The sequence below is a fragment of the Chelonia mydas genome, chromosome 21 (assembly GCF_015237465.2).
Source record: "Chelonia mydas isolate rCheMyd1 chromosome 21, rCheMyd1.pri.v2, whole genome shotgun sequence".
NCBI classification, from domain to species: Eukaryota; Metazoa; Chordata; order Testudines; family Cheloniidae; genus Chelonia; species Chelonia mydas.
Window position 1 is genome coordinate 5,758,533 of NC_051261.2, and position 144,179 is coordinate 5,902,711.

Here is a 144,179-nt window from a genome sequence, read left to right on the forward strand (position 1 = left end):
GCCCTTAAAAAACAAAAAACAGATGTTAAGGTTATGTCTACTTTCTCTTTCCTGAATACAAATACAAGATGCTCAAAATAGTTGTCAGAACCTTTCTTGCAATGACTCAGCAAAAAACAAAAAACCCAACCAAAAAAAAAAAAAAACAATAACAAAGAGAGACACGTCCTGGTAGGAAAGCGGAAACGGAAAGAAGTGTCAGAGGAAATATCTTCAGCACCGAAATGGTTATTTTTCTAACTGCCACTGTGATAATTTTCACGATGTGATGCCATTACACCCCAGTTCGTACAGCCAGCACGGAGTCGCCGGTGTAAGGTTATTGTAAGGGTGTCCATTTCCAGGAAGCCAACCAGGACTAAAGCAAGCCAGAAATGCAAATACACACAGCTATCAATGCATTTTAACCCCACACCTTAGTGCTAAAGCACAGGCTTCCATGACACATATGCCCAGTTGGTCCCACAGATGCAGCTGCCTGATGAGAAAACACTTGGGTACCAGCTCAATCATAACAAACAAATGTGGTTCCTTACAGCCCATCTATGAAGCTGGTCCGGTTAGAATAAGACAACCCCACAATCCCTAATACCAAAGGTGCCACCCATTAGCAGCACCACAGTTGCAGTGCTGTTAATCTGGAGCCCAGTGGTGTTGGCAGTTCTGGTCTCTGAGCTGTTTTGAAGGTAAGTGTGTGACTGTTTGCAATGAAAGAAGCCATGGGTTATATTTATCCCTGCCATGAGCGCCTTGCGGGCAGTCCTCTGTACCTGCAGGGAGCCCCATTGAAGTCAACATGACTTCTCCCCTGTGCTGGATTGTAGCCTTATATTGGAAGCTTTCCAACCGAAGGAGCCATATTCATCTCTGTGTCTGTATGGCACACAGTGGAACGGGAGATGAATCTTGTGACTGTGGCCTTTGGAAGCAACCACAACAATGATGATTTGGATAATCTGGACACTTTACCTACAACGGCTCCCGAACTATTAAGAGTGGATTGATACTATTCTCGGCTCAGCCACTGACTGTCTGGGTGACCTTAGGCAAGACGCTGCCTCGCTCTGTGCCTCAGTTTCCCCACATGTGAAATGGCAATAATTATACTTTGTCTTCCTTTGTAAAGCTCTTTGAGAGCCTCGGGTGAAAAGTGCTCTAAGTGCTGTTGTTATGTTGGTGGAAATGAGAAACATGTCTCCAGTGCCTGGGATGCTCAAAATGTGCGACCCTCGAATAGCCACATTGGCAGCTAGCCAGGAGCCCAATAGTTGCACCTTAGCAAAAGTAAATGCAAGACTACCATCAAATGTCCTTTACAGATCTAGAGCTTTACTGAATTAAAACAAAATACCATGAGCCAAAATTCTAACCCCCAAATAAAATCATTTTTATAAAACCAACAGAGTCTCCATTTATTCTGATCATGTGAATTTATTCAAATGTATTTTTCCTGGGATGTCAAGCCATATCTTAGAGTACAGAAATCAGATGAGGTATTGTACTAGGAGGGCCTTCCATCGGATATCCAAATCCTATACTTGGTCACTTAGATAAAAATATAAGTGCACAAATTGGACAATTACTTACCAAAGTGAGGATGATCCAAATGTACAATCTGGATGTCCTGAAAATAAGGCTCTATAGGCTTAAAGTATCCCTGGTATAACTCATTGACTTCATAGAGTTATAGCAGGGATCGGTTTGGCCCTATGTTTCTTAATTTTGCAAACTTTCTTTCTTTTTTTACTGTTGATTGAAACAGCATTTGAATTGCCAGACTGGGTCAGACCTATGGTTCACCCAGCTCAGTATCCCATCTCTGACAGCGGCCAGCACCAGATACTTCAGAGGAAGGTGTAAGAACTCCTGTAGCAGGCAGGTGTTCCTGTCATGTCAACTTCTTCCTCTGCAGATCCATTCAAAGCAGTGAGCAGCTCTTTATTTGTTCTTCAGTTCCCTTGAACTTCGCAGACATTATTTACATATCCCTGAAAAAAAAAAAGAGACCAAAAACTGGTAGGTTCTTACCAGTTTGTTCCCCTCATTTGTTCTTGTCTCATTAAACTAGTTTCCTAAAAGCTTCTGAGATTAAAGTATTTGCATAAGTCCTATATGCTTTGAGTGATAAATTTAAAACAACACAGAGCAGTGGCTTTAAAGGTGAAGGAGGAGTTGTCTTTAAATGTCAAAGAAATAAAGTTAACTAGAAGGAAAAAACATACATTTGTGGGTGGCATCTACAACAGATCCTGCATGACCTGCTACATGGTATTCCTGAAGTCTAATCACACATTTACTTGACTACCTCTGTCTGTATATTACAGATATAATGCAGCTAGGGTAACGGTATATATTAGTGACTGGCCCACACTATAAAAATAGGAACATAAGTATTGCCATACTGGATCAGACCCATGGTCCATCTAATCCAATATCCTGCCTCAGACACAGGCCAGAATCAGATACTTCAGAGGAAGGTGAAAAGAAAATTAGAAGTGGATAATTCTGAAATAGCCTGCTGTTAGGGTAAGTTTCTTCCTCAGCTGTCTCAGTTAGAGGTTGACTTATTCAACTCCAAAGTTGGAGGGTATTCATAACCAGGCTTCTGGTCCAGACCCATCTCAAATAACCTGCACATACTGTGAGGTTGCACCCCATAATGCTTTATGGAAATATGCTTATGAGTGTAAAGATGACATAACTGGAATAGATTTATGCTAGATATGCCGTGTAACATATCTTTGCAAAGCTTATGTTCTTCTGCATGTAATTCATCCTGTTTGTATGCATGTATCATTTTTGTATTCGAAGTTATGAATATTGGCTGCGTACTTGTTTAATTTTAAGTAGCCTCAGTGATGCAGTTGGTCAGCTTCCTGAGAAAAGACTATTCTCAGTAAGTGTCCAATCAAGAAACACTTAAGCTAACAATAAACTATGAGACGCCAATACACATCTGAGCTTTCCTGGGAATGTGGCCTGGCTTGTAAGGAACTGAGTCATGCATGGACATGTGACTTGCCCATGTGACTCCAACATTCTATCTTGGAGCTGGATTCTGCATAGGAGAGGAGAAGGGGTTTCCACCCACAAAAGGAAGTCTATTTAAGCCCCTGGAAACCTTTCCATTTTGTCTTCAGCTGGCTCAAGAGATATCCTTTGGGGTGGAGAGGCTACTTGAAAGAAACTGGAACAAAGGCCAGTAACCACAGGGGTGAGAGCGATTGCTGGACCCAGACTGGAAGGAGGCTAGTCTGTAAAAGAAGCTTACTGGAACATCTCTGAGGGTGAGATTTCGTCTGTAATCACTTTCTTACTGTATTAGGTTTAGACTTGTGTGTTTTATTTTATTTTGCTTGATAATACACTTTGCTCTGTCTGTTATTACTTAGAACCACTTAAATCCTACTTTTTATATTTAATAAAATCACTTTTTACTTATTAATTAACCTAGGGTATGTATTAATACCTGTGGGGGCAAACAACTGTGCATATCTCTTTATCAGTGTTATAGAGGATGAACAATTTATGAGTTTACCCTGTATAAGCTTTATACAGGGTAAAATGGATTTATTTGGGGATTGGACCCCATTGGAAACTGGACACCTGGGTGTTGAAGACAGAAACACTTCTTAAGCTGTTTTCAGTTAAGCCTGCAGCATTGGGGGATGTAGTTCAGACCTGGGTCTGTCTTTGTAGCAGGCTGGCGTGTCTGGCACAGCCAGGCAGGGTTCTGAAGTCCCAAGCTGCCAGGGGAAATGGGCTCAGGGGTAGTCTCAGCACATCAGGTGGCAGTCTCAAGGGGGTTTCTGTGATCAAACCCGTCACACTTACCTCCTACAGGTTTTGCTTGAAAGTCTGGAAGATGTCAAAGTTATACAGGTTCAATGGCTTCATTCTTTGTGCGAAAAGCAATAAAGAAACTAAAAATGAGGTGGCTGAAAATGAAATAGCCTAAAGGTATGAGGAACATCCGTATTTTAAATGAGCAGAAAAGGGAAAACTATGAAAAATTTTAAAAGATTAATGGGAATAGTTGGTATTTATAAGCCTCTTTCACCCAGAAGCTCTTAAACTTTAATCAAATTCTCTTCAGTGACCCACACTGCAGTTCTTCCTTACAAATGCTGTGCTTATATAGAATTTGGGAATTGTATCTGAAGATTAGGAATCAGAGCCACTTCCATATTGATTTGAAGACAATAGGAAGACTTCCATTGACTTCAGTAGGCATGGGATCACACCCTAAACTCCCATGATGTTAATACTGCTAAAATTACTATTACACATATTTATAAATTGCACATCACTGTGGTATCTGAGCATACACCAAGGACCTAGCTTAGGGGTGGTGCAAACTACGGCCCGCGGGCTGGATCCGGCCCCTCGGGGCTTTGGATCCAGCCCCCGGGATTGCCACCCCCGTGGTGCCGTGCCACTCTGGGAAGTGGCCACACCACGTCCCTGCAGCCCCTGAGGGTGGGGGGGCAGAGAGCTCTGCACACTGATCTTGCCTGTGGGTACCTCCCCCAAAGTTCCCATTGGCCAGGAACAGGTTACCGCAGCCAATGGGAGCTTCTGGGGAGGTACCCACAGGTGAGGGAAACAGGCGGAGCCCTCTGCCCCCCCCAGGAGCCGTGCAGGGATGAGGTGCTGGCCACTTCCCAGAGTGGTGCGGTGCGGTGCGGCACGGCGTGGCGTGGCACGGCGTGGGGCCGGGGCCGGCAGGGAGCCTGCCCTGGCTCCGGTGCACGCCGCTGCCACCCCAGAGCCGCTCTAGTTAAACGGCGCAGGGCTGGAGCCTGAACCCCTTCTGCACCCTGCACCCCAACCCCCTGTCCTGAGCCCCCTGCCTGCACCCCAACTCCCTGTCCTGAGCCCCCTGCCACTTCCTGCACCCCAACCCCCTCCCGAGTCCCCTCTGCACTCCACACCCCTCCTGCACCCTAACCCCCTTCCCTGAGCCCCTCATACACGCTGCATCCCTCCTCTGCCCCAACCCCTTGCCCTGAGCCCCTTCCTGCACACCGCCCCCGCTCCCATACCCGACACTCCACCCCCGCACCCCAACCCCCTGCAAGCGATTTCCCCACCCAGATGTGGCCCTCGGGTCAAAAAGTTTGCCCCCCCCCCCGGCCTAGCTGAATCCAAGAGGAGAATATTGTTGTAGATTGTCTGCATATGTGTAATAAAGACACAGGAGTTATTCCAGACACCCCTGCCATTCAATGCCCTGGAAGAGAATGTGGCAGCTATTTAACAGTGCACAGCAATGCTGCACAAAAGATGGTGCAAAGTGAAGAAGGTTACTATAAAGAATACTCTGTTCATTTGAAACAAACTGGGTAGCATATCTGAATGCTGAAATGGAGTTTTAGCAGGTTGCAATTACTACAAATATTGGAATTTAGCCAGATCATGAGTGCTAACATACTTTTTCCTATGGAAAAAGTCCGAAGGGGGTTTTTTAATTGCTCTGTATGGATTTCCATAAACCCTAGGTAAGACTTTATTTGTTATTTCCTCATAAGAACTTTTATTTGTTTATTGATAAAAGGATTATTTTCCACATTGAAAGGACCCGGAAATGGGAATTCATACTTCTTGGTGATAAGGGGTGAATATTTCCCTGTTCAAAAGGCTCAAAGCCATTAAAATGACATTTGCTTGGTGGTGATGACCTAGAAAAATTCTAAATTAGGTAAATGCATTACAGAGATTTAAAAATGGAAATACTTCCCCCTCCCCACACAGGTCTTTCATGTAAAAATAGAAAATACCCATGAGAATGCAGAAGTGTCCTCCATACCGCACCTTTTCATGTTCAAATTCTTTAGCCACATTCAAATTTACAAGAAACAAGCTACGTAAAAAAAATGCAGCGTCTAACACAAACGATTTGATGGGGTGTGGAAAGGGGAGGGGGGCCAGAGCACAGGAAGCCTCTTACGGGAAACTCTTGTGACCTTTGGTTTTAATGAATGTCTTAAAACCCCAATATTAGTCCCCAGGAAATGGGAAAGGAAATTGAGAGCATGTCTGGAGAGTATAAAATCAGGAGCGCCATCAAGGTGAAGGCATTCAGATCTGGCTTTTTGCCTCTTGTGAAATTGAACTAATAACTGGACCACAAGAAAGAAACTCAGCTGAGAAATGAAACTTCTCACAGCACTCATTTTCCTAGCCCTGATTGCCAGCATCAAACATGCCAGCTGCCAGCTCTCTGAAGAAAGCTGCACACATCTCGCCAATCTCCTGCCCCTTCGGCTCAAAGACCTGCGGATTGCATTTGGTGAAATTAAAGATTATTTTGTGAGTATGACACCTGTCAAAGCCTGTCGCCTTCTGTCTACTGCTTTTGCACTTTCAGTGACTTGGCATACCCACACACAGGAGACAGGTTCCTTTGGGCAGAAAAGGTTTAGATGCAGGCACACTGTGTTTTGTGTTTGCTGCTGCAGGCGAAATAAATAGTTTAGTTTCATCACTTGCTAAGGGGAGAGAAAATGTGCAAAGATTTTTTTGTTATCCAGACGCAATTACAGGAAGATCAACTGCTTTCACAATGAATTTTAAGGCATTTTAATTTTTTTGACATTGCATTGAAAGTTATTCCTTTACTGACGGGGATAAATTCAATGCTGGTGTAAGTGGGTGCAACTCCATTGCAAGTTAACGATGGATGAGATGGAAATATTTCACTATAGCTTTCAAGTTGTGTTAAAAAACAAACATTAAGATACAACCAAAGCCAGAAAGAAGTTATTCTGTGTCTAGAGAATTTACTGCCCATTTCCCTCTCCTGCATGGGAATGCGGTCTGTGGATAGATTGCCAGGGTAGCATTAAATCTTTGTGGTGGGAGATGTATTAGAATGGTCTTGCTGACAGCTAAGCAAAGTAATCATGCAAAAAGGGATGCATAGCATTCGTAATTGTATTCGTACCAATATTGCCTTAAATGTATCTAACTTGCACTATAAAATCAATGGCATTATGTACTAATGATATAAAAAATTGAGATGTCATCCCTCTAGGTTAAATCACTGAATAATGGCATTGTGTTTGTATTATCAGCCAAATTAACATGACAGTTGGTAGGTATATAGGATTTAAGACTTTAAATCAAAGTTTGCTACAAGTCTCTGAGTGAAGTGCTGGTAACAGGATCACGTAGTTCCTTAATAGACCTGTTATTATATATCACAGTAATTTTGGGTGCTGTTATATGCACACTATCTGAAGTCAGAAGAAAGTAAGCAGGGTTTGAAAGGCAGGCTAAAAAAATTAAACGTGTCAAATAAATCACCCACATATGTGATTTCATTTTTCTCTGTCTTCTTTTGACTTCAAACTAATTGCACAGGCATGTGGGACAGTATCAGCACTTGAATGTTATTACACACACACACACACACCCCTTCTGTATGCTCAGATGCTTTTATTTCCAATCTTTGCCTTAAGACGACAACACACGCACTCAGGCAAACCAGACAGTTTGATGAACTGAAGTACTTTTACACAGTAGCAATGAAGATATTGTAGGCTGCCTACCTTGATACAACTGACACTTCCATTGCATACTTTTACAGCAAGCCAAAGACGATGAACTTGACATCTTATTGCTAAAGGAGGATTTACTGGAAGATTTTAAGGTGAGAACTTTGCTGTGCACTGTGAATCTAATTCTAAGCTAATGCCATTCTAACAGAGGCAGCTGGAAATACTATACCAAGTTTAGGGTGTTTTTAAAACTGGTAGTAGTATAAGAATATCATACCTATGAAACTGATTTCTTTGTATCTTTGCCTGTCTAACATCTGTCTGAGATAGTCACTCCCTTTGAGATTGCTCTCCTTCTGTTTTCGAGCTTGGTGTGGTCTAGTGGTCAGAGCACAGGACTGGGAGTCAGAACTCCAGATTTCCAGGATGCTGTTGCTGTCTGTGGGCTTGGGCAAATAGCTTCACCTCTCTCCACCTCAGTTTCTCCATCTGTAAAGCAGGGATAATAGTGCTTATTTACCAACCTCATAGGATGGCAGTACAGCACTGTGGAAAGCACTCTGTAAGGTGCACAGCAGAACCCATAGAACCAAACCTCTGGCCAGTGATGACGACTGAATCTGACAGCTGCTTATGCCGTGTCCTCCAGTTGCGGTGGCGTGTCATTAACGCAACTCACTCCTCTTCCGCCAGGGTTATTTGGGCTGCCAGTCAGTGTCAGACATGATCCGATTTTACCTGGATGAAGTCTTACCGAAGGCGATCAACAGCAGCAAACACATCAAGCGGAGCGTGGGCTCGATTGGCAACATGCTGCTGGACCTGAGGCAGACACTGAAGCGCTGTGTAAGTGTTGGAGCTTCCTTTCGCAGATCACTTGCCAAGTTCCCAGGGAGCTGAGCACAAGCGGATATCAATATACGTATCCCAAGCAAAGCTGCAGCATGAAACCTCTGCAGCTTCTTGATGGAGAGCTTCTTAAAAGTTCTTTGCCACAGGGGCTGAGGGGCTGCAGTACCGGCCAACTGTGAAGAGAGGGGTCTGCAAATCCATTGGTGCCGGGACTCAACAAGAAGCTCAGGGTGGTGTTATAAGGGAGGAGGCCTACAAAGGTTTTGCCAAGTCACCTTCAGTCTGATCCTGCACCACTGAGGTTGATTGGAGCTTGGCCATTGATGTCAGGGTAGATAGGACAGCGACAGGCCCATTAAAAATTCAGTCCAGCTGGATTCTGAGGACTGACGTCCTGGTCATTACAGAAAAGGGAGGCAGAATTTTACTCATCATGGGGAAGGTTTCACCACATATAGACCAGAGATAGATACACACACAGAGAGAGACTGCAGAGACTGGGTGACCCAAGCAGTCCCTTCAGGCCCCTGCTATCTAGGAATCTATGATTTGTATCATCAAGATTCAGTTGTAAAGTTTTAGAAATATTTATTTATTTTTAAAGGCCAGCCCGCAGCCCTGTAATAAACACTGATCAAAGATTAATTTAAAAGGGTTCATCTGAAGCCCTTACCTGAAAGGAGCTGCTCTCACAGGCTGGGGCGGCAGAATGAAAGCTGAATGCAGCCTCAGCTCCTGGAACTGCCTGGCGGTGGTGTCCTGACTCTGTCATCTGGTTGTGAAATGACTCAGTCAGTGAGCAAGCAATTCAGCAAAGAGGAGGGTGAACCCTCCCTGAGAGAACATCACACAGGCTGTTTGCTGAGCTGGTTACGAGAACTCCTCGAACATAATGGCTATGGGTATCTGCACAGGGGTAGCATCTGGAGGTCCCAGAATGGATCCAGCCATCTTTGGGTAGGCCATGGTAAAAAGTAGCCGAAGTTCCTGCTCCAGAGAGCTCACAATGTAAAAGACAAATGACGGCTGAGGGGACGGGGAAAGGATCTAACATCCTAGCAAGGGGGCCACTGGGCTAGTCCCCCTGAGAATAAATATCTGTGAATGGATTTCATTTATATCTATCACAAAGGCTTAGTTTTGAAGGGCACATGTGACTGACATGGGGAAGATGGGTGGAATTTTGAAAGAAGTGAGGGAAATGGATGAGGGGAGAGGAAAGCTGGTAAAAAGGGGGAAAGCACAACCTTGTAGGAGAGTGGGGCTGGGGAGCTGAGGGGCTACTGTGGCAGGAGGAGTGGGGGTAAAGGACTCAATCATAGTTTCCCTAGCACACACCTGGGCTGCAGCAGCCTGTCTCTCACCCATCCAGAGCTGTACCGTAAAGGAAGGCTGTTTTGTTAAAAATCCCTGGTTGCTTTCCTCCACAGCACAGATTCTTCACCTGCGAGAAGAGGAGCCAAACCTTAAAGCAGATCAAGGAAACATACGATAAGGTAACTCTCCCGTCCAATTGCTAACCAGCCCCTGAAACCTGGCCCACTACTGAAACCAGGCTTTTTTTTACAAGGATCATTTGCTTTTGCATTTCTGGCCTGGACTGGGACCAGAAATGCTGCAACACCATAACAATGGTCCATTTGAGCTCCATACTACACCCCCTCTACACACACACACACTTTTTCACATTCAAGAGAGTTAGATTTTTCGGATGAGGGTCACAGAAGTATCAAAAGTGATGGCTGGTGAGCCAAACTGAACCTGGACTCTCAACCTTCTCAGGTTTGGCTAACACCAATGCTAAAGCAAAGGACATGTCGACTCTAAAACAGTTAAAAGATAGCCCCGCCTGGGATTTTGGAGACACGGGTTCCAGTTCCTGCTCTACTACAGGGCATTCTCTGTGCCTTGATTCCCTGTCTGAACAATGGGAATAAGAGCACATCCCTACCCCACCATTGTTTTGCCAGAATAAATACACTAAAGATTTTGGGGCACTCAGTAAGTGCATGACTATGCAATGGGGCTGGGTCAGATAGATACAGTAACTGCACTACCCAGAGCAACTTCAGGAAAACAGCTTAAATTGCAGACAGAATTATAATGTGTACAAATTATCTAAACAAGTATCTGTATGGTATATTATACAACCACAAATGAGTTAGGAATGAGTCTATCAGTTCACATTGTCCAAAAGCTGGTATTATGATTCCTATTGCAGCTGGACAAATGTTGCATTAAAAAAATCTGCAGAAGTTTATGGTTTTTTTCAAAACCATAGTTTGCTTTGAGTGTGTTTGCATTACTTCTGTTTCTTGTCCTTGAATATTCTGTCAAATGAAAGTATTTTAAACAAGTCAAGCAGGATCATTGTGGGAAGCCAATTTTGAATTCCTAATCACAAGCATTCCCATTGGAAACAGATCCTAAAAGTTACATTCAGCCAATCAGAGAACAGAAATATATCATAAGAGCTACATCTCTAAATAAAGCAATTCAGATTTGCTTAATCAACTGCTTGCAAACTACATATCAATTCTCCCATCACTTGTGAGTTAGCTGTGATTCAACATTTGTGGTTTAATGAGAATCTGAGTAACATTTCCATGCGCTCTATGAACGGTGCATCTAGGCTTAACATGCTTTAACTTAAATTATCTCGTGATTTATTTGACACTGAATTACTAATGTGTAAATTAATTGATATTAAGTAATTTATTTTCTCTGCTCCTCCCCTTCCCCTAGTTACAAGAGAAAGGAATCTATAAGGCAATGGGAGAATTTGACATATTCATTAACTACATTGAAGAATACTTGATGATGAAGATGGGAAAGTGAAACCCAAAAAAGTTCTGCATCTTTCACAACAAGGAAACTGCTGTTTTATAAAAGTAACGTTAGACTCTCCAAACACGAGACATAGAATAATCTTATGGTTTGGGCCAAGGGTTATGGCTGAACAGTATTAATACAGTCCTTTAAAAAACATATTATACCTACCATATTAAGTATTTATTACCTCCAATACCTCAATGTTTACATTTACAGATGTCTTCTTTTTTTAAATAGGAAAAAGCAATGTCATTTTTAAACTATTATTTATTGTTTGATATTTGTACTTTGTATGATTGTGCTATTTTTACACTTAGCTTGGAAATACGAAAACTTATATTTCAGGAAATACTCTTGAGGGAGTAGATAATGAGTCATACTCATCCCTGGTGTAATTCCGCTGAAGTCAGGGTCTGTCTAATCAGGAGTTCTAGGCCCCAAATCCAGCAAAGCATTTATACCTATGTGCTTAAGGTTAAGCACATGCTTAATGGCTTTGCTGAATCAGGGCCCTACTCTCTGAGCTAAACATCTGTAGGCATGGTCTCTGTTCTGTAATTCAGAAAGGGAACTAACCTGTTCTCTAGAATCAGAGCTCTCAAGCCTTAAAATAGCCAATTAATCATAGCTAAAACAGAGGGCTTTTTCTTTCCTGAAAAGGCTTTTTGGTCAGCTTTTACATGAAATGAAATTTGGGGGTGCCGGGTTTACATTCAAAACCTTGAATTCTCTAGGAAACACCAGCAGATGATGTAACAAACAACAGACTCTGATCAACCTGACCTCAGTTTAAACTTAGCTCACTATCATAAGGAAAAACAGTATTTGGAATGAAATGCTTTGGTTCTAATAGAACTTAACTTTTAACTGCTACTAGCCATTTAATCACCTGACTTTCAGAGCTGCTGGGGCATCCACAGTGGTCCTTGAAGTCCACGGGAGCTGCAGGAGCTCAGCACCTTTGAAAATCAGGCCACAGTGTCTTATCCTTCAGCCTTGGTCAGGGATTAACTCACTGACTGGTTAGGGTTGCGGAGGATAGTTTAGATTATTACCCACCATTTTAAGGTGGATTTGGTAATTTGCATTCAAATGCATGAAGCTGCACATAGGGCTGGCAACGGTTTGTTTTGCTTTACGTCTCACATTATGAGCCAGGAGCTGCAACCGGCAAATGCTACACTAGAAATGTTACAACCAATGCTGGTTCTATATACCCAGAGAGTCAGTATTCTCTGTATGTCAGTATTTGATTCCACCTTGTTTCATGGGCTCAATATGCAGAGAATAACAGAGAGTGAACTGCAGTAATGTTTGGGAGCTGGGTTCTAATATTTAGAAGCCCTGGGACGCTCCACTGTCGTGAAAAACTGTCAGTTTGTCATGCGTGTTACTGTGCTTTGTAAGTTACCATTACGAAAAGAGGTAAGGAGATTTATACTTAGCTTGTATTTTCAGAGCTAACGCCACAAGGGCAGGGGTCATGTCCCCGTCCTGGGGATGCATTACAATGAAGCTGGTTATGCAACAGAAGTAACCAGCCCAACCGCAACAGCGCTGTTCTGCAACTCAAAGGGCTAAAATTCACTTAGAGATGGTACCTAAGTCAGAGTAAGGGCAGGCTTTGGTGTAAACGGGTGTAAAATTCAGTCAGACTTCTGCAAAAGTCTGCCCCTTTTTGCATTAAACTTCTGTCAAGCCAACTCTGCACTCCTTATTCCAGCACAACTCCCTTTGGCTTGAGTGACGTCACAGGGCTGTGAACTGGGCAAACGGGTTACAGCAACAGCAAACAGACCAAAAGTTCCATCTCGCCAGCTGCAATTTCAGTTCTGCAAGACGTGTTGCTGTTCAGAGGGCAGTGCCTTTGCAAGTGCTCTGTTGATGTGTTCATGTGTGTGACTGCAGAATTTTCATCTGTTTTTATGTGAATGTAAAAATAAACTTTTTATGTTTTCTAACAGCAATCTGATCTATTCTATTCTTTCGATTTATTAATGTGGTTATGAATGTGAAATATTGCTCACCACCTAGAGGAATGGCATTTATTTTGGTGTTGTAAATAACATTCTGTCTTCCTTGAGTGGCTCACATTAGGATACATGATCACAGATAGTCCCTCCTCATGCAGAGGGATCTGATAGGGCACTCTGAATCAGTGGGACTCAGTGTGGACATAAAGGGATGAATCCCTTTGCAGAGCCTTTTTAGTAGCCATTGCGCACACGGGGCTCATACCTGAATTAACATGGTGATTAAAGAAACATGGTCAAATACAGATCCTTGTGTGACCTTGGCCAGGTCAATTAGGCCCTGATTCAAGAAACTCTTTAAGCACATGCTTAAATCATCCCAATTCAGGCCAGCACTCAAACAGGTATTGAATTATAGGCATGTGATTAAATTCCAGTGACTACAATTGGGATCTAATCTACCGTGCCTCCATTATTCATCTGTAAAACAGGGACTTCCTGTGTTTGCCTTGTCTAAATAGACTGTAAGCTCTTTGGGGCAGGGGCTGTCTCTTAGTATGTTTGTACCGCACCTAGCAATGCAGTCCTGATCGTAGCTGCAGCCTCTAGGCACTAGCACAATACAAACAATATTAACAACCCTTATTGTTTATCTCATTTACAAAGCTACACCCATCGTCATAGCCTCTCAACACCTAGCTATAAAGAATATATGTACACATACAGACGTAAGCCTCCTTTACCCCTGTTACTAATAAACCCAGATTAGAACAATACATGTCCATTTTGCATTCCGCCATTTAAGCCCAGCTATTTATGGATTTCAATCAGCACGCTAATCAGTTTCACTCTCAATTTCCAGTCACTTTCACTGGCATGAGGCTTCTTGTTTTTAGGCGCACAATGGTTCAGAACATTTAAAGAAAACACGAAAATATTTGCAGGCAACGAGATAACATCTGCAGTGTTCTACCCACTCATCAACAGGGTTACAGGTCAATGTGGTTGCACAGAATTCGGCCAAGTTGATTTTAATCCAAACTGCATTTTTGGCACAATGCATCTGTGTCAGAGACTCGTTTTTATACTGGGAAGATACAGGAGTGGCCTATACAGCAGAAGTGCACCTGGTGTGACTGCAGCTCCCGCATTTCAAGCAACTCCCTTATTTCATACTCCTTTAGCTTTGTTCCGGACAGATATTGCTACCCTGCTTCCTTTCTTGGACATATCATTCCCCTGTGATAGAACTTTCCCTCTTCAGGGACCAGGGAGCGCAGTAGGTTAGTGCACTAGCTTTTCACCACTGGGAATCTGGATTCATATCCCAAACAAGGTAGCCCCTGACACTCAGCCCAGCAGGTGATCAGCTTAATCCCTAGTTGGCATTGCTCTGCACTGCAAAACCACTATGCAAAGTAGCAGCGTGGGCAGCTTGTGTGAAGGAGACCCAAGAGGTTTTGCACACCAGTTTTGAGGTGCAATAATGGAGTGGTCAGGCGTATGGCACGATCCAGTACTTGAACAGCAAGGGCTATTACAAGGATATTGAAGTCGGAGAGGCACTGACTGAGATACAGTGGTGGGGACCCCAGTCCTAGGACACTGTGGGGTGCTGGAGATTAGGATTGAGGTATATTAGAGCTGAAGGGAGTCTGAAAGCCTGCACTGGAACCAGAGCCATATATTAATCCTCTTGGTCTCTAATACATTCGGACTTCTCCCAAATGCGATTTCAGTTCTCCTTCCCACTCTAGCCTATTGGCACATTAAGGCTTTTGCAACCTGACTTGGATTCACTGATATTTTTGTTTAAATTATTAACAAGAACAATTCTGTTTAGCCAGGTCAACCATGTATAGGCAGGAGTCTGCAGAACAGTAGCCTCGGGGTGACAGAGATACTGGTGGATTCTCTCGATTGTTGCAGGCACTGAACATTCTGTCCTCTGCACAGAGAATGCCGCTTTTGTCTGCTAGGCTGTAGTCAGTTTTTCGGTAAGACTCAGTCACTATGGTTAAAGTAACCAAAGGAAGGAAGCAGACCGGATGCTTCTTGCTGTACAGATAAAAAAAGGATTTCCAGTTACCTGGTGCCACAGGAGTCACTCAATGCAGAACGAAATGGAGACATTGCCATGAGCCTTTTTCAGGAAGGATGGCTGTGTGCAGTGATAGCAGGTGGATTATTATTATTATTGAATGGGAACAGAGTAAAGTGAGCTGTGAGAGAGAAACGGACATACAGACCTCTGAGTTTCAGCCAGGGCCAGAAGCGGAAGTACTCCAAGAGATTCATCTTGCAGGATTCCCAGCCGAGGAAGCCGGTTGGCTGGGTGGATGATGGGAGATGAGCCCTAGCCACAAAATGGAAAAGCTGAGAGCTAAATCTGCATAAAAACTTTGTTCCCAAGTTGCAGGGGTGTTTAGATCCAGGGATGATTGGAATATATTAAACACACACACTTGGTAAGCATAAACACACACATATGCATATTTGCATATACATTATCTCCAGAAGATTTCCGGACTGGTATTACTGAAATACAAGAGAAAGCCCTTGCCCTGTCATCTGGGCAGAGGAAGCACTACTGAAAGAAGCGATTGCTTGTGCAGGGTGGGGGGCAGGTGGGTACTGTGTGCCCATTCTGGCTATCCCTTAGGGCAGGCTAATTCAGGATGGGAGGGGACAGCAAGATCCCCGGCAGTCCCTCTTCGCACGGCTGCACAGCTTACGGAGCAAGCTGCAAAGCTGACACACTTAGAGCACCATTAGAAATCATCCCCATGACTCACGACACCTACATCAAACCAGAATCACAGCACAAGCGTCTTCTAACCTTCCTTTTGGCTCGCCTTCATCTCACCTAATCTTTGTCTCAATCAGAGAGCGGCTTCACATGCTGGATGCGGATTACAGTTCCGTGGTTCCCGCAGGGCTTCCGGGCTCCAAGTGTGGCCAAGCCCTCTGACCCACAGTATACCTGCTCACACGTACCGAGAACACTAGAGATGAAAACAAACCGTCTCCCCAGCCTGGCACGCAACTGCAATTGCAGTGAGGCTGGAAGCATGCTATTTAGGTTAAGTGTGCAATGACAGCCTACGGAATAAGCTCACAGACAAGAAGGGTGACCTTGGGGTAAAGGCATTAGACTTGGATGGGAGAGACTTGGGTTCACAGTTCCTGGCTCTGTCAAAGACTCTCTCGGGGAATTTAGGAGTAGAGTGACCGTACATCCCACTGTGGCTGGGACAGTCCCTTTCTCAAGCCCTGTCTCAGCCATCCTGACCTTTTTGGCAAAAGTAAGCATTTGTCCCATTTGCTTTTGCCAACTGATCAAATCGGCAAATACCCACTTTTGTCAAAAAGGTGGGGTGCAGAGGAATGTGCTGCGGTGGGGGGAAGCAGGGAGCCTCACGCAGGGAGGAGCCAGGGCTCAGGCAAGGAGCTGATATTGCTTGAGTGAGCAGTGACATCAGCTCCAGCTTTTACTGATCCACTGCTCATTCTTCCTGTACAATGGTCAGGCAAGGGGTGTGCTGACATTGCCACTTATTAAGCTAAGCGGGCTTCTTTCAGTGCCTATCCCCTCCTCATTTATTGTTTTACCCATCACCGGTGGTTGTCTCTTTAGATGTATAAACTGACCTCTCTGTGGGGCAGGGACTGTCTTTTTATTATTTCTGCACAGTGCATAGCACAACAATCTGACCCCAATGGGACCTGTAGGTACTGGTGCAACAGAAATAATAAAAGTCATAATAATTGCATCTATTATGCTGCATCATTGCATGCAAGTTAAGTTCCTGACAATCTTCACCTGCCTTCCCTTGTTACAGTAACATCTGGCAAGTGTTACACAAATAAGAAATGGTGGTTTTTTATTTTTTCCCACATAGAACATGGTTTCTTGGCGGGGTATCTTCTTCCTGACAGCTAACCCTGCGCATGCTCAACTTCCTGACACTTAACCCCATTGCACAGCCCGCTAGCTCCAATTCATTCACTACATTTTGGCTACCACAGCTCAGCTAAATGGCCTGAAACACACTTGAAATGCTTAAACCCCTTCTGGCCTTCTGTTACATACGTCCTGAGCCCAACCCTGCAGTCATCACCGAGACAAAACTCCTACTGAAGTACTGCAAGGACTAAGGATTGCAGGGTTGGGCCCAGTTGAATCATTTTGACAGGAGGGCGGATGGGGGCAGGGACTAGGTTTCAATATTAGGGAAAACAGGGGTTGAACATTCATTCTAGTTTTGCAAACCTAAGTACATAGTTCATGCAGTTGGGAAGCCATTGAGTGCCAAGAAGTTCACCAGTCCCTACTGAAAACAATGTGGCCCTGGAACAAGCTGCCAAGCAAGGCATGGGTTCACCCACCAGGCTAGAATACACACCCATGAATGACAGACTATGTAGCAAGATCCACCCTGCCATAATGCAGACAGCACTAGACAGACAACCCCAGGAGCGGTCCTTTCGGACTCCAACGATTGTGTGACTCACAGGTCCATGTGCCAAGCTCTGCCTCCCACTGGACATTAATGCTGAGACACGATTGACGGTTGTCACTCTCTTCTTGCGCATCCATCTGACACTCATTTCACGTATCATGCTCAGTCTGTGGTTTAAGCTGCACACTTCCTACAGATGAATGTGATGGAACAAGCAGTGGGCTGACCCTGTGGCAGAATCTGGGGACAAGCCTCCTAAAGCAACAATAACAAAGTACAGACTTGCACAATTGTGCGGTCACGCCAGGCTGGGACTTACATGGTGAAGTGCGTGGCTGACATGCAGCGGATGAATCACTGGCGTGGGAGAGCTGTTTGGAAGGGCACGCTGGAGAGAAGGCCACAGTTGAAGTGGAGGGCAGGCTGAAAAGTGCCCTCTGTTAGTCAAACGCTCACAAGGTGTTGCCGCAAAGATAAATGTGTCAGGTGCTCCGTCACCCCTCTCAACATATTGCTCAGTTGGGGTGAAATTCACCCCAGCGCACTGGGCCTGCCTGAGACCGACACACCACAGGTGTCCTTCCTTCGAAGAAGCATCTGATGCTTCGTAGAAAAATAGGGCAGAGGCTCTGAAAAAAGTGGGGCTGCACAAGGCATTTGCACTGATTGAACAACCTAGGTTTCAAAGCTGCTTTTTAAATCACAGCCGATGAAACATCCGAGGACTTACATAGCACCTAGACCTGGCGCCGTCCCTTTGCATGGAAGCATGTTTCGCCCCAAATGAAGAACAGGTTAAGAGGGGTCACAGCTGAGCATTCCAGTCATTGCAGGAGAAGCGTCTTCTGCTTTTTCTGTGGGAATGTGAAGAAATTTGCTTGAAAGCAATATCTGTCCTCGTACTGAACAACCTGTCCTCTCTGAGAAGGAAGCCATTAAATATCTTCGTCATCGCCTCATTGACAAATGTGGGAAAGGCAGCCAAGTGCGGACAGTCAGTGAAGGTTACGCACCAACCTGGCTGCAGCAGAGGGAAATGCAGCACAGATGAAGGATGGGGACATCCCTCGGCTTGTAGACGATCAGACTCAAAACGCCATCCTCTTCCTTCTTCTGAGAGAAAGGGGAAGCTGCTGCTTTCAGCTTAAACGGCAGATTTATCAGGAATTTGTGCCTTTCACTTAAGGTTATGGGTATTAAAACCAACTGTGCTTTTATTATTACTGTAATCATTAGTTTTCTTCCTAAACCTTAACTATAAACATCCCAGGGCCCCATAAAAAAATGGCCCCAACTCTCAGTGGACTGTATTTGGCACAGGATAGGGAAGGAGGGCAAAGATGAATTTAAGCAGTGCTCCTCCAAGTCTGGCATTAGGCAGGGGCCTGCCTCAGCCCTCAATGTAAGGCAGAGCAGCCTCATGGCTGCTAGAATTGATGTTTTGCTTCCTATGGCCCCCAGGGACAGAGAATAGCCATAGTGCAGAGTACTCCAGCTATTCTTCCTTCCTGCCACTGAGACGCCCGTTCAATGCTGGGGGAATGGGAAGCAGGCCTGTTTAGGGCTGATCTGGTAGCTCTATGCCAGCAGAGGAGTCCCATACGCAGCAAGTGTTTGCTGGGGGTCATTTGCTGGGGGTCTTCACTTTGACAGAGTGGCATAAAGGGGCCCTAATACAACTGAGGATCAGGTACACGGTCTCTAGCAGCATCAAAGAGCTGGGGCAAGGGGATGGGGTATTCATTTTTTAAAAATCTAATGAAGCATTTTAATATTGCATGTTTGTTAAAATCATATTTATTTCATGGTCGTTTCATTTGAGGTTATTATTGCCTCTTAAATTGTCTGTGCCCCTGGCCCCAGGCGAACGTCTCTCCATGCCCTAGATTTTAATACAACTCTTCGAAAAGGCTGGGGTTTGTGGTAAAGGAGGTTGAGTGTAAAAATGAAAATGGAGCAGACAGTCCTGGTGTGGGTTTGGTGCATTCATTATGGTAACAGAGACAAGAGGAGGAGGCCCCAGGCCATGCACAGCTTCACAGACTACCACTTTCCTCCTCCAGCTATGTCTCAGTGCGATGAGCCTGACTAAGATCAGTTGGTGAGGAAACAACAGGATTACTAAAGCCAAGAGTGCTTATGTTGCCACGGCCTCTCACAGCCACATTTGCAGAAGTGTTTGCTACTTCTGAGCATCTCCATTTCTGGGGCCCAGCCTCTGAATGTCCATCGAAATCAACTGAAGTCCATCGATGAATGAAAGAACCTGGCTGGACTATCAATGGAAGCTGGGAGCCTAAATACATTTGAGGCTCTGGGTGCCCGATGTGAGACCCCTATGCCTGACGCCCACAGGTGCTAAGAGTCCCCGAGCAGTCCATCCTGGCATTGAAGGAAGCAGGACACCAGACACAATGGCCACTGTTCTGTTCCAGCGGCACAGGAGACAGGACACCAGATCGAACAATCCTTTGGTCTGTTTACATCTGGCAGTTCCTCTGGCTCTAGAGACAATTCATACCCTCTGCCCCAAGCCTCACTTTCAATATTTTGACAAATGAAAACTGGTTCCTGCACTTATTCATTTTCGCTCCCTCTCTACCCGTAAAGTGTCGGAGCAGCAGCCAACGCTGTCTCATAGCGAGACAGTAACACAGGTGCAGTACCTAGCCACAAGGTGAGTTCTGACGCATGTGAGTGTGAGCGAGCAGCCAACCACAGAATTCTCTACCCCGTCTCAGAATTACTAGGGCTGTTTGCACTACCAGTTATAATCAGTCTCCATTTTAATGGACGTGATAATATTGTATTCCGGGCCCTAACGGCTGGCATTCTATGGTGACGGTCAAATAAACAGCCATTTGTATTACTATAGCTCCTTGGAGTCCCTGTCATAGATCAGGACTCCCATTACGCTAGGTGCTGTACAAACAGCACAGAACAAAGAGACAGTCCCTGGCCCCAACAAGCTTATCACAGCAGCATTGACTTCGCCTTTCTTCCCTCTAATAGCAAGACAGAGAACTGTGCAGTTTGCAGCATACATGGGTTTGTGCTGGGATCTTAGGGGGTGGGATTTCGAAAAGCTCCTAAGAGAATTATGCACATAACTCCCATAAGAAAGTCAAGGGAAGGTGGGTTCCTAACTTGCTCTAGGCTCCCATGAGAACCACAGTCTAAAAATCTAACTCCAATCAGCTTCTTACAGACTTTAATATCCAAAGGCATATGATACAAACAGAGATTTGAGCTGGTGCCATAGGGCAAAATTTCCCATTTCTCCCCTTATGCTGTGTGGTCTTCTATGCACTGGTTCTTTTCTAATCTAGCCAGGTTCTTTCTCACACCCATCACTATGGTATCCAAGCTCCTGCTGTCCTCCCCACCCCATATGTCAGTGGCACGGTAGGTCGCAAAGCACATCGGGATTCTCTGTGATTAAAAAATGCCGTATGCTGGAAAAACCGGATTGTTGTCCAGACACTGTGATGTCACTTATATTCCACTTCAGTGTTACTGATGACACCATTTACCAATAGCCTTGCATGGTCCCTTTTGTAGCACTTCACAAACACTGAACCTCAGCAGCTGCTTTGTGAGGTCAGTCAGTGCCAGCAGCGGTCCCATGCGGTATCCATTAGATCGGTGCTCCCAACCTCGGAGTCAGACACAGGTTTCAGGATCTGATCTTCCCATAATAAATGGCACAGGGATTTTTGCACACTGGGAAGTGGCTTGTGGAGGGGCCCTGGTATGAAAACAGTGAGAACTACTCCACTCCACTAAGCCACGCTGATCCTCTAAGAACTGGTCGAGAATGAGAACTGAAGATGAATTGCAAATAGTTTGTGGGTCTGGGAAAGGGGCCTCTGGCTTGCAAGGCCAAGCAACTCCAACTAGCTACACCTGCTGCCTGTGAAGAGAGGCCATAAAGGGCTGCTGAGACGTTTGGGAGGCAAGTGGCAGCCTCTCAGGAAGGTATCTGGTTTCAGTGAAGCTCTTTTCTGGCGCAGTGAGCCATAGCTCAGCCTCCCCCTCCCCCATCCCCACCCCCACCCCAAAGACCTTGGAATCAAGACCTGAGGCTTTGGTCCCCCACCTACCTTAACAGAAAGCAGAAGCATGTTGTGTCTCTCTCTCCTCTGGCCAAGGGAGGTTTCACAATGACGAGGGGAAGGTTACCTCAGCGAAAGGGACCTAGGGCAGCCCTGCGAGGCTGTTATCCCACCAAACAAGTGCTGCTTGCTTTTCCTTTCATTACAAATTGCTTTATCCAGACATAGCATAAGACTCTCCAAGGACATAAATCCTGACGTCAAAGCTGGGCAACTGGCAGTTTTTAAAAAGGTGTTGATTGGAAAGTGGGGGAGCAGATTGGCAAGATCTGCCCAGGAGAGATCCAGGAGCCCGGAGACATTTACTGTTCATATTACATATGTTAATGAATGGAATAATAATATTACATATTACCTTGTCTTCAGCAGGTCTAATTAGTGCACCTCCATTGACTTCTTTGGAACTACACTGATTTATGCCAGTTGAGAATCGAGCTCAGGGTGTCAAGACCAAATCTGTATTGGCCAAGGGCATGAATTAGATGACCCAAATAAGTTTTTTCCATCTTCGCCTTTTATGAGCTGCTTCTTTTTTCCCCTTCAGAGGTCTGACCCACCTTTTATCGCTCAAGGCAGTAATAGAGTATTTCTTTGCTTTCAACAGTTTGCTATTTCCAAGCGCCAGCTACCAGGTTTATTTTCTTTCAGTAATATCCAAGCTCACTCTCCTTATGCTCCGATTTCCATATCCTGAATCTTTTACAATGCTGTCATCAGCCAGCCCCTGCTGCTGATACATCTCAGACACAGTTTCCCTTGCCGATGATGCTCAGAAGTACTTTGATTTCCTCTTCAAAGCAGCGAGGAAAGGTTTTGTCTTCCTTGCCTGAGAAAGGTGCTGAGAACGTTTGAAATAGGTTTTCCAGTGGATATATTGTAAGATCTATTCTAGCCAGATGCATTTTCAGTGAAGAAAACCTCTATGGTTTTATGGTTTTACAAGAGTAGAATGTGAATTTGGTCCCATTAAAGTTGTAAATGATTGTATTTTTTTTTTTTTTTTTTTTTTTTTTTTTTTACTACAAACTCACTGGCATACGCCCTGGTCTAATTCCTCGGAGGGGCTGCAACACATAATCACAATCAAGGGGTTACAGTGGATGAGAAGCTGGATATGAATCAACAGTGTGCCCTTGTTGCCAAGAAGGCCAATGGCATTTTGGGATGTATAAGAAGGGGCATTGCCAGCAGATTGAGGGACGTGATCGTTCCCCTCTATTCGACATTGGTGAGGCCTCATCTGGAGTACTGTGTCCAGTTTGGGGCCCACACTACAAGAAGGATGTGAAAAAAATTGGAAAGCATCCAGGGGAGGGCTACAAAAATGATTAGGGGACTGAAGCACATGACTTATGAGGAGAGGCTGAGGGAACTGGGATTATTTAGTCTGCGGAAGACAAGAATGAGGGAGGATTTGATAGCTTCTTTCAACTACCTGAAAGGGGGTTCCAAAGAGGATGGATCTAGACTGTTCTCAGTGATAGCAGATGACAGAGCAAGGAGTAACGGTCTCAAGTTGCAGTGGGGGAGGTTTAGGTTGGATATTAGGAAAAACTTTTTCACTAGGAGGGTGGTGAAACACTGGAATGCGTTACCTAGAGAGGTGGTGGAATCTCCTTCCTTTGAGGTTTTTAAGGTCAGGCTTGACAAAGCCCTGGCTGGGATGATTTAGTTGGGGATTGGTCCTGCTTTGAGCAGGGGGTTGGACTAGATGACCTCATGAGGTCCCTTCCAATCCTGATATTCTATGATCAAGGTGGGAGGATGCATAAGAATGCCTGTAGGACCCCACTTGATTCCCAGGTACAGGCTTGGTAAATCCCATGAGAATACCCTTTGTGGTCCAGTTCAGGCTGTCTGGATAGTAGAGTTGCCAACCCTCCAGGTTTGGTCTGGAGTCTCCCAGAATCGGCATCAATCTCCCGGTGACTATTGATAGCAATCCGAGAGATTTTAATAGGATATTTTAAGAAAACGGCATTATGTCATGTCGGGAGGGAAAAAAATCTCCCAGAATAGCTTCAGTCGGAGTTGGCAACCCTGCTGGATAGAAGTGCACAGTCATATGATTGGAGTGCACCAGGGGAAACGCTACATGAGGGGGTTTTTCCTCCCTTTTCTCTATCTTTTAAACTCCGGTCTAGAAATTTAAGTTCTGCTTGGTCTGGATGAATCAGCATTAAGAAGCCTAGATTATAGGATTTCATCCACAAATAGCACTGAGGACTTCGAGAAATACCCTGTGCTGCCTCATCAGAGTCATCCTTCACCACTTCTGCCTTTCAGAGAAACTACATTTAATCTAAATAAATAAGATAAATGATAAATGAGATTCATTAAAGAAAACTTCAGCTGGTCTAGAAAGCAGTTACAACAACTTCCATTGTGGGGAATAATTTAGCGCTGGCAAAAGATGCTGAGTTGATCACCTGAGATACTGCAGACCTCTGATTAGGCACAGGACAGCTATAGCACTGACAAGAGCAAAGCAAGCTTCTTCACGCTTGTTAAGAGCTGGTGTAAAGAGCCACACAAAGGAAGCTATTTGGAGTGCACAACTTCAGGAAGTTGTACTGGTCCTACAGAACCTTGGCAGTGTACCACAGAGTTTTGAGCACCATCTACAGGTACCTTATTAAATATTTACATATATACAGACATAGAGCACTCTCGTAACATCGCCCTTCCGCTACTGAAAACTGAATAATGTCAGTTAACTATATGGTCTTTGAAATTACTAAGCAACCTGATGACTCTCCCATTTGGTGTGGTTTTATTTTGAATCCCTTGCTTCTCTGGTTGATGGCCTTCAACATGACCGTCCTGTTAGATTTTCCAAAATCACCTTTGCCGACTTCTCAGGGTTGCCAGTAGCTGAGCGTCCTTCACTATCATCACCACTCTCCCCTGGATCTACATCCACCTAGAGGGACTCATTTGGGTCATCCTTCGAGGGCAACTGTTCCTTACCACCGTTGGCCTTACTACTGTTCTAATGGGGGGTGCGGGGGGAAAAGTAGGGCAGCCTTGTCACAACACTGTTCAACCAATGTGCCCCAAGACTCCACTTAAGTGCTCAGCTCCTAGGATGACTGGGGAAATAAAATCCATGGACCGTTCAGTCCTTGGCCTCTCTGCCAACAAGACTGGTAATTACTGCAAGCAGTGAAAGACTAGAATTTCCCCCAATTCATCTTATACAGGTCTTAATGAACCTGGGATCAGATGGTAACAAACTGACTATCAACCTGGGTTGGAGCCAAACCTGTGACCAAAACCAACAATCTTTCACTAGTAGCGAGAAATGGATATTTTTACTGCGCAGGAAATTTGCTGCTAAAAATAAAGGAGTCGGGTGACAGGAGAAGCTCCTTTTTCCCTGCAAACTATTAAAAATTTTAAATGTTGTGATGAATCTTTCATACATTCCTCTAGAGTCAGCAGGTCACAGGTACAGTCCCACAGGTTTACTTGAGAAGTGCCATGTAGACAAATCACTGCACAGGCACACACACCCCAAAACCCCTTTACAGAACACACACTGGTTACATTTGGTGGGACTGGTTTTTAAGGGGCTCCCGTTCTACTGTCTCATTTCCACACCTGCAAGTCACTGTGGGCCCAAATGATGGCAAGTTGTCTAAACAATGCACCAACTATGAGGAAAGAGAGTGGTAGGTAGACATCTTCAAGCCATCATTTGCCAATGCAAAACAGCACCCACAATTATATGTAGGTGCAAAATGGAAGACTGGATCTAAATGCAAGTTTGTAATTAAATGTGGCCTGTGACAATGTGTGGAAAATGTCTTCCTGCCTTTAACGGTAGTTACCTGGAGCCTACTACTCAGCACACACCCTCCTTACATTACAGTCAGTTACTGCTGACCATTTCACCGCAATAAGAAACACTCTCAATTCACATATACAGCATGCCATAGACATTACAATCAAGAGTGTTTAGGGATAACCAAGTATCTCACAACGGAGTTATTTACGTCTTTGTTGCTTCAATGGATGCTCTGTTTGAGTAACAGTGTCCTAGGATCATTGAAAGCCTCTACTCGACGCACCAAGGTTCTCTATTAAGGTTAGAAACAAGCAACATTATTGAGTATCGCCTGACTTGGAGCTCTCCTTAGAACTAAAGAAAAAACTCACTGAGGGTCTGGTCCATGTGTGCTCTGGGTCTTGTGCAAAACCTGGGAAGGAGCATTCTGGAGCAGTCTCCAAACTCCGGGTCCAGAACGGAGAGTGGAATGTCCCAATGGATGTTACAACGACCAACAGTCCAACAGCAGCATCACTGAGGCTATATTTGCTGGGCCGGGGGTTGACAGTTGAAAGGAAAAGTCACATCCAGTTTGCACAAATATTCCCAGCAGGAGAGGCAGGGTTTAGGGCGATATGCAAGTATTCCATGTCTCAGAAGAGAGAAGCCTTGTTTGGACAAGGCTTCGTCATATGGTACATGGCAATGCATGGAAGACTTATTCCTGCATTTAACTGTAGTTACCTGCAACCCATTACTCTGCAAATACCTTCCTTACATTACAACCAGACCATCACTGCGCTCTCAGATGAAGTCACACAGGGAAATGATAAAACACAAGAACACCCTATCACCTGTGGGTGAACACTTTCCTATCAGTCCTCATCCTCAAAGGAAACCTGCACAATGCTTACAAAAGACAAGCATGGGAGCATAAATTCATAACTTTGCTAGACACCAAAAACCATGTTCTTAATAAAGATACTGGATTTATGGCTTATTACAACAATCTGTAACCCCTTAGCCCCCATTTTCATCCTAAAACTAAAGGCATATTAATGGGATTGAATGATTCTTAGAATATGTGATAAACTATTTATGCTAAACTATCTGTTTGATCTTGTACGCTGGGTACCTTTCCCACACCTGAAGAAGAGCTCTGTGTCACTCAAAAGCTTGTCTCTCTCCCCAACAGAAGTTGGTCCAATACAAGAGATTACCTCACCCACCTTCTCTCTCTCCCTCCTTGGACCCACACAGCTACAACCACCAATTCATACAGCATTGTTCACTGTCAGTCTCTTTGCAGAGAGAACCTGTCCTGTGTTGTTTCTGGTTGAGCCTTTCAGACTGGAGCAACAGAGGATGCCCCTTTTAAGCATGAAGGGAGTCCGAGGTGAAGATGGTCTCCCTACATAGGGGTCATGGTGGGAATAGCTTTGTTGGCAGTGACTAATTAGTTCCTGGGCCAAGCCCTGAATTCTTCAGAATTGCATTGAGATTGGCCAAGTCACCCGGGCTAGGTAGGAAGGTGCCCATTACCACGTGGGCGATGTGCACATGCTGTGCCCTTCCTACAGAGCCATGCGATAATAATCGTTTATATCACAAGCCAGCATTCCCACAAGCAGCACTTCTCACCCACTCTGCAGAGAGGCCAACGCACTGGAGACCGCAGCGCTGATCATCTGGTTGTGAAAGCGCAGATTATCCTGTGATAATCTTGTTCCAGTCATAGTTGTAGGATAAAACATTTCATCAGAATTATCTGTACAACCACTCCTGGTTTCCAGTTACGCCTGAGGCATTTGCAAAAACAAATGTTAGCAACTGAGGTTGTCATGTTCTTATCTTACCGCCACTGATCTGTGTCTCAGATCGTGAACTTCCAGTTGAAACCAAAAAAGAATGGCTTCTTGTAAGGCCAATCAGAGGTCAGAGCAAACAAACAGGTATATTCATTAGGACTTGCTGTATTGCTATTAATCAGTTAAAGCAGCACAGTAAGCATTCGTAGCACTCGATGTAGTTCCAGTCATCTCCCCTGCTTGCAGGCTTAGGCTCGCTACACTGCAAAGTTAAGATGAATTAAGTTACGTTGACATGCTGCCATTGCTATAATTAAACTGCTGTTGCATGATCCTTGTGTCAGCGGAGCGCATCCACCACAGCAGCCCTCGCATCGACCCAGAAAGCCGTGCACCATGGATCGCTATCCCACTGTGCAACTGACCGCAGGGTGCTTTGGGAAAGGTTTGCAATGCCTCATGGGGGGACAGGTTCCGTGTCACTTGACACTGGTTTCTCAATCCCATTCCACGGGCTTCCTACTAGATTTCCAGCTGCTTTTCAACTGCCCTGGTAACCTTCCAGCCAACCATTGGGTCAGAAAGCCTGGATCCTGCACTGCTCTTCAGCACTGTGCTGTGTGTTATGAACACAAGGCTATAAGAGGAGCTGAAGGGCTGGGGGGAGGGGTCTATTCACCACCACCTTATCCCAGCCAGCCCCCTCCTTGTAGAAGTGGAACGTCTGCAGCTCTGCACCAGAAGCAACTATTTCCCTCCCTTGCCGCCTGCCACAGCTCTTTGATGTTTACACGGCACAGCTGCGTGTCCCTATTGTAGCCCTTCTCCTCCAGGCCCCAAGCACGTTCCTGAAGCTGGAGCAGGGCAGGGCTGGCACAGCTTCCTCTCCCCACAGACCCTCCTGTGTACTCCAGGCAAAGGAGCGTGTTTGCCGCATGGAGCCGGCCTGGTCAGCTGGGCAGTTGCTATGTGAGCTCTCCACACCGAGGAAAACAGAGAGAGCAAGTTTAAAACTTCCTGGGGCTTTAACAGGCTGGGGCGTTCACCGGTGTACCTGGCTGCAGAGCAGCAGAGTTCAGAATGGTGACCAGAGAGGTCAGTGTGGGCATTTGTGGGATGCCTCCTCGAGACCACTTAGGGCAAGGTAAGCAACGCAGAGTTTACACGGACCCTGCGTCGCTCTAACTACGTCACCCTAAGCTCTACACCTCTCCTTGAGGTGGTTTTATGTCGGCATCGCGGGAGAGTTAAATTGGCGGGAGGAGCATTGCAGTGGGCACACCTCCATAGTTAGGTCAACATCAGCTGCCTTATGTCGACAAAACTGTGTAGCGTAGGCACGGCCTAAGGAGCCTTCCCACCATCTGGCTGCCTAACAATTCATATAACTAGACCTGGCAAACGTATTTGAGCTGCTCCCAAACAGAGTAGTCAGTGGAGTTTACTTCAATTCACAGCAACAGACGGTCTTTGCCAGGAGATCCCACCTCCAGCTGCCGCCATGGTCTGATATAGTGTAAACCCATCTCATTTATAGTAATGCAGTACACTAGAAAACAAAGGGCAAATTCTCAAAGGGATTGGTTTGGGGAACTATGGGGGAAAGTTTAGAAGCGCATCCACGTTTTAAAACATTTGTCCATCCCTCTTTGAAACACCCTCCAATGACTATTGTTCATATTATAATATTATCTACAGAGCCCGCTGTAGTAGGTATGGTACAAACACATAGTAAAAGTCGGTCTCTGCCCTAAAGAGCTTACAGTCTAAACAGACAGTCATCATCTCCATTTCACAGACGAGGCATTACATAAGAACGGCCATACTAGGTCAGACCAAAGGTCAATCCAGCCCAGTATCCTGTCTGCCGACAGCGGCCAATGCCAGGTGCCCCAGAGGGAGTGAACCTAACAGGTAATGATCAAGTGATCTCTCTCCTGCCATCCATCTCCACCCTCTGACAAACAGAGGCTAGGGACACCATTCCTTACCCATCCTGGCAAATAGCTGTTACTGGACTTAACCTCCATGAATTTATCTAGTTCTCACGGACAAATTAAGTGCCTCATGCAAGGTCACATGGAGTATGTGGAACTGGGAATCAGAGCCAGACCTTATGAGGCCCAGTTTAATGACTTAACCACAAGACCTCCTTTCCCCTCACATCCCCTCTGCAGGTTTTTGCTAAAGCAGTTATATAGGTTTTGCCTCGTTTCTCCCGCAACCAACCCACTCATCCCATACAAACCAATGCACTGGGGGCGAGATACCATGCCCTTCCACCCACAGAAGATGTGGACAAGGGTATCCCTGAAGACCTGGGCTGGCCCTTTCTTTTCCTATTCTATTTATTTACCATGGTTTTGTTTGCTAGGGATCTTTTTCTTCTTTCAAACCAGGAGGAGAGCGCGATTGTGCCTTGCATGAGTAAGACTCTGTTCTCACCAACACCCACACATTGACACAGCAATTCCTTTTAATAGCTGCATCTTTACAGAAAACAGATCTGTGCTCTTTTTCTGGGCCCCCGCCCCTGCAATACATATATATCGGGGCGGGGTGGGGTGCAAGAATGAGAAGAGAGGCCTATCTGGTGTGAGGAAGGCATGGCCTTCCTGGAGTGATGTCTACACCACCGCTTTTGTTGGTAAAACTTTTGTCGGTCAGGGAGGTGAAAAAAACACACCACAGAGTGACATAAGTTTCACTGACAAAAGTGCTGGTGTAGACAGCACTATGTCGGAGGGAGAGCTAACGCCGCTTGTTGTGGGTGGTTTAATTATGCCGGCGCGAGAGCGGCTACACGAGAGACCTTACAGCAGCACAGGTGCAGAGGTACATGTCTGTAATGTAGACATAGCCAAATAGAGAAGGAGAAGCCAAAGCTGGGGGGTGGAGGGGAAGGAACTAGACTGAAGCTGAAGCTGTGGGTGAAGAGAGCAGTGGTGAAGACCCAGTAGGATATGTATGGTTGGAGGGCAAATTGAGGGAAGAACCTATAAGACCAGACAGAGCCTGGCTGGAAGTGCCAGGAGGAAGAGACGAATAGAGCCTGGCTAGAGCCTGGGGAAGACAGGATGTTGCTGAGAGATGCAGTAGGGACAAGCAGGATTACATCAGGCCCCCTCAAGTGGCCCTGCTGTCAAGTGGCTACAAGATCCTCCCAGACTATTCCTGCATTTAGAGCAGTCCATCAGCAAGCACCAAGTTCCAGCCCACTTGCTGCAGAATTCACGTGGCCAATAAAGCCTCGGTTATTTCCCTTCTCTTCTTTGCCCCGAGCCTATTCCTCCCCCAACATACTGGAAATCTTCATGCTGGAGTTGAGATTTGTGCAAATGAGCGCTGTGATTTAAAAAAAAAAAAAGGCTTTCTGTAGGAAATGTGAACCTCAGACTCTCCCCCCAGAGCTGGGGTGGGGTTTTTTATTGCTCATTTGGTATTTGTTTATATGAAATAATTTTCCAAAATGTAGAGTTTGCGCAAGCGCTTCATGCTAACGGCAGCCGTGGGCCGAGACCCTGGAAATACCTGCCTACACTTCACACCTCTCTCTGTGCTGTGCGTTGGTACAGTCCCACATTTCCGCTTCAGTAGAGTAACCACAGCACCAGATCATCATGCAAAAAGGACATGATTTACTGTTAGGGTTCGATTAAGGCCTCACCCTTTTGGAACTTAGCAACTAGAGGAAGTGACTCCTCCTCACACGTCTCCTGGGAGGAGCACTTGGAGGAGGTACATTACTGGTGCACTTCCCTTTGGTCCCCTCCCTTTCTGCTCAGCACAGCAGTACTGGCAACCCCTTTCCAGGAACCTGTGCAAGTTGACATTGTGCCTTTATTTCGTTAGCATTGTAATACATAGTACAAAGTGACAGCTAGCATGTCCTGCCACCTCCTAGAACCAGAAAGGAACTGAAGGACTGTTCTATGGCTAAAGTCCTGGATGGGGACACAGGACTCCCGGATTCAATTCCTGGTTTTGTCACAAACTCCTTGGGCAAGTCACTTGATCTCTTTGTGCCTCAATTTCCCACTCATAATACTAATTCCCTAGGTCACAGGGAAGATGTAAGGGGAAAAAAATCGATTAAAATTCAGATACATAAAGCACTCGTCACCATTGTCAGTAGAAAGATCGCAGATGGGCATAAGCCAGATCTCAGACTTGGCGTGGGGGGAAGATGCCAAATCCTCATGCCATTCTACAGCCCTAGCTTAGCGCTGCTCTCGCCAATCTAAAATAAATTCCTTGTAACTAAAAGAAAGTCCTGCAAGGAAAGCATTAAACTGGAAAAAGTAAGACATATAGCCAGAAGCTGCTGACGAATTCTTTCATTAGCCCCTTTTGCTGCTGGGATGTGAAACACATTCAGAAGATACAAGATACTGAGCTCAAACCACCATAGAATCTGACGCTGTCTGGGGTCTGATCTTTTAATACCACTCTCTCTCTCTCTCTCACACACACACACACACACACACACACACACACACAAAGCATGAGCATGCACAGGTTGGCATATTGTACATGCTCAAAACTAGACACAGGCATCAATTTAGTCCTGAGGGCACAACAAATAACCTGGTTTTGCACATGGAAAGTGTGCATGAAAAAAATAGGTGAAGACCACCAGCCTCTACTTTGTAACAATCAGGCCCTGGTGTATGCTCCTGGTAGGTCGGTTGCACACCCTACATTCCATAGCTCACCAAAGCAGCTAAAGCACTACGCCGGAGATCAGCGGACACCATAATTAGTTTGAGCGCTTGCAACAGCAAACACGAGGTTTCTCTGGCTGCCTGACTCCCGGGAAGAGAGTTCACTTTTGCACCCGTGCCAGATCTCGGGGTTCAGCTCATGGCCTCTCACTTTACATTTGACACACAGAGATTATGCAAATTTGAAATGTTTTGCTAGCTTCTTGCTTTCCGGGAGTGCAGCTCTAAACCACAATGTTTTCTGACAGTTTTAATATGAGTTGTCATAACAGTACATGGGTGAAACACTCCAAGGCTATTTGTGCAGCATCCGGTCTGCAAAAACCAAAAGCATGGGAATGGGAGAAGGAGATGCACATTGCGAGCGATTTCTAATATTCCCTCGACTTCCACTCCTGTCAGCATCCATCGCTTGGCCTAATGAAATCATTTGTACAGCAGAAAGCTAGGATGAAATGCTAACATGAAACATCACGCCCAGAGATTGACAGAGCAGGTCCTTTAGGGGCTCAGAAGTCACTGGGAGTAAGATGGGGCAGGATTGCTAAGGGAGGAGGTGTGTCTAATGGTTAGAGCAGGAGATGGCCAGTCAGGACTGTTAGGGCCAAGATTTTCAGAAGGCACTAGTAGTCTGGGGGGCTTCACTTGGGACATGTTAAAGAGGACTGACTTCCAGAAATGGCTGAGCTCCCACTATGAAAATCTGGCCCCTTTCTGGTGTTTTAAGTTGGGCTCCCAAAACTTGAGGCCCCCCTGTAAATCACCTGCCACTTATGGAAATCTTGGACCAGGATTCTGTTCTCACATAGCAGCATTGGCCAAGCCACTTTCTATCTCTGTGCCCCTGTTTTCCCATATGTAAATTGGGGGTACATTTACCAATGGCACAGATGGGTTGTGAGACTTCATTTGTTAATATCTGGCGATACTCCGAGGACAGGTGTTATGTGTGACATATTCTTTACACAGCAGGAATATTGCTGCTCATCTTCAAAGGGTGTTCAGTTAATGAGTTTCTACAAAGCATTGTGAGATCTGTCATTGAAACCCTAAGTGGGCCAGGCATGTGCCATCAGCAGCACTTAACGGTGACACCAGCAAGCCCCTCAAGTCAAGTAGAATCCAAGATTGGGAAACTTCTGTCTTCAACGGGACCTAGGTGTGAGAATGAAGCAACATTGCTCAGAATGGAGAAAATGCTGTGAAGAACCACAGTCCTCCCCTTCCATTGACGGTGCATCGGGAAACTCCCTCCCCTCCCCCCCAACTTTCCCCATCCTCCCCCCATTTACTCAAAATGTCACAGGAATCGTTAGAATCCTTTTCAACTGAAGACCAAGCCCAGCCAAAAATGTTTTTCTACCTCCAGCTGGCTAGGAACCTTCTCCTCGCCCTCCTTGTTGAGGACCTGAACACAGTAACTCATGATCTCCAGCGTAAGTTATTGCAACTCACTGCATCTGAGGCTGAAGGTGAAAGCAGTGCACCACTTGATGGATCACCAGCAGCATATGTGCTCCAGTCCCATGATGGGCAACCAAGTGGTCCAAGGCCTTGGAGAACTGATCTTCAAAGCCTTTGATGGGTCAAGCCACCAAAGCCTTTGATGGGTCAACCACCAAGACACCTGCCCTCTTCTGAGTCAAAGCAGAGCACAAAGCCCAGTAGGAAGCTTGAAAACTGGAACCATTCCCAGCTGGTCAAACTGGGTTGAAATAACCTCAGAGTAGGTCAGACTAACCCAGAGCTTGGCCATCTCTCAGGACTGAGAAAGATTTCCCCACCGTAACATTTATATTTAGATATGCCAGGCAGAGCTCCATATAACCAGGGAAGGCAGGAGGCTCCGTGGAGTTCACCAGATACCTTGAGCTGCTGATCTAATTTAGTTGGGAAGTGTTTAGTTACCGTGGTGGATGGGTGTAACAGAAAGACCTAAGTCAGATTTAGAGGAAAAAGATTCCATCCGTTATTTAACAGGTGATATCAGAACATATGTCAATCCAGTGGCGGATTAATGATTTTGCCGCCCCTAGGCCCAGAAATAATTGCCGCCCCCCCAGCTCACCTCCACTCCAGCTCCGCCTCCTCCCCTGAGCGCGCCGCCGGGTCCTGCTTCTCCCCGCTCCCTGACAGTGCTTGTGCGCAAAACAGCTTCGAGAAGTAGGGGGGAACGCGGCGCCCTCAGGAGAGGAGGCGGGGCTGGGGCGGGGATTTGGGGAAGGGGACCAATAGGGACAGGGAGGGGGCAGGGAATGAGGGCGGGGAAGGGATGGAGTTGGGGCAGGACCGGGGGTGGAGGGCGTGAACCAGCACCAGGGGAAGCAGCCTCTGGCTATTGTTATAAATTTGCCACCCCTGCAAATTTGTCGGCCTAAGTATTAATACGCCGCTGCGTCAATCCCTGCTGGCTGGAACGGAAAAGAAAAAAGTAATCAGTCTCCAAAAGTGAAATCATACAAATCACGTAAAGCCCTTTACGTTGCTTCCTCCCACCGTGTCTGCTCTCTGTGGTTTGGCAAAGCTCATGGGCAGCCCTTTCATGTACCCACGCCGGCAAGTGCTCGCCCACAGCTACAAGACTTGGGGTGGAGACAAAAAAAAAAAAATCATGCCAGGCAGGTACTGATGGCAACACCTCCAGAAGCTATGGGATGAGGAAAACGAACACGAGCTTGGCAGGTTAGCACTGAGGTGCAGTGACACAGCTAACTGTGTTGGGGCCCAACAACAAAACCACAAGGGTGTGTAGGCTTGAATTAAGATGCATTAGGTGTCCCCTGATGACAGCATCTTGTTACTCTGGTCAAACTAGAGCTGCCTCAACCGCAGCTGTGCAAGGACCCAGGAATAGGATGCCAAGGGGTGCTGCAGGTCCAGGAGTTAGATGGATTAACTGAGCTGTAGGGGCATTGCAGGTCAGAATCAAGGTGCAATGGAGAAGCCGTAGGGGTGGCCGGGGCTGGATTAGCAGGACATGCTCTGGGTCAGGTGCGAGACGCAGCGGCAGAGGTGCATGAAACAGCCCAGATCATGTTCTGAGTCTCTCTCAAAGTTCAGAGGTGTTCAGATCTGGAGGCTGGGTTTAGTGCCGTGTCTGGTTCGCACAGTGTGGGGAGCTCTCCCTGCACAGGGTCCAGTGTCCTGCACTGGACTGGCTGGGGGCCATTATGAGGAAAACCTCTCAAAAATAAACCCCCCCTGCGCCCCCCAACACTCTTGAGCCAGTGGGAAGCTGAAAGTCAGAGTGAGTGGGGGGCTGTTCTGGCCCATAGCCTTCTGCCGAGCTCATACCCACGGACCTCTGATAGTCCACAGCATTGTGCCAAAGGGCTCTCTGCCCTGCACCACAGCCATTGCTGCTCCCTGCACTCAACTTCCGCTTGGTACCGTCTTATAAAAACCCAGCAATGCCAAGCTGGCCTTTGTCCCATCAGTTTCCTCAGAATTTCCTGACGGAAGCAAAGAACCAAAGTGACAGGTTCAGATTAAAAAGCAATGGTTGGGAGAGAAATAACCGTGCCCTGCGTAGGTCACCCCACGTCCCTCTTAGGTACCTGTGTGCCTCCCAATACCCTAGCATCCAAGCGCCTCACTGTCATACATTTAGCCTCATCGGACTTTTATTGGCCGAAGCCCAGGAGGGTGTTGGTGGACCCTGGGACTTTCTCCTCTTCACGTCATTGGCCGCAGCAGGAGGATGCAGCAAACGCCGAAGAGAAGGGCGGAGAGAGCTGCTGCAAAGGCAGCCCCAGCACTGTGTGCACAGGGGTGCCTGCATCACAGGCAGCAGCAGAGAGAGCTTCGAGCCAAGCAGCAGCAGCCTCCCAAGGGCTGAGAGTTTCCTAAGAGCTGCATGGTATGAGGGGCCACGTTCACCTGCCAGCAGGGCCGGTCGCTTTCTTCAGACCCCCCTCAGCCCTCTCCCAGCCGAAGGAAAGACCAGCCCCAGCTGCACTGCTAATTGCCTTTTGCTGTCCCGTGATGTGTCCCCTCTCCAAAAACCAATACAAAGAGAGCTGGCAAATGAATCCCAAGGAGGAAAGGAGCTTTTTCCCCCAGGGTCTGCAGCTGGCCTGCGAGCATCTGAGGAGACCCCCTTCCGGTGCACAGTTAGTCCCCCTTCCCCTTTCTATACCCCAGCTTCAGATGTGGCTGAAAAAAATCAAATTAACAATTACAGGCAGCTGAGCCAACACTGGATGAACAACTCCCTCTGCTGGCTCTTCCATGTAGTGCTCGATGCTACTTGCCAAAGCCGTGTCCCATCAAGCTGCCACTCGGTCCGGGTCCAGCACCTGTCCCGCCGTGGGGTGGGTGAGCTAGGAAGCCACTTGCAAAGACTTTGTAAGAATGTGAGTGCATACACCGTTCCCCTCCCCACTCCCCCCATTTCACAATAATCGGATCAGAACTTCGCACTGGGCCCCGAGTCACCCAGCCCCCAACCCAAAGGGGTTTGGCAGCGCAATGTTCCATGCACAATGACAGGGGAAGGGGGTGATCCTGAGCTAACCCACCCGTGTAATTCTACTGCTTTGAGCACCAGCCAGGAGGACTGTCCTTGCCTCTGAGCAAAATCCATCCCCACTGCAGAGGGGGAGGGAGGGAGAGAATCAGAGTAAAGGGGCGCAGCATGATGCAGGAAAAAAAGAAATTTTTTTGAACCGGTATTTGTTTAGCCACAGTAAATGGCAAACGAAGACACTTTGGCCTGAAACCTGCTCTGAGCTCCACATGGGGTACTGGAGTCCCACTTGCACAGAGCAGTGGAAATGGCCACATCAGGGTTTGATTTGCAGGAAAACCAAGCACCCACACAGCTCCAACTGAAATCAATGGAGTAAAATCCACCCCTGTACAAATGGCCAAAGCAAGGTCAATGCACACTCCAATCCCACTCAAGTCGTCAAAATAAGTGGTGCATAGGCCCCGTGCCTGGAGAGCTGGAGCTGGAGACTATGTGTTTTTCCCTGGACTTTACTCAGCTTTGGCTCAGACCCAGGAGGCATCCCACCCAGCATGGTGCTCAGCCCCTCTGTGGGAAAAAATGAAGCCCTGAGTATTGCACCGTGAAGATCACCAGCAGCCAATCTGGAGTAACAGGCCGCTTGCCACTCTACCACACACGCAAGAAGGAGAAGACTGCACGACGCATGAAGTGTCTTTAATCCGAAAGAGGGAAAAGCAGGCCAGAAGGATTAGTATAAGCCAACAGACAAAAAATAAAATAAAATAAAATTAAAAAACTTGTCTTTAAAACAAATTCAAATTCCATACAGTGCCTAAAATGTCACCTAAAAACTAAACATTTCCATAAAAAATGTTTTTTGTTTGAACACATTAAAACGCAGTGAAACAATGTGACAAGGGGGCGGCGGGGGGGAATCAGACTAAAGACTTCAGGGTAGCTATTCTGCTCCCAGGAGTAGAGACTGGTTGCAAACACCAAACACCACCAGGAGCGGAGAGGTGGCGGGGGCGTAGATGAAGTCAGGGACTGCCTTCCCCTTTGGTAGCATGTGGGCAAACAGGGAGGGGATTCAAGAGGGGAGCTCACCGTGAGCCCGGGGTGCCAGGCAGAGAGGAAGGGAAGGGGTCAGTGCTCAAATCCCAGCTGAAGCTCTGAACAAGACTGAAGCCCAACTGATCTTTTAGATACATTCCCCATTTCTCCCATCCATGCCTGAGTCAGCTGGTTTTCTTGGTGGGAGCTTGACCGGCTTCTTCCCATAGTGGCTTCTTGCCACGGGGGGAAGTAACAGCCAAAGAGTTAAGGAAATGCCGCAGCACTGCAGGCACCGAAATCCACAGCAGTCACCAGCCAGATGGCTCAGAAGCGGGGTAGGAAGTGTCCCATTTGACTCCTGCTTCCCCGATGCGGGGTAACTGTGTTTCCCACATCGAAGTGGGGCAGGAATAGGTTAGTTGGGGTAAGTGAAGGGGCTCGGCCTCCCACAGGCTCAACGGTAAGTGCTGGGGCCCCCTGAGGAGAGAGGGACTTGCAGGGGGGCTCGTCCATGTCTGCTTTCACCTCCGCTGCAAGTTTTGAAGAGGTGCAGCTTGATGCTAAGTGGTAATTCTGGACTGCTGTGCTCAGCACAGCAAGCCAAGAGCACAGGAGCCTAGAGAAAGACAGGGCAGGACCCTGCAAAGGGCTCGGCCCTAACAGCATGGGACAGTCACGAAAACTGGACAATGGGGCATCTGCTTTAGGTGCTTCTGGTCTAATCCCACGAAGGCTGGGGTGGCTGTAGTGACTTTGTTAGAGGCATCGACATCCCTCCCCCACAAAACCCCCTGAGATTAGAACTGAATTCCAGGCATGTTACAGACCCCACATATTCATCCAGAAAGAACACCCCCATGCATGCATGTGCTCACATACAAACGACATGCCCCCCAGACGTATACATACACACAGCCCAAACACGCACAATGGTACTTGAAAATAACCCTGTGCATGCACCATTAGAGCCAAGGCTTTCTGTTTAGTGGAGATTTGTGCCACGACACCTTTAAAAAGAAATTTTCCAGGCCTGAAAAGGTGCTCCAGATCCACAGGCACACCCAAGACCCTCCCTCCTCCCCCCCACCCCCGGACCACCAGCCCCTGAAGGGAAATTGTTAAGAAAAGGAGCGTGGAAGGGACTAAGTATATTCCTATCCCTGAGCCTCTTTGCTTCAGCCTGTGTTTATCAGAGGCTCACCTGAGGGGCTAATCCATCAGCACTAGGCAAAAAAGCCAGAAGCCTTCGTCTCTAGCCAGCGCTTCGCACGGGGAACATACTGTCTGGGTTTCAGCTTTACAGTAGTTTTAAAAAATATTTATATATTATATACCCTAAAAAGGTCACCACAGGAATTTCCATGTCTTTGTAAGGAAGAAGGAAAAAAATATTTAACAAAAAAAAAAAAAATCCAAATTACCAGAGCTGTTCAACTCTCAGGCCAAAAATAAAGATGTCTCTCTCACAGGGGTCATCTCCTCACCTGCGCCAAAAAGGCCACAAACACGGGTGGGGAGCTAAGAAACAATACGTCTGGTATAAATGTCGGAATTCCACGTGTTTGATGAAGTCCGTCTTTGTCCTTTTCTTAAAAAATATATATATATACTATTGCTTTCTCGACGGTCAGGCAGGGCTCAGAGGGGGCCCTCAGTGGGGGAGTGCTGTCGGCTCAGAGGGGTTCGCTTTCTTTCGTCTCTTCATGAGCAAAGGGTTGGAGGAGTCTTCGATTTTCTTTATCTTAATTTGTTCGTAATCTACTCTCATGGTGGCCAAGGCACTCGTCATTTCCTCCTAGAAACACCAAGTAAAATACAGGGCCTGGTTAACGATGGGGCATCTGACATTAGTGCTAAAACCCATGGGCTTGGGCCCATGCATGTACCCGTGTCCATTGTCCATGCCCATACACACGTGTACCCCTAACCAAGACATTCATAAATCCTAAGGCCAGACAAGACCAGTGTGATCATCTGACTTCCCACATAGCACAGGTCAGAGACTTTCACCCAATGGTTCTATTCATGTCGTTGAACACACACATCATTTTCGAAAGGCACCCCAACCTTGATTTTAAGTCTAGAGATGGAGAATCCACCACGTCTCTTGGGAAGTTGTTCCAATGGTTCATTGCCATCACTGTTACAAATCTGTGGTTTGTTTCCCACTTGAATTTGTCTAGCTTCTAACGTCCAGCCATTGGCTCTTGTTCACCCTATAATCTAGGTTTTGTTCCTTGGATCAAATGATTTCACACACCACTAAGCATTCCAACTTAGTGGTCTGTGGCTTGGTTGCTAGTGGACAAGTAGCCCTTTCTAACACAACACAGCGCCAGTCGTTCCCCAACCTGATCCCTGTTACTATCCAGCAGCGGTCTAGTGGTCCACAGCAAGTGAAATTAGGTGGTGGCCTTCATGCTCACATCACAGACAGAAACACCTTTATTAGCAGCCTCAGAAGACGCACAGAGGACTGAAGAGGCCACGAAGACAATCATCCACTCGTGCCTCCAGGTCGGGTTGGCAATCCAGCCAAAAAACATGCTACAGTAACAATACAATCACTACTAGCGCAGCCAGGGACAAAACCACAACAAGGCTGCTGGCGGGGAAGAGTGAAGAAAAGGCTTTGCATGGCCACTCATCAGGAGTTGACAGTTTTTCTATTTTTTACCATGCAGATACAAAATTATTCCAGACCCTTGATTTCACTAATTTCCTATTTCCAGGACTCGAATAGAACTAGGCTTGTCCCTCCCAATACTCTCTTCTCTCCCATGCAGTTTCTGTGTAAGGAAGCTTTCTTTATTAGCACTCCATTTAGTACAGCCAATCAAGGCCCCGATCCGGCAAGCTACTCTGGTGGGGGGGTGAGGAGGGGGAGCAGGGTACAGCTGGCAGGACTGGGGCCAGTGACCTGGCGCCAGTTCCCAAAGGCTCCCTCCCAGCCTTGCCAAGCACGATGTTTATGTCCACCGAGATGAGGCACTTGGAGAGCAGGCTGTACAAGCTGTGCCTGCTGGAACAGAGGTGGGTCAGGGGCAGAAGCGATTCAGAGTTTTTACCTTGACGTCCTCCCACAAGTCTTTCTCTTCTTTCAAGACTCGGCTAGTGTGCAGCGGCGTCTGGGGCACCTGCATCGATTGCTTTAGAGGGGAGGGTAAGAGAGACAAAGGATGAGCCTCCAATAAAATTCTCCGCAGTCCCGTTTCTCAGTTCCAGCTGTTGCCACATTTCTGAGGCTCCGTGGCTCGCCTCTAGAAAGCCGCGCACTTACCATGATCCAGGGGTGGTTCATGAACTCCGTTATTGTCATGCGCTGGGTCGGATCTGTCTTCAGCAGGTTCCGGATCAACTGTTTAACTGTAGAGGGAGGTGGGGAGGTGTTAATAAAAAGTAGCACTTAGAATATATATTCTCCCCAAGGGTACGCAAGGCCCTAGTAACCACCAGAGCCTCTGCTGGTCTCTTCGGCCTCATCTCCACCAGGGATTTGCCCCAGTTAAAGCCACTGGTGCTGTTGCAGACGGATAGTATCTTGTAATATCCTCGACAAAACCTTAAATTAGGGTTAAAACCTTTGGAGTCCATTGTTATTAAACAGGGAATTGTGCGAGTGTTATGGAGAATTGTACGTACCTTCTCTAGGAGGAGAGGGATGCTAAAGTAACACCTCTCCTTATCAGCCCCTTGAAGCCACCCCCATGGAGAGGTGCACCTAGACTAGTCCTGACTGGATTCTCAAGGGACCAAAAGACAAAGAAAGGATTTTTGGATAAATAGCTTCGTTTTAACCTTCCTCCTGATCCAGCAACCAGACAGGCCCCCTGGTCAACAGAGGGCCCCAATCCTTAGCGAAGAGTAGGAAGGACTGGGCCCACTGAGGGCTCATCAGACTGTGTGCTTGTTCTAAACTGTGGTGAACTTGAAACCATTTGGCTGGGGTGCTGGATTGGGGTGAACTCCGCTAAGCTTAATAGTAAGTGTGTGGGGGGAGGGGGAAATTGTTTTTAACATGTTTTCCCTGGAACATTTTTACCTTAAGAATAAAAGAGACTTGCATAACAAGAGCTGTGTGGTATTTCCAGCTCTGGGCAGCCACATTGTTAACTGTCTCTGGAGAGAAAGCAGACAGGTATGCTCGGGCAGCCTATCTCTGGGGGGAATAACATGATGAAGGCAGGGAGCCACATAGCCTGGAAATACCCTAGTCGGGAGGGAGAGAGGCGCAGATCTTCTCAAGAGAGGTGTTGGCCGAGGAGCCAGGAACTGGAGAGGGGGTGCCCTTGGAGGACCATTGGGGGGGGGACGGGGACACACATTAATGCAGCAGCCATGAATTAACAGGTGCTACCCCTAGTACAGACAGGCAAAGCCACTATTCAAAGGGGCTATATGGCACCAGTGTAAGTCACAGCTTCCCCTGTCTACACTAGGGGTCTGTACCAGTGCAACTACGCCGCTGGCTGCAGTAGGGCCAAGTCCCACTTTAGGCAAGGCCTTGTTCTACAACTGGAGATCGCAGACACACACAGGCTGAGCTTTCCCATTGGGCATTATAGCTACAAGCCTGACACGCCCCAGGAAAGGGAAACCACACTGCCAATATCGGAACCAGTCCCTTGGGATTTCACCGCAGGTGGTCCAGGCACGGCTTCTGCATGTGCCAGGGTACGGACACCTTTTTAAACAAAGCAATATGTTCGGGTAGCGGGGACACACACGGTCATGGAGCAGACACGCTGCCACAGCTTTTACCTTCTTCGGACACTTCTGACCACTCAGGGTTGGGAAATTCATATTGGCCCATTCGGATCCGTTTTTTCATGCCTGGAGAAATGGCCAGACCATGGTTGGAATAGAAAGGGGGATACCCACACAGCCTAAGCCAAAGAGAGAGAAAGTAATGAAGTGATCTGCAGAGGGGAAATCTTTTACACTGCATTAGTAACTTACTAGATAAAGTTTCCTTGCTTATATTATAATCTGAAGTCAGTTCTGGCTAGCTTGTCCAACAGCATCCTTGGATAGCTGAAGTGGGTTATCCCTACCTCTATGAGAGGGAGACAGCTGCAAAGGATTACACGGGTGACATCTGTCTGCATAACATGGTGGAGTGACAGCAAAGGAGGGGCAGGAAGGGAGAGGCAGTTAGGGGACTCTAAGGGTAATGAGATCATTCTAAGAAAGGGGAAATTTTAGGCCTAAAACAAGAAAAACGCACCAGCAGGGAGATCTGTTAGTCTCTGCAATACTTCCGCAAAGGACACGCGGGGACCCCATTGCTTTGCAAATAGGCCGGGCTGAGTACTGGACAGACACTGTACGACAGGGAACAATCCTGCACTGGCTTGGACCAGAGAGACTAGAGGCCAGATTTTTAAAGGTACGTCTACACAGCAAACAAACACCCATGGCTGGCACAGCTCAGCTGACTCAGGCTTGCGGGACTTGGGCTATAGGGCTCTAAAACTGCTGTATAGATGTATGGGCTTGGGCTGAAGCCTGAGCTCTGGGACCCCAAGAGAGGTGAGGGGTGCCTGAGCCCAAACATCTACACAGCAATTGATAGCCCCGCATCCCAAGCCAGCTGTCCCCGTGCCGCAGGTCTTTTATTCCAGCGTAGACGTGCGCTACGTGACCCACTAGGTTTGCCCTCATCTTTAATATCCACAATCATTTCACTGCTGCAGAGAGGCATTTGTCCTGGGTAGGACTGGGTCAGTCAGCATTCACTGAACACCAAGGTGGGGCATCCCAGGCTGGTGTCTTTCGGCAGCAGAGGAGGAGGAAGTCAGATGTTCACGACTGCACCTAGTGCAGCCTTCCCAGCATGCTGCTTGGCCAGACTCAGGGAAAAGGGCATTGTGTGCTTCACCCAGGGAGTGCCCTGCAAGCCCGCTCTGGGACAGCTACTGAGAGGGTGGAAGCTGCAGCCCTGGGTTATGCACGAGCAATGCTCATCAGGATGGTACAGGGGAAACTGCTTACTTACAAAATGTACATGATGACGCCCAGGGACCACATGTCACAGGACTTGTCGTACTTCTCAGGGCCCAGCACCTCCGGGGCTGGGGAAAGAAAGAAAGAAGTTCACAAGGCAGTCAAAGATGTTGTGCAAGGAGGCTGTGGGGTTAAACACAGAAGTGACACCTCTGGAGGGAGGAGCTCTAATGTAGGCTGAGACCATGAGTTTGATGGACCAACCACCCCAATCCTGAGCCATTTGACAGTAGACACAGCTTAGCACAGTTGGCAGGGTGCTCCAGAGAGGCCCTACTCCTGGAAAGAACCTAATTACATAAGTCCCCTAGCCATGTTGTGCAGTGGGGAGCCAGGACTTGACTAGCAAGGGGTGCTACACATTAGGCCAGAGGGGCATTCACAGAGCTGTGTGGGGCAAGTACAAGGGAGAGTCTCACGTGCCCACACTGAATTGTTTATACAATGCCCTGATGTGTGCTAGGTGCACTGCAGAAAGAGATACACACATGCCCCTGCCCTGCTTACCCCACCTGGCACGGCACTTGGGATGGCATTTGCAATACACCTGGTTGTAATTGTCACCATCAGCTCCGGAGCAGGGACCACAGAGGAACAGATCTCCAGGGCATGTGCCATCAAACCCGTCCTCTGGGCTGCCCAGCTGAGGAGTTTGGATTTGAACATGGCAGCTGGGATCGGAACCCACAGCCCTTCCAGCTCTGGAGCCCAGACCTAAATTTCAGATCCGAACACCCCAAAGCAATGGTACTGTCTGGATCAGCGTTCTGCTTCTCAGGCCCAACCCTACACCTCGCTACAGCTATAGTTCAAATTGAAGTTATGGGCCTGATGCAGGAATTACTGGGTACAGTTCTCTGTCTTGTGTTATATAGACAGCCAGACTAGACGATCACTGTGGTCCCCTTCTGGCCTTACAGCCTCTGAATCCACAGCTCCTGGCCTTCCCTGCACAAAATAGCAGCAATAACAGGAGATTCTGGATGCCCGCAATCCCCGTTCCCTGGCAGGGGGCGAGTCAGCTTCCCATGACTTACCCACGTAGTAAGGTGTGTAGCACGGTGTGGCCAGGGAGTTGTGGGTGGTGGTTTCTTTAGCAAAGCCGAAGTCGGTGAGTTTCAGTACAGTGTTGGGCCTTTTTGAGGTGTACAAGAGGTTTTCTGGCTGTGAAAACACAACGAATAAAAAGCAAACTAAGTGCTGGCCAAGTCCACCGGCTCCTACCTCCCGCATAGCCAAGGGCAGCATTAGAACAGTGCTAGCACGTCAGAGTCACTGAAAATTTGACCATGAACATATCAGTGGGAGCCATGTGGTTCTAAGTGAGCCAAAGAGGATTCGATCCACCCCATTGCAGCTCAACTCTTGGCACCTTGCTGACTGATTTTTCCCCCCTAGGGCAAGACCTGATTTGAAACAGCTGAAGTGGGTTCTGTACCAGAGATCCCAGAATCATCCCTTCTCCCCCCACTCGCACCCCTGAGCCTTCCAGATCCTAGCTAGGTCCAGAAGCAGAAGTGTGAAGATATGGCATGGTTAGTGGGACTTCCAGGCCAGTTCTATAAACCCCAACACATAGTAAGGATCTACAACTTCTGAGATTTGTTACAAGCCAGTGAATGAGACCTGGGATATTCTGCAGAGAGCACTGTCTCCCACACCAATTGACACTGAAGAGCTAACAGGAGGGGTGCGGACACTGGCAGTGTGGAGTTGTATAATCATTAGGGAAGGGCAAGTCTCACAAAGCCTGAACCCATCCCTTGCCCCTGGGGCTTGGTACTATTCAGGCAACTTGCACTGATTTTCCCGACACAATTTTAGATCTTCAGTCTTCATGCTTTTGTTGACAGCTCTCTCTCCACCCTCTCCCACACCATAATCTGCTCAACCAGGAAGCTGCGTCTTTCAGGGAACTGCGTGCACCTTTGCAACTTGTAAATCTGTTGCCAACTGGGGGGTGTTTAGCCCCAATATCCTGGGGAAATTCCAATCAAAGTTACTTTATTCTGCTTCTGCAAAATTCCCCGTGGTTTCATTTGGACGTGGGACTCTTCTTCACTTCCTGCCCTGGGCAGCGATGCCATGTGACTGCGGAACAGCTGCTGTGGGGTGGCTGTGTTTCAGAGGTGGATGGAGGGTTTTTGTTTCTGAATGTCACCTGCTCCCCACACTCATCACACCCCAGTATACAAACCTCTTTGGGATGACAGATGCTATAGGAAAATACAAGACCATATGAACAAGGAAGTCTTGCCTGCTTACAAGTGAATTCTAGAACAATTCAGACCTCGCCCTTTAAGAATTCTGCTGCTCTTGCAGAAAGGAAATGCCATTTTTACAAGAACTCATTGTTTCAATGGACATCACCCTGTAGGGCAGGGAAAATGATAAGGGCCAAAGGGCCAGGGCCACACACCAGAGTAGAGGAGACTTCAATTTCAGCAAATTATCCACTTCCCCCTAAGCCAAACCAGCCACCATCTCACGGTCTCTATCGCAGGCTCTGCCTGATCTCTGCAGGTAACCTGCAATGAAACCCCAAGGCCAGTCAGAGCTGAAGTGCATTGGCACTTTCCCCAGCTGACCTCTGCTTTCACGGAGGCCGTTCCCATAGACACGCACAGAGAGATGGTGCCCAGACCAAAAACCTATGGTCCAAACACCCCCACCCTGGAAGGGTCCAGCTCCTGATCCGAAGTGACATGTCCCCATACTGACGGAGGCAGGAATACAAGAGTACAGCTGTCAGCTCTTGTTTGAAAGGAGCCAACAGGAGCCATGAGCCGCACTATTCCTCCTCCCCATCCCGCACTCTCCTGCCTTTCAAAAAGCACGAGTTACTTGAGGCCAGTTAACCTCAGTGGGCCTCTTACATGCAAGCTAGGGAGTGGCTGCAGCACGCCTCTGGATTGTACAATTTTATGTGGGCTAGGGCACAGGGGGTCGAGCAAGCAGAGGGCAAAGACCTTGAAAACATGCTCTAGCATCCGCTAGGCACGCAGTACCTTAACATCCCGGTGCGCTATGTTAATCGAGTGCAAGTACTGGATGGCTTCTCCGATGCTCTTCATTATTTCTGAAGCCTCTAGAGGAGTTAAAGAAAATTTAAAAGTATTTAAAACTCAGCCACTCAAAGTAAAGCCACTCCCCCAGGTGATCCAAGTGCATCTCTGAAGGCAAGAGCTGGCGAGCACCACAGAGAGACCCTCTGAGTGTCAGAAGGCAAAGAAGCACTTGTGCCGGAAGTCTCTTTTTCCGAGCAGGGTTCTTCACATGGGACCTGCCCATAAAGAGAGTAGACCTGCTACAATCACTCCCAACAAGAGGGATTTGGGGGAGCGCCAGCCACTGGCTTTGACCTGAGACTGTTTAGTAGGCTGTCTCTCAGTACGGCTAACTGAGACCACTGCCTGCCACTTTGGGACATGGGGAGAGGAAGGGAACAGCTCAGCTCTCACACTTAGCTGCAGGGTGGCTGAAGAGTGCCGGAGCACACAAATCTCAGCTTCAGGCAGGATTAGAGCTGGCTGGCAAACAATCTTGCCTCGCTTCCCAAGGAAAAATTTCAGTGAAAATGGAATTTTTTTTCCTTTCCAACTTTTTTCTGGGGAAAAGAATCAGGTTCTCTTAAAATTGCCCACAATATTTTAGTCAATGTTTGTGTGTGAAAACATTTCTTTGACCAGCTCTTCATTTTTCAGTGAAACGTCTGGTCGCACAAGTTCCAACCAGCTGTAAGGCAACAAGTTTTCATTCAACAGCAACCAACATAAAACAGCCAAGGGGTTAAAAAAGCCACCGGTCCACTCCGTACCCCGTTCCGTGAAGGCCTGGTCTCCCCTATCTTGAATTCGACTGAAGAGCTCCCCACCATCCAAGCTGAAATACAGAAACAAGTGGAGTTAGAGGTGTAGCTGCTACCTCCCGCCCCCGCCATTCATCCGGCCTCTCCAGCGGGTCTTCAAGATCCTCACTGATCACTCCAAGCCAAGTGCGGCCAGAAGTCGCTGCATTGAGCTTTGGGGAGAAGCCCCAGTACAAACTGCCGGGAGTGAGAGATCTTGCAACATTTCTGGCTTTGTTCCCAAGGTCAGGGAGATTAACCTCCCTTCCTCCCACCCCTGACTACCAAAAACACCCTGCCTCCAAGTTTGCCTCTTTTGTGCACCCTCCATTTCCAGCCCTCTCTCCCCTCTCCAGAAAGCAGCCAAGAGAAACCGCAGAGCAGAGGACTCCCTCTGCTGCAGGCAGGCAACGGGCCAGCCGCTGTGGGTTTCCTGGCCACATGAGAACAACCGTACAGCGGCACCTTTACAATAAAGAGAGCAGATTGCTCTGGAAACGCTAGCTGGCCTACTTTTCAGCAACAGCCACTGGAGCTTCGTTCAACCACACAAGCAAGGAGGCATTGAAATCAGAGTTCCACCCAGCCTGTGTGCTCAGGTCACACCACAGCACAAGCTCATATGCCAGTCAGTCACCTGACAAGCTGGGTGGCCGGCAATCGGCAAACTTACTGAGCACAAGGGCAAATGGGACAAAGCCCAGCAGCACCCTGGTGCTCCAAGAGGTTCTGCCCCAGGCAGCTCCCACTGATTTCACAGACCCCAGGCCTCAGACCGGGGGCTTTGGTCTCTCTGAAGAGTTCTGGCTTTTGAAGCCACGAGCCCAAGTTATGCAGAGTCAACGATGCAGCTAAAATAGCTGAATACAAAGCTAACTTCTCTGTATCCATCTGGCTGTTGGAGGAATACAGGACGGACAGTCTTGGCTAAGGACTCAGGAGATCTGGGGTCCGTTCTCAGCTCTACCAGACTCCTTGAGGGACCTTGAGCAAGCCACTTAGCCTTTCTGTGCCCACGCTCCCCATCTACGGGAAACAACATTTCCGGGTTATTTCAATGGCAAACTCTTTGGGGTAGGGACTGTCTCTTGGTACGTGTCCATACAGCAATGAGCACAGTGGGGCCCAAATCTCAAACAGGCTTCTCAGCACTACCCCGATACAAATAACAAGCACAGAGCCAAGCTATGTGATCGAAGGTACGGAAAAGGAGAGAGAAACTGTGTCAATGCTAAGAGCTTCACAGCCAAGTACTGAGTTACAAACGCCCGGATCTGAACGGAGACACTAACAGACCCAAGTCACAGGGATGTACGTTTCGTGTCTGTTTCCTCTTTGGTTACTTTCCATCTTATACAGGGTCCATCTTGGCAGCATCTCAGCCTATTCCGATCCATCACGCTCAGGCTAGCTTTAAAATAGCAGGTGGCTATTAAAACAATGCTTCAACTAGTTTCACACGCGCGTTTGGCAGGATTCCTATTGCTCATCTCCCCACGTGTACAAATGAGCTTCTCTGCCTGCGGACACCCAGGATCTCAGCACAATTGTCAGAAGCATCTTCCCACACAGAGAACTCAGAAGGCTCTTGTGCAATAGATCAGCAGCCAAACCCTTGCAAACCCTGAACTGCTCCTCCGTCGCCCCCTCCCCGCCCCCTGACAACCCGTTGGCCTCTGCCAGGGGAGAGGTTTTAGCAAGGCAGCTGCATTAAAAATCACAGCTGTGGTTGGGATGTGGTTTCGATACTTTCCCCTTCATTCCTCCCTCCTCGTATCAAATTTCTGAGACTCGCTCAGACGTTGCTGTGAACACCAGCCTGTGTCACCTGCTCCTTGCCAGTGGCGTACCGCCGGCCTGACAGCCACTGCTGCCTAACCGCCAGCTCAGCCCCACACTTGACAGCCCGCCGGGCACTTCAAAAGCTACCAACACCTTTTTCATGGCAAAAGCAGGTCCGGTTTATGAAGAACTCTTTGCAGGTGAGACTATGATGGGGTCTGTTACAACAAGAACAAGGACCCACGGACCATACACCTGCTTACCTAGCTCCAGGTTTTCCAAATGACTCCGCAACCAGCAGCTCACACTCCGGCCCCAGTTCTGGGTGCCGAGCACTTGGGAAAACCTTACTACATCTCTCAGTGGCTTTGTTTTTCCCTTATCATAGAAGGCCATTTCCCCCCCTACCAACGCCGCCTCAGTCATTCCAAGAACTCCCCCTACACACTGAGGTTAGAATTCAAACAGCCCCTTCCCACCTCATCTATAACAATGATCAAGGGCTAGAATAAAAAACATTGTGCATTTCGATAGCAAATTCTGTTTCAGTTCAAAGATCATGAAGCCTTCTACGAACGTTAAGGAATATTTTCACACCGTGAGGTGAACAGGTATAAAAAAAACAACCCATATTACAGATGAGGAAACTGAGGCACAGAGCGGTAAAATGACTTGCATAGAACCACCCGGGGTGTCAGAGCCCAGGAGTTCCTGGCCCTCAGCCACGTATTCTCACCAATAAGCCATGCTGCTTTCAAAATGGTTGAATTCATGTGATGGCAGGGTCAGGGTTAAATCCTGTGAATCCAGGGGACACTGCCTTTCCAAAAGGCACATGGCCCGGCCTTCAGATACCAATACTTAGACGTGTTGGCGGCCAACCATTCACGTGCTCAGAACACACATGGTATGAGGCAGTGGGAGCCTGGGCACCAGCTCTTTCTAGAGGATCCCTGATATCCTAAGATTCCCCAGGTATTTCCCACAGGTTGCCCAGCTCTCTAGAGCGACGGCCTCCCCTGAGAGAAGTGAAGCAGTCAAGTGGGAGGAGGGATTTGGCTCGTTTCTCCTCTCACACAACAACACTTACCACTCCATGACTATAAGCAGGCACTTCTTCCCCTGGTACAGGTTTTCATAGACATCAATGATCTTTACAATGTGGGCACACTGCGATGCCCTCCAGTGGAGTTCGACTTCCCTGCGGGCTTTGGGGCAGTCCTGCAGCATCTGAAAGAAAGAAAGAAAATTCAGTCTTTTCTCCCCCCCCTCCATGCAGCAGAATTTCCAGAATCACCATTTTGTCCAAGACACTTGAACAAAAGGTTCTGGATTCAAAAGGTCTGAGATGTTGCCATTAACACCAGGATATTCTGCTCATAAAGCTTTAATGTGATCTCTGTTAGACCTCTGCAGATAGATCAGGGAAAGATACAACTAGGGGCATGAAGGACAAAGTAACAGAGACCCATGCATTCTCAGCCATTATTATTTGGTCTGAGGAAACGGCACATGAGTTAAGCCTAGCCCTCTACTATGCCTGGAGCGGACGATACAGACAATCCCAGCCATTTGGTTCCTAGCCAACGCAAAACAAAAGCAACAGCTAGTAGAAGTGTATAGTTGTGTCAACAGCGTTAATTCCTGCTTGAGCCTAACTTGGGAAATAGGAGCCCTTAGATTAATCAGACTTGCAAGTAAAGGCCAAAGGCGTCGATACGAGCAGCAGAAGGCCTGCACTTACTACATATCAACTAGGAAATAATAAACAACAGCAGCCAAACTCTCAGGGAAAGCCAGACCCTGTCTGAGGGGTTATTTAATTTTTATTTGGGATAGACACTGCAACCGTTCACACCCAACAAAGGCAGACGACAGCGTTACCCCGGTACGTTCTGCTTTCTCTCCCAACACTTAGCTTTAAAGTCAGGGCCAGAAGTGCCACATCTCAGCCGGGCACTGGGATCCATCGCAGGATGAGTGCAACTGGACCCTTGGGTTCCACATCAGAGTGTACCCCCCCCACCCCCCACCCTTTGGCAGAGGGATGCTCAATGCACCCTTCAATGACCCCACACATGCAAGGGGGGAGGGATAGCTCAGTGGTTTGAGCATTGGCCTGCTAAACCCAGGGTTGCGAGTTCAATCCTTGAGGGGGCCATTTAGGAATGGGGCAAAAATTGGGGATTGGTCCTGCTTTGAGCAGGGGGTGGGACTAGATGACCTCCTGAGATCCCTTCCCACCCTGATATTCTATGATTCTATGATGAGGGGAAGGAGGTTTGCTTGCGCACACTATGCAACCCCCTCCCACCCACCCCCCATCCGTTTGGAGGCAGAGGAAGCTCGCAGCAGACTAAGGCTGGCCAGAAAAAAAAAAAACACTCCCATAACATCAGCACCTGGCATATTATCGGTGTTTACAATCTGCCCATGCGTTGGACTGATGGGCCTTTGGAGCCCATCCCCTCTGTGCAGCACATGCTGCCTAAAAGGAGTCCAGCAGGGAGCAGCTGTTTGCATTTTCTGGTCGATGGTGCCATCTAGCGGCAAAAAGTGGCTGCATAAAAATTCTTGCCGTTCTGTGGACCTGAAGTACACACAAGAACATGCAGAGGAGCTGTTCATCACATCACTCCCAGCGGCTTGAGCTTTGTATTGGTCAAAGAAATCAATCTACATTATGAAAAGGAGGACTTGTGGCACCTTAGAGACTAACCAATTTATCTGAGCATAAGCTTTCGTGAGCTACAGCTCACTTCATCGGAATGCATCCGATAAACATCTACAAAATCTTCGTGACTTTTTTTTTAAAATCACACTTTGCACTTATGCAGCACCTTTCCCCGGAGGACCTCAAAGAGCCATACAAACCAGAACAAGCTACGACTATGTCTACACTACTGTGGTCAGTGCACCTACGCTACCAAACTCCAGCTATGTGAATAACGTAAGTAGATGTACCTTAGGTCGAGTTACCACAGGGTCTACACCGCAGGGGGTCGACGGGAGAAAATCTCCCGTCGACTTACCTTACTCTTCTCGTCAGGGGTAGAGTACAGGGGTCGACCGGAGAGCGATCTGCAGTCGATCTGGCAGGTCTTTACTAGAGCAGCTAAATCGACGGCCGGTGGATCGATCTCAGAGTGTCCCCGCTGTAGTGTAAACCTGCCCTCAAGCCTCCTCATGCTCCTTTGAGGTATGCCATGATCATCATCCCAGTCTTACAAATGGGGAAACTGAGGCATGGATAAGGAAAGTGATTTTCCCAAGATCGCACAGTAGGTTAGTGATGCATGGGGGATGGTTTACACTTCTGACCTCATGAAACAGGTTTTTCTGCTGGGCTTATTCAGTCCATTGGATCCAAATTAGAGCAATGTTACAGACAAATCAACAGTAAAGCCAATTGACAGATACTGAATCCATCAGCTACACCATTAAACGCCTTAAAGAGGGTACAGGGAGAGGGTCAGAGGAGAGTATTAGTACTCAAAGACTTGAAAGGTCATCATGGATTGGTCCATTTAGGATCTTGCTGAGTTGCACGAGTCTGGTTTCCTTAATTACATCAATTTACCCAATAATTGCTCTTAATAAAATAGCTCTCTGGAGCACATTAACTAACTTCCTCATCCAACTACTGTTATTGGAGCACTGGCTATTGAATGACATTGGCTAAAAGTTGCCCTTCGTGCATTTATGAGGCTGGACCTAGAGTGGTGGAGGGGAACTATGCTTTTGGTACGTAGGAAATTGTGCTGGCATTCACTGAAATCAAAGGCAAAATGCTCCATCAGTTCAGTGGCAGAAGTATCAGGCCTCTACATAATAATTAGAGCTGGTTAGAAACAGCAAAAAATGCTAGTGTGAATTTGAATTATTTTTATTGATTTTTCAAAAATACGGCAACAAAATATTTTGATCTCTGAGGCTGGTTAAAAAACACACACACACACACACACACACACGCCAATAATGAAAGTTGGCATCTCAACATTTTCCAAGGAGTTTGTTCTAGTCAAAAATTAAATTTTCCAGTTCCCATGGGACCTTTGAGGATCTGAGCCTATGCGCTCAGTGCTACTGCTGATGATTCCTGGCTTAGAGGGACACAGGCAGGTTAACCATGCTTTTAAAAAACAAGCTTATTTATCTATATAACTAGCATCACCTCAGATTATTAGCAGAGCAGGGCATAAGACCAAAGCTGCTTTGAGCAGTTATGCCCAGTAACTATTACAGCCTGCTACATTCTCACAGCTAAGTGGAAGGTAGCATGTTACACTGGACTGGGAGTCAGGAAACCTGGGTTCTTCTTGACTCTGTTGCCGTGAAACCTGGGGCAGATCCCTTTGAGAGACGCAATGACATGTACAATCATCGAGTGGAAGTGATAAACACCTGGGCTTTAGGGGTGCAAATGCTGCCGAGGAATGGCAGAAAGAATGAAAAGTTTGGAAGGGGAGGGAAGGATTTAATTTTAATTTTCTGAAGACATTTTCTATTGCAGTTACAGAGGGGAAGTTTGAGAGGGTCCATTTAGCTGCTGTGGATCCCTTTAAAAATTGTTAGGCTGGATGTGGAACATTAAATCTCCACAATTAAGAGCCCTCGGATATCCCAACTGGGTGCTATGGACTCCTGAAACACACAGAATTAACGTTGGTTGGGGAACACGCACAGCATGACCTCACACCTGAGCACCACACAAAGCCCATTAGCGACAAATCCCCCAGAGAGTCTAAAAAACCCATCCCATGCATGGGGAAGACAAAATAAACAAGCTCTAAAGAACAGTTTCTCAGCTTTTCCAGCAGGAGTCAACAGCTCTTTAAGGAGTCCCCTGACTTCCACAAAGGCTGCTCACAGCTCTCGGGTGCAGGAAAGATTTGCTCGTCTGCCAGAGTCTATTAATTACCACGTTTGTCAGCATAAACAAACAGCCTTAAATACTGTATGTGCAGCAGTCTCCTAAATACAAGACAACAAATGTGTCTTACACAAAGCCACATACCCTCCCTCCCTGCCTCCAGCAAGTACCTCAAGGCTCGTTGCTGAATGCCTGCTGTTAAGTAGGCTGGATATTTGTCTCCCTGATTCTGCATCCAGGCTCTTGTTGGGGGTCTGCGTTTCAGTTTAACGGCAAAGCTAAGCACCAGGGCTGGGCAACCCAGGTGGAGAGGTATCTACCCACCCTTTCCTAGGACACTCACCATATTTGACAGAAAGAAAAGGAGTACTTGTGGCACCTTAGAGACCAACCAATTTATTTGAGCATGAGCTTTGACAGGTTTCAGAGTAACAGCCATGTTAGTCTGTATTCGCAAAAAGAAAAGGAGGACTTGTGGCACCTTAGAGACTAACCAATTTATTTGAGCATAAGCTTTCGTGAGCTACAGCTCACTTCATCGGATTTGGGCACTCAAACGCCTACCTCAGCTCTGCTCAGATTTACACGCTGCCTGTCTAATTTTATCGCCTTCGGCAGCACATGGCCTCAGATCGAGAATAAAGGCACAAGCTTCAGGCAAACAGTGGTTTGGAAAGGCACACACCAGAACATCAATGGTGTATTGGCGTGTGCTTAGGTGTGTAGCAACAAGCCAGACTATATTACACCCTTAAGGGAAAAGACTCCCTGTGGGGGATAGAACAAGGCAGTTCCAGCTCCCAACCGCCTGCTCTAACTACTAGGTTTCAGAGTAACAGCCGTGTTAGTCTGTACTCGCAAAAAGAAAAGGAGGACTTGTGGCACCTTAGAAACTAACATTTATTTGAGCATAAGCTTTCGTGAGCTACAGCTCACTTCATCGGGACTACTAGGTGATGCTGCCACCTACCTCTCTAGTTACAAGCCAAAAGTTTTCAGTTAAACGTTCTGCACAGAAGCCGGCTAGAAAAGCTTCCAAGAAACCCAAGCTGCAACTGGCAACTCCGTGTCAGCAAACAGCATGACAGCTCCTGGAAAGAATGCAGCACCAAGCCACAGCCTTCCCAGATACGGCCAGCCACCCTATATACACACACTCAGCACAGAGCTAGGGGCCCCAGCTGAGGCCAGGCACATTCCACAGGCTGTCAAACCGGCATTCCAGGCTCAAAGACAGTCCACACGGAGGGGGAAGGGAGAAGAGGAGGAAACAAAAAGAAAAGACACTAGCCTAGACTGGCTACTAGACAGAAGGGCCTGATGCATTCCTAGCTCAGAGGCCAGGGAGCAGCTAAGAAACCAAAGAATCACTGAGGATTTCCCAGGCACAGTCAGGGAGCAGACAAATGTCACCCTCCTATGGACAAATCCTCACGGATGTCACAGGATAGGAATCCTGAAGACCTATGGAGAGCGAGATCCTGGTCATGAGTTTTCAAATCATCTTACACAGAGTTCTAGAACAGGAATAAGATTCTCCATTAGCTGTGACAGGACATTTCCTCAAGAGGCAATTATTGTTTCTCTACTGTACAGAGAGAGAAGGCAGCAACCCTTGGGCATGTAAACAAATGTGCTTTGGTTTTGTATTTAACCTCTCTCTCTCTCACCCACACCCCATATTTGCATGCGCCCTGAGAAGTGAATGGGGCCACTCTACAAATATTTGCTGGCATAACTACGTCAGACAGGGGTGGGCAGAGGTGTGATCCCTGACTGACAGAGCTGTGCCAGCAAAAACCCCTACTGTAAATGCAGTTACACCGGCCAAACTCTCATTTTGCCTCTGTGGTTTATTTCACGGATGGAGAGAGAGGGGAGGGGTATATGGAACAAGCTATCCTGCTGAAAGCACCATTTGGCCAGTATAAATGGAGTCCTTGCTAGGCGTGCTTTGCCAGGGTAACATACCAGTCTCCAATGTTTCGGGTTAGACAGACACCTGTCAGGGATGGCCTAGAATAGTCCTGCCTTGAGTGCAGGGGACTGGGTTAGAGGACCTCTCAAGGTCCCTTCCAGTCCTACACTTGTACAATTCTAAGAGGTGTGGGTTTTACACCCCCTGACTGATGTGTACATGCCAGTATAAGTTTTAAATACAGACCAAGAGACCATCTCTGCCCCACTTTGGATTTCACCAGCGTGGGTACTATCTGGAATTGTTTCTAGCCCGGAAATAAAATCATATTGCATCGCAGGGCCAATTCACAAGCCCCTTAGCACAGAAGCCTGCTGGGCTATAGAAAGGATACCCCATTTTTGCGATAAGCTCACCTTATCCTTGTAGGGCACTAGTCCAAATAACATTAAAAAAAAATTGAAACAAAGTTCACAGCTGCTCTTTCTATATGCCAGGCTGCCTCTAATTCATTCATGGAGTGTGTAAAAACATCACGCATGCTGGGGGATTTTAGCAGCAACTGGCACCAATAAAGTTCGCTGCCTCTAGGAATCAGAACACAGGAACGCTCCCCAAAGCATCTCAAGCCTGTGCTGAGCAGATCTCACTTTAAAGAACAGAAATGCACTCCAGCATGTGCTACTTTCTGAAATTAAATTTGGAGGTTTTTTGGTAGGGATTGGGGGAAAACCTCTGCCCATCCCCCTCCTCACCTTGTTCTCCCACACCATTAGAAAAGAAGCGTGCCCTTGCTGACAATCCATATGCATATCATAACCAAATCCAGGGTCGCTGAAGACATCATGGCCGCAAGCAAGTTCAGAACACTGATCCTCCTTCTTGAGTCAAAGGAAAGTCTCTGCTAGCAGTAAAGGGCCCATGCCAGCGTTCACTTCAGCTGCTCTGGTTCCAACCAGTAGAGGGTGAGAGACACCAGGCAAAACAGCTGTTTTGACAGTTTTTTGGCACCAGCCAAACTGGAAACTCAGAGCAAAGCTCTGGGAGGGGTGCAGGTCGCCCGGGTCAATTCTCATCAGTGGGGTAGTGAGCCCACCCCGATGACACGATACACACAGCTCTGGTATTTGTCCATTTCCTCTCTCTCTCACACGCTCTCTACCAACCCCCTTTATTGAGAAGAAAATCTCCCACACAGCACAGCCGGACTCGACTGGAAAGAGCATGAGATTTCCCCTGTGGGTGACCTGGTACCCTGGAGATATTGGGCTGGCTTGGGAACCTCCAGTTCTCACGTCACCACTGTCGGTTTCCCACAAGCACTCCGATGCTGCAACAAAACCCAACTGGCACCTAACAAGCCCCAAGTGACAGGAGGGCAGATGCTGTTTTCTTTGCTCTCGCTTCTCTGAGGAGGCAGCCATGACGTTTTAAAATACACAGAATTTAAGGGGGCAACAGCCCACCCCAAAAAACCGTCATCACTTCCACCCCTCCCCCTTGGGTGCGCTCGCTCGGTGTGGTGCTGAGGCCGATAAAAGAACAGGAAGCACCAACACTATAAAAAGCAAGGAAATAACAGAGTCATGAGAGACAAGAGGAAGTCATTGCTGAAGCTCCTTTCAGTGTCTGAAATAGATCGGTCCCCACCACCCACCCAACCAAGCCTGTGACCTTTGAAGATGGAGTTGCCCCATTGCTATTAATGACTTACAGCTCAGAGCTGATCTTACCCTCCCCCCCGGCGCACAAGCATGTGAAAACGGTGGGCCTGTGTACGTGCAATAGGGGTATTACAACTGGAGAGGCTCTAAAGAGGATTTGGGTTTTCAAGTTGCCTGGCTCACTGACGGGGTGGGGAGGTGTTCAATTGTGTTGTAGGTACTTGGGATTTTTTTTTGGTGAAGTTTTGTCAAGTGCACCCTGAGCCTATGGTTTCTCTCACATCCAAACACACACACACACACACACACACACACACACACACACAGAGGTGGCCGACTGTATCTCACGGTATATTTCACAGGGGCTCACACAAATTCATTTCATTCAATGCAGTTGCCTCGGGGGCAGAACGTGGCAGCCACTGAGTATCAATGCAGCGCAGGGGGTGAGGACAGAAGTGAAGCAGAATATTGTAGGACACTGGAAACACAAGGGGAATTTAAGGAGGCAAAATGAAACTTGGAATTTAGCCCAGATATAGCGTTTTAACAACCCTACGTTTGCAAAAAGGATCTACCATGAGCCTAAGCAGTCAGAGCTCAGAGCACAGCACTTGTATTCCCCTCTATGGCACAGCCAGGGCACCACCAAGCAGGATGCTGCCCCTCCCGCCCCCCAGCCTGGGTGGAGACACACATCTCTCGGCCTTCTGACCCGGGTATTCCCAAGCTGAACAGGTCCCTGCCTTCACTGTGTTGTTCCCAGCAAAAGACATTTTGCCTCCGCAGACCTGCTTTGCTTCTCACCTCAGACGGCACATAGTGTCACTGTACGAGGAGCAATGAGAAAACATCGGTCAGCATGGCGGGCTGTGGCCTCAGTAGCCTAACCATAGCCAAGTTTGTCTTTTCTCTTGCAGGCATCACAGCAAAGGAGAAATTTAAGGGGAGATTTGAAGGACAATGAAGTCGTTTTGCAGATGTTTGCAGGGAAGCTCCTGGCCAGTATGAGGAGCAGCCCAGGAGAAAGACAAAGATACATGCGACACACGAGAGAGGGGGAATAGCAAGGGAACCTCCCTTTTAATTCTCCCAATATTTATTTCAATAAAAATCCGTCTCTTCTGACATTTTAAGAAACTACTATTTGCAGGACCCACAGTTAGACAGTGTGTTGTCTGCTGCAGCACTGCCTCTGTGAGAGATGCTTCAAAAAATAATCTGGGCAAGATCACAGCACAATACAGAAGCTGTGACTTTTAAAAATAAGCTCTGTTCTTTACAGCTGTTCCCAAAAAGCCTGGTGGAGCGGCAGGAAAAGAAGAATCATCTGCAACTGCCAGCTAGAAAAGTTGGACAGCAGGAAATAATTTCATGTTAGTCTGATTATAACAAACCGCGGAGGGTATAAATAGATCTATCCTTTTAAAGCAGCTCAGTGTATTACTAATGAAATCAGAGCCGTGGCCCGTATAACCTGCACAGGTAGAGCAAGACCACAGTGACATTTGCCTTTGTAAAAAGAATATCCAGACACCCACACAGGCAAGTAAACAGCTGCTCCATGTCTTTCAAAACACCCTATCTGCAATTCAACTAAATAAATACTCAGGCCCTTCCTGTTTCCCTGGGGAATGGGGAGCAGTCCATTTCGGGATGGGAGAGGAGCATGATTAACCCTTGATAAGATAAATTTGTTCCATTTCAGGAGGTTTTTCTGACAGCAGAATGAAGGTCAAGCTGGGCCACAGCAGTGAGATGTTTAACAAAGGCCAGATTTAATCAAGTTTCTTTCATATGCAGGCTTTTATTGCTGGGGAATATGCCAGGCAGAGCGCAGGAGCCTTGAAACAAAAGGGAACAGCTCTGGTTCTGAGATTCAGGACATACAGAGGCCTTGTCAATGCAGAAGCCAGGCAAAAATCACTCCATGGCATCTGGCCTTGAGGCAGAAAGATCTCAAAACTTAGAGTTGTCCCTAATTCCCAAGTGGAAACACCTGGAGAGTAGGAGTATTTGGCAGGCCAGGGAAGGTCAGATTGAGCAGCTGGAAATGGGGGCGGAAGAAAAACAGGAGAGAGAGAGAAATCAAGGAGGGATACTTATATTACATGTACACTCGCACCGCATCTGCGTTGCAAAGGGCTACAGTCACCTTTGACCAGCTGCATAGACCAGGGATATAAACCCATTCTGGGAGAGGGCTGAATTCTATTTTTAATTATGGTCTGGGGTTAAAGCTTCAGTCTCCATACTCCTCCCAACCCCCAGTGATTCTCGGCTGGTGCCAGTAGGAGGTTTGCACAGAGCTCATGGGGAACTCCTTTGTTTAGTAAATGAACTTGGTGAGTATCATCGCTTGTACAGTACCTTATTGCTGCCTTCAGCTTCACTCAGTGCAAAAATACGCTCACCTTCAAGACAATCACAATTTCTGCCCTTGGGTTCTCCTTCTTCCACCCCCATCCCCCTTTCTGTTTCCCTTCCTCTTCTCCCTGCATTTCCTTCCCTACAGTAATTCTCAATTCCCCCCACTCACAGGTTTCATCCTCACCCATTCCTCCAAATAGTTCATGCTGACTTTTCAAGTGTCTTTAGGCTACGGAGTCCACACCCCAAAGAGACTGATGACAGACCAGGGGAGTTAACACCTCTCAGTGTCCTTGTTTCAGGCCATGTGCAGACTCCGGTAGACCACCCTGCATTGGTTACATTTGGAGGCCTCTCTCTGCAACCATGAGGTTACTTTAAAAAAAGGAAAAAACTTAGATCCTAAATATTCATGTGGGCCACATGACTACGTCAGGCAGGCCATGGGTTTGACAACTCTTGAGGTAAGCACAGCACTGCCAAGATGCACCTATCTTTGGAATGGGGGGGCAGGGGGGGCCAGGGAAACGCGGCAGCACGCAACGTAATGGTAAGTAAAAGGGAGGGAAATTTTGGCCAGTGACAAGGACAATGCCCCCCTTGCATCCCACATACACCCTCTCTCGGGAGGCAGCGTCTCCTCTCCATCCTCCTTCCCCGTGCTCCCAACAGTGAGAGCCATCACCATCAGAACCACGAGCCCTCAGCCAGTGCCCCACTTGTATGCACCTCAAGCGGAGCACCCAGCATGCAGCATTAGACCTCCCCTCTCCAGCCCACTTTCAAGCATGAGAGAGTCTAACACAGTTGGCATTTACATCGTCCTTCAGAATCAGCTCCGCCTTTCAACACTTCGGGAGTGTGGGGGTAAAGAGACAGCAGGGGACTCATTCCCTCCTTACCCCTCCGGCTGTAACTGGACCCAGAAAGGGCAGGAAACTTGCTAATGAGTTTCAGTGCTGTTATCATTCCTATTCTTAGTGTCACGTCTCATGCCTCTTCCCCGGGCCACTTACCCCAGTGCATTCTGAATGTGCACGTCAGGTGACGAATAGCAAACCCAGGCAGAGAGCTTCCATTAGTCTCCAGGCTGCCACCTGAGCACACTCCCACCCACCAGTAACAATTCTGATGAAACTGAGGAAAGATCTCATGCAGTGACACTCAGATCTCAGTTTCAGAGTAGCAGCCGTGTTAGTCTGTATCTGCAAAAAGGAAAGGAGGACTTGTGGCACCTTAGAGACTAACCAATTTATTTGAGCATAAGCTTTCGTGAGCTACAGCTCACTTCATCGGATGCATGCAGTGGAAAATACAGTGGGGAGATTTATATACACAGAGAACATGAAACAGTGGGTGTTACCATACACACTGTAACGAGAGTGATCAGGTAAGATGAGCTATTACCAGCAGGAGAGCGGGGGGAGGGTGGCGTGGGGGGGAGGAGGAGGGGGGCGACTTTTTGTAGTGATAATCAAAGTGAGCCATTTCCAGCAGTTGACAAGACCGTCTGAGGAACAGCGCGGGGCGGGGGTGTGTGTGTGGGGGGGGGAATAAACCTCAGTGGTTCAGGTGCCAGATTAACGATCGACATTATCCAAAAGAGCCTCAGTAATGTGAACTCATGGTTTCATTTACCATTGACGTATATCTCTCACAGCAAAATGACTGATCAAGTATTCTACAATGGGTTAATAACCTCGTAAAAGCATCCTGATAGGTTAATAACTAAGTCACACATTGTCTTAATATCAGGTGCTGCAAAGAGCCACAGGAGACATATTAAAGACCCACTTGCAGCTCTCAAGCCTCAGTCTGAATATCACTGCTCTGGTAGGTAGGGCACTGGACTAGGAGTCAGGAGATCTGGGTTCAGTTCCCAGAAATGGCCTATTGTGTGACCATGGGCAATTCATTTCCCCTCTGTGCCCCCCTTTGACCCTCTTGTCTATTTATACTGTAAATCTTCAGGGAAGGGACTGTCTCACCAGGTGCGTACACGCCCCCTAGCACAACAGGGCCCCGATCTCAGCTGGGGCCCCAGATTCTACTAGAATGCAAAGATAAATTAATAATAGATCGTGAGGACAGGGGGATGGGAGAAGAGGAGAGAAGCATGCTATGCCATTGCCCCACTCTCCTTTTACCAGTGATGTGTGTTTTACAGCCTGGGTAAAGGGAAAAAGACAGAGCAAGTGTAACACCCAGGGATGGAGAGACATAAAAGCATTTCTGTCTTTGTTCTGCATTGGCGGGTAGGGGTGCAACCCAAGTGCAGAAAGGAAGGGTAGTCTTGTAGTTACAGTACATCGTATTGTAAAGTCCTGTGGCATTTAAGTGGATGAAGCCAGTGGGTTTCTATGGAGATTACGCTGCAAACCTATAGGATTTGATCAAGAATTAGATCCCTTCTATTTTTAGTTATTTTACAAAATTCTACAGAGCGGATCCAATGATTAGTTTCCATCGGATGTTTCAACAACCTTTTAGAATGCAAGGTGGGTGAGGTAATATTTTTTATTGGACCAACTTCTGCAGGTGAAAGAGATGAGCTTTTGAGCTTACAGGTCTGAAGAAGAGCTCTGGGTAGCTCAAAAGCTTGTCTCTTTCACCAACAAAAGTTGCTCCAATAAAAGATATTCCCTAACCCACCTTGTCTCTCGAATATCCTGGGAGCAACATGGTTACAATGACACTGCAAAGAAGCCTGTAGATATGTTACATTCTACAGGATAATTTTTCCATAAGAGGCAGGGCTGGGAGTTAGGAGATCTGGGTGTGACAGGCTGGACTCTTTGGGAAGTCACCTGATGTGCTGAGATACCACTGAGTCTGCCTGTTCTGCCAGCATGGGCCCCTTTTACCGGTCTTGCTGAGCCAGGCTCTTAAAACCTTAACTAACTCACTCACTCACTCACACACCTTTCTGAGAATACTCGATTTAAGGGACTTGCTTCAGCACTCAGATGTCCACCTCCCTTGGAGTGCAGATCCAAAGATGTATTACATTCACCTCTTCCCTCAATGTGGAAGAGGGTATGCACAAATTCTCAGCCCCTGCAGTTAAAAATCACATAAACTGGGTTATATTATAAACCAGAAATAAATGTATTAACTGTAACAGGTGTATTTTAAGTAGTTAAGGAGGTAGCAGACAGAACAAGGCAGATTACTAAGAAAATAAAACACAGCATGCAAACTAAGCTTAATACACTAAAGAAACTGGTTACGTGTGAGTTCTCAACCTAAATGTAGTTCTAAATCTTCTTCACAGGCCAGATGCCCTTCCAGCCTGGGTTCAGTTCTTTCCCCCAGTTCAGTCTTCATTATTTCCAGCAGTAGCAGGGGAGAACTGACACCAGGATTACCTCACTCCCTACCGTTAAATAGGATTTGCAAAAGGGAGGAGCCCTTTGTTTCCTAGTTTGAACCCCCTTCCCTTACAGTGGAATGTTACAAGAAGTCCCAGGTAATGTTTCAGTATCAGGTGACAAGACCACCTGACTCTGTAGGACCCTCGTAGCCATTCTTCACAGGCTGACCCACAAGTTCACGGGAAGACTAAGCTCTTTTACAGTCCATATTTTCATAAAAGAATATGGAACGACACGTCACACTGGGTTCCATCCCCAGCTCAGTACATGGCAGGAGGAGTTCCACTGGTTGCTGTGGGGATCAGTTTCCCCTTACATTAACAAACAGGGATCATAATACCCTACACTCAGACGATTAAAATCATTCACAATCTTAAGTATTTTGAAATCCTTGGGTGCAGGCTCGGTGCAATTAATAAAACCATCACCCCCTAGCAGGTACAGAGCTTTTATATATACATACTTGTATCAACGCATTTTATAAAAATACCACTTGGCAAAATAGCTTGCCACAGGTCACCCTACAGGCCAGTAAGGCAGAGCTGTGACTTGAACCCAGGTCTCCCAAGTTCTAGCCCGGTGCCTTATCCATTGCTCCCTCGTCACTATTTATGCTGCTGTATCAGTGTGAATCAAAAATATTTTGCTGTCACCCACAGCATGCTCTGATCACTTGGACACGGTGTCTAGTGTGTTCAGGTGTGTTGATTAGGAAGCACCCCCCCATGTCCTTAATTTGCAGCCTACAGCTGGGGCAATATTTGTACTTCTTTTTTGACCTTGAGCAGGCTGGGGGGAGGCGAACCCTTTGTGTTAGGTCAGGGTACAGAAAGGGTTAACTGATCACTGCCCACTCCTGTGTTTCAGCAGCACCCACTGACCACAGGAACTGCTCACCTCCAGGGTTAGGATGCTTTAGGTTACAGGAGGGTTTGCGACCAAGATACAAGCCTTCGAAACACAACTTTGAAGAGAACGGCTGGTGTGAGGAGTAACTTTCCTAACTCAGAGTTTGGGGAAAGAGGAGTAGAGGAATAGCAAAGAGGAAGATAATCAATATGAAGACTGACAATTTGCAGTAAAAACCCTACAGGAAGCAGCTATTTTCACTTCAGCTTTTTCCACCTCTGTCATCTCTGGTTCCCTTTCTAAACTAGGGCTTTGCTAAGATCACACTCCTGATATGTCAAGTGGGAAGCGATAACCGGGGAATCCAAGGGGATCTCGATCATCTTCATAATATCCCCACGGCATTTAAGTTAGCAAGCACTCCAGCCTGCCCTGCCCTGCCCATCTGCAAGGATGAAGACACATGGGGAACACATTCTAGTTTGCTGACTCCCCAGGGCTGAGATAAGACTAGAGACAACCAGCACAGCACATGGAATTGGTCTTGATGGCATGCACCAAGCATCAGCACTCAGTATACTGTCTCAGCAGTGGGGGTCTCTATGCCCCATGCGCACAGTGGCACAGAACAACCTCCTCTCTCTTGCATTTCAAACCTTTGTTTGAATGAAGGAAGCAATGTTTGGCAGAATTCAGCTGCTCTCTCCTCCTTTTTCAAATCAACTCACAAACACTGGAGCGCTCCCACCATCTCCCGATTCCCTTCCCTAAGCTCAGTTTAATGGTCTCTGAAGCGTGAATCGCTTTTACTCACTTCTGCTTTACTCCAGTCGGCATGAGATTCAACAGTGGGAAATAGTGAGTAAGAAAGATAGTTGGAATATGCAGAACAAGTTGTTCTAAAAATGACCTCCAAGGTACAGAAGACTGATCCAATTTACTGGGTGCAGGAAGTATTTTTATGGCTAGTGTTTACAACAGAGGCACATCCAGTTTTTAAAAAGAGCCATAAACAGGGAGTGCTGCAGTGACAAACAGCCCCAGAGAAATCTATAAATCATCAGAGAACAAGACAGTCACCCAACTTCAGACAATCAGATATACACACACAGGGGCATACTCCAGGGGGGAAAGCATGGGCACAGGGCCCCCCAATAATCAGCAGGGACACAGAACTCCTCCAGCCTTGGGGCCCTGGTGAGGAGAGCGAAATCCTCCGGCCTTGGGGCTGTGGAAGGACACAGAATGTGCTCCTCCAAAAGCTGGGGAATTCAAATTCCTGCACGCACGCACGCACACACACGCACAGAGTGTCTCTACACTGGAAAACAGCAGGAAAAGCTCATTGATGGGCTGACAGGCCTGACAGGTTGCAGCTCCCAAAACTATTGGGGAAAGCCGACCGCCCACAGAGCTGTCTGCTGAGCAAAACCCCCAAAAGCAGGAAGCAGCAATGACAAAGCAAACCCTAGGAGGTTTTAGAATCACTTGACAAGAGGCCCTTGCCAGACTATATCAAAGGGCATCAGATAAGATGAAAGGTACAATAAGTCTCAGGAAGACAACCAAACCCTCCCCACCCAGGGCAAAAATAAAAAATAAAAAAAAACATTAACAGATAATTTATCTCTCTTCCTTCCCCAACTCTCTCTCCCCCACCCCTTCCAAGTTTTCTTGGCAATGCCAGTATGATGGCTGCCACCTTGGCAGACACATGGGGGACTGAACTAGGGACTCCCCGAGCTAAAAACATAAGCTGGCTACTGCTAGAGCATCCCTAGCTAGAGCTTTAATTTACTCATATCCTTGGACAATTAGGCAGAGAGTGGGGCCTCCAACATTAAGAGACAGACACCCACACCACCTCTCCCCTGGTATAACTGGAGGCGAGGTCATATGATCCACTGGGTTGTAGCACAGCTTGGAGCCAAGCTCCAGATTTCTAAATAGCCTTTAGTAAGTCACTTCACCTCTCCAACCCTTGGTTTATTCATCTGTAAAATGGGGATGTTTCCTACTTCACAAGGAGACTTTGTGAGTGAATGCTTGAGGAGCAAGGTTCAGAGCTGCATAGGCTCTTACCCAGAGCCTTTCATCGGAGGCTTAAAAGGGGGTGGGGGGAAGGGTAGTGCTGCGGACCTGTGGGATCGGCCGACGCTACGCACGGCTCACGCGGTGCCTCCTGGTCTCAGACACCATCCGATGGTTCAGGGACATCTACATCGAACACATCACCGGCCACCGACAGTACCAGGAGGAGTGAGCCGGAACAACATCGTGCATCAACTATGAGAAAGGGACTGAGAGACTTTTTCCATTGGACCAAATGAACTGGAACCATAAACTCACTGAACATTAAATCTCACCAAATGAGGGTAAATCCATCCTCATCATCGTATCCACTCATTATACTCCACACCTGAACATGGGCATTATATGAACAACATACCCTCATATCTCAATGTCTGTACTTTGACCCATTAACCTTTTACCCCCAATCGGGGATATTGCAGATTATGTATCCCTTACGCCACCCGATCCTAAACCGAACTTCACACCCCTTGATAATCTGTACGTTATTCCCTGATAACCAGAAACTTCTACACTTAAACTCTGTGCCCTTTTTTTTTATTTTGAACATCATCTTAATAAAATTATTAATTCTTCTTGTTCACAGATGGGGAAATTTGGCAGGGGAAGACTCTCAAGAGCTTTAACATCAGGTGTGGGAGTTTCTTCAGTATGAGCAAAAAGGCAGGTGACTGTCCAGCTATCCAGAGTGGCATTTGACATTCACTTGCTATCGAGGTAGGTGAATTCCAGGGCCAGGAGCCACGATCCTCTTTATAGGAAGGGACTGGTAGATACCAATACTGCACCTTCCATGCCATACATTTACAATATCCGACCTGGACAATGAAAGTCAATCATGTTCCAGTCTGGAACATTCCTCTGAAGCTACCAATAGGATTTGGAACAGGCATTCACTCCCATCCTCAGAGCAGGCTGCACAAAGCCGGACCAGCAAGTTTCCCTAAACTCTGATATAAGAAGTTACTGTCGAACAACCTTGAAGCCGTACCAGAAAGGCAGGCATGACGTGCAGTAATTGGATCCTGGAGTTATGAAAGCATCTCCTTGATAGAGGACAAGGGCAGTGCTGCAGAGCAGAGGCTGAAAATACAATCATTCTACAGCCACAATGGTCTGAGAAAAGACAGAGGGTCACCCGTTTCTTCATGAACATCATGGTTTAGAGAAAGCCCTTGGCTGGAAGAGGAAATCAGGAACTTATTTGTGAATGGCATCAAAGTTGTACTGGTTTGCTAGTGGAGGTGCTGGACAGCTGGTGTTTGCTCCTTCAGGAGGGGTGGGATTTTTTTCAGTATAGTACGGAATGTCCCTATTTAGGGAGGACCGTTATTTTATTTTTATTTATTTTTAGCACAACATTCATTTTTCCTGATCCATCCTTCCCTCCAAATGCCCATGTCCCATTGAACCTCACTGGGTAAACCTGTTTTTTTGCATTCCTGTGTGCAACATTCAGCTTTGTATCAAAAGAAACAGCACAGCACTCTTGTTCTCATAAATTGACCTCTGAAGCTCCATTTTAAAAATAAAAGCGGAAGGTCAGGTCATACTTTGGGACCAAACGAAATTTAAATCAAGGCCTTCAACTAAATGTGTGGACTCCCATGCTTGTGTTTTGCGAGACTACTTACAACCTATTGCCTCCATAAATATCCAATATCCAAGACCCAGTTAGACAACACCCTCATTTTTTACTCTATTTTTCCTTTTCTACCATTGCAGGAAAGCATCTAAGGTATAAAAGACATACAAATATCTTGCTGATCACCTTGCCTCATACCATCAGAGATATCCAAGGCTAGTGTTCCATGCTGCAGTTTAGTCACACCAGGGAAGCAAAACTCTGGATTGCGGCCCCACTGAAGCAGTCAACCGGGGAAGGAGGAGGAGGCTGATTAGCAAAGTGAAGATGCTTTTATGTATACACAAAATATTTTGAAGAAGGTTTAAAAACAAAAGTAGGAAAGAAAATAGAGACAGATGGACAGAAACAAGTGTTTGTTGAAATACACTTGAAAACTGCAAAGGTCTCTAAGCAAAACCCACAGTTTCAGTAACTTATACCCATTACACAGAAGACACTATGGAAGAGACACTCATGCACTCCTCACATCAAGAATATTCATTTTGTTTGCTATCCTGCATCATCTTTGAAGGCATCTTCAAATCTGGGGTGGGAAGAGAGCTGGGGAGTGGGAGCTTGAAGGACTTCCTGGTAGGTCAACCGGTGTGGCAATAGCTAGTTTAAAGAGAAGCAAGCCAGGAAGCCCATCCTCCTCAAAAATGGTTCTATTTTAGGAGATCCACAAGAATCCCTCAGGGGTTTGGCCTCAAACCACTGCTAGCACAAATAACGCTTCTTGGCCAACTAGCAGCCTCAAAGGATGCAAGTGGGGAAATCCCTGTGCTAACTTCACTCCAGCTCCTATAGGGACTTCCAGCAATAGGCTCCTAATTAGACACAATGAGTAGGGAAGAGGCTGCAAAATTATTCAGCCCATCTCACCAGATGCATCCCATCCCAGCAGTGTTCAAAGGAGAAAAAAATGCAGCTATTTTGATTATGCTAAAATTGTGCCAGATACATGGGCGGGGAATGAAATATTGGACAGCAATGGGGAAAAAAGTAGCAGCAAAGCACGACAAGAGATGTGCTCTTTAAAAGGAGTGGTCTGTGGGATAAAAGCAGGACAGCGAAAGACATCATCCCAGCGAAAGATGAGTGCCTTGAAATTCACCATACTTACAGGAATTTTCTCATCATGTTCATCTCTAATATAATGCAGATTCCTACATCACTTAATCAAAAAGAAATTAGGTTCCTGGTTTCTATCTAGGTATACGACCCCAGTGCTGCAGCATTTGAGTACCTCCCAGGCATGAATGAATGTATCCTCACAACCTCTCTATCATTATCCCCACTTTACAGATGGGGAACTTGAGACAGAAAAAATTTAAGTCACTTGTCCATGGTCACGCAAGGAATCAGTAGCGGAGCTGGGAACCAAGCCCCCAACTCTGAGTCTCAGTCCAGTGCCTTAACCACTAAGCCATTCCCTTCCTCATCTAGAAGATATGTACTTCTGGAAGGAACGAAAGATGGGGATGGAGAAGTGCATCCTTTGTCAGCATTAGGTGGTAGAGTAAAGCAATGGCTTACCTGTCATTGTCACACAAGAACACACACAGACACACACACAGTGTGAAGCAGATGGCTTTTGCTGATACTGTCTCTTTATTGGCTCAGTTTAGATCCCTCAGGAGCCATTAGGCAGCATGAAAGAAATTAGTTACACACCAAGCTAAACATACTTGCTAGCTTCACTGAAACCCTCAAGCTAGACGCTGGACGCTTAAATAAACGCCATTGTCTGAGCTTCGAGACCACCGAACAGCTCAGCCTTCCCAACCACATTTATTTAGCGGGCCGCTTGGCAATGGGAGCTTCAGAGCCTGGTTTCCAAAGGGGCCGAGTGCTCGCAGTGCCCTTGATTCCAAAAGGAGCTGTTGGTTCACTGCACCTTTGCAAAAATCTAATCAGAGGCCAACCCTGGCTCTCTTGCAGAGGTAGTTGAGAAGCCCACACATCACACCTAGCCAGTTGCTCCAGTTCCTTCCAGCTGGCCATGTTTAGAATGATGAGCGGGACTGGAGACAGAGCGTAAGATTCCAGGAGGAATCCAGTCTGGTGTGACACCTGGAGCTCCACACACAGGCTGGACCAGGCTGCTACTAGACAAAATACAGGCCTCTCCACATGCCACCCTGGCCTCTCAGCATGCTCAGCAGAGATCTTTTCTCCCGCTAGTCTGTCTGCGTGCCTCCCGCATCACTTATTGCCAACGACCGTCACAGTCCCTCCTGTACTTCACAGAACAGCAACGCAATCTGGGTCTGCCCAGATGGTTGTGACAGAAAAGTATCAGCCCCCTCCCCAACTCCCAGCTATGAACATGGCGCCCAGAAGGGGTGTCCTGCATTAGCTCAGCACTTACCCGACAACCAGATTTTGAGTAGGGTTCTTAAAAGCCAGTGTCCCTACAAGAACAGTGCAGATCCCACCCGGCCCCTTCTCACCAGACCTCCACCGTGCATTTCAGGCACAGGCTGAAGCCTTTGCAATTCTCTTTGCACTGAAATCTAGGCAGGTGGGAAGGATACCAGAGAAGACAGGCAGCTGGGATTACACACAACAGTATTAGGAAATTAAGTGTACATACTCAGACACCACTGCACTGACTCAGTCTCACCTCCTCCTCAGGCTGTGATTTGCCATGAATCACGCCAGGACTCATCCAGGAAGTTTCCACCAATTCCACAAACTTTGATGCTCCAAAATTCTCTGCCCCCCCCCCCCCGCCCCACCCCACAGCAACCCATTCATAGGTTACACTGATCCCACATCCCATCCCCCAAGAACAGCACACATGATTTGCACAGAGAAGTGGATCAGCCAAGCAGAAGGGAAATCTGTCCTAAGGTCCGCTTTACACACACATGCGGGAACGAAAAGACCCTGACTGGAGAGTTGACAAGTGGAATGCCACTGACAGTCGCAATTTCACTGTGAACAGGTTGCTAGGCGAGGGGCAGACTGGGTGCGAGGTTAAGACCCATTGCAAATACAGGTTGCAATGGAGGCCCTGGCACAAACTGGGTCTGAGGGGCAGAGGGCTGTGAAGGCTGGTGTAGTGAAAGGTGTTGGTATTTGGTGGGGCATGGGGGAGGTGTCAATCACATTCTGGACACTTTAAGACATCCCCGATTTCTGGAGGGTTTTACACCTTCCATTCACAGCACTGGCAACTGAGGGGCAGGCATTTCTTGTCCAACCTGGGAACAGAACAAGCCTCTGATTTGCTACCTTGCTCCTGATTGCCTACCTAACACTCTGGCCTCCTGCTGAATCTCAGCGGGGGCGGAGGGAGGCAAAGGTTTACCTAGACCTGCTAACATGTGAGAACTGCAAACTGCCTGTATTCACTTGGATTTTACCTCATAGTTGCTAAAATGAGGTAAGAACACACCTTTTTTCATAGTGAAGACAAGGCCTCAGAGGCTTTCCTTCGCTAGACTTTACCTCAAGTTAACCAATTGCCAATTAACTCAACATACTTTACACATTAGTAAAGACTACTGTGGAGACTCCCATGTTTGCTCGTCAGCTGAGGAATCAGCCGAGAGAGGAAATCAAAGAGATTTCCCGACATGATAATTGAGAGGCGTATTCAAATGACTTGGGCATAATCTGAGTTCTGCTACACGGAGTTCCAAACTGGCTGATGGTGACCAACCACGGAACTGCAGCACTCAGAGTTGCAGGGAAAGGGATGGGGAGAAACGAGTCTAGCAGGGAGCCAAAGGGATGGATGTGAGCACAGGCCATGTGGGACAGCTTTGTTAACGATCCGGAAGAGAGCGCCAACTGGACACGAATGAAATTCACTGAGGAGATGCAAACGTCAGGGAGAATGGTGAAAATAATGCATAAAGGGAGCCCAAGAGAGGTTACAAATACAGGCAGGAAATGAAGGCCAGAGAGGGAAACCAAGCAAATACATCTGAGGGGGAATGTTCTGAAGTGAAGGTATTCCGTGTGAGGGAGATACACAGAAAGCAACTGATGGACATGCACACCAAAATATAGGCCCATGGGATTTTGGAATGCATATACAGAGTGTTGCATTGCACAGCAGGGAAGAGGGGGCACCTCCAGATGGTTCCAGAATGTCCACAATTGGAAGATTGGGTTTAAGATGTAGGCTCTGATATATATTCGAAATGAAGAGAGCAAGCACTCAGCCCTCTGACCTGATCCAGCAAACCCTGAACCACATGAAGTCACTCAAGTCAATGGACCTACTCATGCATTTAAACCTAAGCACGTGCTTGATGGCTAGGCAGGGATGGCTAAATATGCAGCTTTGGAAACAACTATCACACCGTATTCCAGGAAGAACTGGAAGTATTAGTACATAAGCTAAATTATGACTTAACTGGCATAACAGACACTTGCGGGGGGGGGGTGATAAATCTCCTAATTGGAATATTGGTATAGAGGGGTATGGCTTGTTCAGGAAAGACAGAAAGGAAAAAAAGGGAGGTGTTGCATTATACATCAAGAACATATCCGTTTGTTCTGAGGTCCAAGGGTGATGAGAGGCAAACCAGTTTAAAGTCTGTGGGAGAAAATAAATGGCGGGGGGGGGGGGGGGGGGGGGAAAATCAGTGGAGATGTCATGGCAGGGTCTACTATAGACCAACAAATGAGGAGAAGGAGATGGACGAGACATTTCCAGAACAAATAACAGAAATATCCAAAACACAAGAGCTGGTAATAATGGGGGACTTGCACTACCCAGACATCTGTTGGAAAAGTAATATGGCAAATATCAAGACACGTACTTGGACTGTACTGGAGCCAACTTTTTGTTTCAGACAGTTAGACAGTAACCATGGTAACAGCCATTTTCGACTTGATTCTGACCAACACAGAGGAATTGGTTGTGAATCCCGAGGTGGAAGGCAATTCAGGTGAAAACCATCATAAAATCATAGATTTCATGATTCAATGGAAAGGAAGGAGTGAGAGTAGCAGAATACGGAAAATGGAAATCCAAAAAGTAAAGTAACAGCTTTGGAGAACTGGTAGGTAAGGCCCTAGAGGAAGTAAAATCCGAGGGCTAAAGGAGTTCAGGAGAGCAGACAGTTTCTCAAGAAGATAATATTAAAGGCACAACAGCAAACTATCCCAATGCGAAGGACGGCTAGGAAGAATAGTAAGAGGTCAATATGGCTCCATCAGGAGTTCTTTAATGACCTGAAAATAAAAAAGGATTCCTACAAAAAGTGGAAACATAGACAAATTGCAAAGGATGAGTACAAAAGAATATCATGAGCACGTGAGACAAAATCAGAAAGGCTACGGCACAAAAAAATGAGTTACACATAGCAAGGAACACAAAAGGCAGTAAGAAGAGAATCTTTAAATACATTAGGAGTGAGAGAAAGACAAAGGAAAGTGTAGGTCCTTTACTCGGAGGCAAGGCGAGCTAATAACAGACACATTAAAAAGACTGAGGTGTTTAATGCCTATTTTGCTTCAGTCTTCACTGAAATTTAATGGTGGCCAGACACTCAACGCAATTAATATTAACAACAAGGGAGAAAGGAACACAAGCCCTCAGAGGACAAGAAGAGGTTAAAGTATGTTTAGGTAAGTTAGAAGTATTCATGTTATTTAAACAACTAGCTGAAGCATCTCTGAACCTTAGCAATTATTGTTGAGAAGTCAGAGGATGGGTGAGGTCCCAGAGGACCAGAGAAGGGCCAACATAGTACCTGTCTTTAAAAAGGAGAACGAAGAGGGCCTGGGGAATTATAGGTCGGCCAGCCTAACTCTGATACTAGGAAAAATACTTGAATAAATTAAACAATCAGTTCGTAAGCTCCTAGAGGTTAAATAGCCGACATGGATTTGGCAAGAACAAATCATGTTAAACCAACCTAATTTCCTTCTTTGACAGCATGACTGGCCTACTGGATAGGGAGAAGTAGCAGACATGATATATCTTGATTTTAGTAAGGCTTGAGACACATTGCTTATGAGAATATCATGTGGGAAACTAGAGAAGTGTGGTCTAGTTCAGACCTCAGTGGCACAGGAGCCAAATTAGCAATCAGCATTATGCTGAAGAGCCACAGCAGTGTGAATTCATTGTTTCATTTTGTATTGATTTATATTTTATTCTCACAGCAAGACGACTGACCAAGTATTCTACAATTGGTTAATTACATAGGAAAAGCATCCCGATTGGTGAATAGCTTTGACTGGTTAATAATTCAAATCACACCGTGTTTTAATATCATGTGCTGTAAAGAGCTGCAGGAGACACATTAAAGAGCCACTTGCAGCTCCAAAGCCTCAATCTGAGTATCACTGGTCTAGATGAACTGACTGTAAGATGGGTGAAAAACTGGGTGAAAGACTGAGTAGTTATCAATTGTTCACGGTCAAACTGGGAGGCTGTATCTAGCAAGGTTCTACAAGGGCCAGCCCTGCATCTGGTACCATTCAATATTTTCATGAATGGTTTGGAAAGTGGAGTGGAGAGTATGCCTATAAAATATGCGCCCTCCCACACCATGCTAGCACTTTGGAGGGCAGGATTAGAATTCAAAACGTCCTTGACAAATTGGAGAATTGGTCTGAAACTAACATGATGAAAATCAACAAAGACAAGTGCAAACAACACCACCAAATGGTGAATAACTGGCATATTTAGATTATATTATATTGTACTATATTATATATTTTCTTACCTATCTTGTCACTCTCATACCTTGGAACCAACATGGCTACAACACTGCCCAGAATAACTGGCTCAGCAGTAGTACTGCTGAAAAAGATCTGGAAGTTACAGTGGATCACAAACTGAATTTGAATAGGCTTAAAAGGATTTGATTTTTATTGGTAAATGTCATTAAATGTCAATATCACTGTACACACAAAAAGTGGCAAAAAATATTTCCATCAGTAATCACTGAAATGTACAGATAGGTGAGGTGAGAAAAATGCTGCTGGAGTATTTAGAGTCTCATTTAACAACGACAGGTTTCAGAGCAGCAGCCGTGTTAGTCTGTATTCGCAAAAAGAACAGGAGGACTTGTGGCACCTTAGAGACTAACCAATTTATTTGAGCACGAAAGCTTATGCTCAGATAAACTGGTTAGTCTCTAAGGTGCCACAAGTCCTCCTGTTCTTTTTTCATTTAACAATATTTACTTTGTGTATTTTGAGGTGTGATGGTGACAATTTGAATTCTACAGTTATAAAGCTTTGACTTTTTGAATCTCAGCATCTACTGTCATTAAACAACAATTGTCTGACCCCCATAGTTTGACCCCTCATAATTTCCCACAATTAAAAATTAAAAAAAAGTATTTTAAAGACGTTTTAAAAACAAACATTGATATTAACCAGCAAAATTACAAATCATCAATCAAATTCTGCCAAGCCGAAATATGACTCAACAATGTGATGCAGTTGAAAAAAGGATCAATATTGAGAGGAGTGTTGTATGTAAGACATGGGAGGTAATTGTGCGGCTCTACTCAGCACTGGCGAGGCCTCAGCTGCAGAACTGTTTCCAGGTTTGGACACCACAGTTTTGATGTGGACAAACTGAAGAGAGTCCAGAGGAGAGCTACAAAAATTATCAAAGGCTTAGAAAATGTGACCTATGAGGAAAGATTTAAAAACACTGGGCCTGGTTAGTTCTGAGAAAAGAAGACTGACGGGGAACCTGATAAGTCCTTTGTCTGAGTTTTCACAGATTGTGAATGAGGCAAGTTCCAGGTCGGTTAGTCAGCAATTTCATCACTCTGGTGTTGCTTTAGAGAAAAGGTCACACTCTGTATTCATTTGTTTTGTATCACAGGGTAAACAGTGAAGTGGCAAAACTTTGCCGATAAGAAGTTATTTAGGTTAGTCAAGGCTTTAGAAGACCGTGAGGAACTTCAGAGGCATCTCACGGTTTATCTACACACGGAGTTAATCTACTGGATTACTGCCAGCAGGGACAAGGCACCGTTATTCTGGAGTAAGAGCGTCTACACACAGGGCATGGCTACCCTCGAAACTTCAAAGCGCTTCTGCTGCGAGAGCACTCCCGCAGCAGCGCTTTGAAATGCGAGTGTGGTCGCGCACCAGCGCTGGGAGAGAGCTCTCCCAGCGCTCCTGCTACTCCACCTCCACGAGGGGATTAGCTGAGAAGCTGCAGCGCTGTAAAGTGCCAGTGTAGCCACAGCCTTAAAGTTATTCAGGAACAGCCAATTCACAGCCTACCTTAGACCATGGGCAGCATGACAGCACAGGACGTGGTGTTGACAAATGCCAACCGTCACACATTGGAAGGAAGAATTTGAATCACGCAGCCACATTCTTGGGTTCTAAATGAATTGTAACCACTCAAGAGAAAGCCCTGGGTGTCACTGTGGATAGACAGACGAATGAAAACCATCGCAACGTGCAGCAGCAGTCAGGAAAACCCAGCCCTAAAATGCTAGCTTGCATATGGAATAGGATGAAGAACACTGCTAATGTATTTGACTGGGCACCAGGTCCCCTTGGTTCAATTTCCAGCTCCACCACTGACCCGCTGTCATTTCACCTCTTGGTGCCTCTGTTTCCCTGCCCACCTTCTCTCTCTCTGATCTCTTGGTGCAAGGAATATACAGTTTGTGGCAAAACAGCCCTCCCCCACCCTCCTGTAATATAAATAATATTTACATCAGAGCAACTGGGAAAAAAATGGGACAGCAGGGGAGAGAGGCACCTATATAAGAAAAAGTCCCCAAAAAATGGGACTGTCCCTTTAAAAACAGGACATCTGGTCACCCGACCCCCGAGGTACATCCTTATATGGAACATTGTTCAGCTTTGGTCTCTCTCTCTCTCAAGGATGTAGGAACAGCAAGGGTAGTTCAAAGAGTGATTAGAGGCATAGTGAGATCTCCATAAGAGGAGAGATTGAAAAGAATGGGATTGTTTATAACTTAGTGAGGAGATGAATCGGAGGGGACATGACAGAAGTATACAAAGTAATGAGCAGAATGACCTCGTGTGGATGCTTCTATTCACCTTCCCATATAACACAAGAATAAGGAGACCTTCCGTGAAACTGAGAACTAACAAGTTGGTACTTTACACCCACTGTAGACAACCTGTAGAACTCATTTCCTGTGCAGGGAAATTATTCCACCATTGTCCAAGGGGGAGTTCCTTGCACCTTTCTCAAAAGCATCAGTCCACTGTCCGAGAGGTAGGAATACTGAAGATCACTATTCCATTAATTTAAAAACCTCTAGCCCCTCTGATTATGTATGGCAAATGGGGCTTGCGGTTCTATATTTTTATAGCAATACTGCTACAGAAAGCTCCAGACACTGACCACAACATCACACAGTTAAGAATCTCGTCACCTGTCACCACAGTGCAGAGCTAGTAGACAATTTCACAATGAGGCAGCGGAGAAGGGAAACCCGAAGTGGACAGAGAGAAATGCAGCTGTTGCATGAGAATGCTTTCATAAGGAAGTCCGCATCCTGGAGGCCGAATGATCACTTAAACAGGAAGCGGCCCTGAGTCACAATGGTTGCACAATCTTCTGGTACCCTGCAAAAACTGGAGACAGCTTAGGGCCAAGGACACACTGTTTTAAGAAGCTGGCTGCGCCCATGGTTGGTGAAGACTCTTCAGCTCTGTATAAGAAACTCAGTCTTTGCCCTTTCCAGCACCCTGGACATACATTCAAAGGAGTATTTGCATAAAACTAGGAATTAAAAGTTTCCCGCCTTGAGCCTTAAAATGCACAGAGGTGCTCAAAAGCCTATTAAGGAGTGGGCTGCAGGAAGACACTAGGTTTAGCTTTCCAGATCTTGGGGGTAAAGCCGGTAGGTAAATATCCCCATTTTACTGATAGAGACGGGGAGACAGAGGTGATGGAACTCTACCACAAACTCAGCGCGTGTGAACCAGGGTGAGTTCATTGCAGAACCCAGATTTCCTAATGTCCAGCCCACAAGATAATTCTGCCTCCTTTCACATGGCCTCTGAAACGCCACTTACACCTCCCGTGCTAGTAAAGAATCCCCACTGCACATCATAGGGTCCGGGCTTCCCTGAATGGTGAGCATCACCTGCCACTGACTGCAAAGCAAGTGCACTCACCACCCCACTTGCCGCACCTGCCTAAGAGGCAGCGTGGTCTAATGGATAAGGTACCACCCTGGTGTTCTAGTCCCACTTTTGCTACCAACTGGCTGGCTGACCTCCAGTGAGCCACTTCCCCTCCCTGGGCCTCTGGTTCCCCCTCCCACCCGGTCTGTTTAGACTGTAAGCTATTTGGCGCAGGGACTGCCCCAGGGGAGCCTGGATTTCAGCCGGGGCCACTAAGCGCTGCCAGAATAAAAAAGAAAAGGCGACGGCAAGCAACCCACCCTGATGGATGCTGCCTCCTGCCAGTTCTGAAATCTTCCAAATGACTGGCAGCGTAAGAGCCTGCTGCCGTGCATTTACGCTGGGTGAAGCCTGGAGAGGAGCACCTTCTCGCCAGCACATCTATCGGGGATGCTCTCCTCTTTAGCCAGCAGCTGCCAGGCCGTAAAATTGCAGGCAGGCCCTTCCCTTAGATACACGTGGGATGCAGCGGGTCTCTGATCCCTCAGCCAGCCCTCGGCCAAGCAGGGCATCTGCCGAGTATTTATTCAAACACGCCCAAACGGCCGATTTCCTAGAATGACAGATGTGGGCCGCTATTTGGTCCTTTCAGATAGGAACAAAAGCCCTCTCCAAAAGCACAAAGGCAGACAGCGAGAGAGAAAGCCTGAGCTTAAACCGGAGCCACCTGCCAGAGGCCCTCATTCCCCTTCCCCGCACAGCCAAACCTGGGCCTGAGCATTGAAACGGTTTGTGTCAACAAGGCATCACTTCCGCCCAACCTGCCTCTGCTTAGGGAACTCACGTCATTGGGGGGAGGAGGGGGGGACCACCCCTGCCTCCCAAGTGCATCCAATATTCCTGGCACATTTTATTTTCCCTACCTTGCTAAAAATAAAACGCACATCAAGCTTCCGACCAGGTAATCAAGAGCGCTTTCCTGAGACGCAGGAGAAAAGCACACAAGCCAGCGAGGCCACAACCTGTGAGCAACAACTTGCGAGAAACGTAATCAGAGGGGGCAGCAAGTGAGAGGAAGGGAGGGGAGGGATTGTGAAACTGAATGAATAGATCAAATCAGGTAAAGGGCAACATGGAGGCAGCACTAATAGTCTCCAGTGACTCACTGTTTCACAGTGAAAACAAACTGCAGGGTTGGGAGGGGCGGGGGGGGGGGGGTGGATTATGGTTATGTAGGAGATCGGCCTGAACTGCAAGTTTCTGATCAAAAAAATTCTGGACTATTCAGGCCCAGGGATGTGGTTCGGGATCATCCCATTCAGACTGCTTAAAAAAGTCTACTGACGGGGATTTTGGAGGCTGACTCATTCCTGTTCTTCCCGAAAGGTGGTGGGTTGGGTTGCAGAACTTTGAGAGAACATGGCTTGGGAGGAAGAAAAAAGAAGTGGGGGGGTGGGGGAAGGCGGGATGGGGGTGCAGGGAAGATTAAAGACACATGTATACTGGAGATATTAGTGCAGGTGTAGCTAGGCTCATCTAGGTCACATCAGGGCTACAACAGTGCAAACCCCAAGCATAGCACACCCTGCACTGGTCTAATACAGGGCTTGCACCAGACACTTCGCCCTGAGTAAGCGCTGCTACACCTACACTGGTACAGATATCCTCACTATAAAGCCCAGACTCTGTCACGCTTTCTTACATGGAGTACTGCCTTGCTTCATTCACAAACAGCCCCTCCCATTTCAGTGGGATGTCTAGCACTCATGAGCATACGGAGAGTGGCAGAATCCACCCCGAAGCGAGCAGTGGGTTTGAGGTGTGTTGCTGAGGAGTGGTTTTCTGAAGGCTAGGATGGAACATAGGCCAAGTGACGGCACAATAAATGCAGCAAGGACCAAGAACAGAAAGATCCCACAGGACTTGCAATCAGTCCAAATCAACTACATGTGACTTTTAAAGAATCCAGTTTGAGGTATGTCCAGGTTCACACACACACACACACACACACACACCAACTCCAGCAATTACTGCCCGCCAACCTGCCATCTGCATGCACTTCCAGCTGGGCAAGTTACTCCCCTTCCTCTCTAACTCCTAAAAGATCCCTCCAGAGTAGGCTTTACTGCAGCAGAATGCTTATTCCATTTCCACCCATGTGGAGGCTACTTCTCTATACACACCACCCGTGAAAACACTTCAGGACTCTCTGGGATAAGAGGTGTTACAGAAAAGTAAGCAATGACCAAACAACAACAAAGCTCTTCCCCTGCCATTCAACTCTCACATCACAGCCACCGTCCTGCTGGCCAAACAGAACTCCCAACAGACACCCGCTGAGGATACCATTTGAAAAACAGCCAAAGGTGTTGCTGTTGGGATGCTCCCTGAGTTAGGAAGATAAAGAAAGGCAGGGAAATACACAGCCTTTGCAGCCTAGGGTGTCCGAGTCAGGGCACTCTTCTGAGACAATAAGCCTTCTGTTATTTTAGAAGATTCATCATGCTATGCTCCAGCAACATGATGAACATGGTATGCATCAAGAGAGACAAACAGGCACGGTTACCCTTAACACTTTGCCTGACATAATGAACATCCCACATGAGGTGTAGAAATCTGAGCAGACAAGTGGGTGGATTGTGGTGTCACTGCTCTGCTTTCAGTTATTAAACGGTGAGAATTCTCCAGTCAGAAATGGATTAATTGGGAATCATGCCACCCTAAAAAATCCCCCTGTTGACCCTTTCACGCACCTCCAAAAAAGGCTGAAGAGGTAGAGTTCATTGCAGCAGCAGATTCAACTCTAAACGCCATCCTGTTCATTCTGGGTCGAGACAGAGAGATTACTATAGACAAGTACTTTTAAACTGGGTTAGGGTTAGAGATCTTCTCCGTTTGAGCTAGCCAGCTAACCACAGCAGCCACTGTCATTACTCACTGGAACCGGTTGCAGGACTACATTATAAAACTCTTTGGCGGCAAGGACCATTTCTTTGTTCTACATCAATACAGTGCCTCGCACACTGGGGTCCTGGTCGATGACCAGGCACGACCACAATACAAATGGTCGCTCTACGTAGCATTTGAGCTAGGAGGAATGAGACTCCATATATATTTCAGGATTTTCATAAGACTAGTTCTACTGCAAACAAGTCACTCTGGTCTGTTGCCTATTACAAACTGGCAGCGAAGTAGGTAAGTGAAAGTGTCCTGATCATGCAGCAGACAAAACAATTTTTGCAGCGTCAAAGAAACTCAGTGACAACTCCTGGATTTTCCCGAGTCACAGGAAGGAGGACACCCACTGCATCTGTCAAGTTCTTTACTCTTATTATACATGGGAGAGTCCCCTCTTCAGAGTGCACAAATAGCTCCTGACTTCAGAGAACACAGCGTCACCAGGAGATTAGAACAAACTTGCATCTGGCTCCAACAGTGAGTAACACCAGGTGATCGCTTCAAGGGAAGGCCTTATGCCAGCCTCCCACCATAATGCTACTAGCAAAGGTACGGACTGATAGAACTGACCTTGCTATGTGGTCCAGGCTAGAGAGAAGGGGATGCTAAGCAACAGTGGCCCATGTTCTGTAGTCTCTTCTCTTCTATTCTGCATTCACTACTCTATTCAAAAGGGCCTAATCTGTTTGTCTTACCAAAGTTATTAGACTCAATTATACCATGCGGCACTGACCCATTCAGAGTCCATCGACCCCAAATGGCTCACGTTGGGGGCTTTGACCCATCGCACCACGCAACTGGGATGACAAACACTTGCAGTGTGCAAGCTACTCTCTGATCGCAGCGGCAAAGGGAGGTTGGTCAGCACTGGGAAGGTAAAGCTTTCCCTGTGCTTTGGATAGTCAGCAATTGGTGTAGCTGTAGTGATGCTGACCCCTATGTGGAAACAAGGGCAAGCTTGTGTTTGCACTGACTGAGGTCCCATTAACACAAGGTCAGACTGATGCACTCCCCCATCTTACCCTTGTCCATACATGGAGTAGCTGCGCTAGGACCAAGCCCTAAATGTTGACCCTGGGCTATTCCTAAGCAAGGGAAAAAGACAGGAGTTTCAGAAGTGGCATGAAAACAGGAGGGTGCGAATCAAACTTCTTCAGAGAAACCATCCAAACCGGAGAGGACATGGCGGCCAGGGGAAAACCAAACGAGAACACAAATCAGAGCTAATGAACCCCCCCTCCCCCCCGGAGAGGGGAGTGTGCAGCGAGGAAGGCGGGGCGACTCAGAGAGATACTGAAGGGCTATAAGCAACCAGTTTTGTCAGCTGGTTATTTATAGAGCAATAAGGAGAACAAGACCAGCTGACACATTAGTGGGGACATGTGGTGGGTGGGGGAGGGCTACCAAACCTCACTACCTGAGCAACAAAAGCCTCAAGCCAAAGGATGCTGGAAGGAGCGTCCAAGTCCTGTGTGTGTTGTGCAGCAACAGGAGTGACTAGAGCTTAGTCCATCAGCTGTAACCATCAGGAACGGGCGTCCTCTGGCTGTGCTTCCACAGCCCCTTGCTATTTCCTTCCTCAGGCAGAAACTTCTGCAAGAACCATATTCAGCCCCCGCTTCCCCCCAGGTGGAAAAAAGCTACAAAATTGCCTCATTATGGTCGGTTTGGGGCTGGTCTCTTCCTGCAAGAGGGCTCAGCCACGAGAGAAGAGAATGGAGAATTCTCCTCTGTGCGTCCACCTCCCTTCCCTTTTCCCCAGGCTGTCTATTGCATTTCACCTCCCATCACTCTGCATGCTTAAGCCATTTGCAAGCCATTCATTTCCAAGGGGTCTCAAGGTTTCAGCTGGGTGCACAGAAAATACAGCTTCAGCACATGGTTAGCAAGGCCCCCGCAATCCCTTTTATGTAGGATTATATGGGCTGCAGAGACATGAGCGAGTCTGATTCAGAGACGTTCATGAACTGTTCAGTGCCAACTGGACACACTGACAAATCCCACCACTGAATGCGACAGGGTTAAGAGAAGAGAGGCCTTACAAAAACCCTAAGATGAAATATAACCTTGGCACAAAGCTGTTACCCTTCCAGGGCTGCAAGGTTTCCTCACTCAGAATCATTGCCAATTTCCTCAGGGGAGAAAGCAGCAGATTAGAAGGACAGAGCATTTGAAAAGGAAAGACAGGACCCTCTGTAGTTGTTGTCTTGGCTCCTTGCGCCCAATCACCCTACAGCTTTGGGATCCTTCCAATCCAAGTGTGATCTGTGCAGCTCAGGCTCATCTAATACCTTCCAAGCATTCCTCCTTTAGGAGGGCCGCCCCTTTGAGATTTGGACCCATCCCACACAAGCATGGTCATTCTGCCATATTTCCTCCCAACTGCTACTGTGAAATTACATCAAATGCGGGAGGATGGAAATGGGGACTCTAGAAACAGTGCCTTGTTAATCTCATGTCATTTTTAATTCCTGATACCAATGTTCTGTTTGCATCTATTTGGACCTTGGAGAGGAGGGAGGGATGGGGAGATGGGACGCTGGATGAGGCATCCAGCAGGGCTTCTCTTAGGTAGGTGATGGGGTAAGTGGATCACTGTGCTGTTGGGAAAGGAAAACACCACAAACACTTTTCACTGAGTCATGTTACAGGCATTTAACAAGTGAATGCATGCAGCTGGCCATGTGACATGCTCCAGGAAAGCTGTATCTGATACATGGAGGCTCCTCCATGGGGACAGGAAAGAGAATGGCCGACAGATAAATCAGTTCCCGGTTAGGCAGTGTGTTTTGGCAATGCAGATCCTGAGGAGTTATGGAGCTAGCAGGTTACCTGGTGTAACTAGCCAGGGCGCCAGGAGAGAGGTGCAAGACAGATAGACAGGAGGACATGAAACAAGATGTTTCTACGGCTAAAATGCACCGATCGAGCCCATCCCTCCCTTCTGGCGTTTGTGATGTAATTTCCTATTGGAATCAAAACAGGAATCAGAAGTAGCAGGTTTAAGTTTGAAAGGGACTGGCTGGCCTAAGGTGTTAGTAACAAGACACAGAGCCTTTCACCTCTAAGGCACTGGGGGTGGGGGGGTGGGGGGGTGTTTCAATCCACTTCCTAGCAAACAGATGCCCACATCACAAAAAAACGCCACAACTCCACAGAGGCATCAGCACACAGATGGGACATTATCCCTTGCTCAGCGAATAGGGGCAGTTATAAGGGCCATGCAAAATCTGAATAAAGAGCGAGCTTCAGTCGCCAGCACTGTCACTCCGGCCCCTTTCGTCGGCATCACAGAGTAAAAGGAAAATAAATTAAATATTACCAGAGAAGGGAGGGGTGAATATTTTCAACCCAAAATACACACATTTGGCTGAGGCCAGCAGTCTATTTCATACAAAATTCTCTTAGTCTGGACCCAAGACAGAGCCAAGTCCCTTTGAGGCTCATTTCAGTTCTTCCTTCCAAATCCCATTCCCCTAAGCCTCTGTAGTTAATTATATCTCCTATCAGGGATTTGTGAATGAGCATGTGTATGTGTTTGTACTATAGGAAATGAGTTGATATTGGCAGTCACATTTAATTTAAAGGTAAACACCACTGTAAACCATTAACTCAGCAGTGACCTCCGTACTTTGCACAGTATCGCAAAATACATACATAAGCTTAAAACGAACCCCTGCTTAATTTAATCGTACAGGCTGAATAGTCCATCCCAGGCACCTGCGAGCCAGCTACACGCGAAACAAGCAGGTGTCATTTCCTGTTTTTCTTTGCAAGATGCTTCTAGGATTTCCTTTGCCTATCAGATAAGATTGGCCAGCTTTAGTCTCCATGACGTGACCAGATAGGTCACCTGGTTTGCTGCGATGGTCATAAGCCATTTAACAATAAGTTTGTCCTTTTGGTACCTGGATATGCCAGAGCCAAATGTAAACACTTGCACCACGTCTGCAGGGTTCAGGGCAAATGAGGATGAAGCATGTGTGGGAGGGAAGGGTTAGATTGAACACTCCTCCTCCCCTCTACCCCCTCCCCCCCCGCAATAGGTGGAGCCTCGCTCCCAACAGTCCTGCATTATTTTGAATGCCATAGGGTGAATCTGCAGTGAGAGTCCCAGAGGTGCAGGGGCCCTCGGTGAAAGCAGCACCATGGCACAAACCTTGGGTGGGTTTTTAACCAGAGGGCAGGGATTAAGGGTCAGGTTTTCACATACACCTACAGGAGTTCAATGCCTAATTCCCACTGACCTCCTTCAGGCTTCTTTGAAAATCCCAGCCTGTATCTGGACCTTTCAGTTTGCAAAAGGCTAAAGAAAAAAAAAAAGGGGGGGGGGGGGGAGAGGGGGAAGGGGAAGAGATCTCAACATTTACCACTTCCCAAGACTGTATCAATAATTCATTTGGGCGGGAGCTTCAGAAGCACAAGCCAAAAGAGCAGCTTCTAATTGAAACCGTGGTTCTTTTAAAATCTCTTCTTTATTTATAAGTGAATTTACCACTGGCAAAAGGCTCTGACAGCCTTGGAGTCTGAAATCCTCTATCCAGAGAAGAGGGGAAGCACTGGCAGGGGCTATGCAAGCTCCCCCCACTCCACCTGTGTGCCCCAGCCATAGCCTGGGGTAACTGCCTCCAGGGGCAGGAAAGGTGGGCACAGCCTCCATGGTCTAATGAACATTTGGCCTCTCCAATAGGACTGCCAACTAGGGGGACCATTGGCTGCAAATGTGGGTAACTTGCCCTTTAGGAACAGGGCTGAGGCCCATCAAAACTCATTTCACACAGGCCAAACAGCCAGCAGATAGTCATGACCAGTGGTTACTATCAACCTGGGCTGGATTTGATTTTACCCCAGTGACTCTTGGTTGGAAGGCTCTGCACCCCTCTACCAATCCCCCAAGCACTCCTGTCTGCTCCACGGACCTGATCCAAAGACCAGTGAGGACAGTGTGAGCCTTTCCATGACTCCCACTGACGTCAGTGGGTTCTGGAGCAGCTCCAAGATGAAGTTCCTATGTTTCCTTCAACGACGAAAACTATAGGAGCGGCACCCAACCCTATCTAAGGCCAATGAGAATCTAGATTAATGAATTCAGAGATGAAGAAAATTGCCCCTCGGCACACACAATACTGCAACACATCTCTCCAGCAATGTGATCGAATGCGAGCGCATCAAAACGGGTCCCGGCTCGCCACACTGGCTTCCCATACAGTAGAGGCTCAAGAGCGCAGTCCCGATCTTTAAGGCACTTAATGGCCTGCACCCAGCATATCTCAAAGACCCTAAAGCTCCGGGATGAGGACTGTGGTTTATGACTCTGCTCTTCCGGTACAACAGAACTTAGAACCATAAGAATAAAGCTCATCTGTGCCAGAGATGGAGCTTTCTCGGGGGCTGGTCCACGACTGTGGAATGAACTCCCCCAGGAACTCAGGACATCAAAATGCGTTATACCAATAAAATAAAAACCAGCAGGATCTTATTAAAGGGAAAAAGGCAAAATACCACATTTATTGTGAATACAGAAAGAATCATAGTAAGCAGTTAGTTACAGCTATAACATTCCATTCAATCTCATCTTTATTCACATATTCATTCATACACACACACACACACACACAGGTTCTGCAAGGTTGTTATCATAGTAAGCAGTTAGTTACAGCTATAACATTCCATTCAATCTCATCTTTATTCACACATTCATTCATACACACACACACACACACACACACACACACACAGGTTCTGCAAGGTTGTTATCATAGTTACCAGCCTTAGAGTTGCTCATGCCAAGCCACTGGCCAGGTGGCCTGGACATGAGGAGGGAGCAGGGCCTTGTCAGATGCTCATCTGATGCTCCTGGAAGTTGGTTTGCAGAATCAGACCCCAAAGTTCTCACTTTCTAGAGTCTATTTTTATAGGAATTTCTTCCTATGCCAGTCTATGGGAATTGCTTCATCACGCTGTTGCTGAATCAATCAGCAGATAGCACATTCCTGACGGCTCCAAGATGTTATCTTGTTCTTTGGTTCTCCCATTCTTGAGGCTGTTGGGTGGATTCCAGTCTGCCCTCCGGGGGTCTTCTGGTTATTTCCACTTGATGCCTTCTTCAGCCGATGGACACTGGATTCTTAGGCTGGCACCTCCCTGATCATTCAGTTATTATCCACACCAAGCATCCATCCACATACATCCTCTATCTCTATTTTAATCACAATTGTTAATACAACAAAAGGGCGGGGAGTCTCTGGGTGCTGTTTCTGTTGTTAGAGTATTGCTTTGGGTCTCTCTCTCTGTGAATTGCTTTGAGAACAGACTCTGTCTTAGAATGTACTAACACAACTAGCAGCTTGCAAGTTTCACACACAGAGGGAGAGAAACAGTACCAAAAACCAAGAGACCTCTTAATTAGTAATACCCTGGAATTTAAACTATGGGGAATCAAACTCATTTGTGATTTTAATACAGAACTTCTTTAATATGATCCAACAACAAGTCTCCCCATCTCCTGCACCAAATACCCAGCACACCTCTTTAACCTGCCTTCTCTATTATAAACACAGAACAACATGGGCATTAAAAAAAAAAAAACAACCCAACCACACACACACAATTCTCCCCCTGGGAGAGAATGAACCACACACGAAAAGATGTTATCCGCATTGCTTAATGCGGTATTAAAAGGTGCTCAGATACTTTGGTGATGAGGTTAGATTAAGAACATATATAGAATAGACACACCTGCCTAGCCCTCTTTTCCCCGTGCGCTCTGCTAGCACTTCCACGAAAGGAACCTTCAACCCCCCAAGAAATACAGATAAACAGCAGAGCAGCAGCTCTGGCAGCCTGTAGCCCTTAAGCCATTGCATATTTTTATTCCATCATTGCAAGCTTGAGAGAGGGGGTTTTATTTACATGGCCTTGACGTCCAGTGAAGTACAGCAGAATGGGAGTTCTTAATGTCATTTCGTCCTTTCCTCAGCTATACATTTACAAGGATGTTACCATCTCCACAGGCCCAGTAAACGCCTCCTTGAAAAAGTCCAGAGAAACACTCTGGACTTTGTGCCTGCATGCAGAGAACCCCAGCTTAATGTACTAAATAAGTGACAGGCAACATGTTAGAAATTACTTGTCCAGAACCCATTAGACTCAGGCACTCTGCATTTCTTCAGCAATCAGCATAATGTGGGTGCACAGAGAAAGGTGGGCATGAGCGGCACAGAAGTGTCAAATACTCCTCCTTTCTCCTCCTGCTTCAGGGCATGAACTAACCTCTAGCTGGGAGATGGGGAGGGAGAAAGAAGCTTTCCTCGAGGGGAGTTTCACCGATTTTAAGGCCAGAAGAGGCCTTGGCAATCATCTAGTTGGACCTGCTACCCAACACAGGCCACAAAACTCAAATTAAAATGACCTGTTTCAAGTCCAATAACTGCTTGAACAAGAGCACAGATTTTAGAAAAGCAGATAATCTTGATTTAAAGGCTTCTGGTGATGGAGAATCCACTACGTTCCTAGGTAAGTTGCTACAATGGTTAATTATCCTCAGATAAAAATGTGCATTTGATTTCTCGTCTGAATTGGTCTATCTTCAGCCTCCAGCCACTGGATCTCGTAATAGCTTTGCCTGCTAGATTGAAGAGCCCCATAGCTGACGACTGCAGAGTTTCTTGCACCTTCCTTGCAGGCAGCTGGTACTGGCCACTGTCAGTGCCTAGATACTGGACCAAATGGACCCCCAGTGTGACCCAGAATAAGACAAGACCCATGCTCCTCTGGATTTCTTCATAAACTTGGCGACATGAGGACTGCTTCCTGGAGGGAGATTGATTTTGATGTCTGGGCTAAAGGACTGATGTCTGAAATTGCCCCTTCTCCCCCCCACCAACCCCCCTACCCCCGACTCATTCACATCCCTCCTTCAAAGAGCAAACAGTGAACACACACTTATCCCACAAAGCCCTTTGAAATTCATCTACCAGGCAGATGACAGGAGATTGCAAGCTCTTCAGGGCAGAGCCCTCGGCTTTACAGCAATCTGTAAAGCAGCTAGGTTGGCGTTATAAATAAAAATAATTTACATACCACTATGAGACTGGACCCTGTGCGATCACATCTACCCGACCTGCATTCATTTAGATTGCGAGCTGCTTGGGCTTGCGAGCTCCCCTCTGCACTGGTGCACCACAGAACTATCTCCCCGCAATTTTTCACATGGGAAAATGGAGGCCCAGAAAGGGGAATGACTTGCCCCAGGATGCAATACAAGTCAGTGGTCGAGTTGGGGATAGGAACCGGGTCTGACATCCTACCCTGAGCTTGAGTCACAAGATGATCCTTTCACTCTAATGGCACATTCCAGGCTTACTGCTTCACCAAGAGCTGGGCAGGAGCAGCAGACAAGGTGGGAAGTCGCTCCTAGATACTGTTTACACAGATGCCCGGAAGCGAGTGTAGGACATTAAAGAATCCTCGACATTAAAGTGGGAAGGAGACCTGTAACACCCCATCTATCAGAGCATTTTCTACAGCATCCATCACTGCAGTATCTAATCTAGCCACCCTTTGTCAGTGCAGGATTGCTCCCCAAAGAAAGCCAGAAAGAGATGACCATTGTAAAAAGCTCCTGAGATTGCCAGAACCTCAGGGCAGGGACCTGAGTGCTTTTCAGAGTGCTGCACTGTATAAATCGCTCCTGGAGCTCCTCTGGCTTTACTGAAAGAGGGTTTTGTTTTGGGGGAGGGGGATAAGAGTAATGTGAAGATTTCATAACATCCTTTTGTCTCCACTGCCTCTGAGGCAAACAGGGCTGACCCATCTCTCCCCTCCCCCAGCTGCACAAACAAATGCACTTCGACAGATAAAAATCACAGTTTCTACTCTGCTTTGTTCTCTTTACCTCTGACAAGGGAAAAGGGGGGGGGGGGGGGGGGGGGGGAAGCACAAAAATCAAAGCACATTTTTTGTTTCCCCAAAGACATTTCGCTCTGATGTGGCTTTCTTTCCCTGCTGCAGGGCCCCTTTCAGAAACACAGCTCCTAATTCTCTGGGGGAGAGAGACTAACCTTATGCTTTGTGCCCATCACCTGGCTCCTGACCAAATGGCTGTGAAAGAAGCAGATCTGCAGCAGACACTTACAATTAGAACAGACGCTAATGGGGGAGAGGGGGCAGGGCACTGCAAGAAAGGAGAGGCTCAACATTACTTATAAGTTTCTGGGGTCTGCTTCCTGACTAAGGGGATGCTCTTCAACACAGATTACCACACCCCCACCCCTCATCACTGCTGTCTATTACTCAGATCTATCCATTGTCTACCAGCAGCGTATGGAACGGTCAATGGAGAGTCTGGATTCCTAGGTTCTTTCCCCAGCTCCCCCCCCTCCACGAGCTGTGCTACCTTTGGCAAGATCATTTTTCACCAACTGCTTCTAATAATGCCCTCGTTTACAGCGGTGTTGTTAGCCTCAAGCGTTTGGTAAAAGCAGCCTCAGAGTGGTTAATACAGTTAGTGCGTCTGCCGTCATTATTAGGGTTAAGAGTTAAACAGCAACCAAAAGACCAGGCCTCTTTGTGCCAATATTTCAGTCCTGCCAGCTCCAGACTCAAGTCCAATATCTACAGTAGTGTATTCCATTGAACTGAAATGGCTAGAAACATTTTAAATGCAAGCTTAGATTCTGAAGGGACGCAATAAAAAACACTCACAAAGGCTATAAATCCTCACAGTTGGAAGATTTTCCAACCTCACAGATCTCTCTCATCCCTGAAAAGGACTTTGGGAATTGAACGAGGGCTTCGAGACCCCCTGTCTGTTGCTAGGCAGGAGTCAGGAGCGGGAGACAAGATCCTTCCATAACATGATACCAACACATCCAACCACGTATGCACATGCGGACACAGCCCAGGTGATACCAGCCTGGCAAACTGGGGCAGCCCTATTTTATTCTCAGTCAAACTCGGTAATTGATCTGCATCGTATTTCCACGGAACGCACTGGACGTCAGCTATTCTCTCCATTCCCAGGAGGGCAATGTTCTTCTACAGATCCCCCGATTCACAGAGCAGGCAGGCGTCTTTCCCCTCCCGCCCTGCAGACAGGAAAAAATAGCCTCGCTCCTATTTAAAAGGGGAATCAAGGACCTCTTCTCACCCTGCTTGCACTTCTCTATAAGACTCAGGAGACACAGTTGCTAAAACCAGACTGGCATTCAGATAGGTGTTAATACGGCGCACTCTGGTGCCACCCAGACCCTTAAAGTAACACGCTAACACTAATCAGTTAAGCCTCAACACCCCTTTGAGACTGTTATCTGCACTGTGCAGCTAGGGAAACTGAGGCAAAACAGCTTGCCCAAGGTCACACAGTAGTCCGTGACAGAGCTAGGTACAGAATCCGTATCCCCAGAGTCTCAGACCAGATTGCTATCCACTACACCATACTGCCTCAAAATATATCACCCGAGAAGCCTGCCAGGTGCTTTGCAAACAAAGAGACAAAGCACCTGCCCTCCCTCCAGAACATGGGGGCTTTTCACCCCCTCCACAAACATTAGCCCCTTACTTTAAGACCTGCTTTCATTGAGGAACTCTGAGCTCCTTGCATGCCACAAATAGCCCTAGAGCCAGGAGTCAGCTAGTAAACACTCAAATCCCATTTTTTGTAATTAAAACACACACATCAGGAAAGGTTTGCTAATCCTTTTATGTAGCATGCCCAGTGGCCCACTGTTAATCAGTTCACAGCACATGGCTCCCCACTTGTTTACTAGATAAGTTTAATAATGAGGGTCTGGGGCGCACAATGGCTCTTTGATTTTAAAGACACACACACACACACACACACCCCTCCCTACCTCTGCCACCCCAACCCGCCTGACTGGAATCAACCTCCCCTCCAGCCCCTGGGGACTGTTCAACTCAGACATTTCAATAGCCAATCTGCAAAATAAAATTCATTTGACAGACCTCCTTATGGCTCCCAATTAATTATGTCCAAGAGAGGTTAACTGCTAGAGCATCCCAGGGGGACAGAGACAGCAAAAGAGGATTTCACCCAGCCCCAGGGCATGGGCTGAGCAAGGTGAAAGCACACACCAAGCAGGCCAGAAGGAATACCAGATCTTGCCTTGCAAGAGTTTAAGCTTCTTCAATCCCACTTATACAGGCAGCATTATGAAAAGAGCTTAGGGCTCAAGGAACAGTGGGACCAGCCAACGTTCAGACAATCCATCCTCTATGCCTCTCTCCCTACTCCCCAGTTCCAGAAGTCTAAAGGTTTATCCAAATGCAAAGCCAGCTCCCTGAAGTAAGAAGAGGCTAGTTTATGAAAGCACTTAACACAGCTATCGCACTTCCAGGGCCCAATTCTCCTCTCCCTTACGCTGGCTTCACATCATGGCAGCACCGGGGAGCTCAATAGTCACCCCAGATTTACACAGGTGTCAATAAGAGGGAAAAAAACCAAACAAACAATCAGGCTCTCAGTCTTCAGAAGTTTTTTTGAATGTTTAGTTAACTAGTCACAGCCCCAACAAGTAGCTAGGTAGGTCAGTATTACTCCCACTTTTCTCCCCATTGGCAAACTGAGGCAGAGAGAGGTTTAAGTGACTTTCCCAACACCACAGAGGACATCTGTGTCAGAAGCAGGATTCAGGAGTTCCTTGCTCCTAGTCCTCTGCTCAGAGCATCTCTCCTCCCACCACCAAAATGGGGGAGACTTAGGGCTTGTCGACAGAAAACTGTTCCTGATTAACTTCATGTGTGGACACTTATTGCGGAACAATAATATCTTGTTTCTGTTAATGCACTCTTGTTCTGGATTAAGAGTGTCCACACATGGAGATATTCACAAATAGCTACTGCACTTTAAATGCAAACCCTACCTTCATCCAAATTAACTTTCACGTGTAGAAAAGCCCTAAGAAAGCCAAAGAACTGGAATTATACAATTTTTCTCTCTCTCTCAAATGATTTGAGGATTTTACTGTATCACTAGTGGACACCCCTGAACTGAGCTTTACAGTTTAGTCAAGTGAGTGTCCCAAATCAGAAGGCACTTAAATACATCATCCCAGGTATACTCCAGATGCTGGATTTATGCAGAAGATAACCACTATGATGGAATGCTGAGTAAAAGCAGCTAAGAACCCATTTTTAGTTTATAAAGCAGTGGTAATCCCAACTCTCCTCTATGGCCGTGAGACTTGGGTGACGGATAGAAAACACCCGAAAAACCTGGAACGCCAGTGGGAGGATCATCACACTAACATCAGTGTCCTCAGAGAGACTAAAAGCTTCAGCGTTGAGGTCCTGATTATCCAGCACCAGCTGAGGTGGAGCGGGCACTGTGTACGCATGCCTGATGTACGCCCACCAAGACAACTGCTGTACGCCCAACTCACCAAAGGAGAAAGAAAGGGGGAGGCCAAAAGAAACGCTTCAAAGACACCCCCAAGATAAACGTCAAGAGATGTGGCATCGACACCACACACTGGAAGACAGCAGCCCAGGATCGGGATAAGTGGCAAAGACTTGTCAGAGAGGGAACGTCCACTTTTGAAGAAAATCGCCTTGCCCTGGTCGCAGAAAAACACCAGAAAAGAAAGGAAAGACAATGGTCATGCAGCAATCATGGCCCAACCCTGTCTTCCAACACCACCTGCAACATGTGCCAATGAGCCTGTGGCTCAAGGATCGGACTCCTCAGTCACCAAAGGACCCATGAAAACTAAAACCTCTGAAAGAGACCATCCTCGACCATCGATGATGATGAACCCATTTCACAGCCAACACCACATCTTTTACTCCAGAAATCTGGGAACCCATCTGACCTCTCTTACCAGGGAAACCAGTCTGGTCATTTCAATTAATTTGTGGGGAGATACAAATACAGAAGAGGGTGTATTAGAAAGAGCTACAGGCATCTGACCTGCTGAACCGAAGACCCTAATGAGACCTAGCAGAATTTGCCCTCCGTCAGAACTGAAACACTCTGCAAGGGCACTAGTTGTCAGGAAAGGAGGAGGATTGTTTGCAGCTGCATAGAAAACAGCCAAGAAACCCTTCTGGGTCTCACTTGCTGGATTTTACAAGGTCAGAGTCTCTTCTGCCCTTTGGCTCCTCAAGGTAAAATCCATAAACACGAATGCTAGCAAAGAGCACTGCATGCACGCACACATGTGCTAAAACGGCAAGGGAAGCACCCATCATCTTCCATCGAGAAACTTCCAGGAACCCTCCCAAAAGCCCTTAGTAGGAGGGTTGTTTTCTTCACTGGCTTGAAAGGTGCTAAGCTCGCAGTCCTCGAGTCTGAAGTCCCTTGTTCCTAGGGCAGCAACATGGCACATCGTAAACCACCCTCTCCCCTTTGCACTGGAGGGAACCGCAGTAGCGGTCACACTCAGCTGCGGCCAGCAAGGGGCCCCTCCGCAAAGCAGACTCTTGCACAATGCAACCAAGCTCACGTGATGACATTAGCACTTCTCTCCTCCCGCTGCCATGCATTAGAAGGGACAAGGGCATGGGCACAGGGCAGACCAGGAAGAAGGGGGAGAAGAAAGAGGAGGAGAATAACTCCCCTAGGGTGATATCAAGATAGCAGTGTGCTGACAAGAGAGGCACAGTTCTAAGATGGCTGCAGCCCAGAAAGTCAGTAACTGGGAATCACACCCGTCACTAACTTGGCTCCAATCAGGAATAGCAATCTGCATGACCCTGCCTGAATTTGTACGAATAACCTAGGAGACAAGCTTCTTCCGCGGGAAGCACCAGCCCCGCCTCCTTTAAAATAAAGGTCAGAAGAGCATCATTTCTTTTGTGTCCCCCACATATACTGCTCCCCAGTGGAGGGAATCAGAGCAGCTCAGCGGTGTGTCCCAGGCCTTGTGCCGCTAATGGAGATTCTCCGCAAAGACCTGTACTTTGGAACTGGAGCTTTCTATGCTCACTGACACCATGAGGTTCTGTGTAGCCACGATATGCAACATGCTGCAAAGTCACTATTTCTCTATGATGATGATGTCGTTAGAATAATTATACAAATGTTAACATTGGCAGGCTCTGCCGCAAACCCACACAACAGAGTCTTCAGCGTACAAATTACTCATCCAAAAAGCTGGCAGTGCAGTTCTGATGACTTCTAGGAGACATCCCAACTTAAAAATTACTGGCAAATCCTCATCCCACGAGAAAGAGAGGTCTAGTGGAGGCCAGCTAATGCAGCAAAGACCAAGTGACTTTTGCAACACCAGTCAGTGTTGTCCAAGCAGTCTGCTCTTTATATGTGACATGGAATGAGAGGGGACAGGAGAGTCACAGTAATGCGTGTAACCAGGATTATTGCCAGAAGTAGGATAATAGGCACCGTTTCTCAGGAAACTCCATTTGGTTCAGCTAAGCTACTACTGGGAGATCTTGTCACTGAGACATGGATGTAGGGGTTCAGACTTCTGTTCCTAGCTCGGACACTGACCCGTTGGGTGACCTTGGACAACTCACTCAATCTTTCTGAGCCTCAATTTCTCCCTCTGCAAATAACAGCAATCCTTATCTTCCTGCGAAAGGGAATAAAGATTTCTTTTGTTATTATTGCTGTGAAGTTTTCAGTTGTTCAGATGAAAGATGCGATAGAAATATTACTACCCCAAAAAAAGTGTTAGCCGAATCAGTATTTCTAAAATCAGATTCAGGTCACATGGATTTTTTGCAGCATAGATGAGGTCCACGGGCCTGCGGTTCTATAGCCATTTCTGAGCAGCACAGTTGGTGACAGGCCCCTCACCATCAGTCTCTTGGATTCTGGGAAACAATGATCTGCAGCTGTAGGAATTCCAGGCTGCCGGGATGCCTTGCCAAACTTCCACAGCAGTTCCCAGCTTGAGTTCAGACTGGATTTCCCTGAACACACACATTTTGGCAGGAAGTCAATGGGGCTTTTCAGGAGACCACGAAGGTTGGATGTGTCACTCCGTGACTGAAGGACACTGCAGAACAGTGGGAGTTGGGAGGCCTGTTGCTTAGTTTTCAGACTCCTCAGATATAACCACCCACCCTTCTCCACCAGACACCCCAGGAGACCGTAGCTTGCCAGAGAGCTATAAATAAGAGAGAGTGCAGTGCCTCAACCTCCTCACCAGATGCATGACTTTGGGGATCCTCAGATCTCTTCTAGCAGGTAGCACAAGTCCCCAGGAAGGGCAAAGGTCACCAAGCCCAGAAGAAAATGGCAATTCAATAGGAACTTGAGTGTGGAGAAAGGAAAGAAGGAAGCACAGATATAAGCAGGCATGAGCAGAGAAAGATACAGCTTTTTCTCTAACGTAGGGAACAAAACCACCCCAAATTCAGGGCTTCCATTTCAATAACTCCTCTTACAGATTGGACTCTTCCACCCCCCAAATAGATTTATTGCACTAGCCCCAGCTACTCATCCTGCAGTACCAGTAGCTCCTCCCACCTCTCCCAACCTCCAAAATACCCCTGCAGCTGAGGACTTCTGTGGGCCAATTGCTTCTACCTTAGGACAGACTTGGGCCAGGCTCAGAGCACAGACTCCATGCGCTATGCAGAGTCAGCATGGTAAGGCACAGTGTTATCATGATCCCAAGCCCAGTTTAAGTTTGCAGCAGCATGGAAAGGAGACACCATGGAATAAGCTGAACATGCAAGAATGGGACAGAGAATGTTAGCTACAGGGGTGGATGGAAGAGCAGCATAAGAATATGGGGGTGAAGTCTAAAGCCTCGTCAATATAGTACCTTGCTCACAAAGCAGGGCAAGGATGTCTTATGCGAAAAGAGCCGCAAAATTCAAGTCTGGCTCAAAACTTCCACAAAGGTCAGGCGCATTCAGATCTGGGATTTCAGTGCGGAGCCCATCTCTAGTTCAGGCTACAGCTTGCTGGACAGCAAGAGTCACCTGCATCCCTTACACCAAGGCTTAAATAATCCCATTATACAGAACAGAGAATGGCTCGCTGCACGCTGGCTCTCGCTGTTATTTAAGTGCCAACAGCATGCTTGGTACTGGACAAAACAAAGGAAGATGCTGTCCCTGCTTCAAACAGCTCCCAACCTCATTCAGGTCAGTGCAGTTATTGCACATTTCTGTCTGTGCACAGACAAGCCGCACCACACACCAGCACTCCCCGTCACCCTCTCCCACCACAAACAGCCAGGCAGCAGCTCCCACTACCCCCCGCGCACAAGACAGTCAGTCTGCCAGCGGTGGCATTTTCATGCTTCATGGCAGCTCATGCAAGATTCAGCCCTGGTATGTTTCAGACCATCTCAGGTCAGTGGGATTTAACAGCATGTGGGTCTTTAGTCCCTACCTGATGAAGTGAGCTGTTGCTCACGAAAGCTTATGCTCAAATAAATTTGTTAGTCTCTAAGGTGCCACAAGTCCTCCTGTTCTTTTTAATGAATAGAAGATTGTTGGGGACGGAATTGATCTGGTCAAGGAGAAGAAGTCTGGAGATAAATGTGAGAAAGGAGGGACAGGCAGCAGAACAAAAGCGAAACTGTTTGAGCAGCATATTCCAGAAGTCTTGAGGTCTTTCTGAGTGTAGCCTTCATCGATTGGAGATCTACCATAGCATTCTCTCACTGGACGGGAAAACCTGTAAAAGAGACCCAGTTTGGGAAAAGAACCATTCAAGAAATATATGTTTGCTGATGATGATTTAAAGAAAGTCACACCAGTGAACCGGTGGAAGTCACTTAAGCACTTGGATTCAGAGACTGCTGAAGTGATAATCTCACTTTTAACAGCAGTAGCTTCTTCTGCCGGTGTAGAAAGAATAATTTTCTTCCTTTGGACTAATTCATTCCAAATTGAGAAATGGTTTGGGACCTAAAAAACAGGAAAGCTTGTTTTTCTTTTCCAGATTATGAACAAACAGGAAAACGAAGGTGAAGACGACTGAGTTAGCTGCAGAAGCCAGTATTTTAAGTTTCTCATGTTGACCTGACTGACCTAGTCGATTTAATTTTTGTTTTTTTAAAAAAAAATTCATTTAACAATTTTAGTTAAAAACCATTTTAACAAAAACAAATCTGATTTTAAAACACTTGACTGTTTTACTAAATTCAAAAATTCAGATGCTTGTTGTGTAAAAATATTATATGTTTGCTGTTGAAGAAAAAAAAGCCAGAATACATAACGTTGTCAGTTTAGTTAAATAAAACAATTTAAAATGTCTGTCTGGTGATGTTCTCCTCCTAACACAGCATGGCAAGAAAATCCTCCAAATATTAATGATTAACCCGTTGAATTGGAGATAGTTCAACTCCCAGTGACTTCATAAATATCTGCTTCAATTACCTTTGGTAAACGAAATAACCAAACAATCATTAATTTTCTGATATAGCTGTAAAACTAATCTGAAAAGTTTTCAAAATAAATCACTGCTTAAAAATGTATCGTGTGTACCTTCTAAAAATGAAACCTACATCTGTCTCTGAGTTAGGAAGAATATGTATTAACGTTATAACAACCAACAAGAATGCACTTTTATGTAGAAATCCAGGATTAAATTGAGTCTTCCTGACTAGTGATTTAAATAATGATTTAAATTAAATCCACCCTGTCGGTTACGAAAACCCTTAACCAAAGGTTGAAACGTTTGGAGTGACTCAACCACCAGGTATGAGAGAACAGAGGGTCCAGTCTCCTAATGCTCCATGTATTTATTCAATCACCCACACCCCACTCTAATCCACTTGAGCTGTTCCCTCGCCACCTCCTCAGGTAAGTTAAAGATCCAAGCCAGAGCCCTTATTAAGGAAGCCTATCTAGGACACAGGGTACAGAAAAACCTAAGGAATTTCTCACCACGCATGTGAGGAGTGGATCCGCAGTCCATGTCAGCGCTGGAAAGGAGTTAATTATGGATAGATGTGCATGAAAGGAACTGGTGGAGCATCGCAGGACATGACATTCCTTTGGCCCCATCCGTACTGAAGCTCCAGTCAAGGTGAAGAATGACGTTTAAGCATAGTTCCAGCTGAGCCTTGAACACAGCTCCAGCTCTCACGTGGGTTCACCAGCTGATGCGGACTGAGCCGGTGTTAGAACCATGTCCTGCTGGCCTAGGTCCCTAATGCGGTTCAAATGAATTTGTACCAGGATCCCAAATTCAGACTGAAAGGCTAGCATAGCATGGTGCTTCTCAAGAACCAGCATTGCTCTAGGGGCCTTGGTTTTTGCACCTGCCTAGCTACTCTGTTGCCTCTGTGGCCCCAGCCCAACCCCTTCCACCTGAGGCCTCAGCCCCCAGCCAAGCCAGAAGCTGGAGCTGGCCTGTGGGCCCCTTCACCCAAGGTAGGTGGAGGGTTCACGGCTCCCCACCGCTGCCCAAATGGCTCTTACTGTGACCTGGCTCCGGCCAGGACACAGGGCCTCAGAGCCGGAGCCCGGCCATGGTAAGAGTCATGCGGCCAGGCAGCTGTGAGGAGCTGCGGACCCTCCACTTGCACTGGGCGGGGAGCCCAGGTCTGGGAACACAGGCCAGGGACTGCTCTCGGGTCGTCCGTCCCCACTCCCCGCCCCGTCTGGGGGCAGGTGGAGGGGCTGCAGCATGGAGAAAGGTGGATGGGCCAGGCCTGTTCACTTTCAAAAGGTGGGAGGGCCATGGTCCCCAGCCCCCCTATTCCCAGGCCGATGATTGGCGTAGTCTTGTTTCAAACAGAACCATATCAACATGCACTAGGTACCTTTCAGAGCTTACCAGCAGGGTCGACACAGGGCAGTAAGAGCACAGCAGCGTCCAGTGCTCTATAATTCACACCCAGTATGTTGTCATGTAGACAAGCTCTTAGGCGCAGCCCTTGACATTCACCAGCCTCAGATATCTTGGGCTATTGTAGCAAGAGACATATCACTGTCAAAGACACCAGGATTTATGACCCTTCCAGGGATGCCAGCTCTCTATGCTGAATCCAGTTGAATATTTACCTCTGTGATGTCCCCACACAGTTAGATCCAGCAAAAAGGACTTTGGGGGTTCTTATTCTAACTCCCCATTTAGAAAACAATTTTCCCGCAGTCTTTTGAAAGCACTTAAGGGGCCTAAGTCCCATTCGAAATTTGGGTCCTAAATCACTTCGGCACTCTTACAACTGTTACCCCACAAGGCTAGTCAGCATGGCTAGCAGGGCGGGTCTGAGAAGAAGAGGGGAGGGGAAGGGAGCTCCATACTGCATTCCTGAACTACACCTGGCTGCAGTCAGTACCAGCAGTCCACGCGTTTTCAGCGCACATGGAACATGCCCAGACCTCGCTGACATCAACTGATCAGATCTGGAATAATTTATTATCTTCGGCGCTTCCAGATTTCCTGCTCCTGTCCAGGAACCACCCCTCAAGCCTTTCAGTACCAACCTAGCAGCCCATCCTCCTCCTCCACACCACTCCAGGCCTAGTGCTTGAAGCAGATAGGCCTCTCACCGTAGAAGGAACTTCACCAGCTGAGCCACATTCCAAGCATGCTTCACTCATCCTATAAACATCGCCTGACTCAGACACACGCAAGGTTCTGACAACAGGAATTCACAACCCCAGAGAGATGGGGCAAGACTGCCCAAGAAACCCCAGGCTAGCACATAATTTAGGGGCAAGGGGAGAGCAGATTTGCACTCTAGGGATCAGCCCTTGAGCTGTGTTAAAAATGCTATAGTGAGCCTAGTGGCAGGGCCACCTTATCAGCGCTGAGCTAAGTGGATCCACATCACCCTGAAGAGAAAAACCCTGCAAGCTCATTCTGGCCCTGGAAGAGGCTTGCACCACATTCCCTGGGGAGCCCTGCCTCACATTCTGCTACCTAAATCCATCCCACACAAGCAGGAGAGAAAGACAAAGTGACATACAACCCGTCAGCAGTCCCATTTTCTCCCCATCCCACATCAGGTGAGGACTTCTTGCATTGGGGTTTCGGCTGGGGGCGGGGGGGAAGAGGGGAGCCCTGACTATGCCCACAAGCCTCTCCAAGCCGGATGCTCATGGACGCAGCAGTACGGCACTCTCCTGCTCTGCGGACAACTATGGCAAGGCAAAACGGGAGGCAGCACAGTATTCTTGGAAGCTGGGAGGTGAGGTCATGCAGTCTGAATGCCGCAACCTGAAGCCCCACACAGGGCCGGCTCGGCTTGGAGAGAAGCCGGCATTAAGAGATGGAGAGAGCCAGACAACAGCTCAGAAAAGACTCTCAGCTGATTCGACTGGCAACAGGGGAAATATTTCTGAGAGAGAGAGAGAGAGAGAGAGAGACCCTCCCCACTGTGTTCTCCCACCATCACCTTAACACAGAGAGCAAGTCTAGATCAGAGAAAGCCCCCATGGTCTGATGCAAACACAGCCCCGAAGACAGGTTTCAGAGTAGCAGCCGTGTTAGTCTGTATTCGCAAAAAGAAAAGGAGTACTTGTGGCACCTTAGAGACTAACAAATTTATTTGAGCATAAGCTTTCGTGAGCTGCAGATCACTTCATCGGATGCATTCAGTGGAAAATACAGTGGGGAGATTTATTTACATAGAGAACATGAAACAATGGGTGTTACCATACACACCATGCATCCGATGAAGTGAGCTGTAGCTCACGAAAGCTTATGCTCAAATAAATTTGACGGATGGACGGACGACACCTTTTGTAGTGATAATCAAGGTGGGCCATTTCCAGCAGTTGACAAGAACGTCTGAGGAACAGTGGGGGGTGGGGGAATAAACATGGGGAAATAGTTTTACTTTGTGTAATGACCCATCCACTCCCAGTCTCTATTCAAGCCTAAATTAATTGTATCCAGTTTGCAAGTTAATTCCAATTCAGCAGTCTCTCCTTGGAGTCTGTTTTTGAAGTTTTTTTTGTAGAAGAACTGCAACTTTTAGGTCTGTAATCGAGTGACCAGAGAGATTAAAGTGTTCTCCGACTGGTTTTTGAATGTTATAATTCTTGACGTCTGATTTGTGTCCATTTATTCTTTTACGTAGAGACTGTCCAGTTTGACCAATGTACATGGCAGAGGGGCATTGCTGGCACATGATGGCATATATCACATTGGTAGATGTGCAGGTGAATGAGCCTCTGATCATGTGGCTGATGTGATTAGGCCCTATGACGGTGTCCCCTGAATAGATATGTGAGCACAGTTGGCAACGGGCTTTGTTGCAAGGATAGGTTCCTGGGTTAGTGGTTCTGTTGTGTGGTTGCTGGTGAGTATTTGCTTCAGGTTGGGGGGCCCCCAAAGAGCAGCTCAGCATGGAAACTGCGGCTAGCCAGGATCTGTATTTCCTATTTGTGTGTGATTTGGGGGCGATGGGGGAAACCCTCGTGGAGTGGGGCCTCAGGCCTCAACACCACTGGGGCATATCAGCCACCAGAGCAAGCCCCTCACAGTGGCACATCACTGAAATGTCAAGAAGGGGCTAAGCAGCAGCAGCGCTAACCCTGGCTGGTGCACCAACAGCTGTAACTGGGGAAATCCTAATGCAGATAGGGACCTTAAAAAGCATCCCCCCAGCTGTAGCTATTATTGCAGGGTTCTCCTCTCCCTGCCCCCGCCCCATCTGCTTGCCCATTGGGTTTGGCAAAACGCCCTCCTTTCCTGCTGAACAAGGCACAGGTCGCTATTCCTGGCCTGTCCCGTCAGCATCCCTCCGACAGTAGAGTCCAAGGCCATAGCAGCAGCTAGTCACAGATGCCTGAAAATAAATGAAATAAACCAACCAGCGAAGCTGCAGTCTGGATGTTTCCGTGGTGGGAAGGTGTCTAAACAGGCTGGTGAGATTTTGTTGCATTCTATTTCTTGACCCCCGAGACACTTATTGCAGTGACCCTTTAACCCCCACGGGTACCAGACAGCAAGCAACCCAGGCACTGAATTCCAGCTCCCCAACCTCCAGCACCAGCTCTCTCACCGCCGTGCACACTCGCTCTTTTGCAGTGCCAACAGAAGGGTTACTTTGAACCCCATACACCTAAGGATGCCACTTCCCTCTTACCCCTCCCACCAGGGACTGGCTTATGTTCCATTCCAGAAGGCAGGCCTGGCGGTTTTTAAAGAGTAGCGAAGCCACTAAGTTGGTTTCCCCAAGTTTCCTGTCTGCGCCTTCCTTCATATTGGTTTCATGGGTTCTTATCCATCACCCCTCAATTGCATGTAGAGGCCTTGCTTCTATAAAACTTTCATCTATTGCTTATAAAATGCTTTAAACACACACGGCGTTTTACAATAGGTAAAGTTTGTCTAACTGAGAAGGGCATGAGCCAGTGCAATACAACACAGAACAAACCAACCAACTCTCTAATATAAGCAGAGCTTTTGCCAGACCAGGTGTGTTGGCAGAAACCTTCTGGAAGGCAGAGTAGTGGCCTGGCACATACAATATGTCAACGGGTTTATCTGGAGAGATTGGGTTGTTTTGTATGCCAAGCCCCTTCCCTACGCTTTGCTGTCTGAAGGGCTTTTGCCAACATGCCCAGAAAAAGTTCTGTCCAAGGGTTTGGAAGTGCTTTTTGTAGCATGGTCAGCCCCCTGACACTAGAATGGTTTTGTTGGCGAAGAACTGACTAGGGCCCAAGAGAACTGGGTTCAATACCCACCTCTCGCACAGGCTCCCTGTGTAAGCACTTTTGAAAATAATCATAGAACTCTCTCTACTTTGTTGTGTAGTGAAACACAAGTGACCATCCTTCTGGCCGTCTGAAGACCCTGCTGTTTAATTTGCATTAGTACACAATATTTATTCTTGCTGGGGGTCTGGATTTGGATCATTCAGCCACATTCCCTACTGGAGCTGTTTGACCCGAGTTGTCTTTTGAGACAAACACAAGGGAGTCGCAGTTCTGTAAGAGAATGAATCACTGGATCCAGTGCTGAGGCCCATCCGTGTCGCCTCAACAAGGTCCAGCTGGGCTTCGGGTGTGTTAAGACACCATCCGGGGCATTAACTAGGAGCTTCATGAAAGCCCAGCAAAATGTGCACCTGGTTCACACCTCGCTGGCAAAGCTTACACAGAAGAAAGTTTTGCCTCCCTCCTCTTTGCAACCCACCCAGAAGTTTACGACACAATGTTTCCCAAGTGGCAAGGGTTGGAAGAATACAAAAAACAGCTGTAATTAAGCCCAACATGATAGGGTTCTGGACACGAGTATAAATCCAGCCCAAGCCAGTAGAAACCAAGTCATCACCATTCAAAAGCAGCATGTAGGCTTACGTATACACATCACAAAATCACCATCACGATTTAACACTCTTGCCAAACTCAGAGGAAGAGACCAAAGGGAATGAGCACAAGGAACTACCCCCTTGCTCCCAGGAGTGGCCCTTCGCAAAGGCAGGCACTCGGCTAGGGGATCCTTGCACTGCACTGCGTCGTACTCTTTCTGAAGTGACCTAGAAGATTGCAGGGCGGTCAGTCTAGAACCCAGCACTTATCTCTAAAGAACAGGGAGGAAAGAGTGACAACAAGTCCCCAGTGCCCTAGCCTACGTCAAGTTTGAGCTATTTGCTCCCTTCAAGAAGGAGGGTCCAACCCTACCCATTCAGAACAACTGGCCGAGATCAGTAGGATATTGCACATCTTCTCTTTCACATCAGAATTGCAAAGTAATGGAAGTTTTAAAAAGGGAATATGAGAAAGCAGGAAATTCAGACAAAAGGAAACATGCTGCAACAAAGATCTGTAATAACACAACATGCTCTATGATAACTTTTACGGTATGGTACAAGTTAGAGGAAAGGTCTATTAAATTATCAAGGCCCATCTCTCCTGGACAGTGCAGGACCGTTACTTAATGGTGCATTTTCTACTGTTCTGTGAAGTCTAGGTTTAGACGTCCCAAGCATGGTCCAGTGGACAGGGTACTGGCCTAGGAGAGATGGAAACAGAACCTGAGTCTGCTACCAAACTCCTGCATAACCTTGGGAAAGACACTTCACCTCTCTGGGCATCAGTTTCCTTCATCTGCAAAAGGGGGACGGACATACTGATCTTCCTTTGGAGAATGCTTTGAAATCTACCATCACAAAGCACTAGAAAAGAGCCAAGTATTATAATTAAGGGACTGAGTTTCCGCTGTTTCTTTAGGATCCCAATTCCTGAGCGCAGAGCAACGGTCAACCCCATGGCCTGGCTCTTGTCAGTTTAACTCAGACACTTTCAAAACGAGGAAATGAGTGGCTACCATTTATAATAATTTAGAAGGGATATGACAACTCCTCAATTACTGATATGAACTCAGAACCCAAATCAGCAGAAACCTTCAATCAGTGAGGTGATAAACCACTGCCCTGGAAGAAAAAAAAAAAAAAAAACCAAATTGTGTTTGTCACAGTTTTAAAAAAAGAAAGTGTTACATGAGCATATTTTTGGTTTTCCAAACTACACAGTGAGGCAACACAAAAGAAAATTCCCATCAAGGCCAGGGTATCAGAAGTGCTCTGAACTGGCTACCCTGCAGCAGGCCATCAGAAGGGAGATATCTTCACTCATGAGCTCTAGCCTCGGACATTCATATATTCTAAGACTTAGGGGTTTAATAGTTTGGGGCTGGTAGTTTCAAAGGTGTAAAGTGCCCAATCCCAATTGAAATTCAAATGGGAACCGGGAGCCTTACTCCCTTCAGCAACTTTGAAAAATCCCACTCTTGGAGGAGGAGAACTTCCACAGGACCATCAGTGGAAACAATATGGTCATTTGCAGTGTCCTGCAGGCAGAGGCCAGGATTCTACTTTTCAGCTTCATGCTCCTTAGAGCAAATAATCAAGAGACGATCGGGGGGGGGGGGGGGGGGGGGGCTGGCATTATCTATTTTTTAAAGGCGGAGAGGGCTTTCAAAATAAAACCTCTACAAAACAATGTTCAATGAGCATAACATGAAGTGAGGAAACAGCAGAGCATTTTCCAGAGTTCTCCCGATCAAAAGCAAGGCCCAGCAACTCCTTGATAGAGAAGCCCCTTCTGTTAACATTCTGCACAGAGCTGAGCTAAAAACAGAACCTGAGTCCTGCTGGAGGCTAATAGCTTCAAGGAACTACTGGATCATGTTCCATAATGTTTATTATATCACAGCATAGGGGGCATTGACAGATTCACTACCTAACTAAGGGGAAAGAAAACACCCATAAAACCCTCTCTGCACTGCAGACAAAGAAAAATCGAGTTGGATCCATGACCACTTTGAGGAACGTCTCAAAGGGCAGCTCTAGGAGGCCAGTAGAAGTTGCTAAGGATCCTGAAAAGTGGAGTGAGAAACTAGGATCAAAACCCTTGTGTGTTTGGGTTGGGAAGAATTTAATAGACATTTCAGCTGAACCATAGTGGAAACAAGAGGAAATGTGCAGCTTTTTCCATTCATTTGGTAATGTTAAGCAATAAACAGCTGGTATACAATCCATACTATTGAGGACACTGCAGCTGTCCCGGATGCTGTTCCTTTAGGGAGAGGAAGGGTGTACACGGGTCCCAAGAGCCATGACAAGGACAAGAACCCTGACAACTCCTGCTCAGGTTTTCTAGAGAAGAAGAAAAGAGTTGAAGAGCTGAAAACTGACAAATCGATAGATCTCAAAATACTTGACAGAGAGTGGTGAGTTTCCTCATCCCCACAGCACATAAGGAGAACTGCAGCAGAGAGGAAGTAATTTCCCTAACATCACACCGTCTGAGGCAGAACCTGGACTAGAAACCAGCCTTCCATCACCTAGTTTTCTGCCCTCTCCCAAGACCATGTTGCCTTTGTAAAGCATACCCAGACACTTTGGTGATGGGAATCTCCTAAGTGTAATACCATTAATGTATTTGGACCTTGCTCCTTTCATCCCCAGGGAAGCCATTCCAGACATGTAATCTGATGGAATCAAACTGCACTACAGGTGATGCATTTTATTGGCATAAACTTACTAATGAAGAACTGATCCACTTCAGCCAGTTTTCAGTGGGTGTCGGCATTAATGGAAACGGGTCCCACGGAGAAGCTTCCAAAGCACCATAGATGCTAGTGAGCTACCTTTGAAAGCATGACATTCCCAAAGATACTGGTCTGTGCACAGTCTTCATGGCAACAGCCAGCTGACAACTACCTTAGAGTTGACGTTAGAGGTTAGGTTTCATTAGCAGAATCTTGCTCTGCATCCTAGAGCCCCAAGTGAAACACATGGCAGAGAAAGAAATTCAAAAGGAAAGTGATTCACTGATGTCCACCCAGCATTAACTGAGCCTCCAGCCCAGATTACCTGCAATTTCTTTGTAAAAAGCTGCATTAAGGGAGCCAGCCACTGATCCAGATCTCATCTGAAGATTAGGCTTAAAAGTACATCTCGGAGCGGAATTTACAGTATGCGACACAGAATTAGGTCTTGCCCACTATCCTACCTCTGCAATCTGCTTCACATAACACCAGCAGCCCAACTGCAACGGACAAAGCCAAGTAAAGTCAGCAGTGACCTACATACAATAAGACAGGTTTCAGAGTAGCAGCCATGTTGGTCTGTATCTGCAAAAAGCTACATACAATATGTTTTCCAGAAATTCCAAATCTAATTTTCATCTAATAAGAAATCACAGCGAGCTGAGAAAATATATACCCATATAGACACCACCTCATGTTTCCTACTGCTGACCACAGCTGCATTGCCCTTCGCTCTCAGACGGCCAGATGTTGATGAGCGAATCACTGAACAATCCACAACGGGCCTCATGCTGCTTGCTGACAAGAGCTTTCCACGAGTTGCTGAGTTCTGCCACTTCTCACCGGGGCTGAGCTCACCCAGCACCTTATGGGACTGAACAACTAAAGGAGAAAGCACCCAAATCTAAAATCCTATTAAGAACCAATGCTAATTCGCCGATTTAAACAATGCTATGCCTTTTTAATACTGGTCAATTTATGGATTCCACTTGAGATGTTTTTCTGCTGCAGCGATCAGTGAAACGCTATTCAATTAGACAATAACTACTGATAAGTCAGAAGTTAAAGAGTATCGATTGTTTTTAACTAGACAGTGCAAGCAAACAAGACTATAGACCAGTAACTTACAAACATGTGCTAGAAGCATAATTTATTTTATTAAGCAATCAAATGCCTTGGCTAAGCACTCGTTTGCTTAGATGGGGAATGAGCCCAAATTACATTTTATCTATTGTTGGAGTTTATACACCTCCCACTGAACTATGAATGGTCACATTATAGCAGTGCATCTCTAAATGAAATCCTAACATAAAAGTATCGAAGACCTTGGAATAGAGAGGTTTTATAATATGTGGTTTTACAAAATTCCTGAGCACACAGAACCAGAAGTCTTTAATATTAATGAGATTTACAGTTGTTTCCCCATCACTGTAAGATTGCATTAATATGTATGACCTTTTGGACAGGAGATATGAACAGAAAAGTTTAGAATAGAAATGCTCGCCTTAAAACCTAACACACAGCACAAAGCAATTTCACCTTTGGCTTCTGGCTATGGGCCTCCCTCTTGCATTCTTTCTAATGTCACCAGAAACAGCAACACCTGATGCAATCAGTTCTTCGTATCCAAGTTATTCCGTTATTCCTCTTACACTGATGCAGATAATGAGTCATAAAAACGTAAGATCAGACCACTAGTCCATCTAGCCCAATATCCTGTTTTCAACAGTGGCCAGCACCAGATGCTTCAGCAAGATTGAACAGAACAGAGCAATTATTGAGTGATCCATCCCCTGTCATCCCCGCCCAGCTCCTGGCAGTCAGAGGTTTTGGGACACCCAGAGCATAGGGTTGCATCCGTGACCATCCTGGCTAATAGCCACTGATGGACCTATCCTCCGTTAATTTAACTAATTCGTTTTTTTAATCCAATTATACTTTTGGCATTCACAATACTCCTTGGCAACAAGTTCCACAAGTTAACTGTGTTGTGTGAACAAGTACTTCCTTATGTTTGTTTTAAACCTGCAGCCTATTCATTTCACTGGGTGATCCCTGGTTCTCGTGTTATGTGAAGGGATAAACAACACTTCCTTAGTCACTTTCTCCCCACAATTTGTGATTTTGGACACCTCTATCATTTCCCCCCTTAGTCGTCTCTTGTCTAAACTGAACGGTCCCAGTCTTTTTAATCTCTCCTCATATGGAAGCTCTTCCTCATCGTTTCTGTTGTCCTTCTCTGTACTTTTTCCAATTTTAATATATCGTTTTTGAGATGGGGTGACCAGAACCACACACACTATTCAAGGTGTGGGCATACCATGGATTTATATAGTGGCATTATGATATTTTCTATCTTATTATCTATCCCTTTCCTAATGGTTCTGAACAGCCCATTGACTTTTTTGATGGACAGTACACAATGAGCGGATATTTTCAGAGAATTATCCACAATGACTCCAAGATCTCTTTCTTGAGTGTTAAAAGCTAATTTAGACCCCATCATTATGTATGTATAGCTGGGATTATGTCTTCCAACGTGCATTACTTTGCACTTGTTAACTCTGAATTTCATCTACCATTTTGTTGCCCAGTCACTCCGTTTTTTGAGATCCCTTTGTAACTCTTCCCGGACAACTATGGACTTAACCATCTTGAGCAATTTTGTATTGTCTGCAGACTTTGCCACCTCATTGTTTACTCCCTTTTCCCAATCATTTACGAACATGTTGAACTTCACAGGTCCAATAGAGATCCTTGGGGGGACCCTGATATTTACCTCTCCCCACTGTGAAAACTGACCATTTATTCCTACCCTTTGTTTCCTATCTTTTAACCAGCTACTGACCCATGAGAGGACCTTCCCTCTTATCCTATGACAGCTTACTTAGCTTAAGAACCTTTGGGGTGGGACCCTGTCAAAAGCTTTCTGAAAGTCCAAGTACACTATATCAGCTGGATCACCATTGTACACATGCTTGTTGATCCCCCTCTAAGAATTCTAATAGATTGGTGAGGCATGATTTCCCTTTACAAAAGCCATGTTGACTCCTCCCCAACAAATGGTGTTTGTATGCCAGATGATACGAAGTTATTCAGAAGTTCTGAACAACACTCTACAGCTTTATAAACAGATCCACCCCCAACTAATAGAAAATAGCATATAGATCTATACACACTATAGTTGAGCAAAACATCCTATTAACGAGGTTTACCTTTTAGGGCTATATCTTGACAGGAAGTATCCAAAACTCACTGGACAAACCAAGAGTATGTCTCACACACTTGTCAGTGCGAGATGGACAGTGTGTAGTTTGGTCTGCAAAGATCCTGAGCTAACAGCCCAGCACTTTCTAGGGGGCTGGAAGGAATCGTTTACAGCAGCAGCTGGGCTGCCCTTTGAACTGACACGGACACATCTGATGGCTCAGCTAAGCTTTTTCCTCGCCATACGAACATGGGGAATGGAACATAAAAATTTTAAAACTTCCCAAAGGAAAAATTCAAAGCTGAACTGAATAGAATTAGCCTCTGTGAATTGATTCTGCACCTTCCTCATGCATTGTTACATAGCTCATAAGCAGGGAGATTGGACCACACACATCCGCAACTTAATAGGTCCCTCATTATATGGTAAAGAGCTCAGGAAACTGAGCAGGGGACAAGATCTGAGCAAAAAGTGAGAGTCCGTGATTTACGTTCCATTCTTAATACATAAAAATCCTGTGTTGTAAAAGGCACTTTAAGTACACCCGTGTAAATAATATATCAAACCTAGATCCTGAACATGTCTACTGCACCACGCTCCAGGACTGACAAGATAATCAGAACTCAGAGGCTATGCTATTATTCTTAGCCAGTATTTTGATATGAGGAGACTGCTGACACAAGCTGTCCCTTTCCATATGCCATACCCTCTAGTTCTTCTTCTTTTGTTATTTCACACAGGAAAGTATTAGCAACTGCTATTTAAGTCGTTGAGTCAACTTTAAATTTAATGGAGAGAAAAGCATGTCTGTCAAAACAGAGGCTGATCCCACTCATTTACAACATAAAGGAAAAATTACCGTGTCTACCCTCAAACATAACACCGCAATGAATGAGAAGCTTCCCTATTTCCAGACCAAAAAGTGAAATATCTGCCATTCAGGATTTTTTGTCAAAAATCTACTTCTTTATTAGTTTAGGATTAGTGACTTGTTGGCTTTAAGCACATGTGTTGGCTTAAAAAGAAAAAATGCAGTCAAAACAGGAGGTTTTTGGGGTGTTTTTTTTAATCTTCACAATTAACAGGATAAGGTATAGTGTTTCTGAACAGCTAATGTGTGGGAGCAAGTTGTGCCTAAGATACGGAACGTTCGGCTTTGCTGGAGGAGAAAAATTGTACCCATCTTTCCTAGTGCTAAGCATTACCTATGACAATCCATTTAAACTTTCCCCAGGATCCCTCTAAGAGAGAAATACCCACCCCCACTCCAAAAAAAAAAAAAAAAATTGAAAACAGGGGAACTGTCAAGTTATTTAGATGCAAAATGTATATTTTAGTACAATATCTTATGTATTGGAAAACCTTTCAAACAAAAACATGTTGTGGACTACTGCACACAGACACAGCACCACAAACATAGCCACATCTGGGGTGGAGAACGGTAGCAGATTGGTGTACAGTACACTGCACAACAACTGGGGAGCAGGGAGGGTAATTAAACAGGGAAAACCAGACAAACGCCTATGTTTACACAAAGTGCAACGAGATCTTTAGTGCCCACACAGAGAACCTTGAATTTTAAAGGGCTTATCCAGAAAACACAGAGAGTAAACGCGCTGGATCAAATCGACAAGTCTGGAGGTTTCAATGGATTTCAAACGTGATGCTAGACACATTTTGTCTTTCTTAATAAGACTAGTTTAAGGGAAAACTAGACATTCCTCTAAAGTGATGGAAACACAGAGCAGTAACAATGGAGTATAGTAAAGCCAGAAAGTGAAACTGACTATCCCTGTTTCATTGTCCCAGCTGAGTGCAATAAAAACAAACAAATTAATGGTGTATTTTTTTTTAAATTATTTTTATTATTACACATCATAATATGATTTTCTTCTCTCTATAGAATCCCTTTAAAGCACTGAATTACTGGTGCTGCCCCAGCCCAAGAGACCACTTGTCTAAAACAGATTCTGCTTATTTGTATTTACATGTAACAAAGCACCAGAAACATTCCCTCATTGTCAAGCACTAACTGTTGCTGGTAAATTTCAAGTCGTCTCTTCCTAAGCCCTATCAGCCAAGTCAGACCTCTATAGGGCAAAATCACTAACCAGAACACCAGGGAAATAACTGCTTTAATCATTCCAGACTTGGAATAAAGATTCGGGGGTGGGTGGGGGGGGGGGGGTGAGGAGGCAGAAATGGGGAAAGAAACCTAAACTAGTGCAATCAAAGACACTACCACAAAAGAGGGTGGCGTTTGTGTTCTCAGAATCACAATGGAATTTATTTCTCTTACAAGACATACTCTTCCCTGCAGTGATCACTGAAGTGCCCACAGGCTTTAAGGGCAGCTGCAAAGTTACCGGAGCTCCTTGCTCTTTCCTCTCTCCTTCCCACCACCCTTTTACTAAAATAATGGATCTGGAAAGAAAGCAGAGCGCACACACTCTCCTCCCTCTGCAGACACAAACTGCTTTGATCAGTGGATCCAAGGAAACCACAACTAACACACAAACACACACAGAGATTTGAGGGGAAAGAGAGAAGCGGCCCTATCAAACGCAGCCAACGTGAACAGGCCTAGGAGGCTCTGGGGGTTTCTCCTCTCCCGCTGGGAAGTCCTGTTTTGCAAGGGGAGGGGAAGGGGTGTGGGGGGGAATTAATTACTGAGTTTCATTTTTTAAAAGGCAGAGAGATTAGATCATCCAACAACCCCCTCCACCCACCCTCCGGAAAAGATATCCGAGGCAGAACTTCCCCAGCGAGCCCTTCGCAGTGAGTAAGTGGGGAATTTGTGCCCACACCGCGGCAGGGGGAAGAGGTTCACCACTGGACTCGGCGAGCTCTGACGAGGCCAAAGTTAAAGCACCATCTTGTCCGTCCGTCAGTTTTAAGGTAGCCTGTAAATAATTCAGTCGGTACTTTTACACGGAGCACCCAGGGCTCAACCCGCCCCATAACTGCAGGGACCTTCCCCTTTACTCGAAGAGCACAATGACTTCTGTGTCACTCCTACAAACACAGCCCGAGCCAAACCCGGGGGGAGGGAATGGGGAATCAGAAGAGGAGAGAGGGGCGTCAGTAGCCCCTCGCACGCCCCCCCGCGCGCTTACCTTCAGAGCAAATTTCTCCCCAGTCTTCTTGTTAAAGATTTCCAAAACTTTCCCGTTGATGCCCAGCCCCAGCACTTGCGTGGTGACCTTGTAATCATCCGTGATGGCATTTTTCTTGATCTGGAGGCCTGATTTCACGTTGAACTGGGGGAACTGTTGCTGGATCGGGGGGTGCTGCTGGGGCGGCGGCGGGGGCGGAGGAGGGGGGGTGGGGAACAGCACCTGCGGATTGGGGTTCGGAGAGTTGGACAGCATTGCCGCCACGCCGGGGCAGCCACAGCGGCTCCTTCCCTTGGCTCCGAGTCCCCTCCTCCCCCCACAGTGGGAAGTTTGCTCTCAACAGGCGGAGGGGAACTAAATCCCCCAGAGCTTGGAAAGCGGGGGGGAGGGAGAGAGGAAACAGCCGCCCCTTCTCCTGGGGAAGGCTCGGAGCCCTCAGGGCTGCTGCTCACCCCACCCCGGGTCTCCGAAGGGGAGACGCTGCTGCCCCCCGCTCAACCCCCCACCCCCTCCCCAGGCTCGTCCCCGCGCCTGGCTCGTTCGCTCTTTGGAACCCGAAGACAGGAAAAGGAATCGCTACAATGTATCAACCTCAGTCCCGCCCCGGGTCAGTTTCACGGCACTGATGTCACAGCCTCGCCTTGACTGGCTGCCTCCCCGTGAAGGGGCGGGCAATCCGAGGAGGGAGGGTGGAAGGAAGGAGGGGAGAAGAGATGGGGAGGGAGGAGTAAAGAAAGGCGGGGGGGGGGGAGAGAAGTTACACTTTGGGAAGGAACCTAAGAATTGAGGGGAATGGAAAAAGTCTGAAGAGGTTGGGGTGCGTGTTTACCCCCACCCTGTCACCCACAGGCGAAGAGATTGGGGAGAGGATCCCCTCAGTGCCCTCCCCCAGGTCCCCACAGACCTGCCAGCTTTCCCCTGGCTCCTCCAACATCACCAGGTGCCAGGATTCCTTGAGATCTCTCCCCCTCCCCCCCCCCCTTCTAAGGAATGAAGCATTTGCAATGAGATCTGTGCTTCCTGCAGACTGGCCTTCATCTGATCAAACCATTCCACATCTGAATTGTACCATGGTCCTGATCCTGCAATGAGCTTCATGGGATCAGACCTCTTGGCCCCATGCTGAGCACCATAGGGTTGGTTACAAGATCATCACTCAGTTGCTGGGATTTGGGCAACAGTGAAAGCTTGGGAAATCTTTAGCAAGAAGACTGGAGAGAAATTTGCTCAGGGGAGGGAGAGCCAAGGTATAGGGGGGCACTGACTTTTTGTCCTGTGTCTGGTACTGCGCCGAGCACAATGGGGTCCTGCACTATGACTGGGATTCCTTGGTGCTATGGTAATAAGAAAACAATACACAAAAGCAAACTTAGAATAAGAACCCCTTCTCATATGCCCACACTGCCTTGTCCAAATGGACAACAACAAGGAGAGGGTAAAACTGACCCTTATTCAGAAAGTCTGTATGACTACTGTGCATCAGTTCCGATCTCAAAACAGGACTTAAAGGGGACTTAAGAGGTGCACAGGCTTTGTTCTGGGCCCCACCACAGGGATGAATTTCACCCCAAAATGCATGAGTGCCATCAATCTTTCATTCAAGTGTCCCCCCAGTGAAAATCGGGAGAGTTGAATAAGGATGAGTTTTTGGAGAGCCTCTGAAAATAAGCATATGTTGATTAAAAATAAGTGACATTTGATATACAAAAAGCTCACAGCGCAAGGAGTAGATGCTGCCCTTACACCAACACAAAGACTGCAAAAGGCAAATATTAAAAACTCTTATGCCATTGCACCCAGGCCTTTTGCATTTCAGAAAGGCCATTTTTTAGACTAGGCTGGAGCAGGTGGGGAAAGAATACCACATATTTGCTCACTTGCTATTACAGGAGAAGCTGGAGAGGCTATTGGTAGCTGTCAGCTCGGCTCAGCCTTCATAAACAATGTTGTTCACTTTGTGGCTGAGTGCTTGCCAACAGACGTGGAAAGAACAGCCATGAGCACTGAAGATGCTCTGTTACTCCACACAGGAAGCTGGGAGGGTGGAACAACTGCAGGAGTAAAGGTTGTGTATGAAGAGACTAGAGGGAAGAGTCTTTTCTGTGGAGACCAGAGCACAGCAAGCACCCAAAACTGCTAATAAGTGTCAGCACAGAGGCACAGGACTTCTGTGCAGTTGGCCAGAGCTTCTGCCAATCACCGGGGATGCCCCAGATTTGGGGGAGGGCCCTGCAGCTTATTCCATGCTGGTGGTGGGGTGGCAGGGATCCTCACCAAATGTTGCTCCTGTAGGTCCTTTTTGGATCCCGGTCCAAACTTAAGCTAACAGTCCTTAGGGGAAAGGCTTTACATCTCATTTAGTGTGGAAGGATGGTCTAGTGGGCAGAGCACTAATCTGGTCTTGAGGAGATAAGGGTTCAACTATCAGCTCACTCACAGACCTTTCTGTGTGACCTTGGACAAGTCACTTAATCTGCCCTGTGCCTCAGTTCCCCATCTGTCAAATAGGGAAAGTATTTCTTTACCTCACAAGGGTATTCTGAGGCAGTCAAATACTACAGCAGTGAGGGCCTTATTGTTTATTATTTGTACTATCATATTGCCGAGCACATCATCAGCCATCTTGCCTCCCTGAATGTTCTTTTGTTGTTTTTCTACTTCCCATATAAAGCGGGAAACGAGAAATAGTGAAATCAGGGGATATTTTGCTATTTATCCAGTAAAAACAAAACGCACGGTGAGAGTTCAATGCACTGCAGGCTTCTGAATGCTCGCCACGGGGAGCCAGCTAACAAGCTTCACACCATTTGGAGCTTCTTCCCTGTATCCTGAAGGCATCCGCAGCGTTACAGATTAAAATGTCAATGGGTAAATAATTGTGTTTGCCAAAACGCCCTGTTTTTTGATGAGCGTTTATCTATAATCAATTCCCATGAAGAGAAGAGACATGAAAAATGGAGCAGGCAGCCTGAGTGTCAGGGAAAGGGCAAGAGGTAAAAAACCTGTTCTTCAAAAGACATCCCACCGATAGCAAATTCACCTGCGCTTCCACGATCCGTCCAGAATTCAATAAAGAAACTAACACACCTCAGAACTGGGCTAAACAGATAAGGAGGCCTTGCTGAGAGCCAGTTTATCACTCAGCAGCCTGGCATCTGGCAAGAGCCAGTGGAGAGTTCTTTATTCGGGGCTAAGGGGAAGGAAAGCAGAGATTTTTCCTTTATGGATGTGAAATGGATTGTACATTAGCAGCATTTGGTATGTGGCAGCTATAGAAGAGTCACTGCCGAGCTCTATCTAAGAAACGCCTCATCTGAGTCACTAAATAATACCTAATTGTATTTATCTGTTAATTCATTCATAGGATTTACTCTGGCACTCATCACTGTGGTGCCTGATGCTCTCACCAACATGACATAGGGAAGCGTTAATGTACAGAGTGGGGAAATGAGGCAGAGGGCGTTGTGGTGACTTACGTGCAGTGAGAGGCAGAGCGAAGAATAGACACAGATGTCCCTGTCCAGTGCCTTAACCACAACACGATCTATGGTACAGAACTTAGGTGACCCTCATTGGCATAGTCTCTGAGCACCTCACAGTCTAACCTCTTCATCCCCACAACACCCCTGTGAGGCAGGACAGTGCTATTATCCCTAAGACTACATTTATGCGGCAGCTGGGGGAGTGCTTTGCAGCTCATGGAGATGTCCCTGGGCTAGCTTTAATCTAGCTAGCTTGCTAAAAAAAACAGTGAGACTGTGGTCTGCACAAGCCCACCTGACCCCCTGGATATGTACTCACTTGTGCAGCCTGCGCAGCCATGTCCTTAGTGCTATTTTTAGTGCGCCCGCTAGATTAAACCTAGTCCAAGTACGTCTTCTACATGTGCTGCAAATCACACCCCCAGCTGCAGTGTAGATGTCGCCAAAACCACTCGCCCCAGGTCACACGGGGAGTCTGTAGCAGAGCAGGGAACTGAAGCCAGGTCTCCTAAGTCCCAGGCTAGTGCCCCAACCCCTGAACCATCCTTCCTGCCTGAGACCATGAGAACCAAGAATTTTTAAAATCTGGTTTACTTTCCACCATTTATGCTGGGTGGGCCTGATATTCAGAGGTGCCGTGTCCACTTTCCCTCGCTAAGCTCCTGCCCTTAATTTTCTGGAGGTGGCTCTCCTGCCACAATGAAACCAGACTGCTCAGCAGCACATCTGGGGTTCAAGGCTGATGTGTCTTTGTCACTAACACTGCAGAGGAAGTTTTAAATGGGAGAAAAGACAGTAGCATGTGAATATCAGCCCCAGGTGAAGAACCAAACCATGGCAAAGGGCTCTTAATATGGGCACAGAGACATTGCTGTTGTGTAGTCAACCCCAGCCATTCAAGAATCATGAGTCAGGCCCCCGCCAAAGTCATGAAGTTGGCTAAAAATCATGCTTTAAAAAGTAATAATTGTTGTTTTTTGGTGGGGTAATTTCCCTTCTGGTGTTTGAGCCTGGAGGGGTCGCATTTGCAACCACAAGGGCTAGTAACTGAGATTTTTGTTTTTACACAAAGGCTGAGATTCTCCCACACTAACCCGCTTCCAGTAGCTGGGGTTTTAAGAAAAAACACCAAATATTGGAAGACTTGCTGTAAAATCATAAAAGCTGGCAATACTTTGGATGAGAATCAGAGAAAAGGCTCAGGGATTTTGGTACTAGAACCCATGGTTGCAGTATCCCAAGTGGCTTGCATAGACAGGGAATGTCATCCAAGGAGGAGAGCCAGCCCAAGGCCTATATGGACCACTTAACTCCCATTTGAGCCCTGTTTTGAGATCTTAGGCTTTGGGCTGGGCTCTGCACAGCAGTGAATTTCACCCTAAATTACGATGGGTTATACGAAATGGACGGACATTCCATTGCACTGTTTAATATTACATTTTTCTTTTCACAAAATGAATTGTAGATTCCATTTTAGTTCAATGCACCATTTGCCATTATTAATATCTCCCATCCCTGCTGTGCTAGGTTACGCCCAAGCCCCCTCTATTACATCCAGCGTCAGAAAAGATTAATGGTTACAAAGAAGAGCTGCGCCCACAGGCAGGAATAGCATGAGGAAAGCAAGAGCAGAACTTTGTAAAAGTTCAAAACCAGCTGGACATGCACAGAAGTTCAAATAAGGTGATAATCATAGGGGCGTTTTACATCCATTTCTTGCCTACATTATAGACTGCCGTGTTCCTTATTAAGGCCTTTATCCAGCAGAGTATGTAAGCATGTGCTTAAAGTTAAGCACATATTTATGCCCCTTTGAAGTCAGGTAAAATTTTCAACATCTAAGTCCCATTTTCAAAAGGGACTTAGACATTTAAGAACCCAAACATCATTGAAAATTAGTGGATCTTAGTGTCACAAACTGCAACATGGGCAGTCAAGCCTAGTGGTTGGAGCAGGAGTCAGCACTGGATTCAGGAAACCAGTAACCAGAGCAAAGGGGGTGGACCTGGAGGCAGGAATCAAAGGCAGCAGTCAGAGCCAGGAAGCCAGTGGGGAAGCAGGGCTGGAAACAAGGCAGGCTCAGGGCTAGAGCAAGGCAAACAGGAGAGATCACAGCTGCAGGGGCATGCATTGAGCTACCAGAGATCAGATGTTGGGCTTCAGAGCGGGCTTGCTGACTTCCTCAGCCAATCAGGCAGAGTGGTCAATCAGGCAGCCCTGCTGGGACTCATCTGTGTTCGTAGGCTTCCTGGAGACTAGGTAGGTGGAGCAGCCAGTCCTAATTCTTGACAGTGAGATGCCGATGAAATCAGTGGAAATGAGAAGCCTAAATATCTTGTGAAGATCTAGGCCCAAGTCACCTATGAAAATAGACTTTCGGAGCCAAAGTCACTTCGGCACTTTTGAGAATTTTACCCACTGAAACTACTCCCGTGTTTAGCTATACATAGCTCCTCAATGCTTGACTTGATCTGGTCCTCTGTGTCTAATGATTTTTTTTTAAACACTGTCGGGGTTGCTCACAGACTTCATGAAAACAATGCATGTTGCCAAATTGATTTTACAGGAAGCTTGAACCTCAGTGACTTGTGATCCCTAAACAAGGGTGCATCAGTAAATGGGATTTGCACCTGATTCCAGCAGATGAAACCACTGTCAGCCACTCATCTCACAGCATCACTATTATTCACTGAAACACGAAACAATAAAACACTCATCCTTAGTTATAAAATGTACGTTTGTTCAGTTATCACCCTGGTCAATAGAGCACAAAAGTTATAGCGGTCTGCTGGCCTGTAAGAAGTGTCTCGCGAGGGTCCATTTCCATGTGGACATGTATCCATATCACAAAAAACCAGTCACTGGTTGAACCCAAGTGGGCAGTCTCAGGGACAGATGGGGCCCTGGAGACCAAACTTCGCACTTACGTCTCCATCTCAGGTGCTATATTTAACCAGACATAAAGAGCACATATTTCCAATCTGAGTGACTTTTATTCTATTTTAAACTGAGGGAGAACTACAGCATGAGAAAGAACAGAAGTAAAGTCCCCATGAGAGAGAGCACAGCGTGCCTGTCGCCTTTGCAACATGCTGCATCTGACCTGAACCCAAAATGGCAGCTGCTTCCAGCAGAAAACAGAGATCTAGAACGTTAAAGGAGACAGAAAACCAAATTGTAGCTTACACAGCTACATACACTTCCTCATGACAAGAGAAGCTTGCATTGCCTATGTGATACCTGTCCTGTAAACAAAGGACTTAATTTCCCATTACTGTCAACTCAGCACCTTCCATGAACAATACATTCCTTCCAGGTTTTAAAACCACACCAATAAAATAAATCCACTGATTTGTAAAGATGCATTATGATTTTACAAAAGCCTGACTTTTCCTAGGAAAGCTGATCTATGATTGGTTGAAGCAAACAACAGGCCTAATCTCATCAAAATGCATCAGGTCAGTAATGACAGACTGAGCAGCTGTCACTCCATTGCAGCAGCATCCATGGACTGGCCGAGTGATTAAATCTACACCAGTCACTAAGCAGCATTATAAATAAGATCTTTGTCAGGGAATCAATGTCTTCCGCTTTGAAGATCTGGGTTTTGCCATGAAACCTACAGAGCAGCAGGAGAATATTACCACTTACGTTCATTTTCACCTACTGGGAAACCTGATGAATTCCAAGCTTGTAGTTGTCTCACAGAATCTTCGTTTCAATCAAGATTTTTTTTTTCTGCTTCCTTCACCCTGACTATCAAGTTTTTTTATTGTTTTGTTTTTTGTGGGCGGGTTAAATGTCAACTGACTTTATAGCAATGCAATTCAGAGATTAAAGACACTTTAACAGTTCACTGGGTTTTTCCTGCTGTCTGCCTCCCTTGAGTCAGACGACTTTCATTAGATGCTGTGGGAGTTATCCATGGAGCCAAAGTTTCTCTCAGTAAAAGTATCTGGGGGCGAAGAAAACTGATTGACTCATTTCCCTTCCTCCACTCCCTCAATCCCCAACTACACTTACCTTTTATTCAGCTCAATAGCCTGTCCCAAAGATCCAGCACTAGTCAAGATACAGTTTGGGAATGCAGGGTTTGCATGAATGGATAGACCCTGGATTAGTATTTCTAGGCCCCACCTGAGCACAGGGCCCTGTTGTGCTGGGTGAAAGAGGCCACTACTGCCCTAAACAGTTTATGATCTTAATTTAGACGAAGGGGGTGAGATGGGCGTTATTATCTCCCCCAGTTTAGAGATGGAGGATTGGTATACTAGGAGATTAAATAACATGCCAAAAGTCACCCAGGGAATCTATCGCAGAGCCAAGAACTGAATCCACATCTCCTATGTCCCAATGTTGTGCCTTAACCAGGTGACTATCCTTTCTGCCATTGAGCCGTTGAATCCAGCACCTTGCCTCCATCAGTGGCTGTGCTGATTCTTCAGAGGAAGGTGAAATGCATCTGGGATCCAGGTACCTGCTGACTTTAATAAGGGTGCAGGAGTTTCCTGAGGGGGAACACTGGCAAGCCTGGAGATGCTGGCTGCATGAACCAGAGTTTGTATTAACCCCAAACATGCCAATCCCCAGGAGGGATCCATCCACCACATGACACAATCATAGACTCTTCTTTAAAATTCACCCACAGTATTTGACTGCCTGACAAAGGCTGCTCCCCCTCCTCGTGCAAATCCTGCAAAAGCCTCTCAGCATCACGAAATGGACAGTCTAACTGCAATATTTCCACATAACAGCGGGAAGGTGAAGGTCTTCAGTATATCTCTGCCAAGCAATCTCAGTGTGGATGGAGATTTAGATACTGATAGATAGATTCCTTGGTGAATCCATTGCTAGCCCCCCCTCCCAAAAGTGGGGGCACTAGCATCTTTTAAGGAAGGGATAATTTTGCTTCTAAGTTTATGCACCAATGATCACAAGCTGGGAAAGATTTCTGCCAGGGAAACACAAGACTCAGTCACTCATGAGCTATAAAAATCTAAAGACAATGATATCAGAGTGGTTAAGGGAGAATGGACGCATTGAGTCTGTTCCCATGCCTGGTCAGGACTTAGTCCTCTGATAAAGGACATGTCATGCTACTCTCCATATTGCATTATACAGAACCTAAAGGATCCCAAAGCACGTTACAAACAAACTGAACACAGAGCACCCCTTCATCCTCTGCTGAAATGTAGCCACCTCTGGATGGAGCACAGCTGCTGTTTAACAGCACACAGCAACACTACACAGTGGTTTAGGTTAGGAAGTGAAGAATGCCATAACCAAGGGTGATACAGTTAGCTTAATTGGAATTGGGTTAATATCTCTAGTAATATGTGCCATGTGATATTCAATTATCCCAACTGGCTGTTGCCCCAGATTCACGTCTAATCCCATTACATCAGTTACGGCTTCAGTGGTTAACAAACTATCCACCAGGTGGCACCAAAAAGCAAGCAGTGGTGCCAATCTGCATGAGGGAGTCAGGAAGGACTTCATCATCATCATCATCATCATCTGTGCTTTGTGTCTGCTGTCACGATAAAACATCTCTCCACCAGCAACACAGAAACCTAGAAATCTAGGGCTGAGCTCATCTTAGTCCATCCCCTTGTGCCGTGGCAGGACCAGAACCAAGTAAACCTAGACCATCCCTGACAGGTGTTTGTCTAACCTGGTCTTAAAAACTCCAGTGACTAGGTTTCCACACCTCCAGAGCTTAACTATCCTGATGTTAGAAAGATTTTCCTAATATCTAACCTAAATCTCCTTGCTGCAGATTAAGCCCATTACTTCTTGTCCTACCTTCAGTGAACATGGAGAATGATTTCTCTCTCTCCTCTTTATAATAGCCCTTAACAGAGTGGAAGACTGTTGTCAGGTCCCCCCTCTGTCTTTGTTTCTCAAGACTAACCGTGTCCAGTTTTTTTAACCTTTCCTCATAGGTCAGGTTTTCTAAACCTTTGATCATTTTTGTTGCTGTCTTCTGGACTTTCTCCAGTTTGTCCACCTCTCTTCGTGTGGTGCCCAGAGCTGGATACAGTACTCCGGCTGAGAACTCAGCAGTGCCAAGCAGAGTGAGTCAGTTACCTCCTGTTCTCACATACTCCTGTATATATATGGCTATCCCTTCTCCATGATGTTGACATCCTAATGCAAAAGAATGACTACAGCACTTCCCATGACTCTGTGTTGCTGGTGACCCCATTAACACTGGACTGGGATTCAGGAATTGCAGCTCATCAGGAGAAATAACCAATCCACAGCGATCTTGAAAAGGGATCTCTCCATTTTATTACGGGCCTTGAACAACCGGGCTCAACCTGTGGCCAGCCAGCGTCCTGGATGAAGCACTCAACTACTCTGGCCACCAGACCACACTCAGGGAAGCACTGATATATGCCATATCACATGAGAGTAATCCTACCTGAGAAACCTCCTTCACCTTTCACAATCGTCCCCAACCCCTGTGTAATTCAAGGAAGAATGAGTATTTCAAGACCTTCTGGATTTAACTGATTTTCTGATGACAAAAGGGGCAGGTCATTTTACTTCAGATTCTGGTTTCACAATGAACCAGAAGCAATTTCCTTTTCTTCCTCATGGAATCAGTTCAGGCATCACATTGACCTTTAGCAAGAAACATCCCAATTGTCTCCAGGGATGGAAAGGGCAGGGAAGGAGAGGAAGCAGATAACTAATGATAATAGAAATACAGAACTCACCCACTTTCCAGCTAAGAGTTTCAGAGGGTTCTGTTCCTCAGTGCGTCCAATCAGATATAAAAAACAGGCATCAGGTGATCTGCTCAGATCTCATCCATCCTACACATTATTCATATGTTATATACAAAGATCGTGGCCTTTGCTCCCTTCTCCCAGTGATACCATTGATTTAGCTCCACAAAGAATTTAGTCGTGAACTTTTCAGACTGTGCGTTTCATCATGTGTTCCATGCAGCACGTGACAGACAAGTCCCTCTGCTTTCCACCACAAGCCTCTCCCCTCCGTGAAATAGCGTGAGCGAGACCACAGGAAGCCTTGTTGGATGGCTGTCGTGCTGTGCGACTAGGAAGGCCAAGCTCCCGGAACAGTCTGCAGAGTGCAGCACAGTTATATTCCACATGCATCTGAAACAAACTGCATGTCACAGCTCCAGGAACAAACAGCAGGGAAATAGCCCTAAAAATAGGAAATCATCTCACGGATACAATTTTCATTTGGACATTAAAACTGCACATCAGCTGCTTTGGTTCTTCTTTTGGTCAGCTGTGGGTTCTTTTTTTCTCCCCTTTGTATTGGACATGACTGACTGCAGTTCTCAGGAAAGACCAAGAAGCTAAAGTTGTGACTGGGGGGCATGGGGAGGAGGAGGAGGAATTGTTTGCCTGGATGTGAAGTGAGAGCAAGGATGCAGACTTGGAGATGCGTGCGAATCGGTGTGTATGGAGTGTAAGGATGTATGTGTCTCTATCTAGCCATGTCCCATGCTCACCACAGTAAGACGCTGACAGTAGGTTGCTGATTGGCCTACATGGGCCATTCCAGGTTAGCTTTTATTTAAAGTGCTACAATTTCAGAAGCCAGACAGGAAAAAAAAGTAGCATTTATGGACGGGCCTGTATGGGCCCATATTGCTTCCTGTCCTCAGAGGATATCAGTCGGCAGAAGGCGTTGGGAGCTCACAATATTCTAAACAACGGAGTTACGCTGTCATGAAATCTGTGGTCGTTGAGATGCTGCCAACTAGTGGCAGGGGGGGAGGAGGGGAGAGTGAAAGAGGCAGAGAAGGGAAAATTCTGCTGCTGGTTCCACCACTGCTTCCCCACTGAAGTTAAGGCACCGTGCATCTAAGAACAGAATCTAGTTCAGAGGGTTAGGTTGCTGGTAACCTGACTAAAATACCCATCCCTTTGGTCACTGACGAAAATGCACCAACCTAAAATTTGCAGTTTGAAAGCAGTTCATTGGTCCATTCACAAACCATTGGAAAAGAAACAATCCGCAAATAGCAAAGTCAGTTTTCTTCAGTTGCTGTAGGTCCTGCCTCCACCCTCCAGTGCCTGCTGGGAAGACTGAGGGAGGCAGGGAGGGGTCTATACCCTAGAGAGCGCTCTTAACATGCCTCATTCTTAAAGGGCACTTACTCTCTGTGGGTGACCACCCAGCCTGAACCACGGAGTCAGAAATATGGAGCAGAGATTGATTGGCCAATGCATTTGGGGGAAAAGGCCAGCTGGTGCTCGGAAAGCGCTCCTCTGTTTGTCTGCTGACTGTGCTACAGGGAAAAGTCCAGCAGGGGTGGGGGGGTTATGCCTTGTATTTCCCTGCCTTATCCCTGGATGAAGTTATTCCCCTGAATAGGAAGAAAATGGCCCTCACAGGCACCCAGATACAGTCCAGTCATGCGGGGGCTACATAGGCTACTGTAGTCGCCTGTACAATATTGGGTCACAATAAAAGATTGGGTCACAATAAAAGATCCCAACAGAAATAAAGCCCCCAGGCTTCCCAGGCTGTCTGCCCCTCTCTTCATTTCAATGGGCAAATCCCTGCACCGTAAGGGGCAGAGCCTGAACAAATCTTTCCTCTGCTCTTTCCTCCCCAAAGACCCCCAGTAACTGTGCCCTGTGGCACATGGTCAGGTTGGTGACAGGGCTCCATGGGAACTGTGACTCTCACTGGATTCACATTCCCTTTGCTTTAGGATTCAGGGGGCGAACAAGCCAAAAGCCTCCCATTCAAACAGAGCAGAAATTTCCCCTGTTCTTGCCACAAAATTGCCCTGGCTCAGTTCAAAGGACTGGTGAATCTCAGGGAGCCTCTTAGCAAACCTGGCTGAGTTTCTGCTTTACAGAAAAAAACCCCAAACTGGATTCAGGGTTTTCAGTTTCCTCCTGCCCCAGCCAAGAATCCCACTCGACTGCCATTCTCTTACTTTAACCACCAGAGGGTGATATCACTTCAGCTCTGAGACTGTCCTATGGTCTTGTGGGATCATTTGATTCCAGGCGACTTCACCAACAGGTATATAATCACTTAAGGAATCATCACATTATTCAGAAACTGCCTTAAATTTCTTCATGGATTCTAGTTTTACACCTGGTGGACATGAAGCAATCCCAAACCATTTTGACAGTGCATCACAGGCATCACACAGGAGATCTTTCTTCACACCTAGATGCTAAACTATCTTATCCCTTTGCCTAGATCTGTCAGTACCTGCAGCCCTGGGGACATTCGCCTTCTGTTGATCCACAGAGCAGGTTCAAAGTTATGCAGCTGGTTTGGAGAGGAAAGATAGTCTATTGTTATAGCACTAGACTGGACCTCTCGGTTCCTTTCCTAGCTCTTGGCAAGTCACTCGGGAGCAGATCCTCAGAGGTATTTAGGCACTTATCTCTCATCAATTTCACAGGGAGTTTGGTGATTCTATACCTTTGAGGAGCTGGGCCTTAATCTCTCAGTGCCTCTGTTCCCCATCTGCAGAATGGGCACATTCATACCCCAAGACTTGTCTTACTATGTGTTTGGACAATGTGTAGCACACTGGGATCCTGGATCGGGGTTGGGGCCTCTAGGTACTATTGTAATTCAAATGTTCACTTCTTACACTGTGCCGTAATACTCTTCTGAAGAGAAAAATCCTGCAGGCTGATGGGGGGAGTTCAGGCTCCCCATCCCAGACATGCCTTGGCCTCTCTGCTGAGGGGGCCAGCTGTGAGGGCGTTTTCCATGGCACCAGATACCTGGCCACAGCACAGGCTTCCCAGGTTGGGCCGCCGGTGTAAAATCTGTACCTGCTGCTGTAAATAAGCCCTGAGCATCTCTTTGCTTGTCAGTTCCCCCCCGCCGCCCCCCCCCCCACCGAAATGTCCCCAGCTCACGAGGAACTGGGCTGACATTATAATTGCTCAAGGCCCAGGGGGCTGTGGCGGATTAAAAGTTCTGACAATTTTTAACTCAACTGGGGGGGCGGGGGGAGGGGGGAGTCAGAAAGGTATGCTCTACTTAGTGCAAACCGGCATTATTTCGGGGCAAGTTCCATGGCTGTGCTCTGTCCAGGAGGACAGACTAGATGATCAGAGTGGACCCTTGTGGCCTTAGAACCGACGAACGATTCATCTCAGAGGCTGCACCAACCCGCTTTCAGAAGGGAGCATGGGGGCTTGATTGGAAGCAGTGCTGTGGTGGTGAAAGGTTCCTATGGCCAAGCCCCGGCCCGAGCCATACAGCCCTCTGTCATGTTATTAAAAGCCGTTTGCTCCCTGCGGTAATCCTAATCCTGCAGACATGTCTGAGAACGGGGCAATCCTAAAGTTTGGGGAGCTATTTCCAGGTCACACATAAAACAATCAGGATCTGTCTGCTGCTTAGCTGTGCTCTCCTTCCCCACCCTAAGGAGTTGGACACTCTCTGTGCACCGTTTTTTGCTCTTTTCAAAGTATTAGAAGGGTGGGAGCGGTTACTATCAGATGCTGAAATGCCTAGATACTCTGAAATCTCTCTCTCGATGGCATTTCTAATCAGAGAATCCTAGAAGTTAGAGATGGAAAAACGCTATTAGATCATCCAACCCATCATCCTGAGTCTACTGAAGGAATGTTTCTTTCAGCATGTCCATCCCCAGCTAATCTAGCTATTTCAGCATTAGCTAGTAAAAAATAACCCCCAAACCTCCATCCATCAGTGGCTTCTAATGCCTTATTTCTGGGAGGGGCTATTCTGTACCTGCTACCGAAGGATGGATTGGCTGATATGATAGATCTTTCCCATCTCTAGCTTCAAGGCCTTTGTGATTAGAAAAATCATAACCGGAGCAGCCTGCTAGGAGATCGATAGGTAACTCCTAGGATTCTATTATAGAAATATAGACCGACTGAAATACTGGAGGACAGATATACAGATACTTAACTTCTAGGATCCCAGAGACAGAGAGTCAATACTTATCCTGAGAAATGGCTGAATGGGCGATAATTTAATTATCTGATATGTCTTGCCCCTGGCTTTTTGGACTCTCACCTCAACACTGCCCCCTTCCCCCACCATGCAGGCTGTTCTGTCCTCAATGCGATTCCTCCCCAGTGATTAGTAAAAACCCCAGCCACACCTAGGAACACAGGAACCAATTGAATAGTGTGACTTCCACTCCAGGCCCATTAGAATAATTTATAAGGATGTGGATTTCAATGAGAGGAAGCTATCGTTTCCCTCTCCCTCTCCTAACTCCCCAGCAGGGAAAAGAAACGGCTGGCAGCAAGCTCAGCCTTTATATCCTCCTAACACAACTGGCTGATCTGCGAAAGCACTTTGCCAGGCGAGCCGTAAACTAGATTATTATTTGATTACAGCAGAGTTATAGGGAGGGAAAAGGCCCTCGTGGCTCAGGGTAATGATTGCTAAGGCTGTATGTATGCAGCTCATATCCTTGGGTACGTCTGTGCATGTATGACACTGGTGACAAGCTTTCCAACCTAAAAAATGATAATGTATTTAAATAACCCTGCATGCTTTCAGGACAGAGCAAACTGAGTTGAAGAAATATTGTAAAATCCCATTAAATCTATTAAAGTCCTTCTTAGGGTAATGAGAGGATTGGAATGCTGCAATAAGCACAGGAGGTGGTGCTGGGAAAGCTTGCTGCTAAATGTACTGTCTGTGGTTATTCTTTTTCAGTAAAATGTGGAGAGTGTCATGTAGTTATCTGTGTAAATGAGACAAATGTATTCATCCCTGATGCTGCTGTGCTGCCCCGCACTTCCATCTTGTCAGATCGCACAGGCAAAGCAGAGTCTAGATGGTTTGTTCCTTGACTGCCGAAGAACACTTAGGGCACTGCAAAAAGTGGGACTGGTGAATCAGAACCAAACCAGCCAGCTTCATTCCAATTACTTGCTTCCAAACTAAATTCCCCGAGTTGTTTTAATTGCACGCAGCAATTCCTCTTCACAGCCTGCTCTAAACTTTTGTGTAGTGTTGTTGCATGCTGTTAAACAGCTGCTGTGTTCCTCCCCAGAAGTGGTGGCATTTTAGTGCTGAGTGAAATGATCTTCATGTATGGTTTGTGTGTCCATTTAGAAAGAATTTTGGGATGAAAGGAACTATTATAACCTGGACATATTGCCTGGAAAGTAATTGAGACTGACAGATGTACAGAAACACCCTCAGACTAAGAAATGAATCATGAGACCACAGCTTAGCAGGGAGATCTTTTTTACAAAGGAAATTTTTCCTATTATAAAAAACATATTCAAGGTCTTTGGGTTTTTTACTATATATTTGTATAGCAACTTGCAAAATAAGGCCTCAGCCAATTTGGGGCCCCGTCAGGCCTACCATGGTATAAATATTACTTAGTAACATCCGACTTAACCCTAAATCCATTTATCCGTGTTGTGTGGGTTTTTCCAACAATAATTTTTCTTATTGTGTTTGCATTCTACAAAAGGGGCTTGTGTTCGATCACAAGAATTGCAGAAGGGCAAGTAGTAAACAGCCCCAGGACATTTGCTTTCAGCTCCTGATCTGTCAGCAATGCATCAGGTGAGGAGGACTGAACTTATCAAGACTAAGATTTTCAGAGGGGCCTAAGGGATATAGGGCCAGATTTTTATAGGTATTTAGGAGTTTAAATGTCCTGATAGGCACATTTAAAAATCCCACTGGGCACTTATCTGCTTCTTTAGGTAACTAAGTACCTTTAAAAATCTGGCTCTTTGCTACCCAAATCCCCTTGAATTTCAGTGGAACATGGGTGCCTAATTCCCTTAAGATCCTTTGAAAAATCCCACTTCTATATTTTTTATATTGGCACTTATCACTAGTATTCAAGTATTGTGACGGTCTTATTTGGCTGACAGTACCAAAGTAGGCGCTCACTAATTGCTGGAAGTAGTCTATAACTGTAAAGCAGGGGTTCTCCTTTTTATTTCTGAGCCCCCCCGCCCCCATCCCACACATGTTATAAAAACTCCATGGCCCACCTGTGCCACAATAACTGTTTTTCTGCATACAAAAGCCAAGGGTACAAAGCAGAGCAATTGCCCATGGCCCCAGGCCACAGGGTACCCACAAAGCTACAATGCTCAGGCTTCGGCTTCTGTCCCAGGTGACAGGGCTCAGGGCCCCAGGCTTCAGCCCCATGCAGTGGGGCTTTGGCTTTCTGCCCTGGGCCCCAGCGAGTTAATGCTAGCCCTGATTGGCGGACCCCCTGAAACCTGCTTGCGGCCCCCCAGAGGGCCCCAGACTCCTGGTTGAGAACCACTGTATTACAGGTTTCAGAGTAGCAGCCGTGTTAGTCTGTATTCGCAAAAAGAAAAGGAGTACTTGTGGCACCTTAGAGACTAACCAATTTATCTGAGCATCAGCTTTCGTGAGCTACAGCTCCCTTCATCGGATGCATTCAGTGGACTGTCCGATGAAGTGAGCTGTAGCTCACAAAAGCTTATGCTCAAATAAATTTGTTAGTCTCTAAGGTTCCACAAGTACTCCTTTTCTTTTTACTGTATTACAGGTTATTATAGCCTATGCTTTTTCTTCAGTGTGGCTGCTTCAAGGAACTTTTCCCTGCAGGGCCTCCTGTATCTCTGCCCCTAGTTCCCTCTGCCTAATAGAGCGATATTCACATCATTTCATGCTGCTGGATTGGAGCAAACAGGATCCATCTGGTCTGACACAAGAGTGAGTCAGCAGAAGTCACCCTGTATGTATACAGTGTCCTAGTACCTGAAATCAGAATGACTCAGAAGCTCCCTGTATCTCCAGGCTGATCCTAGAACATGATTCCCTGTTATAATGTCTTTCTATGGTTTCTGGAACCTGCAGACTGCATTTTCAGGCACTATACAATAATAATAGACCCTCCCGCCCAACTACTGTAGAATCAGAAAATGTCTCTAGCTGGCATTATGCTGCGGTGTGCATCTTGCTGGAAACCTGACCTATTCGGAGGCTCCTCTTTTTTAACGCCATCCTACCATGACAGGATGAGAAAGAGAAATGGATGCCTGGCATTCAATTTTGTGTCAGGAATGGTTCTAAGAGCAACGGAGTTTGGCTTCTCATCCGTAAATTAGCAAGCTGGCAGGGTCCAGAATTGCTCGCATGTCAGAGTAAAATAGTTTGCAGGATCCATCAGGCTGAGCATTCTCCGACTGGCTGGCAGAGCCCATAAGTGAATGTCACGCCACGGAATATTGTTCAGGATTAAATCCATTTGATTAATGGGTACGAGACTGTGACAGCATCCTGAATTCCTCTTTCCATCCCCTCTTGGGGAGGCTGTTGCCCTCGCTGCGCTTATCTCCTGACTGTGCCAGTGCAGAGGGTACAGGGAAGGAGTTTGAACTGATCCAGCTGGTCACATTACGCTGACGGTGACTCACACTGTGCCGCTAATAAGGGGAAGTTTCTTAAAGGCCTTATTCAGGTCACGTGTATGCTACGGGGACTATGGCAACGTAGCTATGGCACCGTACCTAGGCTGGCATCACCCCATAGTGTGGACACAGAAGAACACCAGCTCCACAAGCAATGCCAGCTAGGAGGACAAAAGCATTCTCCCCTCGTCCTGCTTGGGGTTAGGGCAGCATAGTTACGGGGCTCAGGGGTGTAGATTTTTCACACTCCTGAGCCTGGAGCTACGTCAGCCTACGGTTTAAGTGTAGCCCAGGCCTCAGGCAGAACATTCCCACTGAGGAAGGACCAAGGGGCAAATCCTCAAGTGTTTACTTATTTCTTACTCAAGCAAAATGGCCACTGACTCCAGGGAGAGCTTGACCACAGTCAAAACTAAACTCAAAAAGAGCAAGGGCCCAGTATTATTAAGGCGTGCACTGCTGCTCCCAGTACCACCGAGTGATAGGGAAGTGTGTCCTGATTCATTGCTGGCATGGAGTTGCCATCCCAGCACACGCCCTCAGGGCTGAACACGGTGATGCTGCAGCTCTGCCCCAGTTTCCCTGCAATGATCTTCAGCCTGCTTCAGCCACTGAGGTGACTGGGCTGCTCGGCCAAACAACTTGAATACGTTCAACCCCTTCCAGGGGAGCAGAGTGACTTAGTCCAAATCTAATAAACGTACCAACCAAACAAGAGAAGCCGCAGTCCATCTGGCTTGAGCCTTCAGCCCTCTTCTTGCAGGTGAATCCAGCTACAACAGCCAGTCTTTCCACTTAGCAACCCATCTAATTAACTATCCAGGCCAGGCCTACATTGCAGCCAAGGCCTCCAACAGGCCACAGTCCTACTGTAATGCCTGGTCCAAACCAGGATCAGCCTGTCTGCTCTCCTTCACAACTAGCCCTCCACTGCCGGGCATTCCTCCTCTTAAGCCCAAGGCTCAGCACAGGTGCAGCAGAGTGAGGCTAACTGAACCCAGGGCTGCACTTTAACGCTGTCCTATTTGGTGGGTGTGTCTGGGGCGGTTGTCTACCCCAGTATAACCCAAATGATCTCTACTTCCTTAGGTGCTGTCCAGAAAAAAATGGATATGTACGCAAGAGGAACATGTGTCACAATCTTTCTTTGATTGCATTGCTTTTGGGGGCGGGGGAGGTCTATCTGGCACGCCAAAATCCAAAGCACACCAGAAAGGAAGACTAAAAGCTTGACACACATCTGCTGATCAGCAGCTTGGCTCTACTGATAAACGGTAAGGACTGCACTAGGTGTGTTTTATTTCTAAACCTCATCTTCTTTCGGTCATTTTGAACACAGGCTCTTCTAAGTGAATCCACAGAAGAGCAGACATGGTTTGAAAACTGCCCTGTGGAGGGAAATGAGGTAGCCATAGAACTTTAAGACCAGCTGGGTTAGAGAAAACCTCTAGTGAGCCCTGAAGTGTGTCAACCTGCATCCCATCCCTGTAAAGAATTGAATTTATATGCCCGTCTAGACAGGGTCTATGTAAATTAGCTCCTGGCAGGATTCATATGTTTGTCCTGCCATTAGGAAACATGGAGATTTATGCTGCAAGGAATCAAATTAGTTTATTTTTCCTGCCAGAGATTTAATCTCTTTCATCTGACCATTGTCCATTTTTCTGTCTTCTTTCTACTGTGCCCATCCCCATAATACCTGACCCCTCTACAGAACTCTCCATGCCATAATCTCAGATGTTTTTAAATATGACAAATTAAGCATCACACAATTCCCTACTGTTGTTGCTATCGTCATTTTAGATGGGGAAACTGAGGCACGGAGCAGTGACGTCATTTGATCAAGGTCACACAGGGAGTCAGTGGCAGAGCTGTAAATAGAACACAGATCTCCCCTACCTTCCAGTCTCAGGACATAACCACAAGACCATCCTTTCTCCAGGCACACTGGTTTGTCTTTCTGTTGGTCTTCTTGCTTAGGAAAACATTGACACACCTCCCAGGTAAATGGGGCAAACCTGGCCTCACAGCATCCTTCCCTTTTGCTGGCAATAGCATTTTGTAAGTGATTGCACTGGTTCAACACAACCAAGGAGCAGAGACATTCATGCTGCATGTAAAATGTAGAAAACTGACCTCTTAGATTTTGGAAGCATTTTTGCATTTGGCTACTCTCCACCATGAACTCCAGTGCTCCGATTAATTTATGAGCTGAATTTTCTGCAAAGAAAGAATAAGTTTATTTAACAGTTAAAAGGGACCAGCTCTCACCAGTATTTTTTGCCATCCCTTACATTGATGCTACTGAGGATATTGTTTATTATCAGGGCTAATACAGAACTTCAAATGAACACGATAGCCTGAGTCCTTAAAAAGCTTTCTGTTCCTAAGCCCCACTGCCTTATCTGTTATCTGTGTAGGCAACTTAGCAGCAGCTCAAGGCCAGTGATAGTGGGGTCCAAAGTACCTTCCCTGAGTGTTAAATAACTCGGACCATAGATACAGGTCAGTGTCACCAGGGAAGGCTGTTGGAACAGGTAAAATTCATAGATTTTACGTTCAGAAGATGATCGTTATGATTATCTAGCCTGGACTCCTGCAGAATACAGGAAACTATAGCGGATGGGAAACTGAGATGCAGAGAGAGGAAGAGCCAGATTTTTAAAGGTATTTAGGCATATAAAAATGCACATAGGCATTTAGTTGGATTTTTAAAAGTGCTTAATTCCTATTGAAATCAAGGTTAATGCACTAACCATGAACGCTCCCCACAGACTTCTGAAGCTGTCAGATCCGGCTGAGGACTGATAGGGCAGGACTAAAAATCCCAGCATAACTTATTTACTGTAAATGTTCCTTCCTGCCCAGCCCATCAATGTCTCTAATTAAGTGAGCATAGTACCAGTGAAAGGTGTCACCCTGGCATCTGAAGTCCTCTTCTGAGCCACAGCACAAGTACAAATGCAGTGCAAGTGTCCCCACCTTGTCCCCACCACCGGGACTCAACCTGAACTGGAGTGACTTTCCCTAATGGCAGCAGGGGTGGAGGTCGTTCTCTAGGAATAATCCTTGGCTTCTCTGCTGAGGCTGCCAACAACAGTGGAAAAGTTAGTTCCACCTGCTCTGTTGGATTCTTGCAATATGGGCACCCGTTCACCAAACTTTAGGCTGAGGCTCCCTCCCCACCCCCAGCTCATTTCCTGTTGCCAATGAACAGTCTTCATGTGATAATGGTTCCTACCCGCCTGAGCTGCCCTGGAACTGGAGAACTAGGAGGGTGAAAGACTATGTCCTATCCCTAATCGCCTGAGTCATCCCATTTCCCGATCTACTGCAAATATGCTGCTCTTCTCCTTCGCACTCACGCAAGACAGGCTGTGACCGGAGAACCCCACCCTCCATGCTTTCAGGGAGATTCTCCATGGCATTGCGCCTGATAGACTCATTTGCACCTGTGCAAAGTGAGTTGAAAATGCTCCCAAACCAGTTTAGCTTCAGCTCTGTGCAAGCTTGAAAGCTCGTCTCTCTCACCAAGAGAAGTTGGTCCAATAAAAGATATGACCTCACCCACCTTGTCTGTCTAATATCCTGGGTCTGGCAGGGTTACAACAACACTGCACCACACCAGTTTGGCAGTGTTCTTATGCCCATTTGGCACAGGAGTAAATGACTGTACCAGGTGCAACTTAAGGTAGTGGGGAATCAGGCCCACCACACCCACTAAATCTGACTGCGCTTGTGGGAAAAGGTTGTAATAAAGAGGTGGGAAGCTTTATAGTGCAGAGCATCTACTCTCCAGGCTGCACGCACAGGAGAATGTCTTTGGGCAGCTGACCATCTGTAAATATGCCGAGGGAGCAGAGCTAAGGGTTCTTCACATGCTCATCATCTCTCTGCAAATCCTTCTTTGTCAGCAAGCCAAGAAAGAACGTCGGACGGGGAAAAAAGGCACCGAGGATTTTCTCTTGTCGGTTTCCATACTTTCAATGCAACAGACTAAACTGAGCCGTCAAATGAGCAGTCAATGAAGCAACCTATTGACTAAGCCAAATGATGACAGCAGTGCATTCCATTTGTGATCAGATTGCTGGTATTAACAGGGATCTCTTCATGTGCTGCCGCTCAGCTTCGCGTCAGCAGTTCCATTATAACCACACACACACACACACACACCCCCATTCAGGGATTTATAGAGCTCAGCCATAAAAAAGTTTGTTTGGGCCTAAGGTTGGGGCATGAGGTTTTTACATCTAGAGCAATGTGTTTTACCGAATCCTCAAAGAACAGTAAGTTAAAAGGTTCTTTAAGGAGAATTTTCTAACAGAGATCAGATTTCAGAGTAACAGCCGTGTTAGTCTGTATTCGCAAAAAGAAAAGGAGGACTTGTGGCACCTTAGAGACTAACCAATTTATTTGAGCATGAGCTTTCGTGAGCTACAGCTCACTTCATCGGATGCATACTGTGGAAATTGCCGAAGACATTATATACACAGACACCATGAAACAATACCTCCTCCCACCCCACTCTCCTGCTGGTAATAGCTACCAGAGATGTGCCCCAAACCCAAACCACAGGTCTAGCGCACGCATGCGTGCGTGTGTGTGTGTGTATCGGGGGAGGGGTTACACTCATATGCTGAGACACAAACAGTCTGGCACTAAAATGAGGGGTTGTCTGAAAGGACTGTACTCAGAGGTTCTTGTGAAGCGTCCTTCAGTCCTTTCTCCTTGGTGGCTGTTCGATCACCACCATCTGCTTTCCCCTTGTGCTATGTTTACTGACCATGGCATGCCAACTCTAATTAGTGTTCCAGCTAATCCTTCAGGGCTGGCCTTACCATGAGGTGAACTGAGGCAGCCGCCTCAGGTGCCTTGGGGGGAGAGGGGGGTTGCCACTAGGACCCAGCGTTTCAAAGTTTTGGCCCAAGCGAGGGGGCATGGGGGCGTCATTTGAGCTCCCCGCCTCAGGTGCCAAAATGTTGTGGGCCGGCCCTGTAATCCTTAAAGCATATTTTAGGCACAAAGTCAGGCCCATGAGCTGGGAATTTATGCTCAGGAAGAGGGCACATGGCTGATGATGGGGAGGCTCTTGGGGGAATTTAAGCTGAACCCCCTCAAACAGCACAGAAATGAAATAGCTCAACCAGAAGTGAAACGTCTGAGGTGAGGAGGAGTTGGCATGACAATCCCCTAGCCCGTCTCAGCTCCAACCTCCCTCTGCCTCTGTGCCCATCAGTCAGAGGGTACAGGACCATGTCATAATCTAGCTGGGTTTTTATACTCTGTTGCTCACCAAGGTATCTGGAAAAACAGGGTGTGTGAAGGGGAAGAAACAGAGTGATGAGTGTGCTGGGCAGGAGAAAGGATGTGGGAAGGGGAGGCCGGAATTTGAAGCAAGAAGAGGAAAAAAGGACTGTGGCCAGCAAGACAACCTGAAGCAAAGAGCTGCTATATGGGTGTTTGAGGCCTAGAATCCTGAAGACTGCAGGGGACTCTGGTTCTTAGCACCCTGAAGCTAAGAGAATCTATGTAGTGGGTTGGGACCTGCAACCTAAAGCAAAGAGACACAGAGGTGGTGATGGAGGAGGGTGGAACAGGCTTACGGCCTCTATCCTAACACAAAAAGAGGCCTGGGGAACTGATTGGGAATGATTGGAAACGGCCTGGGAGACTCAGAGGAGAGCCAGCTTTAAGGTAACTTGCAAAGGATTTTTTAAAATATCGAGTTTGTGCTCTTTTTTGCTTTGTTCTGATGGCTAAAGAATGCCAGAACGTCTGCGAGAGAGGGTTTTTTTTGCTTGTTTCTTACCTTAGAAATATCAGGTGCGATGAGTCTGAGTTTTAAATGATGCCAAGCATCATTTCGCTTGTTGGCGCTTATGGCTCAGCTGCACCCGTGCTCAGCAGCAGGGTCATTTTTCAGAAAGCTGGAACCTGTCCATCGGGTGACAGCCAAAGATCTCCCGAGCTGATGCCAGTGCATTTCTGGGCTTGCCAAGTGCCTGTTTTAACGGTGCTAAGAGATCCAGAAATTAAAGGAGGAATCTGCACCCAAGAGCACAGCTGTGGGGAGAAATGAACGGCCTTTGCTCTGAGCTGGCAGCTGAGACTTTTTCAGTAAATATCAGAGAAATATAGTTTTTGCTTTCAAACATTTCACCTGCACCTCCTGGCAGCAGCCTGAATTCATCCCTGATGTGATTCCCGCCGAGCAGAGTTTGACCCAGGGTGAATTTGGCCAGGTAATTGTGACTGTTATAGTCCTGGGGGAGTGGATGTCTGAGGGGATTGGTAGCGGGACATAGAACCTTTCAGCTCAAGGCTGACTGCTTCTATCCATTTCAGCTCAAGTATAACCAAAAGCTGCGACCACCTGCTGTTTGGCATTCCCTCTGTGAAATGAGTTGGTGGGTCGCCGTTCTGCCTCCAGCAGACAATTGTCCAAGGGAGAAAAACCTCCAGACGAACAGGTGCTTTGAAAGAAAGTCCACACTCTGTGTTGAGTCCAAACCCACCCCCTCCTCTGGTGTCTGGCTTTATTAACAAAGAACTAACATCAGAAAAGTTCAGCCCAACCCTTCTGTTCGGGCTTGGTTCCTTCTTCAAGACTGGTCAGCCCACACCCTAGTTCCCAGAGAGCCACTCCCACCCCCTTTATGTCCAGGTGCATAACTAGCCACTTGCCTCAGTTAGTCAGCAGAACTGACTTAACCCTTTTTCAGCAGGATTAACTTCTGCTAACAGGATAGGGTTTCCAGGCAAACACTGCCAGCCTTTTACAGTCCATCACAACTGGCATTATAATTGGCATCCGTGGGCTCTTTGAGCAAAGAGGACAATTGTTGACTAGACCATGAACTGCCCCTCATCCCCTCAAGTTAATTCCTTCAGGTCAGGGTGGGGCAGGTCAGCACAGTTGAAACTTGCAGCACCGCTCTCCATAGCTCCCCTATCATCTTGGAGATCTCTTCCTCAGCTCGCAGGATGATATATCACCCTTTCCCACAGCTAAATCCATAGGGTATCACTCCCATCCCCTACATGTGCCCCTTTCCCATTGCATGAAGGTGGAGGAGCATGTATGATGTCATCTGCATATAATCCCAAATCCCTGCCCCTCTGCCAGCAGTGAGGAGACATTTGTGTGACAAGATTACAGAGATTAGCTCCATTAGCATAAACAACTCCCGGGGCTGGCCCTAATCCAGTGAGACATACGCAGTTGCAGCTCACACAGCGGCATTTATTGCCTTTATTGACATGCCCTCCAGGACACCGGCTGGAGGAGGTTTTTTCCATTGTTTGTAGGTCAGGCCAGGGGACCGAACAACCATGTGAATTCTGCAATCATCCTCTGATTAGCCCAGCCACCCATTAACGGGACACTCTCCCAAGGGCTTTTCTTCTCCCCGTATTGTTACTTATTGTTCCTCAAATGCTTCAGTCCCTCAGTTGTCATCATCAGAATAGGAGCTCCTTGGGGCAGGGACCTGTCTTTTTACATCTTTTAGCAAGGCCAATTGGGAGCTGCATAAATAAGAGAATGTTTTCAATTGTTTGTAATTAAGACCTTGGTCCCAAGTCTTCCTTACTCTGGTCTTGTGCTTGGTGCAGGAATACAGATGGCTAGAGGGGGTACCTTTAAACCACCTCTGCATTCCACATATTCTTAAGCTTTGCAGTCCCCAGCATCAGTTAGAGCAGACTCAAGGCTGCTTCAGCTTACGCTCTGCTTTCCATGGCTCCCTGATGTACATTAAGGGAGCACAGCAGGAAATTCCTTCCTGACCCCTATGCCCTGAAGCATGAAACTCACCTACTTATATCTTAATATGTATCAGAGATGGGCCTGAGCTGTGAAGTTCATGACCGGATTTGAATTCTGGGGTGTTCAGTTCAGCCAGTCACAGATGCATGAGCCAGTCCCAAAGTTTGAACCCAGCTCCGAATGTCCCCAAAGTGAAGAGTCAAAGTATTGGTTCGGTCTCATCTCCAATGCCTCAGAAGCCTGAAAATAAAAAGCCCATCTCTATTGATTTGATTTGGTTCCATTTGTCAGACATCGATTTCCTCCTCCCCAGCCCATTTCTAATGGAGTTTGGTTTGGTTTGTTCGCTCCTTTATCTGTAGCACTTTATATGGGAATGCCATCAGCATAGCTGCCAAGGTTCCTTCCCCACTCTGAACTCTAGGGTACAGATGTGGGAACCTACATGAAAACCTCCTAAGTTTACTTTTACCAGCTTAGGTTAAAACTTCCCCAAAGTACAAAATTATTTTACCCTTGGATTTCCACTGCCACCACCAAACTTTATCTGGGTTTACTGGGAAACGTGGTTTGGATACATCTTTTCCCCCAAAATCCTCCCAACTCTTGCACCCTACTTCCTGGGGAAGGTTTGGTAAAAATCCTCACCAATTTGCATAGGTGACCACAGACCCAAACCCTTGGATCTTAGAACAATGAAAAAGCATTCAGTTTTCTTACAAGAAGACTTTTAATAGAAGTAAAGGAATCACCTCTGTAAAATCAGGATGGTAGATATCTTACAGGGTAATTAGATTCAAAACATAGAGAATCCCTCTAGGCAAAACCTTAAGTTACAAAAAAGACACAGAGACAGGAATAGTCATTCTATTCAGCACAGTTCTTTTCTCAGCCATTTAAAGAAATCATAATCTAACACATACCTAGCTAGATTACTTACTAAAAGTTCTAAGACTCCATTCCTGTTCTGTCCCCGGCAAAAGCAGCATAAAGACAGACACAGACCCTTTGTTTTTCTCCCTCCTCCCAGCTTTTGAAAGTATCTTGTCTCCTCATTGGTCATTTTGGTCAGGTGCCAGCGAGGTTACCTTTAGCTTCTTAACCCTTTACAGGTAAGAGGATTTTTCCTCTGGCCAGGAGGGATTTTAAAGGGGTTTACCCTTCCCTTTATATTTATGACAATAGCCCTAGGCTCTTGCCCGTGTAAAAAGCTTTTCAGAGTACAAGAGAGATGTCCATTCACATACAGCAGAGCACTGCATCCCCTAACACCGTGCTGTGACACTGGTTCAGTATGGATTCAGAGGAAAGGGGTGGCCTGGTTCTTGGCCTTTTAGAGCCACTGCTCATTCATCAATAGAGACACTAAGGTTCAAACAGGCCATGAGTGGAAATGAATTTGCAGGTTATAGTGAAACTACAGATGACATCATAAAACCACACAGGACGCTATCCAACAGTTCCCCTCCTTACTGGAATTTGGGAAAGGCAGCATCAGGGACAGGAGGCTTTACTTGTATTCCTCAGTCAGGATTGCTACTTTGCATAGATAGCTCTAGGTCATAAACTAACCTGCTGTTTGGGCTGATGTATTATCTGGGTCTGAGAATACATCCTTCCAGCTGTTTCCTAATTCAAGTGACAGGTGTTGCCATCTCTCCACTGCAGCTAGCGTTTTTATTTGCGGAAGAGTTAGCAATAGGTGACAAGAAGTCGCACCTGGATGAAATTCACCACTTAAGTCCCACTTAACCCCGCAAGATAGTGAGACTTAAGTTGGGGTGTAGGCCTTACACTTGCCCACCGCATGGGTCCAGAGCTGGTCAGACACAGCCATCTCTGGTGGACCCTAACATCAAACTGCGAGCAGAAACAGCTGCCCTGTCTCTTTGCTCACGGAAGCTCATTCCCTTGACAGGTCACATGCTTAGCCACCAATGACACGTTCAAGGCCACATCCTCAAACATGGTCACGCCACCATGACAATGTGTGTGCAAATCCTGCATGTGTGCATACAAATGGGGTAATTGCGCATCACGAATAGAGCAGTTTTGTCTGGACACTCTCTGGTTCGCCTGTGCAACAGGATCACTGGCACTGTTAGTAGCCTCCATTATTTGTGGTTGAAGCCTTATTGTGCAGCGCATTGTGCAACGCACACGCTAAGAAACAATCTCTGCCCCTAAGAGCTTGCAATCTAAACAGACAATACAAAGGGTGGGAGAGAAAACAGACATCCAGATCATTTAGACTGTAAATTCCTTCGTCAGGGATCATCTTTTTGTTCTGTGTTTGTACGGTGCCAGTGGGGTCCTGGTCCCTGACGCGGTCTCTGAGGCACAATACAAATAATCTAACAGTGAGAGGTATGTGGTCACATTTAATGAGTGACTACAGAACACCACCAGGGGAAATGATTTGCCTACGGTCATACAGCAGGCAGAGCTGGGCAGGGAACCCAGGTCTCTTGACACTACAGTGACACGACCCTAACTTTGTCACCTTGTTGCTGCTGGCAGCCGATACCAGCTTGCTTTCAAAGTCCTGGGGTGTCACTGATTCTTTGGACCAACCTAGGTTCGTTTCCTGATTCCAGCTTAATGGACCCAAAAGGGAAAGAGAAGGCAGCAGCTGTCATTTGTTTCCCACCCGAAAGGTCGGGCACCTCCCCTGTGTAGCTTTACTGACTCACACCCAGTCTTTTCCCTGGCCGGTCTTATCTGCGTTCCGCAGCAGGTGTCCGCTCCCCAAGAGGTGGGTGGCGCAGCGGATGGAACGTTCTCTGTTCTCTGTTGCAGTGGAAAAACACTCGGGTTGGTGAGGTGACGAAAATGACAGACTGCAACTGCCATGGGCCACGCAGAGCAGCTGTTCCCGGGAAATGCTGGAGGAGCTTTGCTCTGAAACCCACGCGTCTGCCCTGGTGTGCTTAACCAATAATGCGGGATTACATCGCACCCGGCTAGAGCCTGGTATGCAGTGCGAGCCAGAAATAAACCTGTTTACATAGCAACCTGGAGAAATAGCAACAGCAGGCTAAGTGAGGTGTGTCTTCTTTTTTTTTTTTTTAAATAATCTTTTTTGTTTTTGAAGGACTTTGTTTACATTTCCAGAGAGTTTTGGTTGCAGTGTCAATTTCACAGGCTGCGTCCTGGAGCCTAAATATGCTTTACTCTCATCCCAGTGGTTCTGCAAACAGCGTTAGCCACACAGCCTAGCCCTCCACAAGTTCAGCACCATATATGACAGGGGTAGTATTATATTAAACATTTAAATACATTCAAGGATGTGGAGTGCTCAAACTATGGTAATAAAGGCCATGAAAGTACCTAAAACAGATACAGCTGGTGTGGTAGTACCTAAAGGCCTCAACCAACTTGGGCTCTATTGTGCTAGGTGCTGTACAAACATGTTATAACTGACAGTACCTGCCCCTAAGAGCTTGCAGGTTTTATTCCCACTTTACAGATGGGGAAATAGAGTCAGCAAGGTTAAGTGACTTGCCCGGATCACACAGTGGCCAAGCCAGGATTAGAACACTAGTGAGCCTGGTGGCTAGTCTTGTGTTCTAATCACTAGAGAGTTCAAATCCTTGCTCTGAGACTAACGCACATGCTCATACAACACACAGGGCCAGTTCAAGGATTGGGCAAGCAGGGCCCCTGCCATACGCATTATGCCCCTGGGCTCTTATTTTGGATCTGCTCCACTGATTCCCCAGCTGTGGGGGGGGGGGCGGGGGGCGGGAATTGGTTGGTTTCTTTTTGCTTGACCACTTTGGGGGCAAAACCGCTAGATATGCCCCTGATAATATGTTCTTGATACTGAAAAGATTGTTTGAACAATAAACATGCCGTGGGCATTCATCATAGTCAAAATAAGACAAAGTAGGGCTATTTTTTAAGGTCATAGAGAAAAGTGAGTCCAGAGTGAAAGAGCCTGCCCTGTGCTAGCAGGATGAGAGGTGAGTAAATGGGTCGGCAAAGGGATCAGAACTGATTCCATATGAAGAGATGCAACAGTGATACTACTTACAAGCAGCTTTTCACCTGGAGATCTCAAAGCACTTTACAAAGGAAGGTAAGGATCTCTCTCCCCGTTTCGCAGATTGGGAACTGAAGCAGGTCACTTGCCCAGGTCACAATACAGCTCAGTGGCAGATCTAGAAACAGAACTCAGGTCACCTGACTCCCATTCCAGCTCTTTTCATTGGCCCACACCGCTTGCTTTCTTAACCATCCCAAAAGATTACTACTTTCCACCTGGGAAGGAGCCTGCCTAAAGCACCAGGAGAAGACCCTGAATGGGATTTCAGTCCCTGCCTGCAACCACTCACTCTTTAACATATATCCCCATCTCCTGAATTTGTCATGGCCCTTTGGGAATTAAGTGACCCATCTTTCAGAAAATGCTGGATTCTTTATCAACCCACTGCGGGGAAAAAATGAGGTCAGGACTCACAGAAAATATTTGCACAGGAGCTGACTTATTGACTGTGTATAATTAGATACAGTTTAACTAACAAACAGTCCAAATGATGCATGATCCTGTGGTTTTAATTTAATAGGAAATATGAATCACCCAAAGATATTTATATTTATGTCGTTCTCACAAATCCCATCACACTGGGCTGTGTCAGAGGCTCATGCTTGACTCCTACAATCCACTACAGTGGCTAAAGAGAGGAACGGAAATTGTTGCAATGGACTATATGATCACATTGCCATAGGGAAAACAGGGGAATCCAGAGGAAGGAATTTGGGGGTTTGTATTTGCCCACTCTTTTCTTGCTATCTTGTTACTTCTCCAAACAACCCGTCTGTGTCTCTCACAGTGCAAAATAGAAAGACAAGGGAGCTGGAACTCGGCTGCATACACTGTGACTATAGCAGTCACATGTAACTGATCCCTCAGTGGCTTTTCTCCATGCAATTGTCATGGTCGAAAATGTCCTGAATCAGCACCAGCTGGCTGGAAAATGAATGCTGTGCTGTGCACTCCTACCTCTGCCCCCCTCCCCACAAAGAGCTGGAGGTTTCCCCATCCCCCTACTCACCACTGACAGGGATTTAACAATCATCGGAAACATACCAGCGCTGCAGCCATGCCCAGAACAGGCCAAATGGTGCCAGAAGAAAAGAACGAACGAAAAAAGAATGACGGGTGAGATTTTCAAAAGAGACTGAGAGAGGTGGGAGCCCTAATCCCATTGAAATATAAGGTGAGTTGGGCACCTAACTCATTTGAAAGTCACACTCAGACTGCAGCTCAAGTTAAAAGACATCAGAAATTAAAATGCCCTTTGCCCTCTGTAGCAATCATACCACAAGCTCTAGAATAGGCTTCCAAGGAAGGTTG

General features: G+C 46.8%; 2 protein-coding genes and 2 long non-coding RNA genes across 5 annotated transcripts; 1 reads left to right on the forward strand and 3 right to left on the reverse strand.

The window, feature by feature from the left end:
• Positions 1-964: 964 nt before the first annotated feature.
• Positions 965-9,279, reverse strand: LOC122463496. 2 transcript variants are annotated; one of them, XR_006286922.1, is made up of 3 exons: positions 9,028-9,279; positions 7,780-8,748; positions 965-1,988 (listed from the first exon to the last, which is right to left on the reverse strand). It is a non-coding gene; the product is annotated as an uncharacterized LOC122463496 (long non-coding RNA). The 2 variants fall into 2 exon arrangements; XR_006286923.1 differs by lacking the exon at positions 965-1,988 and adding an exon at positions 3,764-3,898.
• Positions 5,987-13,151, forward strand: IL10 (interleukin 10). Its single transcript, XM_027827508.3, has 5 exons — positions 5,987-6,312; positions 7,592-7,654; positions 8,196-8,348; positions 9,785-9,850; positions 11,100-13,151. The coding sequence occupies exons 1-5, from the start codon at positions 6,154-6,156 to the stop codon at positions 11,190-11,192; spliced, it is 534 nt and encodes a 177-aa protein (XP_027683309.1). The 5' UTR covers positions 5,987-6,153; the 3' UTR covers positions 11,193-13,151.
• A 24,041-nt stretch (positions 13,152-37,192) lies between these two features.
• MAPKAPK2 (MAPK activated protein kinase 2) lies at positions 37,193-113,813 on the reverse strand. Its single transcript, XM_007065083.4, has 10 exons — positions 113,193-113,813; positions 50,276-50,415; positions 47,374-47,438; positions 46,565-46,644; positions 44,594-44,720; positions 43,549-43,624; positions 42,312-42,436; positions 40,831-40,916; positions 40,619-40,699; positions 37,193-39,345 (listed from the first exon to the last, which is right to left on the reverse strand). The coding sequence occupies exons 1-10, from the start codon at positions 113,445-113,447 to the stop codon at positions 39,202-39,204; spliced, it is 1,179 nt and encodes a 392-aa protein (XP_007065145.3). The 5' UTR covers positions 113,448-113,813; the 3' UTR covers positions 37,193-39,201.
• Positions 113,814-137,626: 23,813 nt separating this feature from the next.
• Positions 137,627-139,815, reverse strand: LOC122463432. Its single transcript, XR_006286803.1, has 3 exons — positions 139,761-139,815; positions 138,869-139,060; positions 137,627-138,579 (listed from the first exon to the last, which is right to left on the reverse strand). It is a non-coding gene; the product is annotated as an uncharacterized LOC122463432 (long non-coding RNA).
• Positions 139,816-144,179: the final 4,364 nt, after the last annotated feature.

What these genes read in the sequence shown, in the direction of transcription:
- IL10 (XM_027827508.3), top strand. Translation starts at nt 6,154, where the DNA reads ATGAAACTTCTCACAGCACTCATTTTCCTAGCCCTGATTGCCAGCATC. An exon ending in GTGAAATTAAAGATTATTTT is followed by an intron (nt 6,313 to 7,591) that starts GTGAGTATGACA and finishes ATACTTTTACAG; the next exon opens with CAAGCCAAAGACGATGAACT. An exon ending in GGCAGACACTGAAGCGCTGT is followed by an intron (nt 8,349 to 9,784) that starts GTAAGTGTTGGA and finishes TTTCCTCCACAG; the next exon opens with CACAGATTCTTCACCTGCGA.
- MAPKAPK2 (XM_007065083.4), bottom strand. Translation starts at nt 113,447, where the DNA reads ATGCTGTCCAACTCTCCGAACCCCAATCCGCAGGTGCTGTTCCCCACC. An exon ending in GGGAGAAATTTGCTCTGAAG is followed by an intron (nt 50,416 to 113,192) that starts GTAAGCGCGCGG and finishes TCTTTCTTTCAG; the next exon opens with ATGCTGCAGGACTGCCCCAA. An exon ending in GTCAGAAGTGTCCGAAGAAG is followed by an intron (nt 40,917 to 42,311) that starts GTAAAAGCTGTG and finishes CTCCCTCTACAG; the next exon opens with TTAAACAGTTGATCCGGAAC.